The 144179-nt window shown below is 39.5% G+C and overlaps 5 protein-coding genes and 1 long non-coding RNA gene across 8 annotated transcripts in view; 2 read left to right on the plus strand and 4 right to left on the minus strand.

The window, feature by feature from the left end:
- Window positions 1–6724: 6724 nt before the first annotated feature.
- On the minus strand, window positions 6725–76309 carry LOC140232554 (carbonic anhydrase-related protein-like). Its single transcript, XM_072312650.1, has 9 exons — window positions 75613–76309; window positions 54224–54418; window positions 53590–53637; window positions 52537–52661; window positions 34386–34481; window positions 28334–28396; window positions 18015–18066; window positions 7672–7784; window positions 6725–6859 (listed from the first exon to the last, which is right to left on the minus strand). Exons 1-9 carry the CDS (start codon window positions 75776–75778, stop codon window positions 6725–6727), a joined length of 993 nt encoding a protein of 330 aa, XP_072168751.1. The 5' UTR covers window positions 75779–76309.
- A 4511-nt stretch (window positions 76310–80820) lies between these two features.
- LOC140233056 (uncharacterized) lies at window positions 80821–92489 on the minus strand. Of its 3 annotated transcripts, none has more exons than XM_072313168.1 (9): window positions 92360–92489; window positions 90285–90450; window positions 88572–88621; window positions 87753–87808; window positions 85634–85852; window positions 84630–84740; window positions 83809–83853; window positions 82738–82843; window positions 80821–82044 (listed from the first exon to the last, which is right to left on the minus strand). In XM_072313168.1, the coding sequence occupies exons 2-9, from the start codon at window positions 90437–90439 to the stop codon at window positions 81650–81652; spliced, it is 1137 nt and encodes a 378-aa protein (XP_072169269.1). In that variant the 5' UTR covers window positions 90440–90450; window positions 92360–92489; the 3' UTR covers window positions 80821–81649. The 3 variants fall into 3 exon arrangements, with proteins under 3 accessions (XP_072169269.1, XP_072169267.1, XP_072169268.1); XM_072313166.1 differs by having other exon boundaries at window positions 83809–83856; XM_072313167.1 differs by lacking the exon at window positions 92360–92489 and adding an exon at window positions 90806–90879 and having other exon boundaries at window positions 83809–83856.
- A 4068-nt stretch (window positions 92490–96557) lies between these two features.
- On the plus strand, window positions 96558–98431 carry LOC140233474 (ras-related protein rab-6.2-like). The gene is made up of 2 exons (XM_072313593.1): window positions 96558–96845; window positions 97934–98431. Exons 1-2 carry the CDS (start codon window positions 96561–96563, stop codon window positions 98429–98431), a joined length of 783 nt encoding a protein of 260 aa, XP_072169694.1. The 5' UTR covers window positions 96558–96560.
- Window positions 98432–103066: 4635 nt separating this feature from the next.
- LOC140233403 (uncharacterized) lies at window positions 103067–127298 on the plus strand. Its single transcript, XM_072313510.1, has 20 exons — window positions 103067–103100; window positions 103776–103861; window positions 104654–104731; window positions 105851–106001; window positions 107097–107363; window positions 112283–112407; window positions 113107–113671; window positions 116612–116784; window positions 117379–117685; window positions 118257–118355; window positions 119152–119359; window positions 119630–119832; window positions 120131–120248; window positions 121197–121290; window positions 122092–122212; window positions 123185–123287; window positions 123804–123942; window positions 124592–124716; window positions 125290–125504; window positions 126406–127298. Exons 1-20 carry the CDS (start codon window positions 103067–103069, stop codon window positions 126675–126677), a joined length of 3483 nt encoding a protein of 1160 aa, XP_072169611.1. The 3' UTR covers window positions 126678–127298.
- Window positions 119850–120546, minus strand: LOC140233406 (uncharacterized). The gene is made up of 3 exons (XR_011901537.1): window positions 120520–120546; window positions 120113–120217; window positions 119850–119868 (listed from the first exon to the last, which is right to left on the minus strand). It is a non-coding gene; the product is annotated as an uncharacterized lncRNA (long non-coding RNA).
- Window positions 127270–144179, minus strand: part of LOC140233405 (solute carrier family 12 member 4-like) — a 75058-nt gene continuing 58148 nt past the window's right edge. The window contains exons 20-25 of the mRNA XM_072313511.1: window positions 143560–143649; window positions 142847–142938; window positions 136650–136757; window positions 135394–135689; window positions 134400–134533; window positions 127270–133604 (exon numbers count right to left, since the gene is read on the minus strand). Coding sequence (XP_072169612.1) covers window positions 133513–133604; window positions 134400–134533; window positions 135394–135689; window positions 136650–136757; window positions 142847–142938; window positions 143560–143649 — 812 coding nt within the window. The 3' untranslated portion in view covers window positions 127270–133512. The remainder of the gene's footprint in view (window positions 133605–134399; window positions 134534–135393; window positions 135690–136649; window positions 136758–142846; window positions 142939–143559; window positions 143650–144179) is intronic.

Raw genomic sequence — 144179 nt, forward strand, 5'->3', positions numbered from 1 at the left:
GGTCAACCTACTTGCGCACTTGTGATGACAATGAGATGGGACTGGACGCCTATACGAAGATATTATTCATTTGGCAAAAATTTTCGAGCCACTTAGGTTAATCGTCCTGACCTTTCATCAAATGAGAGATAATTTCACAGATAATTCTCATTCTCTCTTTCTCCTTTAAACATCAGCAGACAAAAATCATCCCTGATGCTACACAATGGACGTTTGATCTTCTTTCGAAAAATAAAAGGGTGGTGCGGAAAGGGGGAGTCATGAGTTTAAGGAAGGAAAAGAAACCCGACAAAAATGGGAAAGACTTGATGATTTAATGGATCCCAATTGCTTTGCTGCTCTGGTGTACCAAAAACGCTTCAATTAGGATAAGCTCATGAGCAGCAATATTGAATTCTCGCGACACTGAAGATACCGGTGCTATATCAGGGAGAAGAAGATGCGACGAGACGAGACGAGACGAGGCTGGCTCGGGGGCCCGAGCTTTTCCTGTTACTGCTGCACTTCCGCCGCTTAAGTGCTCCTTGCTCAGAGTGAGAATACCACTCGGCGCTTTAATAGCTTCGATTCTGTCAAACATGATTGCTCATAGAGCTATTCAATCGTTCCCTTCCCAAACTCCGAACGTCAAAACATCTTAACCTCAGTGCCTGTATTACGGCCACATATCCTGCTTGCATTATAATGCCATATGATTGTTCTTTCGGGGCAACCCGCTCCGTTCTATGTTCCAGTTATAATATGCGCGTGTGTGCGTTTTCAGTTGATGAAACGGTCCTTATGTCTTTCTTTTTCCCTCTCCTATCTCCGAATTCTCATCGTTGCCTTTTTAGTCACTATTCACTTCTTCACCAGCTAATAGAACTCAAGCGCATTTATTCTCTGCTCGACCCCTTCCATCTTTATTCTGCTCGTCACCAGTAATTTCCCCCTTACTTCATCACCCACCGCAGTTTTCAGCGATAATGCGCTAAACCAATGAACTTCCCTACTCTATAGAGGGAAAGAGAACAGGAGAGGGGAAAAAAAAGAATCATAGGGAAGAAAGAGCAGAGGGGAAAAAAGTCAGAGTTTAATTGAAAACACTGCTGCGATCATGTTCAGGTGTCCTAACCCCCGAATTTATTCTTGATGTGTGTACACAAGCCAATCTTGGGAAATGGTTGAACTCTCAGTCTTCAATTGAGTCGCTCTACGGGGCGACAAATTTCCCGTTCCTGTTTTCAAAAAAGGGAAAAGAAAATCGCTTGGAGGCGAAAGGAACCTCTCCCGGCTTCGTCTCTTATGTTTACACGGAGAAGCATGTAAAATAGTCCCGGGTCGCGTGAAAGCAATTGTTTTATCGACGCGATCCATTTTCAATTTATTAGCCGCTAAATGAGCACTTAGTCGAGCGAGGAGAGCACCGGGGAGGCGCTGGGCGAGAGAGGAAAGGCATTCCCGCTCGCATCTCCGAGCCTTCCAGTCCAATGGCATTTGACAATTCACTTAATCGGACACGAATGCATATTAAAGGATCGTCCAGCTCTCGTGCAGCAAGCAAAACGCATTATAGGGCTTCACAACCGTGCTTGATAAGCGAGTATCGTGTGGAAAAAAAAAAATGAGAGCTAAAGGAATTAAAAGCTGGTGGTGACAGAAATTGGGTTTTCGAAGGGTTAATTAAAGTACATACTGTAAAGTAGGGGGAGGGGAGTTTACCATTAATGCAATGTTCATCATCGAACAAGACATGACACCAAAGTCACATATCCAGCACAGGCCACAAACAGTTGTATCTTTAGAACTCTTGCTTAAAAAGCATGTTGGGCGTCACTGGCTAAGGCGAAAAGTCGTAATCTTATAGCCGCATGATGATGGCTTAAAAGCCTCGTCAATATTTCATAACAGTACTTTCGACATAATAGCATTACATTGACTTGATTCTTTGTTTGTTTGGTTTTTTTTTTGTTTTTTTTTTTGGGGGGGGCGGGGGAAGCGGGTAAGGGCCTGGAATCTACAGAAAAACCTTCATCATCTGAATATCAAAACAGTCAAGAAACATTTCAACATTCACCTTTCAAAGACTTAGGGTGCTAATCTCAATTTTAATACAGCCACGCAATCCCTTTGATGTTAAATTGCACCAACGCAAGGAGTGAAAGACCAAAGGAGGTTAAAAAACACTCAAAAGATAATGATTATAATAATAATAATAATAATAATAATAATAACAATAATAATAATAATAATAATAATAATAATAATAATAATAATAATAATAATAATAATAATAATAATAATAATAATAATAATAATAATAATAATAATAATAATAATAATAATAATAATGATAATAATAACTGAATAATAAAAAGAATGAAGAAGTGGTCCTAATTCGATTACAATAAATCGAGTGACAGTTATATTGATCAATGAATTTCTCAAACGGAGCAAGGGATGTACATCTAAATCAAATGACAGACGACGTTGATTTTCAAAACTTAATTTGAGACGATCAGCTGAAAGAAGAAGAAAAACGTTCCAAAAAATGAAGCAGAAATTATACAAGCATTCCATTTAGATAAACGCCACGATGGAAGAGCGTAGTAAGAGTATCGACGTGAGCTGCAACGGAAAGTACACAATAACATGCATGCATTTTGTCGAATGGAGTACTTCGACAATTGTCTACAAACACAGAAAGAAAAAAAAAGGTTGTCACATTTCGTGTCAGCGAGTGGTCGTCAATATGAATGTCTGGCTGCAAATTGACGATTTAATCGAGGCGAGAGGTAAAAGTGCTAGGTATCGATTCGGCAGTGTCAAATTGAAGTTCCATCGATCGGGCTAGATTAAACCCTCATTCATGGACGGTGTAGCAAAGTACACGGGCATGGGTGAGCAGGTTGATTGAGTATCTACTCAGCAGGGAGGAACGAGCCACTCGCCCAATTTCGTAGTGTGGAAGGAGGGATGCGGTCGCCATGGAAACGGTTGAAGTTTATTGTATTGTAATGTTTAATGAGTGATGTGCGATATAGTGTGCACAGCGGAATTCCGCCGGCGGTCTTGGGCTTCACGATCGATAGCTATGATTAATTGAAAACAAATTGTTCATGTGTTATTGTGAGAGGCTGGAACACGTGTGAAAACACCGGCTCGGACTGACGGGAGATGCAAGATGGTCACACATACATACGCACAAACACACACACGTGAACTGCTGGATATTGATGAGTTTCTCCGGAACAAAACGAGCAATCATTCATAGCAAAGTGACGACTTACCGACCAAACACTGGCTTTCAAAAAGAGTCATTTTGTCGGCGAATTCACACTATCGCCTTATAGGGTAAACAATGGAAGTCTCAGGGAAGTTACTGCTTACTTTGTGACGTCAAGGTTGGAATTATTGATAAGTAAACCAACGACTATGTCGCGGCCCTCTGTCGCGATTGTCAGTAAGGAAATAGTAATCGAATTTCGCTGCAAGTATGGCAAGAAGGGTACATCAATAAAACAATTATTGTAGTCCAGTTATCAGAAGAAAGCAACAGCAACACAATGAATGGTAACGGAACTCACGCTTCGAGTGTTAGAACAAGGTTGAATTGCCTTTGGGTTTTACATCTGATAAGACTATCAGTTGGATGGGTGGTGTAAACGTTGTTTTATGGTGACTAGACACTATAACCCTCCATAGAACTGGACCCCACAGAAAATCAATGCGATCGAGTTCATCAGGTGTCAGACCTCTGACAAGAAATGTCGAAAGTTAAAACTTATGTAAGACATTAATGAGCTCAAGGGACACGACATCATAAGCTTTGCAGAGATATCATCGGAAATGCAGTTCTCATCTACCCCTTTTACTGGTGTATTCAAAATAAATGCACTTTATTTTCTCTGTCCTTCATATTTCGCTTTGTACTTCAAGAGACCTGCAATTATTTAGACTGTTATTTCCAAATGAATACAAACAAAACTGTATAGAAGAAAATACATTGAAACATAAATTTCGAGAAAAAAAAACACACTTGCATAATATGTTAAAGTAAATGTCAAGATTGATCAGAGAAAAAAATAATGTCTGAATGATTTCCGAAGTTATACTCGATTTTCATACGATTTGGCGACCTTGTTTTAAAACCCAAGGAAAACTCTCCCTCTCCTTTCATTACCATATGCACCTCAATTTCTATTACGTTTAGTGGAGTAGTGAAATAACCTTTGGACCCCTTCACGATGTTTGTAATTTCCGCTTTACGCCCTCTATCAATGAGTTCGCCTTTCACTGATAGAGCAAGTTGCATTATTTCTGTCGTCGGAGAATCAAATTGTCAGTTCTATTCTGTGACAACCCGATAGCCATACGTAAATTCAGTGTGATGTCAAGTACATGAACACACACACACACACACACACACACACACACACACACACACACACACACACACACACACACACTTTTTTGTTTTATGATATTCTTTATTTGAGTTTTATTCAATATCAAATCCATATTAACAATGAAATTAATATTACCACCAACAACAAAAAAGCAGCTGTATTCTTCTTTCTTGTGCTGTTGAATCATTTTTCCAACATACAGTACAATATAATTGGTGTTTTTTCAAAATTATACCATGTTTATATAAGAGAAATGACATGAAATTCTGCATAACTCTCAGAAAAAGCTATCTCGATTGACCGCACAGACGCGCACACACACACACACATAAAACGGTCCAGAAAAAAAAAGTTACAAGCAATCAATCTGCAAAAAATAGAAAAATTTGCTTCCATCGTGAAATCAGGATTCTTTCTTTCTCTTCATGTTTTTTTCTAAGTATTGACCTTTGTTAAAAATGTAACCTTTTTTTCTTTGTAAAGTTTTAGCATTATTTAAAAAATATGAAACTTCTAATTTCCCTTATAAAACACATAAAACGACAGGCATCAAAATAATCAACTTCGACTATTCAGGGGTTAATTGTTTGTTGTTTTATTCTTTTTCATTGTATTACATTTGTTATTCCAGCAAATAAATGTTTTCTCTCGTTTACTGTAACAAAACGCGTCGCAATTTCGTTTTTCAAGAAAGGGTATTTTCCCTCAGTAGGTTAGAGAGATCCGGAATTTTGCTTAAAAGTTAATAAAATACATTGTATATCAACCATGTACAGTTTCAAAATGTATTTGTATATCCTGTGTTGTGCATACTCATGCATGTACTTCATGTTACTCATGAACATGATGACTTCCTATAGAAATATATCTCACATAATCACTCTGATAGACAGGCACTGTGTTAGTTGTTCGTTTGCACATCGGGGCACATACGGCGACATTTGTGTTTGGGTATCACAAAAAAAAAATTACAACTCATCGCGTTGATTGCGGTTTTAGTTCAAAAACCATTCGCCAAAAAAAGAAAAAGAAAAAAAACGAAGAGATCATGAGTACATCTGAGTAGTCAAAAACAGTCCTCTTTTGAGAACAAACACGAATATTATTTGTTATATTCATAAACTGATTTCTTTTATAAAAAACAAAATGAAAGATGTTCGATCAATCATTTCAAGCCAATGCTTATGATATGCTGCATTACCCATCTTCAGTAGCGGTATTCCTGAGTCAACACTATCTTTCTAGCGCATATATGGTTCTTGTAACCGAAGGTATTGAACCCGATATGCCTTTGAATGCTGAATTATTATCCAATTTGATACACAACATAAAATCATACTTATTGTCAGTTATTTTTTTCTCCCTAGCATCGAGAGAGCAACAAACACGTGGCAATGGAAAAATTTCTTGTATGAACTTCTAGTATTAGTCTTTACGTTACCAGGAAAGAAAGGTGATATCGGCATATAATGATATTTTGTACCGCTGAATCGCTTCACTTGGGCAAAAAACAAACTAAACAATGAGCATGAAAGAAAAGAACAACACAAGAATGATAGTCACCGTCCATTGGCACTGAGTAGAAATTATGAATATTCATGATTGAAATTATGAATATTCATGATTATAATCATGAATAGCTTAGGAATCCCATCTATTCACATTGCTCCACATTCCTACAGCTTTTCCTCAGTTTCTCTTCTATCAATATATACATAATATAGACTATGCAGATCGCACATGGCGTGGACATAACATAACTACAAAGTGACTATGCATGTATTATACTTATTTATAGGCAGATCCAAACAAATGAGAGTAATCTAATTTGATTCCTTTAAAAAAAATGACAAGGGAATATATGGCATGATGTACATTTACGCTAGAAATTTGGTATGAGAATTAATGAAATTGGCCAGTGTGCAATATTTCAAAATTGACTTCGTAACAAATTAGCATTCGGTGCAAACTATGAAATTGATCACACAGTCCATTATGCTACACATTTGGATGTACACATTTTTTAACACAATGAAATTCTGTTAGTGTTCATTCAAAGCTCGTGTGACCAATCAACTAGTCACAGTTCTGGGCATTATGCAACGTATGTGTTGTTGGGTTACTTTTTTTTTTTTCGTACATCAGTTCCGACATTTTTACCTTTGTACCAATATCTTCACAAACCTTGTTAATCACTCTCTGCCTAAATCGTAACAATTCGTCTTGGGTTATGTCGTATGTGGGTCTAGCCATTTTGAGTTTGACCCGTAATAACGCAACTGGAGCAGGACTTAATGGGACTACAGAAGTAGAGCAACGCTAAACTGGCAGGGCTGTCATTGGAACGACGCCTCGACCACTCGATCGTTCAAGGGTTGAGTCGGCCGGAAGTTGTCGACAAGCAATCCCTCTTCGCCCCGGAAAGAGAAGTCTCCTTTTACGTGGTTCTTTAGGCGTCGGAATTCCTCCATCTGTGGTTGAAAACAGAAATAATGCTCTTGAAAAAAAATATCCAACAACAACAACAACAACAACAACTCCCGGACATAATGAATAATGATATTCAACTATTCACGTTAGAGCTCCCAAAGCGTACTTGCAAGTTGGCCTGGTATAAATGAAATTGTTTTGAAAAGCAAATACCATAGAAGTAGGATTTTGAGAGAATTTCCCCAGTCTCTATGAAATAGTTTTTACCGTTTACATGACACAATGAATTTCCCAAATCTCATCTACGTTGATGTCACCAATCTTTATCTTTAGTATATAACGAGAGCACAAAATATTCAATTAATTTGTACACTGACTGACGATAAATTTTGGATGATATTTAGTAACACATTACGTTTTGAATGGGTTGATTCAATTGAACTGAATTGAACTGACCTGAACTGAACTGACATTACGGAATCAAAATATTCCCTTGCAGACATGAAACAATATCTGAAGACTAGTTAAATTTTAAAATCAGGCCGGTAAATTGTAGTACACACACTTTTACCAATGAGTTGCCCGAGCAGACAAAAGCGCTTTTGATCATGATCGTGTCATGATAATTTCGCATTCACGTATTTCTAACGAGACCATTTATTCTTCCTTTTTTTTTTTTGAAAATCATGGCAATCACATTTGCTGAACAAATTTGATTCACATAGGCTTGTGATGAAGTGGGCCATTCAAAGGACTCAAATGCGTGTGTGGTGCTGGGGAAAGTTAAGAAGTATTTGTTGTTGTTGTTTTTTCAACGTATAAATAAATTGATGAGATCGATAAACACACGCGCCTGAGATATCGAAATGGTGAGCGGGTATCGGAAGATTATCCACGTGACTCTCTCGTAACAAGGGGGCGTGGTCAAGGATCCCTGGTAAGTCCAAAAGTCATGCAGCTGGGGATCTGTACAGAAAAGGGTAAAACATGTGAAGAACAAAATAGTGACAATATCTCTATTTTCATTGGCTCTGGTAACTTAACACATGCACCAATGAAATTTACGCCTCAAGATGAGGCAGAAATTCATGCGTCCAGCACACATTTTGTGAAACCCACTCCACGTGCTCACTGAACACTAACTGGCAAATTTACACAATCATAACTGCAATTAGTCATCTTTATGGTTTCGCCAGAGTTATGTCAATGCAGAAGTTTTGGCTATTCACCAATACTGAACAATGTCTACGCAGAGGCTGATTAGAATAAATGCTTATTTCAATTTTTATGAATAAATAAGTGAATGAATTAGTAAATAAATGAAAAAAGTAAATTTATATAAACATAATTTTCATCATCGTTATTATCATCATCATTGATATTATTATCATTTTTTTTTTTAACCATCATCGACATTCTTTTGGTGAATATTATTCATACTTGCCACCCCTGTTCGGCATACATTGAACGTACACATGTGGTTGCAGGAGTTAAGGAATGTTCGTAGAAAACGAAAACAAAGGGAAAACCCTTACAGGAACGGATAAACAATATTCAGAAAATTTAGCGTTCCTCAACTTATAATAGAGATCTCGTGATCGCATCCATGCATTCACGTTCACAGAAACAAGGCCTTCTACCACATAATTATCTATAATTCATAACGACGAGTATGCTGGCGAACGAACAATATTGCGGCTGGTGAAGATTAACTCTCGCATACGAGAAGATAGTGTCCAAGAAAAATGATGGTTGGACGTGGTGCCATCTTTTAATTCTTTTCCCTTTTCTTCGTCCCTTCTCCTCTTTTTGTTCATATTAGCACTATGTAGCATAATGCATTATATTTTAATGTTAGCACTATCTTGAAATTACTGCTACTATCATTACTATTACTACAACGATGTTATCGTCGTCGTTCTCTTCCTCATAGTCATTATCATCATCATTCTAAGTAATTCTGGTCCCTTCCGTGATGACGTCACCATACTTTTTGTTTTGTTTCTTTTTGTTTGTTTTTTTGTGATCACTGCAACGATCGCGATGCTTGGATCATTTTGGTGAGTGAGGACGGTTTAACAACTGCGCAGACATCCGAGGTTTTACAGTTAGTCGGGGGCGGCGATTGACATCGTAGAGGGGGTTTGTCTACTTTGCAATCGCAATGCAATACTCAATAGTAGGAGTTTGTGTGTGTGTGTGTGTGTGTGCGTGTGTGTGTGTGTGTGTGTGTGTGTGCGTGCGTGTGAGTGTGTGTGTGTGTGTGTGTGTGTGTGTGTGTGCGTGAGTGCGTGTTGCTGAACCCACAACCAACTCACATGCAAACGGTGTTATGCTTCGTGGCCTTGTTATATTACTCCTAGAAACCGACAGTTATTTTGTCTTCTACTTGGAAGGCAACATTATTGCAAGATTAAACCCCCCCCCCCCAAAAAAAAAAAAAAAAAAAAATCGCCTTTGAGTTATCTTGTCAATTCACATGACTTCGGCGTTTGAAACTAGAAGACTCTCTGATACAAGCTCGAGGAAAAATTATATTCATAAACTAATTAAATTCAGGACAATCTAAAAACACTGCAAAATCAAACATATTTGGAAGCTTATCAAATGTAATTCAAAAAATCATGTTTTCGAAATTTTCAGACCACTCATTTAGAATTAAGAAATATCAGTTTGTAATGTAATTTACATGTAGCATATGATATATATATATAATATGACTTAATTAGAATAAGGACTTTCTATTTTAGATAGAAACCATCGTTTTCTCTTCTTCTCCTCCTCCTCCTCCTCCTCCTCCTCCTTCTCCATCATCTTCTTCTATTCTCACGATATCCTCGTGTTCCGACACATCTTTCCTTGCTCCTGGTCAGAATGGTGTATGCACACAAAGTGGCAGGCCACCTGTTATCTTTAGTCAAGCAAACAAGGACTGGTTACTGGAGAAGCCTCTTGCCCCTACTAGGGAGGTCTTCCCTGCCCCTACTCATCGCCGTTCTTTGCCGACAAAACGGACGGTACAGATGGCGCAACTTCAAAACGACAAAAAAATAGTGATGCTGCTGATAGCCAGGAGCGAGATTAGATTGAGGCATTAGGTTATTAGTCATAAACTGTCAATACCTTAAAAATCATCGAATTATTAAAAACCTATTGCTGGAGTAAAGAAAATTTTCCACCGCCAGCCCACCCTATTCAAATACGGGCACCTAATAAAATACAATCTAATCATTATAAACGTCTTTCGAGAGGCGAATATGCAAGCATTTCGGAGCTGGTGCGCGCTCAGATTTTGTGTACCCAACGGTCGCCAGTCACTGACGGACGAGCCAGTGTGTTAACTGGAGTTTAAATACAAACTAATACACGTGTGCGTCCAGCCGCGCGGGGATCCGCCATTATGGCTTCCACACGTTCGAGCGTCAAAGTCTGGTTCTATTTGCTTTGTCCCATAGGTATTGATTATGAGTGATGAAGGAGTGATGCCTTTGTGATTGGCCTATAGTTCGCTTCATCGACACACTCGCTAATCTACGGCGGCGCAAATTGTTTCTGCAATCTTCGTTAGTCGTCAGCGGACGAGCTCGCGCGCAACGTGAAAGTCGTCTTTTTTCCTCCATCCTCATCACTCTCTCTATCTCTCACTCACTCTTTCTCTGTTTTACCCCCATGTTGATTACCTTAATGGGTCCCGTAACGGTCTAAAACTCTTAGTGTGTTCGTATGAAGAAGGTTAAATTGAATTATGACGCCACACACGTATGTACACACATACACACTGACACACACACACACACACTTCTGTCGCGTTGAATGCAAGCGAGAATTTATTTCGTCTGAAAACAAACTCGCCAACCGAGGCGTGTGCTGTTTGCATCCTCCAGTCGCAGGCGCGGGGAGGTTCCACTGTGATAGCGCAATCGATGAAGGAACGAGCGCTGTTTGGAGAAACTATTTCACGTGCGGCTGAAAGGTGCACGGAATTATAAACACTGCCCTTCAGTAATAGCTTTATTACCTAAACAGGGGAGCAAACTACTACGAGAGGGGGAAAAAGGCGCCTGCCAGTGAGCACGAAGTAGGCACGGTTACCATCAATGGGAGGGCCCTGTCGTTATTTGAACCCGATGTGTTGCTTTCCAGGACCAAATGAATATATCATTTTGGTTGATCTATGCTATCGCGTTTCATCCGTCATCAATTACCGTTTGGCACGTGACCTTTACGTGGTTGGGTTCTTTGGTGAAAATTGCTAGGTTACAATTATTAAAAAAAAAAATCTTCAAGTTTCACAGCATGTGATATATTTTCCAAAAAAAAATGTGGCATTTATTAAGTCGTTGAGATTGTGAGCTCTTCGTGTCTTAATTGTTTTTGTTTGTTTGTTTGTTTACATCAGAAACTGCACATTGAGTAATATATATATATATATATATATATATATATATATATATATATATATATATATATTAGTATATATATATATATATATATATATATATATATACTAGCAGCACCCGTGGAAATCCACGGGTCTGAGGGCCCCATATTTTTAGATTTATATATATTTCTTTCGTCCCATTTTATTAGTTGAAGCGAAAGAACTTCCTGTTTGTTTATGTTTTGTTTTGGTTTTTTTTTTTTGTACATGAGTCCTCTCTGGCCCCCACAGACACACATCTTTTCTCTTCATTCGTAAGCTTGAAAGAAGCTTACATTGTATGTCATGATTCATACTTCTTTTACCACATTTTCATAAAAAAAAATATTTTCCCTCCCAACGAAATCCCATCTAATAAGTTGTCGTCCGTTCCTAATGTTAATACACCTGTTTGATCGATCACTACACACACATAATAACACACACACACACACACACCTTTTCGGTTCAATAAAAAGATGCAAATGGGTTATATCATCATTTATATCTCTTTTCCGACGTTTTTATTTGAAAAACCCGTCTGTGCTCCTTCCACCCGATGACAATCTCATCTGAGGGTTATGACTTGTTCCTGAAATGCACTTGATGGATCATTCATTGATTCAACCTTCTCTCTCTCTCTCTCTCTTTCATTCTGATGTTCTTTAATTTCCTCTCGAGAACATGTGTCTATATAGACAAAGTCAGACTTTTCATTAAACCACCCCTTCATGTGACTCGGACTTTTGTGGTATTTTCTTACTTCATGTTTTATATATTTCATATTTGTTTGTTTTCTTTAAAAAAAATTGTGGTGTTTTGTGTTTATAGTATAAATTGTCACTGGAAGTACGCTAAGAATTCCACTGCTCAGTTGTACAGGATATAAATAAGAGTGTAAGAGAGGGTGAGAGAGGGAGAGGAAGAGAGAGCTCGATAAATTTCCAGAGAATATTTTCTGTCCTCTTTCTCTTTGTCTCTTTTTTAATTGATAGCATTGTTTTTTCTCCCCCTTTCGAGAACACGTGTCTGCATGAACGAAATAAGGCCTTTCAGAAAATGACCTGACAATCTGATCTGACTCACTGAGAGAGGGAGAGGAAGAGAAAGCTCGACAAATTTCCAGAGAATATTTTCTGTCCTCTTTCTCTGTCTTTGTCTTTTTTTTTCTCTTCATGAAAAAGCTGAAAAGTGGCGTATGTCATGAATAATATTCAATTTACCACGTCATTTAAAAGAAAAAAAAAACCCACACAACGGCAATATGTTTACATATCCTCGCCCGTTTATCTGCTTCAGACTGTACATTATCATTACCATCATTATTATATGAATACTATTATTGTATCATCATTTAATAAATATTATTTTGGGAAGGGGGATAGTCATTATAGGTTTAATAAGTAGGCATCCGTGGGTATCCATGGGTCTCAGGGCCTCGTATTTTTTCTGTATTTCTTTTCCCACGTTATGGGAGAAAGAAGAATATTTTCGTCGTCATTTGCTCCCTCTTTTTTATTTTTATCACCAAAACTTGGTTTGATGCACCATAGAACCATACATTTGATGTCCACTTGTAACTTCAAAAATTGGCGGTCAAAGCGAGGGTTTCCCCCGCGTCCGCTCGTCTTATGAATATTCATGTTTACAGCAGCCATGCAGTAAACGAATGAACAGCGGCGCGTGTACTCTGATATGGAAGGGTACGATCGGCGAGGACAAAATTTAAGTGGATATTTAGCCGTCCTGAACAGTCTGAGTACAATGATACCCGACTTGAGAGTAAACTAAATGACGTACCTGAGCTGCATAGTATCCTGCAGTTGTGCAAAATACAATAAAATAACAGCATTCGTTGTTTTCATTTGGGCACGCCAATGGCGAACGTCGCTGTACGTAAATGCCCTTGTACTAACAATGACCGCGCCGTGTATTGTACCATAATGAGTGTCCATATCACGCGCACGCAGATAGTGTTTCGTGTAACCATCGTCAATACATACACAGGCGCAGGCCACACACTGGCATACCGTACCCGAGAGTACATTGTGTGCGTGCGTGCGTGTCCGCCGGAATATGACAGAGATTTCGCTGCACGCCATCATATTTTTGATTTTAGTATCCCCACTGTCTCTGCAAGCTAAAAGATGGACGATCGAGAAAGGCAGGAGTCCAGCGCAGGATCGGTGAATATTAAAACGCTCGGCTCTGACGTCACGCACAAAAATGCATTATGCATCTATCTCATTAATTTCTCTTTGTCGTCCTCGACGTCGACACGGAGGCGGAGCGCGAACGAAACCCGGTCCAAGGCACGTAGGAGACCCTCCCGCTGCCGACGGCACCGGTCTCGGGGGCCCGGAGCCGACGGCTCGGGAGGAGATAGACAAACCAGCAACGCCGGAATAAAACAGGAAATACATAAGGCCCCGACAACAACAACAACTTCGCCTTTTACTGTTATAGATATATATATATATATATATATATATTCATTGTCGTCAACGTAAAGGACACGGAACGTGTATATTTACTATACAGTATGCCCCCCCCCCAAAAAAAAAAAAAAACAAAACAAAACAAAATACAATCAAACTTTCGCATTAACACCCAATATGATTAAACTGTCTAAATGCTACTTCCGGGTCTTAAAACATAACATCTTAGCTACATTTTGCAGAAACCCCCATTCAATTTGGTTAAGCGGTCACAGAGAAATTTGAAAAGTTGTAAAGCATGTCGTGAGTCTGATTCTTACAAGTTTAGAACTTCGATGTTTTTGTGTGTGAATACAATAGACAGAACTTGGAGGGAAGAGATTCTCGACATCCTCTACAAAATTCCTCATTTCTCTTTGGCCATCGAAGTTAATCGAATGGGCTTTTCTGTAAGATGTGGGCAATGAGTTATAGTTTCATACCCTGAATTTGTATTTCGATTGATTCACTTCTTTTAAAGATAGCATTGCCGAGGGTCCCGTTGTAATTTTTTTGGGGACATACGGTACTTTTGTCACACAAAAGCAACTAAGCAACTAAAAAGCATATTAGCACTGCAGCACATAAAATCATTCATATCATCAATGCCCATCACCATTATTTTGAACCTTTCATTCTGATTCCTCAATTATTGATTTTGAAAGACTACTTCTAGGTAGCAATCAATGTTCTGGGCGTTATATGACGCGACTCTGACGACCTTTGACAAAGTGATCATAAGAAAACTTTCATAACGATAATGATGATGATGACAATGATGGTGGTGGTGATGATGATGATGATGATGATGATGATGATGATGATAATGGTGATGATGATCAAGACGATCATTATCTAATACAGATTGCAAATGGTTTTTTTTTTTTTATAATTTCTTCCATCACAAGAAAACCATATTTCTCAGTCTGTGTAAAACGAGAAGGTCAGTATATTCATTTTGTTTTCGAAAGTCAAGCATTCTACTTTCATGGATTGCATTACGCAGATATGTTGTTAGGAAGTTGGGATAAAGACATTGATTAAATTTAGAAAGTGAAAAGAAAGAAAAAGAAACGACAATTCTGTCATTGTTAGATCGTCAGGGAGAAATTGTATCATTGCTTGACCGTTACAGTTTCCTCCGCTTTATCGGGACAATCTTCCAGTAATAGGATTGTGACGATCTTGACCTTGAACTCTTTTGAGCGCCACGTTTATTTCCCGTCTATGGGTTTGTGTGTCGGATTTGTGCACTTTGCCTCACTGGTACAGAAAGAGTACAGTATAAGAGGTTTGTGAAGCATTAATTACACCCAAAACAAAAAATTTGCTCACAAAAACTGTTAAGTAAAATGCCCTATTGCGTGAATCATGAGGCTTCCGTATACAAAGGTTTCCCTTCCTATTTTCAGTTTCATGGTTATTAATGATCGGTCGAATGAGGGTACAAATCCCGGCAATTGATTTGAAATATCCACTGAATTGAAAGAGATATCCCCGATTATATGGAAGGCTCGGCGCTGATGAAAAGGGGATAAAAATGTTTCCATCATTTTGAATTCATAAATATCGCTAATGTTGCATAATGGCGCGTGCATGCATTCTCGTCACCCTGTAGCTAAGAAGGCATGGAAAGGTTTATGCGAGTCTCCACAGAGTGGCGGGCATTGCATTCTTTCGTGGCGTCCAATGAGTAGGATGTGGGAGACATCTGTCCAAACTGTCCAACAAGTCGAGCCGGATACCCGATACCATGCGGGAAGTCGAACCGGATTGATCGGCGTGCCGGTTGCCCACCAAACTTTAATTGAAGTTTCGACAAATTTGATTGAATTCGGGGAGCGCCAGCACAGTTCCCGCGCGCGATTGCAAGATGTGGGGACAGAGAGAGAGAGTGAGGGGGGGGGGGGGATAGAACAAAAATAGAAAGAGAACAGGAAAGGAGCTGTTGGGACATAGTGAGTTTGAAAGAGAAAGATAATGATAATGTAAAATATATGCATTGAAATGACGAGAATGAATCATCGACATAGACAAAAATGGAATGTGATTTAACAGTTTAAACTCCAGAAAGAGGGGTGGAGCGGTGACAAAGAGACAAAGAATAAAAGAAATAAGGACGACATGGTAGGAACAACACGTGACAATAGGAATATATCAATAGGAGAGAGGGAGAGAGAGAGAGGGAGAGAGAATGACGAAATGTGATAATGTGATAGAATATTGACGACAGTATTAGAGACACTGTACGGTAGATGTGATGGGGTGTGATGGACGAATTAGAAAACTTTCGGCATTGTTTTACGAACAGAAAGTAAATTCTGAAATCAGTTGGTGATCCGTTACCGTTGCGATAAAGATATTTTGAAAACATCGCTTTCCTTGTGTTTATGTATTTTAATTGCTCCTTTATTCTAATGATAATTCATCATAAACATGAAGTTGATTAACTTATGGTTATATCCAATTATCCATATGAGCACCGGGTACATGTTGCAAAAAATTACAGCTTGTCGCCGGAAAATACTCTTTAAAAAAAAAAAGTTAAAAACCATTAACGCACAAACCTATGAAGAAATCACATTATTTTCTACAATGAGAAAAATAAATGACACAACAATGAAAGGAGGCAGGCGAAGGAAGACATTGCAACAAATTGGATAGGAATAAGGAACCGGCGACGGATGATGATCAGATGGAAAAAGAGACTAAATAAGTCGACAAAAAAAAAGTTGTTGTCTGTTAAGGTTTTCAGCAGTTTATCATCATCCAGCAGCTTTGCGGCGCTACAAAGTACAGCCCGCCCTTTCGGCTGTGTCGCCTTTCCTCGTGTCGGCCGGGCAAGGCGACTTGTGGAGGGACTTGATCGTATTGCAATCTTAGGTGGGCCGAGTCGAATCGATGTCGTGAGGCCGGGAAACAGCCACGCTGGGCCGGTTGCGGCACGTCTATACCCTCGATCATGTTCACAGATGTACGATAAAATGCTGGATAGTGTATCTTCTAACGGTTCCCTGATTGGCCGAATATCTCCAGGACATGTCCGAGATTTCGGCTGAGAGAATGAATCGCTTCTTCAGAATTTCTTACTTTTCCCCCCTTTTTCTTTGCGGGCAGACCGCGGCGAGATTCCATTGTTATTGAAAACCTAGAAACTTCGTGCATTTTTGACCGACTAAACGAGACGGTCGCCGGAGTAGCATGTCGCTGTGTGCTGACCGCCTCTTGAGGGCGTTTGCCGAACAGGTGTTCTCAAACCTTCGATGAAACGTGGTATCGGTTTTTGTCCGAGTGAAACGTTACCTTCAAAGAGATTTTTGCGTGAGCTTAAATCACAGCCGTCACGTCGCCTACATTACAAAAGCACTGAAAAAAAAAACCACAAAACAAAAACGCGCTGCACTAATACCTTCCTATCCGGGCTGAAATAAAACTGGATTTTTAGGACGCTATACGTTTTTAGATTGTGTAACTGCGAAGTGACGACAGAAAAGTGACGCCCACACCAACTCTTCATGCGACATAGCTGTGTCTCACTCCTGTTTGTCCATCTTTGATATCATCTGCTCGATTAGAAGTGAACGGATTGACCCTTTTATGTCCATGAGACTGGAGCTTCAACATTTGACTGTTATAGGTTTCACACCTGATGATCTGTAACCCTTTGTCATCTTGACAAGATTGCCCCCCCCCCCCAAAAAAAAAAAGAAACAAAAAAAAAAAAAAAGAACAAACTTCAACCAGTGAAAAGGGGTTTTTACTTACTGGAATATATGAATTTCAGTTCAGGAAATCCTGCATTTCCATGAGTATTTCCATTTCGGAATTTAAATCTACACTCGTTTGCGGCGCACGGACGCACACATATTTATGTACATGAAATAATTCCTATTATGTCAATGTACTAGTATATTTTTTGTATCAGCGCAATCCGACCTTCGGTCGCCAAGCAGATCTAAATAAAGACCCCTTTTTTCAATTCGATTAAATACACACAGATATAACAAAGGACACTCTTTGATGTATTTTCAAGGTTGAAATTCCCAAAGTCATTGTGCCAGATGACTGTTTTCATTCTCTAATCTCATTTATAGTGTTAGTTCTCTAATCTCACTTACAGACAAGTCATTACTAGTGTATAGATACCATCACAGCTTCCAATAAACAGCTGGAGCTGGCTTAGGCAAAGATGTCACTCCTACATCCATTGATCTTTATTAGCTACTATTATTATTTCAACAAAACTAACCTCTGAAATGATGGACTGCTATAAAGATTGATTGAAAGATGCATGCTTACCTGGTAGAAGGCAGCTCGGGTGAAATGGTGTGGTAACAGACAGGGTCCTGCCCTGTTCGTAAAGAAATTGTAAAAAAAGGGGAAATCAGTCAATATAATCATGAGGAACCAGACCTCCAGCTAGTCTGTGGATTACCAGAAAAAAAAAATTATCCATAAAGCAAATGGAATAAATTTGATACAATATTGTTGTTACAAAAAATTGATACAAAAAATTGTTACAAAAAAAGTCTAAATAATAGTGATAACCTTTGATCATGAAAATACCAATGGTGATGATAATTTTAGTATTGATGAAAACACAATGATGATAAAGAGGACTGAAAAAAAGACAAAGAAGTAGAAAATCAGAATAGCTGCTTTTAGGTTAGTTCACAATAATAAGATTTCTGAGCAGCTACTGAAGGCAAGTGAGTAACCATCAAAACATTTTATAACATTTCAAGCAATTTCGATGCCAGAACCAGATTTTTTTAAAAAGAAGAAGAAGAAAGGGTGGAGCGTGTGATCTCACAGCTTCCTTCTCTTTTTTGTTCTCCAATGAACAATGTTGGTCAAAATCAAAATGATAGATTATAAGGAAGATGAAGCCTAAAATTAAAACTGCACGAGGTTGATCGTTGCTGTTGTTGTTGTTATTTTTTTTTTTTTGTTTTTTTTTGGAGGGATCATTTTGTAGAACGTATAGGTGGGTAACAAAAGCGGACTTAGGAAGACGATTTCAGCCACATATCAACCCCCTGTAATGAGTTAAAAGGGATGCAATTTCCCCATGTCCGACAGGTGGTCCAGCCAAAGTAGACTTTGCAGATGTCATGAAATGCGAAGATGAAGACGATAGCAATTTATGACGAACACACTCTCGATCAGACGATATTGCGATAATCTTTATTCTTTTAGCTCCATAGCTATCATCAGCGCACTCCACTTCTTTAAGTATTAAATGAAATTTTCCAAACTAAAAAAAAAAAAGGCATTGAAAATGGTTGGTGGCATTAACTTAATAGACGGTATTCTAAAATAAAAGAAATAAGCCTCCTGAGGAAAAGAGAAAAAAATACCAAAGGAAAAAAAAATGTTTTCGCCCTGATGATAAGGGTGCTTCAGTGATGCTCAAATCTCAAGAGGGGGACCAGCTGTCGGAGGATGGAAGTCCGTCTCTCTGTCTGTGTTTACTGCATCCCTCATGACACTCTCTGACAAATTGCAGGTCAGGTATCATCTCTGAACAGTCAATACTCCCCCAGTAGAAAAGGAGTTATGAGCACTTCTTTGTTTCGTCTTTTTTTTTTCTACAGAAGCTGCTTGTCTCATATCTTATTCTTCAACCGTTCACGTAATGTTTCTCTCATTTTTTCACTCAGTGTTATTCTCCACAGACACAAATTAATTTCCCTCTCTAGTATGGTCATTTTCTATAAGATTTAGAATAGGACAATGTTCACTTAAAATAGCGCCCTCACGATACTTTAACCCATTGCACTTGTCCAAGACTTTAGAAATCCACATAAGGTTATAGGGTTAAAACTGGGTACACCCGATTCCCGAAAGCTTTGGGTATGGTAATACAAATGGGATCGAATCAAATCATACTTCGCTTCCTGCGGCCGACAATGAAGCCCTGAAAACGCCTAGTAAGCATGCAACCAAAGGGACCGACGGTTTATACGTTCCCTCGGAAAGACCGTGCGCAATGAGGACAACGGGCCTTGCCAAGGGGCACAACCACTGCTGCCATGCAGGGACTCGAAGCAACGACCTAATGATTGATAGTTCTTGGTCTTATTTAATTGGCCATATCTTTTTCTTCTCCCGTATCATCATCAATCTATGATTACCAAGCAGCACCAACTCGTCTGACCTCTACGAACATTACCCAAGGCGGGCATCGTATATCTTTTGTATTAATTGGGGCACTCCCGTTCCGCTTTATCATACCCATTGATAGACAGAGTTTATAAAAGCCTCAGAATGTTATGTTGAGTGTTAGCAGTGATTGGTATCAACAACAACAAAAAAAGTGGGGTAGCAATTCTTTTACCCACAAATTTGAGGTATCCTGGCTGAAGTGAAGGTAACATGTTCGAATTTTTAAATAACTATAATCCGCCACCGCGCCTAAAATTCTGGGACAGGAAAGTGTTCTACAATTTTGTTTCAACTTTTCTGTCAGTTCTTTTAATCTTCTATAGTTTCTCGCAAAGATCCAACACTTTATTTAAACAAGTTGGTGTTCATGATCATAAACTGCCAATGGTTCGTATAATCACACACTTCATGAATTTCTATTTCAATAATATGCTATAAGCTTTTTACTATTCCAAAAGCCTCATACGGGTCTGTTACTAGGAAGTACGTAACTTTACAGATAATGCCATTAGCGCGTACGCATGCACGCACACATGCACGCACACATACACACACACACACACGCACACACACAAACAAACAAAAACATTGCGCTTCCTGCTTTGACGTAGACATAAGAGAAAAAATATTTCTAATGGTAAAATTGGTCTTGGAATATCAAATCAAATTTAGCCCCATACCTCCTGCCTGATTATTAGTGAAAGATAAAGTACCCGTGACGTCAAAATTAATTGAGTCAATATTTCTTTACTGGTTCAGCATGAAACTATGGCGGGGAAATGAGGGCACACTGGAGCCCTGTAGCGTTGTTGGTGATGAGGTATAGATGCTTCACGTGTGTGTCGTTTTGATGATAGTGTTGTCTGCAAGCGTCACACGCAACGCTTTTGGAGTAATAAAGCTTACCAGCCTCACCACATCAAACGACAAATGTAAATCCTGAATCATCACCAGAGGACATTATATCCATATTTATTTTTATTTTTCATGTCCATTTTTATCTCCATCGTGGGTGTCTTTATAGACAGCTTGCTATAAGCGAGTTGGATTTCTATGTAACACCCTTCTGCAGATCAGTCTATCTCGGAGGCAGATAGTAGCAAAGAAAACTAACGGTGTATTGATTATGCTGAAATCAAACATTATCTCCACTGCCGACAAAGTCCCGGATGTCACAATCTTGGTACCAGACGAAAAGATATTTAGTACAATTCTCACATATTATTCACTTACGTACAAATAATGAGACTGTCGGTCATTTTTCTTGCTTCAAGTATGAAGTAAGTCTACATCTTATGAAGACAGCAAAAGTTAAAGTTAACCAAAGACGATCGTAATGGTTGTTGGTAGTTAAACACAGACCTCTAACACACCTTAAAACTCAAAGTAGAGGCAGGGCAGTCATAATGTATGATAATTCCACCAAGATTATGGTCTTCTTATATTGCCTTTCTCACTGGAGATCCTTTGTGTGTACGTATTCCACTATGATACGCTGTAATTATGCCCTATATCAAGCATTTAAAGTCGTTAAGATATTCACTCCCTATAAACTGGATTGCCATCTACATTCCCATGTAACCACAAAAAAAAAAAAAAACATCCCTACGAAGGTATCAGATGATCATCTCTTGATTGAATACCACGATGTCTTATGTATCCATCAAAGTTCCTTCATTAGAAAACTTACAAAATAAAAAATGGAAATGGTGATGAAAGCAGCATTCATGTTTACATTTCGTCGTGGATAATTACGTCATTCAGCTCTTCCACAGTCATTCACATTTCGTAATCAGTTGAAATCAATATCGACGAGAAGGAAATGCAAGATTACAAAACGCCATATTTTGGCTTCAGTGATGACTCGTACCAATTCTTTTCAATTTGTTGATAACTTTCACGCGATCAAAATCGTCGTTGTAAACACCAAAACAGTGTTCGCTTGTTTACTGTTTGCGCCATTCACTTCGTGTCGAATTTGAAAAGGTGGCATAAAAGAAGGAATAGACAAGGGAAAAAAGAAAAAAACAAGACTGTCGTCGCCCCCATGTAAGCCTAGCGTGTAATCAGTCGCCGTGCAAGCAATCGATTCATAGATTACAATGAACTTTAGTTCTATCGATCCACCCACATGCCCGTAAACCAGTGTGGTGCTCGATCGATGCCAATAACTTGAGGTGCGGAGTGCTGCGGTTGTTTTGTTTAGTAAAAATCATACGGTCAGGGCGTAATAAGGGGGATGGTTTTGTCCGCTGCCGAGTCCGTTCGATAGCCCCGTAGGGTGTGGGAGGGCGGGATTTTTCCCCCTCCTCACTTTTACTCCTATACATTTTTTTTCTTCTTTTTTTCGTGAAAATGGTACGAAGGGAGCATTGCGCGTAAACAATTCGAGAAGAATGGTACGGCGAAGAAATAGAGCAACAGTCTCATAAATGGTCCCTCCTTTCAGATATGTGGGCAGAACAAGAAAACTATCATAAAAAGCGAAAGATCCCGTCTAATTGAATCAAAGGCCCCGTGGTACAGCGTACTTTCTCCCTTCTTCCACTGCTATACATGCGGGCAGAGGGAAAAGTAATGAGTTAACGCAGAAGAGGACAGTAAGGGGAAAAAAGGCAGAGAGATTCTTTTAAAGACCCTCGAGCCTACGAAAATATCAAATCCGAAATGAAGAGAAAATGAGGTTTGGCTAGATTTCTGATGATGGCCCTCACCAAAGCACTGCAAGCTAGGCGAGAAGCAAGCGTGTAACAATGTATGTCTCCAATCAGGCACCCTTGCAATGAAATTAATGTTCCAAGCATTGCGCCCCAACGCCAGCAGTTGCCCCCCAAGCTGCACTCTGCCGAGAAACTTTTAACATCATTTTGTCGCCGGATGCATGGTAATGTTACCACTTTTTGCAAATCAAATAAACATCCTATTAGTGATATTGTTTTACAAGAAACGTTACTTCATCTTTCTTGGTGCATATTTTTCCTCCTTTTTTAAGGAGGGGGGGGGGAGCGGAGGGGGAGACACCTCATGAGGAGGGAAATAAGAACAAGAAATAACGCCGCTCCTGGGACTTGAAGTAGCTCAATAAATACGAGAAGTTTCGGGCTGGGTAATCAAGTTAATAAAATCAGATGGGTAGGTTACTATTGCGTCGGACTCGGTTTCGAACGCTGACGAGAAATGGAAAGGGATGAAATAAGGGCGGAGGTGGGGAGAGAAAGCGGAGACCGACTAATGAAAAATCACGATTAAATTAATTTCCACTTGACGGCGAAATACAATATCGCGGCGATGAGGTAATGCGGCTCGAGCATTGTGGGCGCGCGTTGCAATGTGGAGGACGGCCGATTGGAACTCGTCCGTTCCAAGCGCGCCAATAGAGTCGGCCTGGCGCGTATACGTGGTTGCCTTAACTAACGTCTTGTTTTCATTCGCGTCACTATTTTACATGTCGTTGCGAGTCAGCTCATTGCTAAAGAGATCATTATTCGACTAAATTTCATACCCTCTTACCTTCAACCTTTCTCTTTGAACCCATTGTTGGAGAACAGATGGAACAAAATATATGTAGGGCCTGATGAGCCAACATGCTTCGATTTCTTTCACAGTTGATGTATCAATAAAACGAGCTTTAGTAAAGCAATACAAAACAATGCAGACAAAGTTTAATATTCTTTGCACTTAGTCGGGTTGACAACGAATATTAATAATGGACCCATTAGGCTTCCAAATTTTATCCGTGTTGGATGCGATTGTGTGCGTGTTTTCTGTCTTCAAATTCTATTGTTACCTGATTCCTAGCAAATTTCATTAGCAAGTTTTTAAACACAAGGTAGATCCGGTCCAGTTCTCTTGTAATTGTTAAGAATAATGATAGGGCACGCAGTATCATTTCATACCAAAGTTGCATGTTTCTATTTGACAAGCAATTCTTTCACGATGTACATCCTAACACGTCGAGGAACTGCTTAGTCATCCAAAGACCATAATCATAATTGTTGGCTGGTTCCATGACATTTGCTCCTGTGGCAGTTGCTCCCATGAAATATCTGCACGCTACCAGCCAAGCATAGATTTTATCCACAAACATAACCCTAACTCTAATCCTCAAGTCAAGTTGAGCCTAAAACCCTATGACAAACCTAAACCTAGCCATATAAGTCCTTGAAGAAAATAAGGCCTGAGCAATTGTCGCACTCTGATGGTTAGAAAAGAAATTGAAGAAAAATAACATTAATGATGTATATTCATCTTTATGGGTATTTTTTAATTAACAACAAAGGTCACGTGATGAGATCACTCATTGAGTAACATGTATAGAAGATGGTAAAAGGAGCTAGAGAATTATGGGTACTCATAAAAAGAACAGGCGAACAACAGGGGTATTGAAGAAAGATTGGAAGAACGGCTTCCGTTTTGTTCGTTTATTTCTTATTCTTGGAGTGCTTTGTTTTTTCTTTTTTTTTACTAGATGAATATTATAGATTATCATTCGGCTGTATTGACTAGACCGTATGGCAGGATGTGTGTGTGTGTGTGTGTATGTGTGTGTGTGAGTGTGTGTGTGGGGGGGGGTGTCCGTGTGTGTGTGTGTGTGTGTTTGTAGTGTGTGTATATATACGGTCCACTATGTTTTACGTATCAACATTTGGAAGTCGTTTCATCAGGAAGGAAGGTGGTATCGTTTCGGGTGTGTGTGTGTGTGTGGGGGGGGGGTGTATGTGTGTATATGTGTTGGTGTTTGGTGTGTATGTGTGTGTGTATGTGGGTTGGTGGTTGTGGGTGTGGGTGTGGTTTAGATTTTGGTGAATCGGGGGTTGGGGGATGGGGATTTGATTTGAAGAAGGATAGTTATAATTGTATGAAAGATATTGGTAGAATTTAATATTTAGGATAGATGTGGATTTTTGGTTGTTAGGGGAAGGGTTGGTTGGGTTTCTTTATGAACGATTTCATTCTAGATTTGTATAACGTATTTTTGTTGCTTTTTTTATGCATATGCCCTTGTGAGTGTGAGTTACATAATTCAGTATATTCAAAGAATATAGGTTTGGTACATGACAATACTTTCTCGTGAAGAAATTGTCATTAGGGTTGATTTATAATCGACTTATTTATGTTGAAGAGGGATAATTTGCAGTATAAGTTGACAAATGGATTTGATTGTGTTTTGAATTGCATTGGTACCGTTTATGTTCATGTTACACCCAGAATGGGTTGATTTATGAATGATTTGAATGAAATCAATAAAATATCAAGGAAAACCAAAAAAAGTGTGTGTGTATGCAAGCAAGTTTGTGTTTTATTTATATGCCAATCTTTATTCAGATAGTCTCTCTTACTTTCTGTCCCTTCGTAAAAGAGTCACGAGGAAGAAGATTGAGAAAAGTGTTTAATAGGAGCGCCGTCTTTTGCTTCATTTGTTTCGCCACAGGCCGAATAATCACTAACCTCTAAGTGTACGTTTGTGTGCGAGTGCGTGTTTTGTTTTGTGATATTAATCAAGTGCAAATCTTTTTCGACATGTCATCAAAATCAATTCAAAAACTGATGTCTGTCCTTTTCCAATCTGGCTACTTCGGAGAGTCAAAATTTCTGAACAGATACAGTGTTTGACATCTCATCCCGGTCTCTTGCGCGCGTGAGTCTCTTTGGATTGTTGTCGACACAACCGCTGCTCTTGTCTGAAATGTGCGGCGATTTTTTTTTTCTTTCCTCCTTCTTTTTAGCTGATAAATATTGACACGTGATTTCAAGAATGCTCAAGTCGAAGCAGAAATCCAGATAAAGCGCACCGTTTCGGGTTTAGCATTTTTTTTTTAAGTTGCGAATCTCTGTTCCATTCCAAGATCCCTCTCTAACGGAAACCAACGTTTATTGAAAGAAAACGCGCCGAGCTAAGATCAACTGTTACGTACAACTTTTTTTTTTCCTTTTTATATTTCTTCTAGCATGTTTGCTCTTACTATAAATGGCAAAGATCTTTGCCCGGTTCGTGGGCGTTGAACGAGAAGGGGGAAAAAAGGAAAGGTAGGATAACCGTGTTGAGGGAAAAGTCAATTTTCTAGTTCACGATTCGCACACGCGGTTCCTCAACAAATACCAGCCATATCAGGAACCTGTTCGACTTCTTTGTAACATCTTAATATCTTGTTATTTATTCAATAAACAGAGCGTGCAAACGCCTGTAGAATCAGTTTATCGACTCTGAACCAAAAGAAAAACACCGAGGAGGCATCAGAGTTTTAATAATGTTTCGTTGTGCTGCTATATATTCTATCTCTCACAGGAAAGTGAGAGACAGAGATATATATATAGAGAGAGACGCAGAGAGGGAGAGAGAGCAAGAGAGAAAAAGCGCGCGGATCTCTTCCTGCTGGAGGAGCGAAGAAGGCGCGCCGTTTCCTGTTGAAGTGAAGTGCAAATAACCGTAGCCCGCGGGAGGCGTACCCGATATTTTGTTTCAAACTTGGAAGCCATGATATAGCGCGCAAATAACGCCAGAGATCTCTTCATTAAATTCTCGCTGTTGAGAGCGAGGAATATTGATATTTGGACAGGAATACTGCCAGCCTACGGCCACCAGTATGTCGGAGCAGAACGGGGGAGAGAGAGAGGGAGAGAGAATGGCTTCCCCCTCTTTCCAGTTCAAGTGTGGCCGATATGCTTTTTTTCCCCTCATCCGTGTATCGCGAACAAGAATATACCAGGGTTACAATTTGCTCTAGTAAATTTGCAAAGCTGAATGACAAACTATCAATTTCAGTCGAAACGTAAGAAATTGAAAAGTTCACAGCTTACGCAATGATTTGGCTACTTCAACTGTGCATGCGCACGAATCAGAATTAATGACATATCGTCAAGCTGAAGAGAATCAAACATTATTTGGCGAATGTAGTGTTTACCACTTCTCGGGGTTGATTAACGACATCTCGGGTCCGTGTTGGGGGCAGCCTGCAGGTACGCGGGGGAGAACCCACACGTTCTTTAGAAGGAGCCGGAGGAGACAAAATTTGACTGAAAAAAAGCTCATTGTTTATGAGAAAACAAAAACAAAAAGAAATCTTTCAGAAGCGGAGATACAAGAGAGCAAAACAATTCACAATCAAGGAAGGAACTAAGGATGAGGCGAGAAATATGGTCCCATTGACAGTTTGATACCACCGGGCCGGCTCGGGCCGCGGGGCTGGTGATGCTCCCCCCTATACCCCCAATAGCCGCCGCAACCCGGTAGATAAAAGCCCTCGCTACAATAGCCCCCCAATGTAACCAGTCCTGTTAAACATACCCATGAGATTTAATTAAGCGCGGACGGAGCAGCAGAAATACAAGACCGACCCATTGTTTGGAAGCTGCAGAGTTTTCATCTCGAGAGATTCAGACTCCATATGTCTGACAGTCATCGATAGAAGTGCGGGATGTGAATAATGAAAAACGCAGGAGAAGAAATAAAAAGATATTCATCATCAGATACCCTACAAACAAAGACGCTTAAAGACAGGTGTTTTCTATTGAAGATTTAATTGAATTTCGAGAGTTGCTTCCAATCAACATTTGATGGGACTAAAAAGCGAGACAAAAATTAAAGTCAAATAAAAAAGAAGAAGAATATTGTACTATTTTCACTTCTGTTTTCATGTTGGTAGCAAAGACGTTAGTGATGTGAGAGTGGAACTCATATTAGTGACCGGCATCTCATAAAGGTGAACTCACTCAATTACTACATTGCTGGAACTCAACCATAATAGATTGCACTCTTTAATGACTTTCGTTTCTTCACCACGATAATCAAAGAGTAAGATAATACTGTAATTATCTGTATCTTCGCCTCAAGTAATAGCATATTCGACATGTAATCCTATGTGCACACCACACACATATAAAATGTCGATAACAGTCAACGTTGAGCTGGCGCAAACTGCAGGAAAAAAAAAATTGTGAAACTAATGATTCTCTCGATATGAAATGAAATAAATGCAAAAAAATCGTAACTTGTAATAATGTTCTTGTCGTTTTTGAAATCAAGTCGAGATGGCAATTGTCAAAATTTGAATATTGCTTAACACACGTAGAGACAGACTGAGAAAGAGAGCGGGATGGGTGAGAGGGGCGTGGTAGGGGAGGGGGAGGGGAGGGTGAAAGTTAAAGCACGCAGGGATTGAAATAGATATAAAGATGCTGTAAGGTCTTGTTATCTCTCCTTATTCTAATGTTTACTTTGCGCGTCTTTTGTTGCTTGGCCAAAGTGCGATTAATGATTGCCGTCTTAACTTTTACCTTTTCTCTCCTCTTGTGAACAAAATTGCAAACATTCGAGAAAGCAGGACTTGACTTATTTGCGTATCATGGTGATAACTATCATCGCTTTTATCCCATCCCTATGTAAATTGCTATATCATGCCCATCCCCTTCCAGCCCCTGTCCCGAATGTATTAACTCTCTTTCATTTTCACCTTGTACTGCACGGCCTCTAGGTAGTCGGTGAAGGTGCGAAGACCTGTGTGCTCGCGTCCAACCTGTAAGAAATCCGAGAGAGAAATAAATGAGTGTTAACATGACTTTCCGCCAAAAGTGTATGTTATCTCAAGGAGGTTTAAGAGTTGGAGTCCAACTGGCTGTAATTACTCAAACAGTTGTCTGATGCACAAAAGAATTCCACAGGTGCACTTGTGCCTTTGATGATCGATGTTCGACGCCGCCGTCTTGCTGAGCAATCTGAAGATTCATTTTGAATGTTATTATAATGTTGGCCATATTTCACTTATTTATTTATTAAATGAAATGAAATTTCACTTAATGATAAAGCATGTAAAACAAAAGTCAATCCCGTCCAGAAAGTTGTGCAAAAGTGTAAATCAGAGCTGTAACATGTGAAAATGTTTAAAACTGTAACATCCTTGAAAGCTGGTTTTATCACTTTTCCCCTTAATTTCCACAAATGAAACTAATATGGAATAATCTTCAAGTATAATTCTTTATTGATAGACATGTCAGATTAGTGCCCGGGTATGCTCAGTCGAGTAATTTTCCTCTTTATTTCAGTATTTTTTACCCAATTTCTATTCGCGCGTCCTCGTGTCAGTACAACCTACCTTTTATACGACGGGATAGCGAAAAGTAATTACCATCACAAAGAAATATCTTCTTAGAAAGTGGCTGGTGATTATGCAATGAGACACGAGTCTATTGTCTTCCTATCTGCGTGGCAGATCCTGTTTGGCACATTCTTCAAATATTTGAGTGGCGGCATCGAACATCTAGCAAAGGAAATGAGACAGTTGTGACTCCATTCTCTTGAACCTCCTTGGTTATCTCATGCAGTAAGCGCTTTCACAACAATGGGGGCTATACTTTCTTTCTTTTTTTTTGGGGGGGGGTGGTGGTTAATTAGAATACCTCTCTTATTGTGACTTTTTTTATATTAATGATAAACATAATACCAATCACAATGGATGGAAGAGATTTATATTAACTCAAGAGAATGAGTACGTTTTGTTTATCATGGTCGCGCGCATATCATCCGTACCGCTTGAACGATGAATGAGGATGTCATGTAATAGATCCTCGGAAATTCTTGCAGCGATTGGTTGATATTTGTTTGTAGCATCAAATTTTCTTTTGATTTTGTCGTTCTCCTTGCACTTCCCAGTACTGTTAGTTTAGAGCAAAAAAACAAACAAACAAACCACAAAACAACAACAACAACAAACACTTGCCACAGACTCTGAATTGAAAACGCCCTTCACCGATCTCTTCCTAAATCTGTAGTCACACTTGACGAAGTCCATTCAGGCTTTTCCGTGGTAGTTGCATATTATGTTTATTAAGATCTTTCTGTTATAGGTGCAAAAGAATGCAGTAGGATATAAAAATCCAGACCATGATATACACGGTATTCAGGCCCCGTCACACTAGGTCGAAAGCCCAACGAATGCCCAACGAATTCGAAAATTTGAAGATAACGTTCGCATCCGTTGCTAATACTATAATTGTTCTAGACATGTTTGACGTTATATTACATGTAGCTATTCATAAGAATTCGTATCTCTGCAGATCCCTACGAATAGGTGATGAATACAAAGAACGTCAAACATGCTGCGAATTATTCTAATACTAGCAAAGGATGCGAACGTATCTTCAAATTTTCCAATTCGTTGGCCATTCTGGAACTCTTTGGTCCGTTAAAAAGAAAAAAAAAATCAGTTCGGAAACACAATCCTTCTTGTATTAAGTGGGTCAATTATGTTAACGCGTGGTATAAGCGGGGATGTATTGTGTGACCCAGCCATCCCTTTGTTACATCGAACCTGTGTTCAGAGATCGCTCCAAGCTCAGACGAGTATCATCAATCTAAGGGAGTACGGAGCGTCTTATAGGACGTTCTACCAATCCGCGTCTGTCTGGGACGGCTCATTTGGGAGGTTACCACTTATTCATTAAGCAGGTTAACCGTCCACTGTCACTTTAATCACATCCAGCCCAATTCTCGTCTCTTCCTCATTATATCTGACATTGTTAGCAAGCAAAGAACCCGCGCACAGACTCATCCTCCTTCTCTTATATAATCATGTCCGGCACACCACTTGTCGGCGATAAAAATGTCACGCCTTTGAACTCCGCATGTCCATCAGTCGAGTCGTAATAATTAATTCTGAATATAAAGCAATTTCATGTGTTAGATTGGTAAGGACTCCTTTATAACTTACTCCTCCGCCCGCAGTCCTTAACCTCAACCCTTGGTATTCTTCTCTGATGTTTTGTTTTTTTTTCCCTTCTTCTTCTTCTTCTTCTTCTTCTTCTTAAACTTTGAAGAAAAAGACGACTTATTCTGAGTAACGCGTTGATTGGCTCCGTATCGGCGTCATAAACTGTCGGACAGCGCCGCGGGATGTTCAGCGATCGGATGAGATGAAAACATGGTGGGTCATCGGCGGGCTCTTAGCCGGTCGGGAAGATGAAAGGCACCGATGGGTGTGAGGATGGGTCGACGGGGGGAGGGAAACCGAGTCAAAATGAAGAGGAAAGGAGCTCAGAGGCGAGCGGGGGTAATGGGGAAAAGGGAAGCGATAGTGGAAGAGTTGATGAACCAGAGGAGACCGAGAGGGGGAGCATAACACTGGTTGTCGAAAGAAAAATGATAAAGGTGCCGGTCATATTGGCGAGGGGTTAAACACAATAGGAGATTGTCATTTCTCGCTTTCACTCCCTCTTCACCCCTTCATTTCATCCGCCCCGGTTCTTCCGTCTAATCTTGTTCGCGCTTGATGAGGACATCGTTACCCTGTCACCACAAACCTTCCGGATAGTTGATCTTATTGCTTATCTGCCCAGGGTTTTTTTTTTTCCTTCTTTTTTTTTCTTTCGATGACGTCATGATGATATAATGATGACAATGAAATCATCTTTTGTCTTTAACCCACAAAAACACAGTAGTCTTAATGGTGGAATCTTTTCTGGACAACGGTAAAAATGGACAGCCGAATAGTATCTCTTTTTCGTCTTTTCTTTGCCTGAATTCAAATAAATTCTTTCAGGACGCATTTCCATCAACTAGTATCGTGAAAAAAATAGCAGCTTCTACTCTGTCAACAGCAAACTTTGTGTTGTAAAGGCGGCAAATTATTCTGCATGTAGAAGCAAGCGTTCATATCGGTTGATATCTTACACAAAAAAAAAATGGATAAAGGATACAAAAACGGAGGATACAAAAAAGGAGATACAACGATTTTTTTTTTCTATCACACTATTGAATTTCACATTATATTGCACGGTGTCACTGAGGTTTTCTTACCATGCTTATGACGTAACATAATTTTCTGTGCCTGCTAGTTCAATGCCGGCGCGTAACTTCGAGTGAATTAATGACAGGCCGAAAAAAAGCATGAGTATAATTACGTGAGAAATTGAACAGAACGTTAACATATCAAAGTTTTAGTTTACCGCTCACTAAACGCTTGCTAAAACGGAAGCGTCCTTACTACGTAAGCACCAATAAAGTTCAAAAGAGGAAAAAGTATCACACAAAACGGCTTGATTTGCTGTTATTCATTTCTGTACGCGGAGACGCGTGTTTCATAGAATGATTTTGCATGTTAAGTTAACAAAGTTAACGTCTCCGTCGGTCTCCAACTACCGAACATCCTTTACCCCATTTGAGTCCCCCTCTCTCTTTCGCGGAAAACATCCTAATCGGTCATTATTACAGTTTAAGGCATTGTATGCGAAACGATAGAAAAATTACGGCATATCGACGCTCAAAATGTCATAATTCATATTTATTCTTCAAGCTGAATGGGGAGAAAATTGAAGGTGCTTAGATGTTTAACGATGATACCGTCTAAAGCGGCTTCATTTACAATCCCCGACTAAAGCAGATTACGTTTGATTTCCATCCAGAATGAAGAAATCTTAAGCCGCGCTCCGAGCCAATATTATAGGACGGTGAAATTAGGGCTTAATGTTATGGCTTCGCTCGTTCTCATAGCTACGGGCGCAGGATTTGAATAGCGTCTTTCTCTACTGAGCTCAATAACGGAGGCGAGGAGGCGAGCTAAATTGAATATTTGGCGTTTGAGGCAGGGGGCAAGCATATCGTCTGAGTCATTTAAGAGAGATCGGGGTGGGGTGGGGAACGAAGCATTTTACTCATCTTACTTGCAGGTCGCAATATCGCGCATTATCCCAATTTTAGATCACAATGAATACATCACAATGAATAAAACTCAATAAGTAAGAAAAAAAATACGTGGTTAGGAAGGCAAATTGTCTTCTGAAACGGGGGGAAACACATCTTTATTTCAGATTTATTTTTCTTCCCTCTCAATTTTCATTTCAGAAAATGACCCTAGCAGCGAGGATGATGGCGAGCTTAAAAAATCAGAGCTGACCACAGAGTCACATCGAGTCACATAGGGTCAGAGAACTATATTGATGAGTGGTTTTTGGTTGTGTTCGATACAGCCAAATATGACTGATCAGTCGCCCAACGAGCATTTTTTTTTTTCTTGTCGCTATGCAGGTAATCGTAATGGGGGAGGGGAAAGAGATGAAAAGATAGCAAAAGGGACGATGATATATCAACATTTTAAGGACCTTATGCTATGAACAATATATTCGTGATTGTAGATAAGAACGATTCAATCTCGATTCAATAAGAACGATTCAATCTCGATAAATTATATTGTCAATTCTAACATTGGAGGACACGGGTTCGAATCTTGCCCGGCGCGCAAACATGTGGACTATAATTCAGACTTGCCGCACACGTAATCACTGCCGAAAAGGTACATTCAACATTGTCAAGAGAACTGATGTTATGTTCTTGAATTGTTCTTGTTCTGTTTTTAAGTGAAACAGAAGGAAGTAAAGACAGTAACCTCCAGACTTTTACATACACGAAATTTCGTCTTAATCATAAGTAAGTAATCTTAAGTAATCTGCAGTTTAAAGCCCCGTCACTGTACAGGCATGCTAGCCTGGAAACATTAAACTGCACATTACTTGAATATGAGACCATTCTGAAGCAAATAATTTTCCACACAACAATAGATATATAATGTACTCTTAAATGAATCCCACAAGAATTGGAACAATCATCCCCATCGTTCCCACTGATTCCCACTAATCAGTTACATCCCCTTTAAGTCTCGTATCAAGTGGGTCATATTATGTATCAACGCATGGTAAGCCGAGGAGGGGGATTGTGTCATGCCGCTAAGCCACGGTTTTGTTAAATTGAATCTGTGTTTTTAATACTCGACACATGTATCTCTTCATAAATGTGCATGGTGGGTATTTTTCAATGCTACAGCAATAAAAAAGGCAGTGTACTCTGCAATAATATTGTCAATGTATACAGTGCGTATGAGCTATCAATCAAAACTTCATTTTTTTTCTACTGTTGATTTTGGTAGGAATTCCACCATATTAATATCTAAGCATGTAGTGGAAAAATGTGCCCGCTTTGTTCATCTCTTACATAAACTGGCAAGTATACTTAGCGTAATGAATGGTACGTTGAATGGTGACCCAACTTGACTGAATAACGTTATAATTCGAGGATTAGAATACGTTTGTTTAGCAGTAACAGGGTCTTTGATAATGCTTCAGTATCATTTTGCTTAATTTGAACAAAAATTTACATAGTAAATTCACAGTATAATGATTACGATAATCTTTTTAAGTACTTTACCGAAATACAATACAATCATAGAAGTCAACGATACACTTACTTCCAGTATGAGAGAGAAAATTGTGTGTGTGCTCTGGGTGAATGTGTATGTGCGCAAGCCTGTTTGCGGGCGTCTTATCGTTTTACCATGGTTTTCAATTAAATCAAATTCAATTCAATTCAGTTCAATTCACTTTACTGATAATCATAAAAACAAAAATATACAGTGTCAAATGTGCCGGGGAGTTCACAAAGAAAGCCAAAAGCTTAAGACAAAATGTGATCCCCCTTGTAGAATGGAATACATGAAAATGTATTCGGGTTTTTTTACGTACTTGGATGAAGAGTCCAATGATGGCAATTCCGTTTGGTTTCCCCATTGCTTCCTCTAGGCTGCCATACAGTGTACAATTCCAGTGAATGAGATGTAGCTGCAATGTGAATGGAGAAAAAAAAAAGAGAGAAAAAAAAAAAACCGGGCAATTATTTCAATTTCATTGTTTGTTGATAATTGCTAAAGACCAGAAAACAAAACAAAAAACAAAATAGCAAGAATTGTTTGTTTTTATTCTGCTTATAGTGGAGATGGCAGACAAGACGTAGTTAATAATGAAAATATTGAAAAATAATAAAACAAAGTGACGTATGAATAGATACGCCGAGTCAGACACAAATATAAAGATTGTTTATGAATGTTATGCAACGGGGCATATTTCATAGAAGGTAATGTTGATTTTATTTCTTCCATTTTGGACGAACTTCCTGTCATCACGCAGCACAAAATGGTTTTTATGATACTAGTAAATGAAAACAATGATTCGGAGTTTTTAATGAGTTTTTCGGAGATTCAGTGAGTTGGACAAATCGTTTACAAAACATCGATGGCAGGACTAGCACAGCTATTATTGCATCGCTCGCTCAGGTCTTGAGATATCAAATGAAATTAATAACGATTTTCGTGTTTGCCGCGATGTATAGATTTTTCCCCTTTTTTCGCGTTATGCCCTCCCCCTCCCCCTCCCCTTTCCGGAGGCTAGATCTGTTTCATTTAATCAAACAGAATTCCCCCAGCAAAATTAGAAACAAAAATGCCAGCGCATCGATCGAGCAATTTTCTCTTTCACTTCAAACAGATCGTCATCATATTACAATGTACTAAGTTTGTTCAAATCTGCCCGATCAGTCTCTGCCACACGAACACACGCACAGAAAAAAGGGAAATAAATAAAACAATAAAATTGCAGCGCTCGATCCCCGAGTAATAGATTCAGCACTCACCGATCAACAACAAAAAGAAACAACCTTGTAAACATAATGAATCCAAATCACCCGGATCAATATGAATTTGGATCGGTGCGTCGGAGCTTGTTGGTCTAGTTTCCAACAATGGGCGTGAAGCTCACGACGAAATCTCGCAGACAATATCTGTTGTTTGTGTTCTGAGGACTATTCTGTTTTTCTCTCTTTCTTTTAGCTGGTTGGTAGTGCGACGCTTTTCGTAATTGTTTGAATCTCTCTGGAACCAAGAAAGTGAGATCGCACTCTCCATAACTTTGGAGGACGTTGCTGACGAAAACGGGTGATGATCATTCATAACAAAGAAAAATTAAAATATCGCAATAATTGCTTTTGAACTGTCCTTCTATTGTGGGCTTTTCCGGATTTTTCTTTCCCTGTTTGCTCCATATGCAATCTCTCTTGCATAAAACACAGATGAGAATATGATGATTTTTTTTTTTTTTTTTTATCCAGATGATATTACTATTCGTCCCCGCTTCTTGTTCCACTTCCTGCGATTCGCTCGCTCGCCAATCCGTGCTGACATCGCGCGGGAGATCAGGGCTGACGAAGCGTGACACTGTCAATGACCCGGTCTGCAGTCAGACAATTAAAAGAGGAAATTACAAATTACTTGCCCATTGTATGCATTGTCATCGCACATTTTCTGTATTTCAATCTCCCCCGCCGTGTATATAGCTCGCCAAGAAAAAGGAGAACAAAATAGCTTATCGGGACGAAGTTGTAATTGAATTTGATGAATTTGTTCATCTCTGACACTGCATTAAATAATTGACATTTGTTAATATTATGTCAGACTGAATTCGTGGTCCGACTAAGCTGTTTATGTGTGAGCGTATGTCAAGAGTCATACAGTTGTACATATACGTGAGGAATGTTGTGAAAATACACTGTATACGGGTACACCATCCCGTTTTGTCCTCGTTAGGTATATCGATATAAATGGAAGGTAGAAATGCCTTTTTTCAATACCATCAGATGTTACAGAAAATGCCACAGAAGCAAAATCTGCGTATATAATGTATACATGGTTAGTTTTCAGTTTATGACGCGCGCGGGTTTTTTTTTCAGTATAGATATGTGTTGTTGTTGGGGTTTGGGGGGGTATTTATATCTCTCTTTTATAATCTCTTTAAATCTCTGTTATCATGTATATATGGAGTATAGTGGCAAATGGAGAGTTCGTGTGGCTACTCTTTTCTTTGTGAATTCTTTAAACGCTTTAAATTAAAATGCAAAGTGGGTAAATGGTGAAGTGATGATATTGTGTTTATTTCGCAGTGTGCGTGTGTGTAAGTGCATTTTTTGCGTGTATGGGTGGATTTTTTTTTTTTTTTGGCGGGGGGGGGGGGCTGTCTTATGTTGTTTTGCTTGTTTTTAATTGCATAATACATTGGTTATAGTCGATTCTCTTCTGTTTCAAAATCCACTGTGTCCGGTAACATGCAAACCGGCAGGGAACATGAACATGGGCATTTTGACAGGCCCGCAAAGTTTATAGGTGTAGTAAATCGGGTCCCCTAAAAACCAGCGCATGGCAGAACAGTCAAATCCTGGAAACAACTTACTTTAAAATCAAACGATCGTCCATCCAATGGTATAGGGTATAATAGTCTGCATTGGAGAAGGAGGCAGAAACGTAGTGCTATAAAAAGTACCGTCCATCGCAATTTACTATACATTATAGTCAAGCACATGACAGCAATACGACGTCAGCATGCAGCCATTTCCTTTCTCAGTAATTACTTGAATCCATCGTAATTAATTCCTGCGCTATGCCTGGATTCACCAGAATAGTACTGCCCGCCCATTTCGCGGTCCTTCTAATTTCCACAAATCATTTCATAATTTACTGCATATACGGACGAGCAGTAAGAAGACGGAACGTGCAAGACGAAAGGAGATGGACTGACGTCATCAAAAGCGCTAAACGAGGATCCAAAGAGCAAGCACGAGGGATCTTAGAAATATATCGAGTTGATTGTCTTGCGCCATGAGCAATATATCGCAGTGTAAGTTATTACCCTAAAGAGGCTTAAAAGTTGTAATTACATTTTCGTTCAGCTGTGAGTGAAACGACATTTTGATGCGTCCTTTGAATGCTGTGTATCAACCGGTTATAGGATGTCAGTGACAGTACAATGCATTTGATGTTTTGAATTTTGAGAACAGTTCCAACACAATGTCCAACATAGGCCTGTGTTAGGTTATGTACTTTTAGCTGATTTTAAATTACCTTATTCATCACCAGTAAAACATCAGATCAGTGAGTTTATTTTTAGTTTGTTTGTTTTTTAGTAGTCAGATAAGAGTCAGAACAGTAACCTGGTAATACAGAATACAAAAGTTTTAACTCAGATGAAATTCATTCAACAGCGTTTTAGCCCAAGTTCCAGTGCTCTCGCTTCTATTGAAGTATGTTATGGTGCAATGGAGCGTCGATGGGGCGTGATTATTACGGTGACACTAGAGGGGTGCTAGGGAACATCCTTGTATAATGTAGAGCAACATACAATGTAACATGGTTCACACCAGCACTGTTTAATGATTTCTTGTTCATCCAAACATCATAGTACACAAATAAACCCATATCAACGTATCAATACATTTCAAGTCCACATTCCAGAGCAGTGAGATTCCGGAAAATAAGCTTTTCTGGCTGGTAAGTTGTTATGTATTTATTTCCCTCAAAATAAAACAGTCATGTACAAATACAACAATATCATATCTACACATGATAACTTGTGCACTTTACGGTTGTTTTGTAATGAGCCGTCTCTCTGTCAATTCCAGGATTCTCAATCTTAAATGTGACGTTGGCTTATGTTGTCGACGCATTTCAAACATGTAGTGCAGCCTTGGGTAGAAGAGCTGCGGCCGACGGTTTATCGTATACTATCATCATAATCAATATATTGTGTCAATAAATTGATCTAAGTTGAACGTTTTCGCTCTTTTTCTGCTTTATTAAAACTGTTCCTCCATTCGAATTGTATTCTTTTCTTCTAACCCGAACATCTCTTTCTTCCATCGTTGCTTTATCTGCTGATCGTATCTCGTGTTTTCGACCACGGAGACACGGTGCAACCAGACGACTGTCAATGGCGCCCAACTCTTCCACTAGCGGACACCAGGGGGCAAAACGTGTTTTGCATTCTGTGCGGTCACGTGACAGGTGGGAAAAAAAGGTTATTGCTTAATGAGCAGTTCACGGAGAGAAAAAATAAAAGAAAAAACGAACACCACTATTTACCAGTTATCGTTCCCAAACGTTTTGTTTGCCGGGCACTGTGTACTTTGCCAATTATCGCTCGGTCTCCAACGACGTGTGTGTACCATTGTCGTGGATCGGTGGCCAGAACGCTCCTTTTCCGACCGCCGTGCGCAGATACACATAGCCTGGAGATATTACATAGCAGCTTTGAAAAAAAATGCTGAGCTGATAAATCGGTATTCAGTGCGGAGTGGCGTCTCTTGTTTGAGGGAAACATACGATCATCAAACACGAATCCTGATCGCCAGAATAAACCTCCCAAACTGTCTTACTCACATAATTTCGTATAAAACCGAAGAGGAAGAGAAGGGAGGAGACGGAGGGAGAGAAAAAAGAGGGAGAGAAATGCCTACAAATACAAACAGAAATTGACAGCATACGGAAAAGGGAAAGAAAAACGAACTGTCACCGACACTCGCGAAGTTCCCTCATCACAAATTGATGGGGAGCCCCGATCAGGACTGCAAAGTGGAATGATCTAACAGTTCTGCTGCGAGGGGGAGGGAGAAGGAGGGGGTGTTTTAAGCGAGAGCATGTAAAATGTTGAACAATGCCCGATAATTCCTTAACCTTATCATCCCAGCGTCTGGCTTGATATGTTCACTTTTTTTTCTTACCCCAAACCCATGAATAACATGAGTCAGTGATGGGCTTTGTCTCATGTAGGCACACTCTCCCGTCTTTTGTTCGGGTTAAGTTAAGTCTTATTTTCCAACAGGCTACAACGTTGATATCGTACTTGTGACCACGTTAGCTGCACTATTTCTGCACTTCATATCGTGCTATTCCCTCCTAATTAAAAAAAAAAAGCAAGAAAAGAATCACGGGATATTCTTCACTATAGGTCAACACATTTGTTATGACGAGGCGTCTCTCCACTAAACCTAATATCTTCATGGTAAGATTATGAAATGGGGTAGTCGTCATCCAGCACAGCAGTGACGACGGTGATGATTAAAGGTGATATCATACTTAAACTTCTGAGAGGTAATCCTTTGTGTTGATGATTGCAACAAGTTCTGGAATTTTCTTTTTACCTGATCAGTCGTGATCACATAGCCACCTGACGTAAGATCTTTTCAATATGGTGGTTTTTTTTTTTCATGGAATGCTGATGTCTGAAGCTATATTGTTGCTATATCAGTATCAGACAAATCTTACGACAACCTCGGACAAATTTCGGAGGGTCATTTCAGACTCACATAATATTATGCAGAGAGCCTATCTTTTTTAATTGCTACTAAACTGGTCCTTTAGCCCAACTCGCATCTGTCAATCATTCAGTGAGGCGGTTTACCTCAATGGCATCCCCTACTGTCGCATGGTGAACAAATTCCCAAAGGATGTGACAAAAATTGGAAAGAATGTAAACGGTTTAGTGATGTTCATTATGGGCAAAATATCAAAGGATCAAGTCATAATATCAAAAGATGTAGTACTCAGAAAGAACAAAAAACAACAAACAAACAAACAAATAAAACACAAACTGCTAATTCAACTAAGATATGATGATTAAAAGAAAGATAGCAGTAACGTGGCTTTGGGGAACAACGAGAGAAGGGCTGAATTGCCTTTTATCGGCATGTTTATCACCCTGCCATCGCCCCCCCCCCCCGCCCACACGCCATTCTCTCCCCGTTAAGCATACTAAGGCAAATACATGTACTAGCACTTCTCCGCATTCCACTCGCGATCTGCAGATGTAGTCGTGTCTGTACGCCATACACAACCATAGTTTAGTACTGAGCGCATATATATGTTACTATCAAGCAGAATGGCAGAACTGTCACTAGAATCGCACCACAAATTTGAACATTACTGAATTCTGAATTTGTACGCGGTTTTTTTTTTTTAACTGAACCCCCCCCCCCCCACACACACACACACAAATCGATATTAGTCGCAATCACATAGCATAATGCAAATTCAGTCAGATTGTTTTGCAGTTTGCATTTACATGTAGAACTATCACCATAGGTTATTGCAATACAACTGAATTTGCCGTGCAGGGTCTAAAGTGTTTCTTGTCAATTTCGTCAAAAAAAAACAAGTTTTTTTTTTTTAAATCTTTCAATTAGTGTGTAGGTGAATGAGACACGATGCGAGGACATGTGAAACCATACACCTTATCACTGCAGCTAAATTGGCTTTATGTGGTTGTTGCTTTTAGCAATATTTCCTGGAAACATGACTAAATTAAACCCCCTGAACTTTCTTCCTTTTTTTAAAGGTATGATTTTGATGAAACCTTGATCATTCATTTTGTCTGTTTAGGTGTTCTGAAAAGAGAATTGAATATGATGTGGAAGATACACTGAGCAGAAATGAATATAGAGGCTCCTTTTTTTCCGAGAAGCCTATACTGAGCCCATCTGAGAATGCTTCTATTCTCCTGGACAAAGCGGTCAAAGCATACCTTGTTGCGCGCACTTCTGAGCATATCCCCATATCCATGCCACAGCTCTCCCTATCAGTAACAGCGAGCTTTAGATCTGCGACGCGAACGCTAAGACGACGCTAATTAGGCAAAAACGGTGTTCTACACATGCGCGAGAAAGTCGTTTCTGTCGTTCAATCCAGGAGGCTGCGGCGTTTTAGCGATCGCGTCGCAGATCTAAAGCCCGCTAATGTATTCTCTCTTTTTTTTTCACAGGTGGGTTTAGAATGATGATGATGACTGACTGATTCTGTACACGTGTTTTCATCGCTTGATATACTTTTGTGTCCGTCTGAGGTTTAGAAAACTTTAGATTCGTAAAACTTACTGTTACAGTTCCATTTTCTGGGGACCTACACCCCATCGCTTTTCTGTAGGTTCTCTCCCCTACATTATTTGGATTCCAAATAGTATTATATGAATATGACATACTCTATATATAGACCGATTTATTTGAGTGTATTCTGTAACTTTTATTATCTAATGTGCAAAGTTAATTCTGTATACATGGGATTTTCACATTTTGATGCTATTGTTTTATCTGTAGATATGTTTCATGAATGCAATTTGCGGAAATTCATTTAAGATACAATGAAGAGAAAAACAAAAATACGATGTATTATACAAAGTAAAACAAACTCATCTTTCTAATATGTATATTACTGAGCATGACATGTTATCATGTATGAGAAGAGGTATGTATAGCATTCCAGTATAAAAAAAAAAAATCTACATCAGCCTGCTTTATCATGCAAAAAGAAATAAATACTCTTTTATTGTTAGATACTCGCTTTCATACGGTGTCGCTACCATTGGTAAAAAGCTTGCACACCGGACTCAATTACTTTCTCCAGAAGGTAGCAATATTTTTATGAATGCCCCCTCAAGTGTTTGGGGTCTTTCATTCTCATATAAGGGTGTAGACCGTCCCAGACCCTCACAATAAATTACCAGTCTTTTCTTTATTCCCGATGATTTAATACATCTTCTTTTTGATATCTTTATGTACCCCTCGCTGCAAAAAGATCAAAGCTTAACATTGCACGCGATATTGTTTGGAGACGTCCCTGTTTGATGTTTCATTCATTTTTTTCTCTTTCTCTCTTTCCTAGCAGGTACTTCAAGAGGTACTTCGGGCAAGGAAGCAGGGATGAAAATTTAATTACTTTATTGTGATTATAGATCACCATCAAAGACACTTCATCATAATATTTTCCCCTTCCGCCGTGTTTGCCCTCCAATCTTCGGCGATATTTTTAATACGTAATTAATAGCGCCACAAGTTTGATTAAATTGACACAGCTCTCAATAAACAACAAGGAAAGAGGCAAGAAAAAAAAAGGAAGAATATAAAATGAGAAGTGTCTTGGACGAACATAGCGGGCGCACGTACAATTTTCCCCACTCTTCAATTAATTGTCGCCCAATTACGGAGTAGCGGTATCCGGCGGGGGCTGATTGTTGAGATTTGCTCCAAAGCACTTGGGATGCGGTAGTGTGCGGGCTAATTTTGTTATCATGTTTGAGAAGAGGGGCATCTTCCTACCTCTTGATTCTAAACTCAACCTCATCCTGACCGGCAGCACCTCCTCGTGTCGAGTCTGTCTTTTGTTTTGGTGCTGTTGTTATTGTTGTTGGTGGTGGTGATGGTAGTGGTGTTGGTGTTATTCTCTCCTTCCGGTTCTTATGAGTGTGTGTGTGTGGGGGGGAGTGTGTGTGTGGGGGGGGGGGTGTGCGTGTGTGCGTGTGTGTGTGCGTGTTTTAATTATCATAGAATTAAAATGTGCAATTCCATTATTTTCATTATAAAATATATTTTAATCATACTTCCAGATCAATTAGCTTTAAAGGAGTGCTTCCTTCAACAAACGAAATTCTAATGATGATTAAATAGGTTATACAGATTAGGAAAAGCAATTAGCGATTAAAACTTGTAAAATAGGGCATATCGGCCGCTCGCGGCTGTGGTAGGTCACGTGGTTACAAATGTGTTGAAATCGGCTAACTACGAGTTAGACGGTACCGGTGCATATATCATGTGCAATAGCATATTTTACGGTATAAAGGGGTCTAACTTGAAGTTAGCCGACTTTATCGTAAAAACCCTCGATGTGCGATGGGAAGACTTCTTTAGTATACGATCTAACTCGAGGATAGTCCGTTTTGCCATGTAAAACATCACCGATAAAAGCGATCATTTATCTTTATCTTAAGATAGACCGTTTTACCGTAATATCAAACAAAACCTAAAAAGGGGTCAGAAATATCTAAAAAACGAAGCGGTGTTTTTTTTTTTTTTTTTTTTTTTAGACAAGCCGATGTCACCAATGGAAAGAGCGCCCAGAATTGAATAATTATTGAAGTTTTCACAAAAAGTCACAATTTTTAAGATACACCCTTTTACCATGTGACGGCCGGGCTACATTTAGTGAAATGAGAAGAGCTTATATAGTATTTATAAAATTAAAGTGTAGTACTCTGTTTTTATCGAACTTTTCCGACCATTTTGTTTGCCAGGCTGTAGGATGTAATTGTTTGGGTTTTTTTATTGTTGTTGTTTGTATGCTTTTCTACCTTCCTACACACCCATAATTAATGTTTCCTTGGCAGTACCAGCACTGTAACTTTGTGATTTAAGCATTTGAGGAAGTGAGAATGTGAGCGGGTTCACCGGATATGGGGTTGGGTGGGGGTGCCTTTGGTTTTTTTTTTTCTGTTTTGATGACGTGTTTGTTCTTTTCTCTTTAGCTTTTCTTTTTCCCTCCTTTTATACACAAAATTCTTTCTTTTTTATTCGTAATATTGACATTGTGGAATTTATGTTGTCATAATGAAATTTGAATTGTCTTGTAATGAATTGATTTATACATTTTTATATAAAAAGAAAGAAAAATAAAAGATTGACAAAAAGTGTGTGCGTGCGTGTGCGTGTGTGTGTGCGTGTGTGTGTGTGTTGCGATGGGGGTAGGGGTACGTTTCAAACAGAAGTTATTCAACAAACTATAACAAGGAAGTGCTGGAACTTCCCGAAGTGTTCAAAGGTCTTGAATGTCTCATAATGATATACTTCATGATAAGACGATTTAAATTGTTACCTTCTGTTCTTTTTCTTTTGCCTTGCTCTATAGTGCTTAGCTTCAAGGCCTAAGTTTCTTCTTCTATCCCCTAAATTCTCTCCCCATGGATCAGTGATACTGACATTGTCATTTTCATCACATTTCTGATACGTACATCAATAAGTTTGTGAGTATTTGTTAGGATCCACTTAATTCGGATATTCTGAGTGGGAATTTGCTACATTGGTTGTATGAGCTCTTTGGTACATATTCATTTCAGTCCCATTGGCAACATCCATATTATGTTCTAAGTCAATAGGTTTAAAGGATGGTGATAATCAGGGAGTTAAGAGTGTATTTTGGTTGATGAGATATAGGGTTGAGTATAATCAACGATCCAGCATAAATTATACAAACGTAAGTCAAAACACGCATGCCCCTGGACTTTTTGTTACAACTTGATGCTACGGCAGTTAAGGACTGATAAAATCAATATCTCACAAAATTCTGGTTTGATCAATATGTGAAAATTGCACTTAGGCAGACACGTAAGCAACTCTTTTCCCACAGGCTGACGTTTTTTTTTTTCGTGATTGTTGAGTGTGCGATCCTATACGATTTGGCTATATACATATATATATATATGGAAGATTCATCGAAATAGAATTACAATGAGACCAATACCATCTCAAACACACCATACGCTGAAGCGTATAAATCAAGAACATTGTTGAGATTAAAAAAAAAACAAAAGAAAGAAAATCGTATTGGTTTCAATTTATGCAAACGCCAAGGCGACACGATCGTTGGTTCGAAATACATTGTCTATGTCGCACAATCAACGACCAACAAGAAAGTGTTACTTTATGTAACAAGAGTTGGACAAGCGCTTCGTAGATAGAAATATTCACCTGACACAAAAATAGACTCTCGTGTCTTTAACAAAGGTCAGTGCTGGCAATCGGCTATATGCAAAGATGGAACGTAATTGCATGAGTGGTATTCTGTGAAGAAAAGAAACCTATTTCATCACCATCAGACAAAAGTGTTCTGACAAATGCCGAATTAGAAAGGTGCTGGCTTCGTAACTTGAACTTTTCCCTGCGTATATACGCAAGAACGCCTTCTCCCGCAGTTAAGTGGCCGCCGCTTTTCTATTTTTCGTGACATTTTCATGTTTTGCTGCGAGCAAATGCCGAGTTCAAATCATAACCTCGAAGTCGAGGAGACCCCAAGCCTTGTCCAACGATGACGCACGCAGTTGGTAGTGCTGCTTTCCCATGATGCCAATAAAAGCTAATCGCATGGATTAAACGATTTCTCCGTTAATTTATCGTATGCTGGCATCAAAATGGCTACAAGGTTATAAAGAGTGAGCGCGTCGAATCCAAATCAAATGTTATCATCGGAGGTTGATAGTCGAGCTAAATCCTTTTGTTTTCCGAAATTTTGTTGAGTCGCTCTCTGTTTTTAAACAAAATAGCATATTTTATTGTCGGTGGCTGGCTGAGATAAAATCGTCACATAAGATGAACTGGGGGGGGGGGAAGGGGTGAAAATGTCCTTGCAACTTTCTACTTCATGTCAATGGCAGCGACCTTTTTGCTTTACAATGAGTCAGGCACATCAGGAGTTGTTTATCGATCTATTTTTTATTATTATTGTCATTATTACCACCAATGTCATCGCCATAATCTTCGAAGATTTGAGAAGGGCAATCCCCTTTAAGAGCAAAAAAGGGGGTAATTTTGTTCTCGCCGGTATCCCTACCGTTAAACAGGCAAGGTCTATACGCATGAAAAAAAACAACAACAAAAACACAAACACCTCATCTTTAATTTTCAATGTTCTCAAGCAAAACCTTTCCCTCAGTTTTCGAATCAAGATCTGACAGAAAGGGTCTCGGTAGTGATCAGAAGAAAAAAATCGATTTGATTGTATGAATATCATGAGACGACGTATCGTAATACTATGAACGGTTACCATAACAGCAAAGCAATATCCCTATGCTTGCGTCGAGGAATGATAATCACTGCTTATGACAATTTTGATCTCAGTATAAAGAGCTTGTGATTATGCACAAGTTGCCAAGATAATAACAACAAAAACACAAACACCTCATCTTTTATTTTCGATATTCTCAAAACCTTTCCCTCATTGTCCGTAGATCTGACAGAAAGGGTCTCGGTAGTAAACAAGAAAAAAAAATCGATTTGATTGCATAAATATCGTGAGACGACGATAGTAATACTATTAACGGTTACCGTGGCAGTAAAGCAATATCCTATGCTTGCGTCGGGGCATGATAATCACTGTTTATGACAATTTTGATCTCAATAAGAGCTACTTAGTCTGATTATGCACAAGTTGCCAAGATAATTGACATGATACTATACGAGAGTGTGCCAAATGAAAATCTAACGAGAGAAAGTCGTTCGTAATGAGGATATAAGAATAAATCTTGTTCGCCCCCTCTATACCTTCCTGGGTTCCCGAGTTCATTAAGTATATCAACATGCAGACCATTGCTTGCTATCGTTTGTTTGTGTTGTTGCTGTTGTTGTTGTTGTTGTTGTTGTTGTTGTTGTTGTTGTTGTTGTTGTTGGAGCAAAGGCAAGCAAACTTTTCGGCCTCTGCAATACCTTGCTTCTTACGCAGTAATCAGGGGCTCAAACGAAATAATGCTCGGAAATTCAGCAAGAGAAATCTCTCTAATCTCTTTACTCAGTTTTGTTTTTGTTTTTGTTTGTTTGTCTGTTTTAGATATCCTTGGTATTTATGGGGAGATTTAATTATTTTTTTTCATATTTTTTCGGCATCGTGTGTGCAGGTCACAAGGAAGTGTTATCTGGGTAGAAAATTAGAAAATACAAGAGAACAATTAGCTTGAAAACGAATCTTCCAAATCCATTTAATTGCACATGAATTGTGAATCTAGCAGGTAGTACAAAGAAAAACAGATGTAAATAATATACTTTATGTATAAAAAAAAAAATGAAACGTATTCTCTAAGAGCTGCTGGTCTTCCACGAGTAGCAAATTTAAAATCAAACCAAAAGGCCCGTTCTCCTCTTTTTAAAGAGATGAAGATACTGCAGAGAGAAAAAAAAAGAAGAAGAAGAAAAGTTGAGCCAAGTTTACCATCTTTGTCTGTTTGTGTCTAGAGACAGCATGAGACAATGCTGTGGTGTAAATAGCGTGTCGAAAGTAATGTCAATCAAATCGGGCATGCTCGGAGAAAATGTCCTCCACATGAAGATTGCTTCCTCCCCTGGTGAGGGCAGGCGGGAAGGGGGCCGCCCGAATTACTTTCGAAAAGCAACATTGCTCACGAATGACCTCCTCATACGAGCCGTGGTCGTTGTTGTTGCCTTGTTTTCCTCGTCAGCAACATTTACCGTATTCTGCGAGTCACCGCGTTTGAGTCATGGCGACGTTTGTCAACGGTGCAAGTTTCCATGCGTCGCGGGCATCCACAATACGCGAATAAACACAATAAATTATAGGAGGGGGAGTGGAGGAGGGGCTTTGGGAACTGCGGGGAAGTTATGGGTTCGATGGGGTGCTGGATTCGGATGTCCTGGTGATACTGAGGCGTGACAGAGATACCGATAATTATCCCATATCATAGCAGTTTTTCCTTGATAATCATTTTTTAATATTATTTTATGTACATAGACATTTTTTTTTTACTATTATTTCTAATATAAGGCAGCTGAAACCATACTTCGCATGTGCTGATTGCGTACAAGCCGAACCTTCGAGATTAGAAGTTCGGTGCTTTGGGGAATTTTTTTTTTAAGCTCTTATCCAAAGACCTAAGGCCATAAGACGCCGCTTTGTATTACAGGGTAAATTTTAGAGAAAATTTAGCTCATTGACGGAGTGATTTTCCTAAACTTAACAAAGGACACCGCAGGTACGAAGAAAAAAAAATGTGGATAGGTTTCATAAACGAACAATCAGTTTAAGAATCAGTAAGTCTTTTAAGTTTCGGAACATTAACCCACGACGGTGGTAACATTTCAGTGCGGCTCGGGCTTAGCGGGTTAGGTTTAGTTTGTTTTGCTTTTTTAGTCTTGTTTTAGTCTATCTTATTCGATATTTTTGAAGACAACAGTTGTACATATTATTCTGGCTTAATTGAAAGACGAAAGATTGTCTGTTTTTGTATACTCCTGTCGAGCATTAAAGGGATGGTATAGTTTTTGGTCGAGATGGGAGTTCAGATTTTAACTTTTTGCGACATAATCAGAAACCACCTATATGAAATATCAAAGAGCGTATAATTCTAAGAGAAGTTTAAAGTTTGTTGAATGAGAATCTTGAAATGGCACAGCTATCCAAAAACAAAGTGGTCCTGTAGAGAAAGGTTGGACCCATGTTTTATTAGGACTACTTTGCTTTTGTCAGATATCCCGACGTTCACGGATTTAGCTTTTCGTTTGTCCGCTTTCGACATGTTAGATCGAAACACCAATATATTCCATCATTCTCAATTCTTTGCTTTTTGATTAAGCATGCTTCTTCTGGTGATGAAATAACCGTTAATCAAGGCTACTGAATTAGTACAAAAGGCAGGGTATTAAAAAAAACAAGACAGTACAAAACAACAATTGTAATCACCATTAATTTGCCAGTGATAACAACATAAGATTTTAAACGTAAACTCCACTTGTCTCCATTTCTAGAAAGACTAAAATTAAACAAATAGAGCACTGCATGTTTCGGTTAAATGATATAATGATGATAATAATAATAACAATAATAATAATATTAATAATAATAATAGTAATAAAAACAATAATAATAATAATAATAATAATAATAATAATAATATTTAATAATAATAATAATAATAATAATAATAATAATAATAATAATAATAATAATAATAATAATAATAATTAATAATAATAATAATAATAATAATAATAATAATAATAATAATAATAATAATAATAATAATAATATTTAATAATAATAATAATAATAATAATAATAATAATAATAATAATAATAATATTTAATAATAATAATAATAATAATAATAATACTTTCTGACCTTTCGAGCATTGAGAAGTTAGGGTTTCTGGGACGAACACTGAACTAGGGCTTTCTATAGCTCTGTCGGTAGAGCACCGGGCTAGCTCCGGAGGTCTCGGGTTCGAATCCCGATGGAATCCCATTTTCTTTGCTCAATTTTCCACTAATAAATAATATTCATTTCCGGTCAGTTTTTTTTTTTTTGTTAGCGCTTGTAACAATAATAATAATAACAATATAGTTGCTATGCTCACTCTCTCACTATTCTCTATTTGTTCTTGTGCGTGTGTGTGCGTGTGTGTGTGTGTGTGTGTGTGTTCAAGCCAAAGGAACATTTGCACGTCTTTTTCTCGCTCCTATCAGTGACTGTTACCAATATTGATGTCGGGTGGATATATGCAAAAACTTGAGATTTCCGAAATAGTTGCACGAATGCCCTTTCGGAAACACTCGGTGCGATTCATTACGTTATTCTCTCCTTTACGCAGAAGATCTTACTGTTAATCTTATTTCTGCGTTATCATTTGTCACAGGGAAAAGTAGCCTATCTTCTCATGTCTTTGTGTCTGTAGTTGAAGGGCGTGTGTCATAAGTAGTTTAAACAAAAATCACAAACTAATTGGTTGCGGAAAGTCAAGACCGTAAGAGGGCGCAATTCCTCCTCCGTACACGAGACTCCTAATGTATGTACCGTAGCTGTTTATGACCCACAAATTTGCTGCATTATTTTATTAGGTTAGATTGGACATAAAGTCAAAATGACTGCAAAAAGCAAGCACGTTTGTTGCTGAGAGGTAAGCTGTGACCTGATAAGGAGGAATTTTGTTAGAAAAGCATCCCGCACTGGCGATAGATTTGTTCTTAGTTAAGTAGAAAAGATTAATCATGTCAGTAAAAAGTAAGCATAGAGCAACAAAACAGAAAAAAAATAATTCCTAAACAGGGGAAAAATAGAGAAATCATAACAATTTTAGGTATGATAGCGACCTCAATAAAACGTGAAGCAATCTGAATGAATTCATAAAACAAAGTGCAAGAATTTACAAAATTAATATTCTGCTAATTTTATAGAATAACTCTGATTTTTCCATTTTCACTGTCTTTAACACGAGTTCTTATGTCAGGACACAACTATCTTTCAGGGTATGAAACCTTTTGGCGTGAATTCTTATCAGCCTGTGCGAGGTCTACGAGAAGTTCCTCCGTCTATCCCCACTCCTCGGAAATGCGTGAGATATACAACATTAAAGGAATATTATGTTTTCAAATCTATGTCACGAATAGACATTTAAAACAGAAATTTGAATTAAAAAAATGTTCAGAATGAGGCATCGCCGCCTATGAATGTATGAAATGTATCAGACGATCTGCAAAGTCATCTCACTTTTTGGTCTCTTATTCCACTTGATATTCGGATTGCTTGAAGAAAAAAAAAGGGGGGGGGGGACATGCACGATGCCTGAAATGTTGATTGCTCAACAACAAACAACATTGCTGAAATGTTGATTGTTCTTTTTCATCTGTTACTCATTTTCATATTTACTTTGTTAGATCACATTTTGCAATTAATATCCAGTGCATATACGTACATTGTATATAATCTCCTTGTTTATTTGATGGAAGTGAAAATAGATTTTAATTGTGAATCTTGAAATCTTGAATCTTGATCGCTGTTGCTGTTGTTTTAAGTGCAATTATACTTAAAGATAAGGGTGATCGAACGCGCAGAGGCCTTCCGACCTCAGTGAAACATCGTGGGGAATTTTTGATTAAGTTGATGAGAGAGACAAGGCGATAATAATAGCGTACACAATTTGAAAACGCTTGCGCAATCATCTTTTTCACAAGTCCATAATTCGAAATCACTGAACAATTATCAATGTAAATACTAACCGGAAAATATTAAGAGATTGCCAGTTAATCCATGTGTGTGTGTGTGTGTGTGTGTGTGTGTGTGTGTGTGTGTGTCTTTATCTGCTGTGTTCGAGCAGGAAAAGTGTAGGCTTCACAAAGAAACATGGGGCGATATTTGGCAACTTTTTGAATGCACAAAGCAAATGAAGCATACAATGACCATGAATAGATGAACAACGTATCTCAGCACAAAGCGCCTATAACATTTTCTAGGATCATTATTACTATGAAATGTGGATTACCATTTATCATAGTTGTAATAATGATAATATCAATTGTGAATATGTATGTATATATAGCTTTTTCGCTGCAAAAGCTTCTGATATGCTTGACAATTAATGTTATCATTGGTATTGTTATTGTTGATGTATTATTAAATTATCATCATCACTATTATCATTGTTATCTCTACACTACTATGTTATTGTCAAATTCCTCAATTGACATAGATTGTTTAAGTTTATCCTTCGATTAAACTTTAGATAAAACTTTGAACTCCATCGTTATAAATCCCTTTGATGACTAATGTTATTTTGCCGATTGGACATTTTGCAATTCCGCCTTGATTTGAAAGTGCGAAAAGTCAAGAAGCATGATGTTCATAATCCTCCCGTTGAAAATATTTTGACAGTCCAGCAAGAGGGTATGCAATGATCTCGTCCCCGTATTTCATCGTTCAAAATGATATTTTAGATCAACTCCGCAGTTCATGTAAAGTCTGCGTTTCATATCAGTGTAGGCTCATAACTGGCGCTCTGAAACAGAGATACAGTGCAAACACCAACCGACATGTGTTCATATTTTTCGTCCCGTTAATTCCCTATGCACAATGCCATCGACTAAGGACACTCATGACAAAAATATGACAAGAGAGGGCGCTCATTCACTAACTTTATGGGGTTGCAGTCACAATATCCCTGTTGCATATAGCTACTTATTTGCGACGATGATCCACTTGGTCTTCCCACCACCACCCCCCCCCCCCCACCAAAAAAAAAAAAAGAATAGTCTTCCCTTCATCTCTCTCTCAAAACAAACAAACAAACAAGCAAACAATGCTGAATACTGAAAGACATTCTCGTAATGGTATGACACGGTAACGATGACTATAAGGTTAATAGTGCCAATCACATAAAATGGATCCCAAGAAGAGCAATACTGGCAACACACAGGTAGTTAAACATACGTGAACAGCTGTGCGTGCGCCACGTCGTCTCATTGTCTTGTCCGCCATCCGAATCAGGATAGCGTCCCGCCCTAAACTAAAGTTGCCCGTCGTCCTAGATTAAGAACTGTGCTCATTGTGACATCATACCTCACTCTACCCAATCACCGCGTTCACTCGGCACTAAAACTTCGACAACTGGACTCGAAATTTTCGTACCAACTTAATCCATCGAAGAGTCCGCTTATAGTCCTCTTGCACTGTTTACCCAAAGACTGTCATTGTGTTCACTAACCTCCATTGGGTATGCCTTGAAGTTCACCGTGTGCTCCGACCCACGGTCATCCTTTTGCCCCCAGTGGAAGGCGCAGGCGGCCAGCTCGAACTTGGAATTTGTCGGGAGAGGTCCACCAGACAGCACTGTTTGATGGGCATGGGAAGAAAAGAGAACGCCAATAATTCACTACGTTTGGAGTTTTCTTTTATCTTGTCGAAACGACTAGTTCCTGATGTCTGCATTAGATTTTATTTGCAAAGCATGCAAACATCACAAATTCCATTTTACTCCGCCATAGCGTAAAATTGATCTGCGGTGATCAGAAAATAAATGGGAAGAAAGATCCCCTGACGGAATAAACAGTACAGGGTTTCCCAAGGAGAAATCAAGGTGTGTGTTTATTTATTATTATTATTATTTTTTTAAACAGCAGGTACGCAGGTCAGCATTGTTACACTTGGTTCCTTGGGAAGTGCGAAGCGGTAGGCCTACATGTGATTCGCAATAGAAGTGGATCGTTTACTTTGTCTGAAATAGTGGCAACGTCTTTCCAACGCAAAAGAGGGCGCTATAGTAGTAGTTTCTGCAGTGCATGAATTTCATTTTGTCAACGAGTAAACGACAAATTTCACTATGCATTAGATAAAGGTATAATCTTTCTTTCTCTCACAAAATTGATCTTTTATTCTCCAAAAATTGTAGAAAAACAAGATCATAGAGATCATCGAGGTGGCGCTATTGTTACTGTTAAAAGCTTTCTTCATTGTTTAATTCAAACAAAATATGATGTGATTTATGACTAATGAAAAATAAGGACGCAGAACTACATACTTTAGTCATATTATTTTTAAATCGCTATCATGGCTTTTTCCCCCCTCGGCATGTATGCTTCATGAAATAATGTGACATGAATTTGTGATATCTACGATGGTCTGATTAATAATGCTTTTACAAATTACCATTCTGGGGCGATGATAAAAGTCGTAACAAATAGTTGTTTGTTTATTTGTTCTTGCTTTTACTTCATTGAACATCGATTGAAGTTAGACATTTTTGAAGGCGTTTTCTTACGTGACTTGGGTACATCCATGCTCGTATCGCGTAGACCCGATATTCCATCTGCGGTGTCGAAGAGAAAAGGTTAGAGCTGTTTACAAATAAATTCAGTAGACCTTCACAAGGTGCTCAAATAAAATGTCAAATGTTAACACATCCGCAAAGAAATGTATCAATTATTCAAACCTATCAATTCATTAATATGACCAGATTTACGACATAAGTCAACTTCAAGATTTATGAAGATAATCTGGCAATATGAATCTTTTTGCCACATCTTTGGCAAAACTCATTTCCTTCTCTTGCACAAATTGTTTGATATTGAATTCACTATACTTTACTTTGATTTAATTCACTTTAATTATGATGTCATCGTGGTTGCAAACAAAAGAAATGAACAAAGACAGCTACATAAATAGCACATGGTGCTCACTTTTGTGACGTGGGCTAAGGGTTAAGTGTTTGTTTTGAGGTGGTGTGATGGCCGCTGGAGTGAAGTACAATAATTATTTCACGACATAACTATGAAAGTTAGTTTTCCAAGAACATTATACAGCAGACGCACAAACCGACAGATATTTCATTAAAATTAATGATATAATATGGAAGCTTTGGAATTTCGAAGTTCACATGCAATTTTGGTTCTCACCCGATTTGTACTTGAAGATGATCTGCACCCCCGTTCCCATGTTGATGAGATCGCACTCCCGACAGAGGGCGTAGTTGGTTTCAAGCGGTGGGTGGTTGAGGCTGTCGCGGAACACTGCCTCGCGGGAGTTGATGTTGATTGGAGACTGACAGTCGCCGTTGGCCTCGCTGAAATGGAGCCCCCATTCGGCCGTTCCTAGGTAATCACGGTAAAGGTGAGAAAGATGTGTTAAAATACTGTAACGATATGCATTTCAATATTAAAGCTCATTCACGGTTGACACTAATCTGCAATGACCTCTAGAACCACAGACTTCACAAAACATTGAATAATATTAAGAGCAGTTGGAAATAGCCAAGCAGAAAGCGTAATTCACACGAAAGTGCTGCATAAAGAATTTCTTGTTAATTTGGTTGAAAAGAATACATGTTCACCTGTACATTCCAACACTATGTACCTGTACATTCCAAACCATGCACCTGGTGCATACATGGATGTTTACAACATCTTTATACTGTAAAGAAGACTTATACATTGTTTTTTCTATAATACCTCAATTGTAGGTCAATTTCAAGAGGTCTGCATTGATCTTTCTCTGCACATGCTCAGATTGTAATTGTGAACTGTCCTTACTCATGTAATGCAATGTGTTGCTATGTTAGGTAAGTCTGGGAATAGCAAACTTTCCGGTTGACATGCAGCAGCACTCTTTGTTGTACAGTTGTGCATGAAATATGAAGATGTCAAAGAACCGTTTGGTAGATATGTTCTGTGCATGTTTTTCTTTCTCCAAAGAATACGCAAAACCACAACAGTTATAGTTTCCGAAGATGTCAACCAGATGATACTTTAGTGTCATACTTAATATGTACAGGAATTACTATAAAGTAATCAGTAGATAAGATATAATGAAAGCTTTTATACACTGTCCTGAAATATGATGTTAATGCATATATTGATCCATTAGGCTGCTTTCACATAGAAGTATTCGGTATTCGGTATTCGGTATTCGCTATTCGCTATTCGCTATTCGAGCACCGAATACACCATCACCCGCACCGTCAACTCACCATCCCATGTAGTGAGGATTTCTTCCTCCTACATCGCAGCAAATCTTATAAACAATTTCTAAACTGCATCAGAATGTCGGTCTACATGCTTATATTTGCTAACGGGCAAATCCAGACCAAAAGTGTCATTATTTCATAAACGAGAGACGGTATACGCTGCAAGAAAATCGAACAAGCTCGATTCCCAGTTTGCTATACTTTTCGCAGGTATTCGGTACTTTCGAATAGTGCCCTCTTATGTGAACCGGTGTGAGGAAATCCTATCGTTCGATTCAAGCTATTCGCGTGCCCTCGAAAAACGAGCCCGAATACCCGAATAGTATACTTCTATGTGAAAGCAGCCTAATGCTCGTAATTATAGAATATCAAAGTGATAATGCTAGAGGCTTTTGTTATAGCTTTGGTTGGAATCAGGTGCGAGCATGATTAGCAACTATAGCGTTCACATGGTCCAGGTGAGGTTGTTTTTTAGAACCAGTTTCCCTGGCGTGAATGGCTATGACATCACACTTTTGTACTCTATACAGTCGAACCTGTCTATAGCGGCCGCCCGAGGGAATCGAGAGTGGTCGGTATAGACAGGCGACCACTTTAAACAGTTTCTCCAACATTCAGAGTGTAAGGCTGCGTTCACATAGAAGTATACTATTCGGGTATTCGGGCTCGTTTTTCGAGGGCACGCGAATAGCTTGAATCGAACGATAGGATTTCCTCACACCGGTTCACATAGGAGGGCACTATTCGAAAGTACCGAATAGCTGCGAAAAGTATAGCAAAGTGGGAATCGAACTTGTTCGATTTTCTTGCAGCGTATACCGTCTCTCGTTTATGAAATAATGACAATTTTGGTCTGGATTTGCCCTTTAGCAAAAATAAGCATGTAGACTGACATTCTGATGCAATTTAGAAATTGTTAATAAGATTTGCTAGGATGTAGGAGGAAGAAATCCTCACTGCGGGTGATGGTGTATTCGGGGCCCGAATAGCCAATACCGAATAGCGAATACAGAATACTTCTATGTGAACGCAGCCTAGCACGCACATGTACATGCGTTATGGTGCATATTTGGTGCATAATAGAGCATGCACCATTTGTAAAATCGTTGTATTTATTGTGTAAGTATACTGACATGCACATCAATGTGTAGAAATATTCATGTTTTAGGCCTACAGCAAGCGAGCTTTTCACGAGTGCATGACTATGCTTGAACGACGGATAAAGCAGTGATGGTGACGATCATTCCACTGTTCGGTATGCATGACCGACTGGCACGGCTACAGAGCAGACAAACACGCCGAATTTATCGGCTCGACTACGGCTCCGTTATACGGGTCTGTGGCCGATATATTTTAGGCGGTTGAAAATCTTCTGCAAAGAGAAAACGAAAGAGATGAAAATCTTGAGAGAAAGTGTATATCAAGCACCGTTTTGCGTATGCTAATACCTACCGAACCGAAATGAACAACTGCCTCCAGTGATGGCAACCGCCATCCAAACAGTCATGATGACAATAATAGACATGAAAAAAAAAAATGGTGCTATCTACGAATAATCCCCTCTTCCAGAGGGGGCCCACATTCTACAAGCTCTGCCTTTTAGTGGGTCCCTCCATATTTTTTTCGCACTTTACGCAAGGTTATACATGTACTTTATTTCGCCCACTTCTGTTTCCTTTTTTTTTTTTACTACAATGCATAATTACTGTAAGGTTCCTCGATTATTGCATAGTCTTTCCATTCTACAATGTTCATTTTACCTTATTCTGTTATCAAAGGAAATGAAATATAATATTAATGTTTTGTCCACAGATGAAATAAACTTTGAAATTGAAATTGAAATAATATGTGTTTGTTTGTTGGGGTTTTTTAAGCTGAAGTGACCTCAGATAGGAAAATTGAGGAATGATTCATTTTGAGAAGCGGTATTTACCTATCTCTTATTTCTCTCTATACCGCTCTCTGAATGCTGACCATATCCCCACACCCATTTGACAAAATGGATTTAAAGGACTGAGGAACTCCAGCCATACACACTCTTCCGCTCATACGTATGGTTTGTTTTGTCGGCGTATTTTTTGTTAAAGTATTTTTGTTTAACGGAATTATCTCGGCATTTGACATCGATATTGTTGGATGAAATCAGAATGATTTCATATTATACCACCTTCCGTTTGCTATCAAAATTGATAATATTTTATTTTCTTTATAGGCCTTAATATCGATTTCATATCAAACTCTCGTTTTCTCGCACGGTGGGCATCACACTGTGGTGATGAACATATCATGGAATGTCACATTGTAATTGTGAAATTCAAGTTGATATACGGTGCCAAGAATATTAAGTGTGTTGTGCGGACAGTAGGGCCATTTTTATGACGTCGAAAGCAAGTCTGCTGTCAGAAACTCAACTTGAAACCGAAGAGCTATACCTCTGATAATTCATTTTCTTTAAATGCCTTATTTCATGATGTGCAGGGGAACACGAATAGAAGGCAAACAAACAAACAAATTTGTTTTTATTATGAATGGATGTCATCAAAGTAAAAAATAAACAAAACGAAAACAAAACAAGTTTATACAAAAATAGACAAAAATTAAGGAGAAAAAAAAAGTGTAACGCCGTACTCGAGGCAGAAGTTCGATTCTTAGTTGACTAAAAGTGCAGTTCCAACTCGGCCATCGCACATTCAGTTCCAATCAATTGCCCCAGTCCACATGGTTCTACAAGACATGTCAGTTCATGAAACCACCATGCTGCGCGCATAAGATTCTTTGCTTTCAGGGTCGAAAGGGCGAAGAAAGAGCAGCAAAGGGATATAAAGGAGTACATTTTGTCAATTTCCTGCCAGCAATTACGGCAATTGATTGCCTCAAAAGGCGGAGACCCGCTGGATCATTTGTGGACGATCAGGCGTCTTTAAGGGCCGAAGATTTTCTGATTCGCTCTAGGAGCGAGATAAGTCAACCGCAGCCCCGTAAGTGTGATGGATGAGAAGAATGGGAGTTTGTCAAAACTCGTCCGTTTCACAAACGCGCCTTTCACATCGCAAAAAATCTGTGCTTTTCCCCCCTCTTTGATTCTGAAACACGACAAAGGATTTGTTAAAACCAGTGAAAGATCTTCATAGTAACTTGAATACTAAGACGCGATCTGTCGATGTTAATAGTCCATTTCAATCTATTCTTACTGGAGATGAATTTTACATCCTCAAAATTGTAGAAGTACGGTACTCCATGATACAATGTAAAGGCTAACCAACGCGCGGGTTGTACCCTTGTCGTTTTATATGGTGACCGCGTTGTTTGATAGTCGTAGGGACCTACATGTTTTGCTGACAAAAACATTGTTTTCTGCGAAGTAAAGAAGTTTAAAGAATATCATGAGCCTTACTAATTGCCAGTTACATCTTCGTATTCTGGTGGCAATAATTTCCCATATGAATTCGATTTCATCCGTTAATCCCCTCAAAGTTTGTAGAAAGACTTTCAGCGAATTCCGTCATCGGAAGGACTCAGAATACCCAGAAAATTCGTCTTTTCTAGAAAACTGATGTTTTCGTTTCATAAGAGTACATGAAAATATCTCGTCTCCGGAGGAAAGCACACACACACACACACACACACACACAAACAAACACAAAACGATCGTCATTACAGAGAACAATCTACTTGTATATTCCATTGTGACAGTGAAAATTAATCTTGTCTACGCGGTGTATTAACAAAACAATATTCCACTTTAATCTCTGTTTTTTATCAACTTAATAATACACCAATAGATTCCTATAGACAATAATGCGGATAATATTCCAGTGGACTGGCGATTATTGCATGGTGGTCATAATGATGATGACGACGCTGACGATGACGACGATGATGGTTGTGGATATCAACATCTTTTTGATTATAATATTACTCGCAGTGCAAAACAAAGAACCAAACAACCCCAAAACGTCTGTTTCAGAGATACTGCAAAACAGACGCGAATAATAAATCTAAACACGAGACTTCCAAACGTCATTCTGCAGTGAATGGCTCGTCAGGTGTCAGTACAAGAAAATGCATTCTAATTAATCTTTATTTGTACTTGCCACGTCTCAACGGAAGATAATCCAGAGCATGAATTGAAGGAGAACATGCACGCAAAGAATCGGACATAGTGAAACAAAACTAGCTCTCTAGAAAAGTCACAAGAGAAATGTCTCTATCTGTGATTGTCCCATTCAATAAAATCATCTTATAGATTTAATGGTCCAAAGAGACCAGAAAATACATCGGTGCGCAACAACGATATCTCTAGGAAAAATGGATACAACAGCTATGTAGCGGGGGAAAAAATATCGACTCCTTTTTCCGCTGCATCTTGTAAGGAGACGGTAATAAGCCCTGGCACAATATCGGCCACTGGAAGATTTAGCTTCAATCATCGGCTAATGACGTCCCTGGATAAGAGTTCTCCCGAGAGATAGTGCGTATTATCAAACAGATCAAACGGCGGTGAGCCGAGCAAATCTGCCGGGTTAACTGAATTTATACAGCATTTAACTCTCCGTCGTGGAGTTGTCTGCTCTCGAGGCGCGTGTTCACTAGCCTCGGCGATTAGCAGCAGACATTGGGTCAAGGCGCGCTTTCGCCCGCCGTTTCCGGTTTCTGCGCGCCATGACAAGAATCTTTTTACGGCCGATGACGGGATAGTTACGGGGCGAGTCACCTCGGAACAATCCGTTGTTCCGTCTTCATTTGCCTCGTTTGCGACGCCAGCCGGCGAGACACGATTCAAACCGACGCGGGATGTCACGGTCGGTGTAGCCCATTACGCTTTACATGGTTCAACTCATTCGGCCTTGTGTATTCTGGTTCATCAGCTAGCCGCCTCCGCGCGCTCACCAGACAAGAGGAACGCCGAGGAGCTTCAGCAAGTCACGTGACAGGGCGACAAGTCCTCCTTCTATCTACCATCCCCTTATCTCCCTCTCTCTCTCACACACACACATACACACGCACATACAATAGAAGAATAAACAAAACTGCGACGCCATCGGAACGTGTCCTATTCGATGACCTGAGAGATTGAGAGAGGAAGTCGTAAAGTTCGGGAAGCGACGAGAGCAATCCTGCGATAATCGTAAATATAATCGTGAATATCAAAATCTGCTGCGACAGACTATCACTATTCTACTTCGAAAATTGAACGAGAAGAAATGTACTCTAAACGAGGACAAAATTTGATAATGCGGCAAATCTGAAGAAAATGAAATGAAACATCCCATCCATTAAAAGGTGAACATTTGCAGGAATAACACTGACGTTTTGACTAGACAGAAATCGGAATGTCGCCTCTAGTTGCTCGTGCAAGTGTATTTATACACAGCGCGCTTTAAAGGGAATATCCACTCTGAAAGTAAGTTGACTGTAATTATAAGGAATACAGTGCACTTTCCGTTATAACGAACACGGTTTTAACGAAAAAAATTTCGAGTGGAAAAGTGAGCAAAGAAAATGGGGTTCCATCGGGAGTCGAATCCGAGACCTCCGGATTGCTAGACCGGTGCTCTACCGACTGAGCTATAGAAAGCCTTAGTACAGTGTTCGTCCCAGAAACCCTTAATTCTCAATGCTCGGGTGGTCAGAAGCTTTAGCAGTGTGTTTGTGTGTGACACACACGCACACACTTGAACCTGGCATAAACCCGAAGGATAATTCAACTTGGGGATAAATGCGAGGGATCACCGAAACGGTGATGCAGCTTTTTTAGTGTGTAACAAATAAAGACAGAGTAAACTGACCAGAAAGAAATTATGAGTGGAAAAGTGAGCAAAGAAAATGGGATTCCATCGGGAGTCGAACCCGAGACCTCCGGATTGCTAGACCGGTGCTCTACCGACTGAGCTATAGAAAGCCTTAGTACAGTGTTCGTCCCAGAAACCCTTAATTCTCAATGCTCGGGTGGTCAGAAGCTATAGCAGTGTGTTTGTGTGTGACACACACGCACACACTTGAACCTGGCATAAACCCGAATTTTCGTTACAACGAAGTAAAACTCCAGGTCCATTATTAATTGGTAAATTATAACATCTATATTATCTTTATATACTTTACTGTTCGACTATAAGGAAATTTCGATGTAACGAAAGAAAACCGTCTTTCCCGATTACCCGTTATAACGGGAGTGCAGTGTATAATTTCAAACAGACAGGAAATTAAAGTTTCGTGCAAATCGGAGGAAAAGAAAATGAAATCTTGACATTTCTAAGTTTTACTTATTTCACGAAATATTATTTCGCAATCACATATTTAAATGAGATGAGGTGAGGACATCATCGCGTCACATAATTATCTCTCACTGGATCGAACCTTATTGAATCTTTTTCAAAAATCATAGTTTGAGTCGAAAAAGGGTGGGGGCGCTGTGGCATTATGGATATTTGACTCCCGACTCCCAATCGGAGGAGCCGAGTTTGAATCCAGTCCAGTGCTTACGTCCATGGACAAGACGTTTTTACCCACAATGTCCCTCGCTACCCACAAATGCTTGGCAACGCTAGGGTATAATTCCAGGGCCCTCTGGTAGAACAGTGGCAACAATGAAGATACAATCCTGGGTAAAGCAGACCCTTTGTAAAGGACTCAGTGTTTCTAATTTCCTTAGTTACTGCTGAACAATTCCAGTAGTCTGTGATGAAAACAGAATTTCTATATTCGTCGTTTTTTCCTATTGTTTCATATTTCTCGAAATATTTACTGTTAACGTTTAAGTGCGAGCCATCGGGAAATTTATAAGAGTACAAAAATCTTCTCAACTGTAAAGTATAATAATGTTATTTTGATTGACATTTCCGTATTCCTTGAGAACATTAATTTGAAAGCTGGAAATTCCATTATTTTCTGATCTTTTATAATATGTGTATATTGTATAAGGATTCGTTGTTGCACCCGTTTGATATCAGTGAATGCCTCTTGGTCAACTTGTAGAACATGATGGGGCTGTCTTTCACTTTAAGGTGACGTCACGACATTGATCTTGTAGCTATAATTGTGCGTGTTGCTCTGTTTTGATGTTTCGCATCATTAACCACGATGGAGTAAACACTATCCCCACAAGAGAAAGTATAGTTCGTCTTTAACCCTTTTTGTGCCAGAGACTTTCGACAGTGTGTACAATATACTATGGATTGTTCTGTGTTAATCTGCACTCAAACGTTCAAATCAAACTCCATCGGTTTTAGTCGAATCCACGCAGATCGTTGTAAGTATGATAATTCTGTTAATGACCTTCAGTGAATCTTTAGAATATTAGTCACACTATAACAATTTGAAAGCCTTCCGAGATCCAAACTTGGTTTACCATGATTTTAGAATCTATAAGGGTTAAGCTGCACGTTTGTATAGGAAGAGAAACGCCGGTAAAACATGATGCATCCCAAACTTCAACTTCGGACTTGTTTCATTATTGACGTAAATATTTCTAAGACACCATGGATATTCATCAGATTATCCATGCTGTTAAAAGTACCTGTTGAAGGACAGCACGGCCAAAGTCGCCGTTATGATAACAAAACAAAACAAAACAATTACAGTACCTCGTTTTATTTTGTATTTTCGGTATAATTATATTCGACAAAAAGGAGACAAAATGGAATCCACCTTTTCTGTAAACTATAAGAAGAGTAAAGAAATGAGGATGAATGATTTAGGGTTTCCCCGAAGCCTTCATAAATGTTTCATTGCAGAGATTGGTGGATCATGACTGGTCTTGAAAAGTGAGCAAAGCTTTTATAAAAATCAATATACATGTTTGATATAATTTAATACATTTATGTATGTATATACATATACATATACGTATATATCTGTGTATGTGTGTATGAGTGCGTGTACATTCATACAATCTATACAGGCCTGCATAAACACACACATGCTTATCAAATTATCATATAGTATAATGGGTAATATGCATAATATATTATGTGTGTGTGAGCGTGCTTTCATTACAATGTATTTACGAAAACACACACTCACACACATAATAATGTCTGATTGTATATACTAACCCGATGTCTCCGAGATGTGGCAATCCCCATGAGGTTTGATACGTATAGCGCGCCCGTCTCCCGTAAGTAATTAGTTAACTCCTAATGGTACATAATCTCTCTATTGGCGACATTTGCAACGTCGAACGGAATCAATCTCTGATGGATACGACTTCAAAGTGCACAGAATGATATTCATGCATATAGTACTCTCATACTAGCTTGTGTAACAAACGCAGTTTTATTTATCCTGTTGCATTGTGCTTTGTTCTGTGTGTAATGTGTGTGTTCGTGTGTTTTATTGTTTAGTCGTATTAGTGTGTGTTTTGGTTGTTTTGTGTTTAATGCAGTGGAGCTCGCATGTACAAGCAGAGTCGGTACAAAGAGAACACGGATCCCCAGTGTTTTCTGTTAGCAGACTGATATTAACGATTAATGGAACCACAATCTCTGGAGAATCTCTGTTGGAAACAGACTTCCCCCTCCCCCATCTACCTATAACCACCTGCGATGCGGTGATGCGAGTAGATTCGGTGCGGTATCATCTGTAACCATGGGAACGGTAATTGTCATCCATTACCGCGAACGACTGGCAGCGTCACATACGTACACAGTATCCATCCGGCCAGTTATTGTGGAGAGCCACGCTCCTCGAACTCATCTGAGAGGAGATTCACACAGTATAGGCATTAATAATGCAGGTCTATTGGAGTGAACTACATGAGTGTCACGCTGTCATTATTTATTAAAACCTTGCCCTTCTCCTCACTTACAGCTACACACACTGGAGAGTGATGTTCTCTGGCCATAGGAGACACCAGTATCATCTCTGTTATGGTGCCCAGGCAGTGTCCGTGTCCTTGATTGCACAAAACCCATAAAAGTGCGAGCACACGCAAGATTGATAATAGCACGCGCGTGGGCGAGGGAAATGATTTTATTTCAGTAGATATCATTTATTATGCTCTCTATTCACACGAGCGTAGACCGTTCTCCAAAGCTTGCATTAATCAATAAAATCTACATTCTCAGGTGTCAAGAAACGTCTACACAGGCGTCAACTGTGTTATTGATTTTACGCGTCATAGATGAATAAATCGCTCAGAAAAAAAATTGTTTAATTGTGACCACTTTGTCTCAGCGCATGGAGACCTCATAACAAGGGGCAACACGTAAATGTTGATTAGCATCGTATCCACCCTATACAAAAAGTGTAGAAACAGTTGTAGCATTTGGAGTCAATTTTTTCAAGACCATTTTATAATGATCAATAAAATACGTTGACCTAAAGTAGAACTAGAATAGAATGAAAAGGCTCAAGACTATATATCACAGATTGTTGTTGCTATTCTAATAACTAAACCCACACTCTAAAATCATTAATGTGTATGGATTCCGTTATTTGCTGGCACGTCATTGGGCGTCATTGTAAGTTCATTCATGATAGAATTTCATTCTCAAGTAAGAAGATCGAAATAAAAGTTCATAGCGGCGTTTACTCCATGCGGTTTTGCTTAGAATTATTTACACGCGCTGCTCGTGGTATTATAGATTCCGGTCGCATACTGCCAAGGAGACACAAAATTAATGAAATTAAAGGCGTAATTTACCATTTTACAGATGAAACAAAAACCCAGCATTAGTGCTTTAAAACAATTCTAAAATGTGAGTTACGGATAGAAACAACCACTGTAAAAAACTGAATCCGTGTTATCGAAGTTAAGTATTGTTGAATACACAAAATGTGAACAATAGTTATGATAAAAATGTTTTCAGACTAAACTGTCTACAGTTATGGTTTATTAAGAAAAATACTGATATCTCCTCATATTTTAGGCTTCATTGCAAAAATTGTATATGGTAGGATATTTTGTGATACAACATACCTACACATATGCATCAAATGTGATATCTTAAAATTTTTGTAAATCACTGCTCCCAAAGGTAAACTGGACCTTTAATGTGATGCATGGTCATGTACGTGTGTACGTCTTAAGAACGTCTTTCTTGGGGAGGGGACAAAATTCAAAACCATGACCTCCCCCCCCCCCCCACCCCTTTCAAGCCCGTGGCCTATCTTTGCCACTTTCCTTGGGGAAAAAATCTCTAGCGACTTTCACAAATAAAACGTGAGCACAATCATTCATGTAATGATCTTTGGAAAGGTGATGATACGCCGACGATTTCTGCTTGCCGAGCAAAGGTAGTGCCCACGCATTCATGTTTGCAGACCGCCTTTTGCCGCGTTGACATAATTGATTTAAAGCGGAAGCGACTGAGATCAACCGTGTTGGGAAAGGACATTGGCAAAGAAGTCAAATCTCTCGGAAAGCTGAAGCATGAAAACATCAGCTTGCGGCTCGAAGACTACAGAATCGGAAAGGTGTCGCTCAGGTAAAACTTACAAAAACTTTGGGGATCATAAGTCTTCGTTCTAATCAAACACAGAACAACCAGTTAGGAAATCCATTAATTAGCGATCCACAGCTCTAGGGGCTAATTTACGGCAACACTAAGCTAAAATAGTGATTTCATCACGAAATTTAATCATATTCCAACCCAGACAAGCGAGATAAAATATCGCTTTTCAACTCATCATTAGCTTATCTTAGCTTAAGAACAAAACAAAAGAAGAGTGAGAGAGAAAGAAAGAAAGAAAAGGAAGGAGGTCATCTGGTAATCGTGTATTACCATCACATCACCGTACTGATGGCAGAGGTTTGATGAGATCATATCAAATCATCAAATGCTTTCGCCTTAATCGAAGACGCTCTGATATTCCCCTTGAATATATATTTCATCGACACTATGTCATTTCTCGAGTTTATCTGCTCTTGTCTCTTCTTTTATTTTTTACACTTCCTATTCCTCTGTTTATTTCGTATTTTCTTATTTTTCTCTCTTCTTGCTCCCTTTCTCTCTTCTCCTTTATCTTCTTCCTATTCTCACGTTCTTTTCCAGTCTTCTTACTCTGCTCTTCCTCTCTTCTTCTTGTTCTCCTCTTCTTCTTTTGTTTTCTTTTGTATGTTACAAAATGCTTGCTTTTATCTTCCTTTACTAACCACTTGTATCAGATTATGTTCGTATGATTGTGTGTGCTTCTGATGGGTGATGATGAGGGTGTGGTTATGATTACGGGTGTAGTTGCTCTCTTGAATGTGGGGGATGGTAAGATAAGGGGTGCAATTATACTCCTCTCCAAAGATGGGTGGAGGAGGGGTGCGCGACTTTCTTACATTTGGGATCGCAATCCTTCCCCCCTAATGTATTTCATCAATGTTCCCGGAGTGAGGGCAACATGATTGTGCGGGTTCACATGCCTATACGGGCAATAGTAAAAGTCTTTAATTTTGTGTGTCCCGACCCACATGTTGTAACCATCTTTACCTCTATCATTTTGCGTTATCTACAGTATACAGTGTATCCCTTCGTAGTGTTCACTCTAGTTTTTGTTATAGGTTTGTAGTGTTTGTGATATGTATATACCCTTTATTTGGTCGAATAAATGATGGTGATAATGATGATGATGATGATGATGACAATAATAATAATAATAATAATAATAATAATAATAATAATAATAATAATAATAATAACATCCGATTCAGAGGTGGATTGTCTGCTTCATGACACAAGAGGGATGACATCGGATTCAAAATGGACTCGCTTGGTATTAGTAGGCCTACGTCCTTCGTTAACGAAAATACTACTTTCACGTTAGTGAAAAATCAGCCCGTGCAACTTTTTTTTTAATTGTATGATGCAGACCCCGAGTCCATAGCAGTATCAAAATAACAGGCAACGGAGTGAGATTACGATGCTTTCAATTTGCATTATATGGAGGTCTTAGTTTGTGCGTCAAGCAAGCTACTTTTCAAAAGTCATTAGATCAGCTTCCTAGGAGGCGGATGTAGGAGTAGGTAAACAAATTATTACTTAATGAGGGAGCAGTAAAGTAAAGAAAAAAAAACACAGGGTTTTGTAATATCTGTGATGTATCACCTTACTATACCGTTCGTTTTTGTGGCACAGATCCTGCCATAATCCCCGCAAGAAGTAATAAAGAGTGCGAGCGCGGCTGTTATACCTAAAGGTGCATTTGGTATACAATAGGACTTCATTTTACACTAGTACAAGAGAAGAAAGTTATACGTACGACGTTGATGCGTGTAGAATGGTAATCATTAATGGATACAGCCTCTTAGACTGAATATATTTCCGAGAAAACTTGCACCTGGGGCATTTTCATGAAGCGTTTTGTCCGACAAATTTGTCGGACAAATTTGCTCTATAACGCCAGTCAGATGCAAGGATTTCAGTAGCTTATAACAGTTTGTCAGAAAAGTATCAGACCAAAACGCTTCATGAAATGCCCCAAAAAATACATTAACCACCTAATGTACTGTTAAAATCAGGGGAGTAGATGATATAACGATATTCTTTTATTTTACTATGCTGGAATTGTCAGAAAAACTCAAACAATGATCAGACTATACAGAAAAAAAAATCATCATGATCATGATCATAATGGTAGACCTGGGTCTTCGTATATTTTAACCGGCAAAGCCATGGACAGACCGTCTCAACCTAGCAACAATGAACATGACAGTCGATTTAGACCAATAAAAGCGTCTGTGGCGTCCAAGCTAATGAACAAATTGAAGCTTTAAAGGGGTTGTTCAGACGGGCGGCGAACCTCCTTTGAATTTAATGCATTTAGGAAACTCTGGTCAATCATTGCAAATTATCGGTGTTGTGATATTGTTCTTGCAAGCCGTCCCGTCCCCCCCCCCCCCCGAGAAATTTGTTTACATCATTTTCATATCAGAAATTAGTCTTTCATCGTGCAATCTCATCTTCTCCTCTTTCCATGCAACCTTGCATCAATTGATGCTGCATGGTAGCGACGGATTGAAAAACAAGCCACACATGTTTTCCCCGACCCTTGTGCAAATTAGTGTAGTTCTAATCGACCTCATCAAGCGAAGCGAATTTATCAAGATGTACGTATATAGATGATGAGAAATGAAAGAGGAGAAGAAGAGGAGAGATTGAGAAATAGAGGGGGAGGGAGAAAGGGATAATGAACAGAAAGGATGAGGGGGGTTGCCACAATTTTCCAATTAGCGAACTCGCTCACAATGGTACATGATCAGGCAAGGACCCGGTTGCGGCCGAATCGGCTAACAAGCCGTTCGACACGGCACTGTTAAAACGATCGTATTTTGTTCAAGGAGGGAAATCTTGATTGACAGGTAGATATGGAATTGTGCCTGTATGATTCTCTTGCCATGTTTTTGTTTTTATTTTTGTTTTTGTTTTTGGTGGCAAATGAATAAAAATGCAACATACGGCTGTAGCTAGTAGGATATGTGTATAATGATTCTCTGCACCCATGCGTTTTAAGTACGGCCTGAACAGTAGCAAATCAGCAGTTGATAGAATATAATACATTTCTTTAAAATATCTCGTATCAGAGATTTCTTGAACCATTTTCTCGAGGATTATGGTAATCCTCGTAGTCTAGACACAGAATAAACAGCACAATTTGCTTGATTTTGATAAGGTCAATTAGAACATTTGATTTACGTATACGGAGTTTATATTTTCGGCTCTCGTTTGTTTGCGTGAAAGAATGATTTACATTGAAACAATGCACACACAAAAAGCATCTCTCTTTTTTTTTTCTCTCTCTCTCTCTCTCTCTCTCTAAATCTGCACAGTTCTTTGCTCGAGGTAGGCACGCGTTGCTATAGTAACAGAAACGATTCCATTATCGCAGCGGCAACAAAAGCCGTAGCAACAAAAAGGCGTGCTGGCAGGAAGATGAATGAAAAAGCGAATAGCTGACCGAAACGGTCGCAGGGCCTAATAGATAAATAAAGATAAGTTCCAGGATAAGCATTGCCGAAATGGATATTTACCATCATCGAGGTAGCTCCACCGAATGGTGGTCTGCTCAGAACCCGTGGTCTGCTCAAAACCGGACATCTTCGGTAGATCGCAACCTCCTACCCCACGTCACACACGAATTAGACTGACATCGGCTCCGCTCTTACCCTCTCTTCTTCCACTCTCGTCTCTTTCACCATGACCGTGCTAACGCCGATTGATGTCTAGATGAAAGCAAACAAGAACCTCCCCCCGAGAGCAACCATGCACGCAGACGAGCGCACCTCGGCTGCTCGTCATGCGCATGCGCCCAGAAAGAAAATGACTCCATGCGGCCCCATAAATGCGACTGGATGCGTTCATTTTTTTTTTCTTCTTTAACCGCCGTTCACGTAGGGAGGGCCCGGCCGCAGGGCAGTCGCCATGACTTTTTGATGCTCTCTCTCGTCTAACTCCCACGACATGTTTGGCTTGGTTGTCACGCCAGACTGCGCACTCCAGCCCGCAATATCCGCCAAGGGCCATAAAATGTGAGCTTAATGAGGCACTGATTTGTGTGCTTGGAGAGGAAGCAGTCATAAACGTTACGAGTCAACATGGATGTGATGGAGAAAAGGAGAGGCTAGGAGTCGAGAAAGAAGCTAAGTCTCCAAAGAGGAGACATTAGACAACACCATCAAGAGCTAGATGACCTGTGATGTGATGTTTTCCTCTCAAGCCACGAACAACAGATAATTAGCTATTAATCACTCGTACATATGGGCACACAAAACCAAATGGATGTATCTTACCGTAGGAAGAGGTCATACTCCTGAGTTTCGTCGGCGTCGTCATGGTTTCTTTCGACCTCGACGTGCTGCAAGATGCAGACAGAACGCAAGAGTCGTTTTGGTCCTGCTTTCTCACAATCTTATTTAGGGATAGTTTGGATTCCAAAAGACGACGCAATGTTAGTTGCAGACGTCGATTCGAAAGGAGTAGAAAACGATTTTAAGAAGAGTACAGGAGAGAGGAGGAGGGGAATGAGACAAGACGGAAGAAGAAGATGTCGAGACAGGTGCTATTCACGTGTCAAACTTCCATCTTTCGTGCAATATTAATTACATGCCGCGGATGGCTATCTATCCACGCATAGCAGTGTACTAATGTACAGTATTCCTCGTAAAAAATGAAGATGACCGCATCAGCAACACACAGGAGTGCGCGACAAGAAGCTCTTCTTGTGGGAAGCGATTAATTTCTCCTCAGCCGTCAGAAAAAGATGATTCCCGGTAATCAAACGATGGACATTTCCAACTCGTGATGGATGCTCGTCTGTAAGCAGCCTTGATTCAGATAGTAGTATGTCTCTACCTCTCTAGCTCTCCATCTCTCTCTCTCTCTCTCTTGCTCTATTTCCTAAGAGAATCCTGAAGCACCCAAGGCGGAGAACCAGAACATTGCGGGTTTCGCGCTGCTGGCATCTCAATGTGGCACGCACAATATGTAAGAGAAAAATATGTCCTGTCAGTTTGACTCGCTTTAGAAATAGCGTTTGGGAGAGGGAGAAAAGACTCCACATGCATAATGCTCGTATTACTTAGGTGAAGGCAAAAAAAAAAAAAAAATAGCGGACGGACTGACGGTAGATTGCTGTTGCCATGGAAACGGCATACTAGATATTGCAACTTTGATAGCGTGATAAGTCCTTAGCTCGATTGTATCTCAAGGAGAAGCGGCTGGCTGCTTAATGCTGGTATACAGCGCCATGGAAAATGCATTAACGTCGCGAGCGTCAGCTGTTGGCGAGAAAATAGGATATGGTTATAATCATTGGTGAAGCTATGCTGGACGAGTCATGCCACTAAAAGAAATGCTAGAATTAGCACAGGCGATAATGCAGCAAGCAAGTAAAATATTGTTCATTGCCACAGCAGACAAAATTAAGGTGAATTCATGGTGTTAAGCGAAGATTAAACATAACTGTTGCGTATGGGCAAAAACATGCTGTGAACAAAGAAAACCTGATCAAAAACCTGATGAAGCAAACAAACATACTGAGGCATTGCTGTTGCTCTTCTCTGTCACTTTAGGTGGCAGATACGTCGCTCAGATAATACACAAGCTTACCATACCACAAAAGTAAAACTTTCAAAATCCTATGTAAGGTACAATTTGTATGTGAAGGTGTGAAACACCGTGACACTCGCGCAAAACGCGTCGACTTGAAGGCATTATTATTGTATGGTCATTGTGTTTTATTGTCATACTGATAAAGACAGTGGCATTATAAAGTCTGTCTCAGCCGTTGAGGCAGTCCTAGTAATAAGTCGGTGTGTAACGACTAGTTTCCCCTAGAGCACTGCAGCTTTTACGCTCTTGTATTGTGGGTTCTGAGAGTGAGCTCTTTTCGTGTTCTTTCGTTCTATCGCTGTGTGTATGTGTGTATGTGTATTTGTGTGATGATGTACGTTTGTATCTGTGTTTGTGTGTATGCTTATGGGATCCAGGGACTGAGATAAGCAAAATAAAAATAAAAACACACACACACACACACACACACACAATAATACTGCATTGTGGCTCTCAATAGTCTTACATTAATGTGGCGCTAAAGGCAGGCATTTCTAGGCGCATTATCAAAGACAGAACTGAAATGTTCAATTAAGGTAGACTAGGCTTGATAATAAGAAAAATTGATATGTATGAAGCAAAAGTAAACGTTTTTAAGATAAATTGAGTTTTTAGCATTGATATAGAATTCTATGGATTTTGGGCGCTTTGGCCCGAATTCTCAAGGTGGAATAACTTTATTACACCGCTTATTCCGCCGATTTATTACGCCTCTTATGCAAATCAGGCCCTCGTGACGTAAAATGACGCGATTTATTCCCCGGAATCTATTCTTAAAATGTGGAATAACTTATTCCCCGGAATAACTATTCCGCGGAATAGTTATTCCAGCTTTGAGAATTCGGGCCTACGAGTATGAAAGGGGTTTTGTTAAAAAAAAGAGAAGGAGTTATGACAGACCGTTATGAGATAATTGCAGAGTAGAGAAAGAACAGAATGAGCTGTCGGGTTGAAATAGAGGAGCGGAGAAAAGTCAAGTCTTTGATATAAGATGTAGCAACGTTACATTACGTATCTTATAAACCATAAGGTAAGGACTTAAAGGTGATGCAAGGTACGTTGATTTAAGGGGAGCCAATGGAGGGATCGGAGAATTGGAGTCGTTATGGTCAGATCTTTTGAGAGGGTCACAAGCGTAGAAGTTGTATTATGAATTCTCTGTAGTGCTGCATGTTGAAGCAGAAAGACCAGCGAGAAGTGAATTACAGTAATCGAGATGAGACAATACCATAGTGCATGAATGAGACGTTCATTGGAAAACTGGTTTGATAATTTTTAGATTTTACTAGTTTTACAAACACCCCATGCAGCAGCGCGGATGAATTCTTAACGTGTTGTTGAAGATTTAGATGCTTATCTAAAATTACTATAGATATAAGATCTCTGGCGGACTGAGAGGTGGAGATGGTACTGTTTTCGAAGGAAAGTTCTGGAAGAGAAATACACAGCCTGAACTGTGTATAGATATGTTATAACTCTGATTTAAAACAATTTAGGTTTTTGATAATTATCAAAACACCATAGCGAAATATTATTTACACATTACATAGACAATACTGTAGTACACGAGTATAGTCAGCGTAGGGCATAATAGCAGGATTTATATCTTTCCAAGAATTAACAACGAGAGTAATGAATGAGGGGCTGTGTTTAACGGAAAAAAAAGTAAAAGGACTAACGATATGGATCGTTGGGGGACGCCATGTCTAAGAGGAAACGACCGAGAAAAGGCGCCATTAACCATCTGGTGACGGCCATATAATTTTAAGATGCAATCTATCTAAAGATAGTTCCAGTGTTCTAAGACCAAATTCAGTCTCTAGTCTGTTGAGGAGCTGTACATGGTAGATGGTGTCAAACGCAGCAGAATTTTCAAGAAGTAAGTGAACCGCTTCGAGATCTAAGAGCTATTTGCATCTGGAATACTCTTCCAAACTCTGTCGTATACAGCTTCAACTTCTAGGTACAATGTAGCTATATTCCGGGAGCAACATTAACCGTCATTCGAGACATGTTGCCTTCCCCCAACATGTAAGAAAAGAACACACATACATCACCTGCACACTGCACCCAGCACACTATATGCAATGTTAATATTAGAGTACCGATGATGCCACAACAAGACACCTATCACCTGGAGCACCAGCAGCACCTGACACAGGGCAACCCTCCCCAGGACAACGTCTGCGCTTTTTTTTTGGGGGGGGGGGGTGGGGGAGGGGAGAGTATACTCCTTCAAGGTTCAAGGTTCAAGGCTGCATACAATATCAACATCGAATTGCACACAGGATTCCAATATCTTCTTTGAAATACGGCTTTGAAGTTACAATATTGTTTGAATTAAGAACCACTTTTTTTTTCTTTTTTTCTTTTGTCGCCATACCCACACTCTCTTGAAGAGCGGCTTGGAGCATGGAACATAAAAGCCAATGGAATGCTAAGCATGCACTTTCCTGGTTTAGAATCTACGCATAAATTTGCCCCACCCCCCCCCCCAAAAAAAAAAAATGCGAGGAGATTCTATATACTCGTTCTTTAAAGTGGTTTATCTGCTTGAGAACAAGAGCATTGTTATTTCAACTCAGGTGGACCGAGCACACGGGACAAGAACAGCTAGGGGCCTAGTTAGCTACCCAACTGAAGTATCAGCGAAGCGACATATTATTTCCAGACCACAAAGGGTAATGATATAATAATTGCAATAGACCTATTCGCAGACATCATTGAAAGTTATGCTTATCTGCGTCAAACAGTAAAGGCTGTTGTAGGCATTCAGAGATTTGTCCGACACAGTTAAAACAGACGCATGCACCGAGGATTCCGGGAATCGTATTAAAAGAACAAAATTAAATAACTCGATATTGCGTCTAGCTCTCCATTAAATAAAAGAAAAGAAAATAGAAAGCAACAAACATAAACAACTACAAAACAAAAGGAAGACCCACACACTAAAACATCAAATTTATAAAATGACCAATTATTTCAGTCATCAGTTAACCAGCCTAATGAATAATGACGGGATAGTGTAATGATGTTTACGTTCAAATATGTCCCACGTTCTCCCAAATTGAGGATTAGATCTTGCCTTTCGAGGTTCAGACAGAACGTCTTCCCAAAAGGATTGTGATGGGCCTATAAATTTAACTAAAATAACACTGCCCATGATTCAGTTTACACCATCTTAAATTGCGTGAATGTCCCTCCATTACGTTAAAGTTTATGGAGCTCAGAGATCTCACCACTTAAACTACAGAGAGACCTAGTCACTAGATACACTGCCGTAAGTGGGTGGTTAGTGGTGGCAAAACCACGATATTATCATGTAAAATAAGAACTAATGTAAGCGTGAAGTCAATTAAAAAAAAGTGAAGGTTTTGACCACATAGGAGTCTACTAGTACTGTAGACTAAAGAAACAATAATTTAGAAGTTCTATGACCAATGATATGGAAAAATGGGTTGTCACTTAAATTAAAGGGGCATTCCGGACGATTTTCATAATTTCACATCATGTAGTACATAAATCAACAGCTCCATGTATAGATCCGTGGAATTTATTGTGGTCCTTGAGCAGAGAAACCAATAAATCGAAAATCTGAAACAAATTACACTGAACAGTGTTGATGACATCAGAGCCTCACATATCTTAGAAATGTAGCAGTGTAATTCCATTACAATACCGCTTGCTCAACAAGTTCACCTGTGAAAAATCCATGCATACCTTCTTCTTTTGTTCTGCTTCCTTGAGCCCCAACTCATGCATTCTTATGGTGAGGCTGTCATGTCATCATCCTTGTTCATTGCAATTCATTATAAATTTTGAAAACATTCTCATTACTTATCCCCATCACTATAAATTCTGAAACTGTACTCAGTTTGACTAATTTATAGTTTTTCAAATGTAAAAGTCTGAAAATCATCCGGAGGTCCCCTTTAACTGTGATTCAACCAGCCCTAACTTTACTCTGCACTTTGTAGATATCGCAAAACTGTGGCTTATATTCAGTGCATTTACGTCAAGAATTCTACATCCAATTTATGTATTTCAGCGTGTAAAGAACAATGTTTCGTCGATGTAATTGTTACCAGAGTTAGACTCTACAAGAAAGTCGGTATATTGACAAATCAAGTGAAATACGTACAAAATCAGACATTAAAAGGATGACTTTAAAAAAGAAATCACTTGGCAGACACGTGTGACATTCTTTAGAACTTTGTTATATTGTTTTGTTTTTACAACTTGAGATGTTTTTCAAGATATGATTATGATCAGTACCCGCACGTACCATTGTAAGAATAAGTGGAGCCCGGGAAAATCGTCATAACAGCCTCCTCGGACAGCTCATCCTTAACCCACGGCAGGAGTTTCTCTCGGGAGGCGCTATGTCGTGTCAGGATTCTCCCGCGCAAATAGCGCTTTCGAAACTTGGTGAACTTCAAAATGGACGTCATGCCCCTCCGCCGCGCTGGTAGACGCACTCCTTTAATCAGTCAACGAATCTAATAATAACGTAGCACTCTAGCTCTGAAGCTTTTGCGACTCATGGTAAATTATATACAATGACAACACCAGGCCCAAACTTGGCAGCATAAAAACCCTTGCCTTCCAGAAAGTGCTCAATATTGTTTACGATTATCTAATGCATGGGAGATTCGCTTCCAGTATTCCAGTGCGCAGTGGTTTAAGTTCAGTACGTTCAGAGGGCATGGTGGCAGGACTGCACGAGTTCTGTTCTTATGGTAGTTCTACCGTCTTTGTTCCTGGCCTGCCTTCTCAATCTCAGTACCGACGACGTCTGCCTCTGAAATAAAGCAGAGTTGCGCCAAGACCGCATTCCTCGAAAGGGTAGCTTTCTTGTGTTAACTGATCTGTTGATATTCCCTCTTTTGTGGGGATGTCAGTGCCGTTTCAGAGATTGAGAGAGTTATTTCCTTTTACTCCTCAGAGACAAAGTCAGAGTGACGAGCACTTGTTCAACCTCCAACAAGTCTTTGCACAATCCTTTCGTTTCATACAACAAAACAAACAAAAACACAGACAAACCTTAAAGGGATGGGTATAGTTTTGGTTGAGATGGGGATTCATATTTTGACTTTTTGCGACATGATCAGAAACCACTTTTGAAATATTAAAGAATATGTAATTTTAAGAGGCATTCAAAGTTTATTTGATGAAAATTAGTTTTGGCATTGCTGAGATATCAAAAAAGTATAAGACAAAGTGATCCTAATAAAAGGTGGGCCCCACCTTTTATAAGGACTACTTTGTTCTTGGACATCCCCGCCATTTCAAAACCAATTTTATCAAATAAACTTTGAATTTCTCTTACAAATGTATGCTCTTTATTTCATGTTTTTCACTACCTCACAAGAATTGAAAACCTGAAGTCCCGTCTCAATCAAAACTATAGTATCCCTTTAAGATACCAATAGCATCTAACAGCACCTGGAGGGCCTGTGTAATTCTTTTTTATTCGGCAGACAGATTTTCAACTATTTCGGACCCATGCAAGGTACAGTCTGGTCCAATGTCTGGTGGCGAGTCATCTAAATCACCTGTTTCTCTATAGATCTATTGTCTATAACACAAAGGTGTTTGCATTCATCAGCTGTTCGCAGGTACACCTGCATCATGTAAATTTTGAGAAGGCGTTGGGGTTGCCATTGTTTTGTAAAGTTCTGAGGAGAGAATGCGTGGCGGGAATTGCTTTGACCAATTTGAAAGCGCAGCAATCAAAATCATGAAAAAGCCCCTGGTAGACAGTCCGCCAATGTACTGACACACATACCTACTTCACACACGCGCAGAAATACAAAAAAAAAAAAAAACCGTACACACACACACGCACACACTCACACACACACTCACGCACACGCACACACACATACACACACACACACACATCATGATTATGATGGATATGATATGATATGATATGATATGATGACCCAGCACCCTAAATCACGGTGAATGCATCGCAAAACTTCTCACTCTTAATTAATCATTCTGCAAACGTCTCGTCGATATAGGATAAAAAAATCCTTTATTGGAAAAGCTAATGCCAAGGTACATCACAGGACACAATGAAATTCAATTTTGCCATTGTTCTTCAAGACACCATTGTTACGGCGTACAGTTATGTCCTACGCCGTTACGTGTAACTCGGTTGAAAAAAAAAATGGTCCGTATGCTGAAATACTGATGAAAGACGCTAGTTGGAAGAATTTAGCTGATTGTCAAGATGATGAAATATAGCTTTTTGTACATGGAATCTCGCCAAAATAAGTCACGCAAATGCCATACCCTGTACCAACCCCCAATCAAAAAGGAAAAAAGGAGGAAGCATCATGTGCTGGTAATCTTATACATATCGGTTTGATAGCCACATTCATATACAATACGATGATGACGCTCATAAGATGACTTTACTAGTGCTTGCCTAGTAAAATGGCATCTACAACCATAATTGATTTTTACGGGAGAATGTCCAGTCTACGTTCACGTTGACTTTGCCAGAGAAAGCAAAGGCAAGCGTACAAAATGGTGAAAGTTTCATTGAAATTGGAAACTGAAAATCACATTATAAGAACTCTCAAAACATATGCATTTTGAATACCATCCATATTGGTTCACAAACAGATGAGAAAATAGACCAAGTGGTAATATCATCACATTCAAAATATTGGTTTGCAGCTTAAAGGTACTTAAAAATCACTTGCCGGTCAATGATTAAGCCATAATTACTTCTTCTTCAGATTAACCATAAAGACTCTAGAATTTTAATTCAAAGGATATTTATGACATCTTCCCTGTTCTGTTTTTATCTTAGTCCATATTTCAAGCATCAATGAGAACAGAGAGTCGAGTTTCTCTAAGTGTATGTGTGGCGAGGTCGGGCTCTGTTTTCAACAGAAATGAGCATGCTTACATTTTTCAAGGCATGGCTCAAATTATAGTATTTCATCTACAAGTGCATGAATGGTAACATTCCATCATACTGGGTGCTAAAAGTCCTCTACAGCATAACATAACAACATTTGGTTCCTATGTGACCATACAAAAGGCTGCATAGGTTCGATTTTAAGTTTATTGCCATAGTAAAGTTTCTATGCCATTTTCATCTTGCATACCCTTTGTTCTTTGAATGTTTCTACAGATAAATGGCGCTCTGTAGATGCTGTTTCATCATCATTGTTATCCACTCGCTAGTCCCAATGAGTGTGGAAAAAAAAAAAGATACTAATATCAGGGCTCTACTCTCATTGCTACCATCAAATATTGTATCAAAGACTCCTTCACGTAATTGGCACAGCCTCTATTACAACCAGTGTATGCAATTAAGGATGGAGCTGTTGTTGCCAATGGATGGCTTAACTGAAACAGGGATACCTCATTATAACGAGCTGCTAGAGACCACCCAAATTTCCTTGTTACATCGGGTATTTTACTATATATACAAAAGTATATGAAAGGAATGGGACCGGCAAAAGTACTTTACCGGCAAAAGTACTTTGCTATTATCAGGTATCTTGCTAGATCGGACTTCATTATAACAAGGTTCCACTGTATCTCAAATTGACATGCAGAGTTTCACAAGGGGTTGTACGCAACAACCAGAAGCCTACCCCGAGACTTGCATGACACAGCAACATTACTAATGCCTGCATACTGGATTCTGAGTAATGAAATATACTAGGTAGGAATACATTGTAAGCGCATCTCGATCTGATCACTCATTACAATAGGGCTGTTGGGCAAAGCACAGGTAGTCAAGGTTGTCTGGGACAGAATAAAGTCCATTTGCTTTCAATATAATGTTTATAAGCATTCACCACGTAAAATGTCAGGTCAAGCCAGTAGGAGCTATGTTTGTTTCAGACTCCTTCCCCATGCTTAACAATAGAGGGCTCCCACTGTTAAACTAGGATTATCTTAACCCATGGTGTTGTGGGGAAATTTTGCCATACAAAGTAACATCTTGCCATCATTTTGACAGATTTAAGTTCCCCTTTCTTTCTCAAATTAGCAAATTCTAGTACAGGTTGTAATATTTATTACACACATATCTTTCTTATCTTGTGCAGATTTGATGAATATTACCAGTTCCATCCAAGCTTTCTCCAACATAGAATACATAGTGAAATTCAGAGTTGCACATGTCATGAGGACGAAATGACAAAATTTCTAAATCAATATTACCCTTGGACCTGACTAGTCACATGAGTCACAAAGTGGTAGCAAGAAACTTCTTGGTTGAGTGAGTACAGAACCAAATAAATGAAGCCACTGCCATATCAAATACATGTACTAACAAAACAAATTAATCCCTGCAACTATAATACAAGATGCTGTACTGCAGTTTGGCAAGCTAGGAGCTACGGGGGTCAGAAATCCATCGAATCACAGGTGTTATCACGGTTATCAGGTGTTAACACACAAATTTACTACCTAGGCCGAATACTCATCTTGCTATCCATCAAACCCTAAAACTATTCTTTGTGACATCATCTTAAAGTCACAGTCACATTAAAATTTAGAACAGCATATCAGACAAATCCTCACTCCTCTGTCCACATCCAACCTTTACCCCTTACTTTAACCCCACTCACTGATAGTTGATGGTATCCTGACTCGAGCTCCACTTAAAGATGCGTGCAACAGACAGTACTTGCAACAGCTGATGTTATAATCACAACAGCACAGACTCCCCAAGCACATTGGGTGATTTCAAGTTCGGTGCTAGTGCTAGCCGCCAAATAATAGCGTTAAATCGAGCTCCAACACCGACGGTCAGATTAACGAGGCAATACCGATCAAAATTATCGATCACCAGCACTAGGTGTTGGATTCACAGCACAGCGAGCTCCGCGCAACGAAAAAAGTGATGGCGCGTGATTACAGTCAAATATCAAAAGATGCAGCCAAAACTGCTTAGTTTAAGACATATAGTAAGGAAGACGGATAAAAATGCCACAAATTTCATCCATTCCCCAAAATACAACTATCTTAATTTTGCTCCCAGGCTCAGATTTATATAGCCATGTCTGGAGTGTTCGTGTACGTTACGTGGGCAACCACTGCATTAGCATAGACTTTGCACGTAAAACGTGCATCTATTATGGAAGTGAATACGGGTCTCGCACGGCAACGCTAACACCAGCACCGAACTTGATATGAAGAAAATGATACTGTAATCCCTAGGGGCTAGTGTTAGTCAATGGGCAAAAAGCACGTAAATCGCTAACACAAACGGCGGAGCTCGGTTCAGCAGACGACATTCAACACCGAGCCCAGCACCAACTACCGGAAATACGTCATAATTTTGAGGTCAACTCCCAACACCGACGTGATTTCAAGTTCGGTTTTATCGCCGGTGCTAGTGCTGAGATAGCACTAGCACTAGCACTAGCACTAGCACCGAACTTGAAATCACCCACTGGTTGTGATGTAGCTGCACGCATTTTGGGAACCTGACAATTGTTTTCAGTGTTTTTACATCACCACACCCTCTCCCACGACTCTCCACTTTGCTGCTTTTGCCTATAGATGTGGTTTGTTTGCACATGCCCAGCTTGCTACAAATATAGCTTGGTCTCTCAAAGCCCAAACAAGACCTTCCATAGAAATCATTATCGTGATGAAACTTTGCAGCCGAAAGAAGCACATACATACACTTTAGCAACAAACTTTACAGTAATGTAAGAAGACTTTGTAATGTGTATGCCAAACAAATCACATTGTAGATTTCACCACTCTACAATTCTTCCGTAGCCAATAGTAGATGATCTCGGTGATAATTGACTTGCGAGATCCATATAGCCCCATCCTTTGACATAACGAAGGCTACTTTATAAATGTCAGACAAAATACCTGGTATTCTCAAACCAACCTCTGTGATGGTTTTTTGGCCTGACTGAATAAGAAGTTGGTCTACTTAGTTTTGGGGTACAAAAATCAAACCTCACAATTTATGTACAAATTCTATCAACTCTGTAACACCACAAGTGATCAATTAACAGCAGCACTACAGTTAAAAGCATAAATATCAAACTACAAATTATGGCAAAAAGTCTATTTATTATATTCATGACAACAAGTACTGTAAGAGTGAGGGAGTCCTTAACACCTACATGTACTGGTCCATTAAAGAGAGGATGATATATAACGGGGCTGCATTTATTCTGTATGGGGGGGGGGGGGGGGTGGCTCAAGGGTGGGGTAAACAATGCAGACAAAAGAGAGTACTTTCTGTGTAAATCCACCAGAGCGCTGCTCACTTCAGCTAGACAGTGATGAACAGGTTAATGTCCCCCTTGCTCCGGTCATATGGCACCGCAATTTGAGATACCCAGCTTCTGCTGCAGCAGGGAAGCCGTCTTCCGGAAGTCCTCTTCCATCAACTCGATCTTCCGGAGGTCCTCCGACACCCCATCCCTGAATGGACTGACATGGCCCATATCCTCTGCCTCGTGGTCCCGCACGGGCGTGGGGGCCGGGTGGCTGCCGGCTGCCTCGCCCTGGTAGAAGGCGTCACCCGAGCTGATGCCAAGATATGCTCTGGCACTCTTGGCCCTGGGCTTCTTGCCATCTCTGGTTGCATTAGGGAGGTTTGGGTTGGTGGGGTTGGTGAGGAAAGTGGTGCTGATGTTCTTGGCGGATATCGGTCGAGTTGTCTCATACTTGAGAGGTCTCTCCCCTTTCACATTCACCGATTTAACTGAAAAAGAGGAGAAAATAAGATGATAGTGACGCAATCTTCTCTACCCAGAGAAGCCCATTCTCCCGGAGAGCAGTACCATTATCAATACCTTGGTAATGCTGGGTAACATCTGGATTCAGAGTAGTATGGTTGGTAAACCATTCTATCATAAAAAAGCACAGGATCTTCCTCGTGGAGTCCAGAGCCTTCACAACTAAACAGACCTCGAGTTTCTAAATACTGTAAGACCTACATTATATATTATATATATATATTTTGTTCTCATAGTGGTGTAATGTATCTTCTTCACATATACATGTATGTATATTTTTCTTTTATATCACGGTGCAGATTGCATATGGTAATGTTACTTTATTCCTTCTTTTGCGCTACTTTCAACTTCTATGAATGCTACTGCAAAGGAAAACGAGAGCGGGGGTGGGGGGGGGGGGGGTTGACACTAGCCTGAGCTCTATGATAAACTCAATCTTGAAGCAACTGCACAAGATCTGGGGGGGGGGGGGGCATTTCATGAAGCATTGTGTCTGACGAAGTTGTCGGACAAATTTGTTCTCAGCCAATGAGATGCAAGGATTTCAGTAGCTTGTAACAGTTTGTCGGAATAATAACCGACCAAAACGCTTCGTGAAATTCCCCCTTGTCTGCCCTTGACTGCTTGATTTCTTCAAGTCATCATTAAACTTTTCTCACCTGCACTTTTAGGTCTCGACCTTTGGGCGTCGGTCCTTTGTTGGTGGATGGCACTAACAGGACGTTTGGGTTTCTCCACGATCCCCTCACTCTCAAACAGCCCTGGCTGCAAGAGGCAACAACACAAATATGCCAGATGAAGGATAGTGATAATGGTGATGATGATGATTATGATGATTATGATGATGATGATGAAGATAATGATATTTTTACTACTTCTACGAAATATAACTATAATAACCATGACAATGATGATGATGATGATGACGATGATACTTTTACTACTTCATCTACATATAACTATAATAACCATGACAATGATATCAACAGGAATCATTATCACTATCACCAACACATCAACATTATTATTGTCCATGCACTGCATTACAACCACTGCTACACTTCCATCCAAGGGGATAATGTGAGGATAATGTCTTCTCCAGAGATTTTCGTTTCTGACAGGACTTGCAAAAAGATATGGGCAAGTTCTCTGCATTCTACTCAACTCAGGAAGAAAGCTCATGATTGTCAGAAGTTGCCATTTGTAATTCACATGAGTTGTGCCTATTCCAGGACAGAATATAATATTTTCGCTTCTAGACCCAAGGAAATGTATCCAAAATGCAGGTTATAACAATGGGTTGCTACAACAATGGATCAGGAGCTGGTATCATTGCACTTGTCACCACCCTGCCAGGGATATTATTGATGCACCTATCATCACCCCCATTTTTTCATCTGGTACAAATACTTCAAAAATGAAATAAAAACACATTGTGTCAGCAAACTATCCCCTTCTTTGTAGTTTACATCTGATAGATTTGAAACAAATTTATTAGCCTTAACAAAGTGCAAATTTCCACTGCAGCTGATCGACACTCAGAGATGATGGTCACTTATATTTACAACACACATACACTGTGCAAATCACTTTCTGCCATAATAACTACAATATTTGGATATTCATAACAGTCCGGAAAATCTAAATCCGTCTCAGTTTTCAGAATCAGGAAATTGTACATTTTGGAATATCACAAAAAAACAACAACAACAAAAATTTCACTTGCTGACCTGAGAGAATCGTCGGCCTGTCTGTCTGTTCTGCTTTGAAGGTTTCTGCTGCTTGGAATAAAGAAAAAGACAAACAAACACACACACAAAAGTCTCAGTTATTGAGAGGTTTACACTACCAGCATTTCAAGCTGTCTAGACTCAATTGTATAGATCTGGAAACAGAAAGAGACAGAAATCTCCCATCTGCATGTAATAAGAGATGGGATGAAATGTAAAACACATTTTCATTGTTTGGTTGTTTGTTGTTGTTGTTTCTTCAGTCTATGTTGTGAAAGTTTAGCACAGAATGATCATGGCCTTATCAGCAACAAAGGAGAGCTATTCAGAAGGGTATCCAGCACCAAATGGGGTTTGAATGTACCCCATACCAGAGGGATATCAAAAGTGACAAGTTTCAGAGATGACCACATGCTCCATTCGATGTTTTCTCTAACTTGTATCAGGGTTGCCAAACTATACATTAAAAAAAAAAAAATGCTGGTGTACTGTAGAAATTAACAACCAATAACAACAAATTACCAATACTACATATGGCAAATGAGACATATTTTCCATTTCAAAAACATATTTTCTTACCTGTCATAACGAAAAACATATCATAAAAGTATACCAGTCAGCAGCTCTGCTATACTAGTTCATTTTTCTTTCACATCACTTATGGCCTTTGTGCTGCCATTGTGGATAATAATGATAATGACGACGACGACAACGACAACGACAATGACAACGACGATGATGATAATGGTGATGATAATGATGCTTGTTGTCTTGCCATTATTAGTGCTTTTGATTTTGACGCCTACAGGCACATGTCATACCTGCTTATCTATCTTGGTCCCAGGGTAGAGGAATTCCACTAGAGTGCCTGGATGAGCCACCCTCTCTGAGTTACTGCTGTCCCTAGGTCTGCTTTGTGCGGGGTGAAAGAGCTGCAAGGGATAGACAATGATGACAAAAATGTTCAACAAAAACTCCCTCAATTTTCATAGTTTCATCATACAATCATAGTCAAGTATCTCAAGTCATTGACACCTGCAAAAAACAAACAAACAAACAAACAAAACAAAAGCAAAATGGAAAAGCTGAAGAGAAAGAACAGACAATACATACCACCAAACAATACCTTCCTGCATTTGATTGCTTGAGGTTAGCTAGTTTACAACAATCTTGTTTTCCAGGGTTCGAAATTTGTGATGGTCCGCTGGCCATTGGCCACCCAAAATCACGTCGGACTAGCTAAAAATCGAAAAATTCTGAAGTTACTAGTCCGTCTGGCTAGCCAAAATATTGCTTCAGTGTCAAATTTGATTCTAAGTAGTCCGCCTGGCTAGTTAAAAAAAAAGTTAAGTATGACCCCTGTTTTCCCCCCTTATTGATTTAATAATGATGCATAGATTCACCAGCTGCCAAGAGTAAATAGTTTCATCAATTAAGATTTGTATGACACATTTTTTCTTTGCCGTCAAACAAACATGCTTCAGAGAGCAAATGCTTTTGAATGTCATTTTACACACTGTTCAAGTTGGCTCAAATAAATGGAATACAATCAGACAGAGAAAGCTTTATTGAAAGAAAAAGAACCAGTCTGGGATTTGAACCCATCACATACTGCTTACCAACAGTGACCCTACAAACTGACTTGAAGCAAATTAATGGCAGTGACACAATGAAAATGGATCAGATACCCAAGGCGACCACTATTTCCTTCTCTCAGGTCTTAATACAATACTATTAATTCATCAGTCTCATGTTAATTGTCATCCTGTGTATGCAGAGCCAGGACCCCCCCCCCCCCCCCTCCATGCCCCCACGGAGGACTCACTTGGTCATAAGACTTGGGCGGGGCAGATGCTAATCTCTTCTTCAGGGCTCGCTTCTCCTTGAGCAGCATCTCACGGTGGCACTGCAGCTGCTCGTCCAAGAATTCCTGTCGGTGCTGGAGCCGGGCCCTGGCCAGGGCAAGCCCCTCCGCCTCCATCTGCTGGTAGTGTCGGTTGAGGAGGCCAATGGTCAGCATCGCCCAGTGGTGGACGGGTGCATTCTGTCCAGAGTGTGCAAGGGCGACAAGAAAACCGCAGCAGTTGTGGTGAAGGCAGAGATACAAACTTTGGTATGTCACCTCTTTGCAGGGCTCTTCAATTTAATGGAATACCACACACATGCAAAACATTTAATCCAAATTCTGTGACGATATGGCAGAGATTTTAGTAATTCATAATGATTTAAGTGCACTTTCTACTTGGTTGTAATGGAAAGGGTTAACACTGGAAGAGTACATTACATTCTCTGAAGACAAAACAGTACATCTTATATCAGCAGATCATGAAAATCAAACCTGTGCATTCTAATTTCTAATAAATTGTTTCTTGGCATAATTACTATTTTGGTCTCTATATTCACAATGCTATTCAGCCTGCTTATGGTTTTACAACTTCACTTGGGAATATTTTCAACCTGTACCTAATGCATTCTCAAGAAGGTCATATCAGGTCATACACACTAGCAACTATTCTTAGTTTACACAAAAAAACAAGGAAAAGTAGAAATTACGCGGTGCGTAATATATGTCCCCGCCGGAAGTAGCATTTTGTAGCAAAATGTGCAATATAGGTAAAAAATCAAGGTCAAAGGTCAAAGAAGTCATGAGGTCAAAATTCTGTGTAAAAGTTTAAAGCCCTCACCTAGTGCCATCACATAAAGCAAACGGAATCGAAATCGGGTTAGAAATGGCGAAGGAGTAGCATTTTGTAGCCAATGTACAATACAGGTCAAAAATCAAGGTCAAAGGTCAAAGAAGGCAAAGGTCAAAATTCTGTGTAAAGTTTTGAAGCCCTCACCTAGTGCCATCACATAAAGCAAACTGAATCAAAATCGGGTTAGAAATGGCGAAGGAGTAGCATTTTGTAGCCAATGTACAATACAGGTCAAAAATCAAGGTCAAAGGTCAAAGAAGGCAAAGGTCAAAATTCTGTGTAGAAGTTTTGAAGCCCTCACCTACTCACATAAAGCAAACAGAATCGAAATCGGGTTAGAAATGGCGAAGGAGTAGCATTTTGTAGCAAAATGTACAATATAGGTCAAAAATCAAGGTCAAAGGTCAAAGAAGTCAAAGGTCAAAATTCTGTGTAGAAGTTTGAAGCCCTCACCTAGTGCCATCACATAAAACAAACGGAATCGAAATCGGGTTAGAAATGGCAAAGGAGTAGCATTTTGTAGCAAAATGTACAATATAGGTCAAAAATCAAGGTCAAAGGTCAAAGAAGTCAAAGGTCAAAATTCTGTGTAGAAGTTTTGAAGCCCTCACCTAGTGCCATCACATAAAGCAAACGGAATCGAAATCGGGTTAGAAATGGTGAAGGAGTAGCATTTTGTAGCAAAATGTACAATATAGGTCAAAGGTCAAGGTCAAAGGTCACAACTGAAATTCTGTGTAGAAGTTTCAAAGCTCCCATGTAGTGCTATCATATAAAGCAAACAGAATCAAAATTGGCTCATAAATGACAGAGAAGTAGCAAATTTAACATTTTGATCACACACGGACGCACACACGGACGGACGCACGGACGGACGGACGGACAGACGGACGGACGCACGGACGCACGGACACACACACGTACGGAGCCCGTTTCATAGTCCCCTGCTCGAACTCGTTCGGCGGGGACAATAACACATTATTGTCCCTCTGAACCCTCATATGAATGCATTTGCAGGGAAAATCATTACATCCTGACAACTTATGACATAATTTTGAAGATTATGTGATAATCATGGTTACAAAAAGTATTCACCGCACAGATTCTACAATCAGCATAATATATTGCTTTGATTCCAAACTTGGGATACTGTACCACTTACATGCATACTGTTGTTTAAAATAAAATAAAAAATAATTGACATTTCAAGCCCAGTTCACACTAAAAAACAAACATTATAACAAGTACCTTGTAATGCTCTTCCTCCTCTTCTCCTTCAGTCTTGAATGCCGGAGGAGGAACACCTGCGCATAAATGTAATACAAGTCGATAGAAACCCGACCGTCTAATGCAAGCCTTGGTCAAATGGATGGACTGACCTTATCTTTGACTTCCTGATCTGATAACTTCAAAAGCACCATGCAGAATTGCATGAAATATGCACCATTCAATCACAGGACACATAATATAAACATTAAACCTTAAAACAAATGACTAATACAGACCTGAAAATTCAGGGTAGTGCTAAATATCTACAATACTCCTCACATGTTAACATGAACCAGTTGGTTGAATACTCCACTGAACAATTTAGTGACTTTGTTTGTTTTTGTTTTTGCATTGCACATGTAAATTTCATGCTGAGACTGCCATAAGATATTCAAAAATACATGTATTGCTTTACAGTGGGAAATTGATTTTTACTGCTTTTTCATTCCATCAATGTAGACATTGATCACAAATTCAATCAAGCACAAAATTGTCTTACACTTCCAATTCATGAAATATTTTGTTTGCAAAATACATCGTGTATAGAGTATGTGGAGAGTGCAATACAACATGAGAATGGATGCAACATAACATACTTTCTGACATTGTGTACACAAAATGTTATCAAACAGCTGACTGGAGTACATTTTTGGTGAGTCTGCCATTATTTGGTCAATTTGTGTCTTTGTGGAGGGAGATGCTGCTAAAAGAATTCATAAAAAAAATTTGTGTACAGTGCTATAAAGTAACGATGTAAAATTACATGGAATGTCTACAATGGCTGTGTTCTGTACTTACCAACTATATTTGACACATGAACAGCAGCTGCACTGTCACCAGTCCACGCTCTGTGAGTGTAAAGAAGTTGAATTAGACACTTGTAATTTCACTAGGGTGGAAAAAGGTCATTAATACATGAATCATTAAATGTGACATTGATTGTCACTAGGGGTAAAAGCATTTATGTTTTTCAAACAAACTGAAATAACATATTTGACAGCTTACAAGCCTGTATATTTAACCTAAACCACTTTATCAAGAACATTTGAAGCTGTCTCAAGTATACCCTGCTGCAGAACATTAATTATTGGTTAATGCATGTAACTACTTTTACAATAATTAACATTAATTCAAAACATGACAGCAAATTTGTATTTTAATACTTCTGTATAATATGACAAGTTATGCATTGGGGCAAGTTTGACAAATGCAATGAATATAGGCTGTTCCTGGGAGGAATCAGAAGGCTTGTGAAGAAACTTGCATTTTCTCAAATCTACATTTGTGTTTCTATACATGATGCACCACGCGCTACCCCGGGGTATCGTAGTAACCCGGGGTACCACGTTGTGTAGCGCCATCTCACGTTCACTCGAGTACAACCGCAGAGTTACTGCGTTACGTATGCGCACTGTACTGACCCGTGGTACGGTGCGATACTCAGTATAGCGCTTCATGCACTGACTACACGCACTATTACAATAGCCCGCTAGCTGTGCCAAAGTTACGATCTCGTAGACGTAGTTTCGATCCCGTAATTTTGTAAGCTTTGTGCACTTTGTGCCGAACAAAATATCCTTTCGCAATTAGGATCAAGTTGCAAAAATGCCAGCAGGTGATGGGGGCTATGCCGCACTGAAAGGAAAGGGCCGGAAAAGAAGGAAAATTTCCAGAGAGGAGAGGCTGGAAAACGCGAGGCTTCGCGCCACTCGGAAGTTGGGGAAGGAAGGGGCCGCCGATGTTCTGGAGGTGTTTCAGAAGGCCAGTGACGCCGGGGATAAGGCGGAGGCAAATGGCATTATTATGACCCTGCTGGCTCAGGGATTAATTGAGAAAACTACAGGATGAAGAGGGTTTTTTTTACAAGAACAATGGCCATAATTGAATGTTGAAGAATTAATCACACACAAAAAAATTAATTTCCCACTTTTTGGTAACCCAGGGTACAGCCCTAAAAAAAAAATAAATAATTCAACAAAATGGCCGATTTTTTTCTGGTACCCCAGGGTACCATTTATGTCATCACATGTAGATTTGATTTATAATCCATTAGAAAAACAAAACAAAACAAAACATGGGGACAAAAGCACAGAAAACAAAGAATGTGATGGGTTTAGGCTGCTTACTTACAAATTTGACAAGCACACAGATACAATCTATACATTTCAATTCCATAATCATAATCCCCATCTCAGAGACACACGGTGGCCAGCTATTAAAGTTGGGACCACGTTCATGTTATGCCACTGCACATACAGTGAACTCTCGTTATAACGAGTGCACTGTATTATTTACCAAATACCAATATCAGTTGCTTAATAAAGAGAGATATTTCCTAAAATCTGAAAATACTAGGTTTGACACTTTCCAAAAACATACCTCTTCCAGAAAGCATCATGATTTCAGTGTTTTCCCTCATCCCAACTCCTAAATATAGGATACAAATTCATGCAAATTTTTGATGGATTGAACACCAAAGCGTTACTGCATCCATCCAAACTGAGCACTCACCGTTTGACTAGCATGATGAGACAGTTCAGTTGATCTCTTACTCGCTGAGTCTCAGCTTTACTGTCCAGCACGTCATTTCGCATCTTGGCGATGGCCTCTCTGAAGGCTCGATTGTCGATGCCAGCACTGGATCCCCGCTGGTGTAGGCGATTCATCCTGGTTCACCCTGTACATGCAGAAATGTTACATCAGGTAAAGAGACAAGTCTCACATTTTCACCTTCATTTAATCATCCGTGTGCAATTGCAAATCCATCAGTCTGAAAATATAAGATGTCCAGTACATCTGGTATTTACCCCTAACGATAGGTGTACATCTACTGTGCAGCTGCCTGCACCTACTATTGACATGTTCCAGAACTTGCAGAAGGTGCCTTACCAACCATCAGAAGGTTGTAGCCTCCTGTATTTGTGGTATTACATAGGGACCAAAGTGGACATAATGCTGCAATTTCTTCTTCTTTTTTTTTCAAGTGTAAGCCTGAAAGCTTGATTTTTACTTGCACAAACACATCATTTTACCGGTATTGTCCTGAAGTGTACAGTGTACAGTACTTTCAAGCATCGTCGACCAATGTCGTCATACAAACCATCCCAATTCAGCTTTCTTCAAGCTGATTAGCCACTTAAGTCTTTACTTTGGATGAGGCTAACTGTGACCAGCCAAAATGTGAATTGTGTTCGGGCTCTGAATGTAAGGATTTGGTGTCTTCACATGGTGGCTTTGCCCATGAAATTCAACATTAAAATTTGATTTATCTTGAATTTGAGTACCGTAGTTATGGGTAAACTCAGCCTAGCGGGTAAACTCGGCCCCCAGCACGCGCATTACAAGTGGACGAGTTTACCAGCTAGATTCTAGGCCAAGTTTACCCATAACTATTATGGTATGTCTACATACAGAGGTAATTCAACTGTTGAAAACTCATGCCATGCAAATCGGAAGGATTTGGAACCTGTGCACAGGTATACGCGCATGTACATATACAGCGCTACAAATAGTACAGGTTCAACTCAAGTGGATCAGTATGGACACTGTGGATGGGTTAGCCTGACCAGACCCCGTGCGCTAAGCTAGCACGGGGTCTGACGGTGTGTGATACACATATCTACGGAACCCCATACACATATCTACTAAACCCCTCGAACACGGCCACACAACAACAAAACTATTGAAAATTTCTACATTCTTTTCACAAATTTCACGAATCACTCACGTGAATTGAGATACTTGGACTATGAGCATGGTATTTCAGTCCATAGTGAGCCCTCACGCAACATACACTGAGCAAAAAGTCCAATCTTAACCCGTAATGCTGTGATCATCGCGGGGCCATTCAAAATAAACCTTTCCCAGCTTTGAACGATGCAAATTGCGCTGCTAGAGTTTGTACGCCCGCGAAGTCGACAGCGCCCTCTTTGCCCAGTGCTGCGCCGACATTTCGAATCATTTCTGCAATTTCTACGATTTCTGCGGCGTACAGGATTAAAAAAGGAGCAATTTTTGGTAAGTTATAATATAAGTATATCAATATCAATAGCTGAAAACGGTAGCTAAATAGATAAAGTTTTCACCTTATGTAGTCTTAGTAACAAATATGGTGCAGTATTGCCAGTTAATTCAAAATCGCGTCGGCACCCCAGAATACAGAGATTACGGAGTGTCCACACCGTACAGCCCTGTCGCGATTTACACTTGTGTACAGCGACAGGGCTGTGTATAGTTATGGATGGGTTTACTACTGACCGAATCAAGAAAAATCATCAATTTGGACAGAAAGGGACTAGATCTCTAGGACTAACCATAGGCATAGTTCTACGTTAGACTAGTTTCTAGAATCTAGACCGTCTACGTTAGACTCTAATTTAGGTGCCTACACATGCTAAACAGTAGGTTCTATGTTAGGCTAGGGTCTATTGCAATTGGATCGGAAGAACCAAATTTTGCACGGCATGAGTTGTAAACAATTTGAACTATAATAGCCAACACGAAAAACACCAAAATCCTTATATCCACACGTCGTTCGGGCTGGTCGCAGTTAAGAGGCCTATCTTCACACAGCTCAGGATACTTACCACAGCAAATCCAGTAGACGGGACCGTTGTAGAGCACTTTGTGAAGATAAATTAGCAGCGCCCACAATACTGCTTCAGGTAGGTCTTACCATTGACGACTATGAAATTTGCTCCGCGAAAAATTATCTTTAGCTAATTGCTTGACCAAGCAGCGATCAAACGTGATTCTACCCGTAGGAGTCCCTTACAAACACGACAAGACCGTCATCTAGGATCATTCTGTCAAATGAAACTCGCTTCGGTGGTTGCTCAGCAGCAAATATTTTGGGAGTGAGCGGAAGAGGGCGCTGCATAACTTATGCACCACCGGCACCTGCACCGTACTTTTCCTGCACTGCTGCCTGCCTGAGCCGAGAGCTGGGTCTGTGATGGGGTGTGGCAATAATACAGGTAATATACTATATCTTCCTCCATCTTTACATTGTGATTACATTATGAAGTTGTTTTATTTGAAATAAAAGGTATAGGCATGCAATTTGATATTTTTCTGTAATAGATGAGTGATATAGCTTATATTGTATCTTATATCGATAATTTTCGTTCTATTTTTATCTAATTTCATTATTTCATGTGTTGTGAACGTATGGCAGGAAGAAAGAAACAAAATATACCGGTACATAGATTGTTTAAAGCAATAAATACTTGTATCGTTCTTCATAGATATCTATCTTCGCTGCAAATCCGATCCTGTGCATTAATTATTTGCTGATCTATTCTGAACTTGACAAATTGTTGAACTGCCCATCATACTTTGTAGTTCCACTCTTCAATTCCGAGATAGAATATTTCTCTTCATGATTTGCAATACCGCTTTTGTACTTAATTCTGCCAAAGTGTGTTGTGTAATGATTTTAGGTGTTTTTTCTCTCATCTTTTTTTTTTTTTTTTTGTGTGTGTGTTTAATTTTAATGATAGATTGTGTCTGTATTACCTAACGTTAATGACGCTGTTTTTGTACATCATATACGAACTGAAAAAAACAGCCGAACGGTTGATTGCAAGTACATATTGTATATTAACACTGATATGAATAAAACATATACAAACACACAAACAAAATTAGAGACTGCCCCCTGAAGACAAAAGTGCTCTGCTACAAAACACTTGTCCTCCCACTTCTAGAATATGCTGCAGTGGTGTGGGACCCATTTACCCAGAAGAATATCATGAAATTGGAAACGGTGCGACGCCGTCACGCTCGCTTTGCTGTAGGAGATTTTAGCCGTACAAGCAGCGTAACTGACATGTTGAAGCAACTTCAGTGGGCCACTCCTCAGGAGAGAAGGGCTCAGCAGAGAGTGTGCATGGTATACTCCATAATCCACAGGCTGATCGACATCCCGCAAGAACACTTCATACCAGCCACTGGACCATCTACACGAGGGAATCCAAACAAATTTCAAATCCCGTATGCCAGAACCCAGACATATCAGAAGACATTCTTTCCTGACGCAATTAAACTATGGAACCCTTTACCACCAAGTATAAGTAGAAGCACCTCCCTACAGTTCTTCAAACAGGGGGTGCAACAGATTAGGCTTCGTTAAGCCTCTTCTGTCTTTTTTAACTGCACATATATATACATAGAATCTGTAGTGATCCTTTTACTCGCACTTTTCATCTGGGCACTTGACAAGCACAAGTACGATAATACGCCAACGGCGGTCTGTACTTTACTGGAAGAAGAAGAAAATTATGAAATGCTTATAATCAAGATTTGATGTGACTGGTTCGTTCATTTATTGCCTGATCCGTTCTTCGGTGTCCAATGCAATGTACTTAATGACCGTTTGCATCTTCTCTACAGCCAATGTTCCACAACGCTGAATACTATGTGAAAGCAATTTATTTCTGGCTTCGTATAGTTCACTTGCAGATGCTTGTTTCGCGTTTTTTTTTTCTTTATCCGCTCATTCGTTTGTCGTTGATGTGACTATAGTAATTTTATAGACCCTGGAAAAAAGTCCACACAAAGTTAAAACATTTTCCACGAATTGCTGATATCCTCTTAATAACCTGGGCCTCGTTTAGATGGCATCAAGTTAAGAGGAAATCTACATAATATATTTTAAGAAAGCGAATCAGACAGAATGTTAGATACTTCACCAAAATCGGACGAAAGATAACAAAACAGAAATGAAAGTTTCACATGATGTTTTCGACAAGACAACCAGGAGCAGCAAACCCCATTCGTTCCTTTTCCAGCAGAATTCTTTCGATTACCTTTGTGGATCATTTTCATGTGGATATTTTATGAAAACAAAGGGAATTTGACCTCCATATCCAACTGCATAATAACGTCTTGTTTTTGTTTTTGTTTTTAATTGCAGTCATTACTATATTCATGAACACAACCAATAAAAAGAAGTCGGCCTGTTTTAACTCTGAGTTGCGTGACATTCTCGTCTTCGATCTCAACGCAAGTATTAACTACTCTTCCAATATTTGCTCTTAATCAAATTGTTCGATTCCAGGAAATTCATCTGGTCCTCTCTCGGTGTGGCTTGTATATAGTTTATTCGAGATGTAATTAGCAAAGGCTCGAGATCAAGTGGACTTAGCACCTACTGAACAATAACAATGTCATTAAACAAATCCTTGTCCTCGTATTCTAACATGATATTCCTAATCAAAGTACTTGTTTCTTCTTCCCTTTACAATCTATGCAAGTAATAAACGTATCGTCTTTCCTTTTTTTTTTTACGATTTTTTTTCCAGATATGCCACCAAAAGTATGTGATCGATATTTGAAATTCAATTCTTAAAATGTAAAATCCCCTCCTGGGGTAAGTGGGCTACCATCCCCCCCCCCCCCCCACCCTTCCCCTGCTTGGTCAGTGCTTCTTTAAAATTTAATTCTAAAAATGCCAAATCCCCAAGGGGGAGTGAGCTAACCCCCTCCCCCCCCCCCCCCACCCTTCCCCTGCTTGGTCGGTCTGCTCTGGGATGCCGCAAACGCTCCCTCCTTTTGCGTGGTTTCCCCAATTCCCCGCTCCCCCAAGAAAAAGGTGCCAGAGCACGGCCATGTGCCCATTGAAGGCCCTACCAATCGTAGTCAATTCACGCTCTCAGAAAGGTCTACTATTTCTGACTTTGAATCCTCTCCACCATCAAGAATTAAGAAAGTTACGAGCCTGTGCTCTACACACAGGGATGTCGAAGTAGTAAGTCGGATTGGTAATCACATTTGACCTTGCCCTCTTTTGTACTCCACCAGGTACACTATTATAGCTTTGATTTTCTTTAAAGATTTGTTCTTGGCATTTTATTTTCATCAGTATATCTCCTATTTTCCTGATCCTATACATGATGATTTTATTCTTCGTTTTATCATAAGTCTTTATAATGCTCTTACTACAGTATACACGTATTTATACACAAACAATAAACATTTGCTTAGCATTGTCGTTTATGGTCTCAACGCACGCACAACGCTTATATGCTCTTAAAAATTTGTGGTTCCAAGAAACTCAACTGACTGAATGCAGCATATTTGCTAATGATTATACATTCTCCTGATTTAATTGATTGGATACAGCGAGTTGATGACAAACACGATCAGAACAAAAATCGCTGTACACATGGTGTACACCGGACGATCTCAGATTCCACGGTATATCGTCACTACCTCGAGATCAGCTAACACTCCCTGGCAAAATCTCATACAACGCGCGACAAAGTTGCAGAACACATCCTCTGTGACGAGCTCTCAGCTCTGCTCACGTTGATTCGATGAGGAATCATGACTCACACCTGCTAACAACTTTTGTTTTCTCTCTTTCCCTCTCTTTCTTTCAAGACGAAGTGACAAACTGCATGCCCGCGGAGTGTGTGGGTTCCTCTTGCCTAATTTTCTCGCTTCGGCACGAAATCCGTGGATGTCCTGTCCTGTAAATTCCAGCCGGAACTGAAGTACGTGTCAAATCTCTACATGTGCTATAGACCAGGGAGCTTCCCACCTCCCTGTATAGACTTATGCCGTGGCTTATCGGAGTACAAGACATTACGAGGCGTTGCAAAAGGTTGGTGGGAAGACGAGGGAACACATACTGCCTTCTTGTCCCCATATCTTGAATGGAAAACGAATTGCGCTATCATGATGAAAATGTAGCCTTGTCCTGTGATCATCTAATGGAACAAATTCGATCACCATGGAATTGCGTGTGACCATAATTTTATATAGTGATATATTATGTGATTCATGATAGGAAAAGCACATGGGCCTACTCTTTGGGCCATTCTTCAAATTATAGACCACGATTGGGAATTCTTCGAAGCCTCTAGACAGACAAGCATGCAGTACAGTACTCATCGCCCGCCTACCTTCAAAGTCATTTTGCTCGGCGAATCAGGAGTTGGAAAAACGTCGCTTTACCAACGATTTCGCGCCCGTGACATCCCGAACACGGAGCGAACGGCCCTTACCATTGACAGCTACCAGTACTGTCGACAGTTTCCAGTCGGCCCACAAAGCAAACCTGTACAGGTAATTAAGTAAACTTCTTGCTAGTCTAGTTAAGTTGATTGGTGATTTTACTTATATTTTCTTATCTTTTTAATCCACGACAAAAGAAATAAGAGTATAAACCTCACGATAAAGAATAACACTAATATTTAGCGGTCAGGCAATATGAAAGCATATGTTATAATGATGGACATTTAATCACGTTTAGACGCAACAACAAATTTGCCATGACTCAATGGGACCTATATTTTCATCAATTTGATTTCTAACTGTGAATTGCAGACCCTACTAGAGCAAATGTTTTTCTTACCCTATAGTGCTGTCACTTATGGGCATTGGTAAATGGCCATTGTAAGTGGTGTCGTTCCTGTCAGTGCATTTTTATTTTGTCTGATAGAATAGTCAGGACACAATAAACGTCTATCATATTTCATTTTAAAGACCGACTAATTTCCGTTTTGAAACCATCTATGATGATAATTAATATTACTGAAGATAAGTCTTGATATTCAAGAAAAAGAAATGAAGCTCCATGAAATGAATTAAGCTTATACTAATAGGGGCATAAAACAGCCATGTATATACATGTATAGTTTTGATAGGAAATATTAGTGACACCTTGCACACCCCCCCCCCCAAAAAAAAAAAAAAAAATCCCTTGAAACCAATTCGGAGAACAACAGAACTGCATGGAGAAGGCTTTTAAGATGTGTGTCTACAAATTACGATACGGTCATTCCCTTCAGGTGGTCTTCATCCTCACCCCACCCCCCCCCCCCCAAAAAAAAAAAAAAGAAAGAAAAAGAAAATTGTTCTGTAGCGTCGAGTGAATAAAACTGGCTACTACTCTCAGGTATAGTACGTACTCGTAAGCAGTTTATGATAATATTGTAGAGTAAATTTTAAAGTGAAGAAAAAGAAGTTAATCTAGTGCAACCAACAAGAGAGGTTGCTATGCACCAAATTCGTGCATTGCTATTTAGGCCATTTTATACGAAATAGTTATGAGGGGAAAAGCGGTTTGCAACAAAACTTTTTTAAAATAATAACTAACTCTAAATAGACCTCGTCTGGCACGTTTGATTGGCGTTAATTCATTTCATCCGCAGATGGAGTTGTGGGACACTGCAAATATGGAGCGGATGCACTCCTTGACGGACAATTACTTCCGGGAGACCACGGCCGCGTTGTTGGTCTACGATATCTCCGACGCGCAGTCGCTGCGTAGAATCTCCTACTGGCGGAACGACCTCAGATTCCACGCAGAACGGACGTTGCTATTCCTCGTCGGCAACAAGGTCGATCTCGAACCCACGGAATACGAAGGCGGACAGACGACAGTGGATCACGCGCGCAAAGTACTCGCCGCGAATGTTGACGACGTCATGTGCGCGTACGAGGTCTCGGCCAAGGAGGACGTGAAAGTGGAGGAGATGTTCCATCGGATCGCGCAGTCGCTCTGGGAGAATTACAAGGACGAACGCGAGAGCACGGGCAACCGGAGCCTCCCCGACGTACCGGAAGGAATGCATACCATCAGGCTCGGCAGGGATCAGTGCGGTACGAGGCTGAGGTTTTTGCGGAGGAAGGAGAAATGCTGTCATTGATCCCCCCCCCCCCCCCTTTTCTCCATCAGACTGCTCGCCGAAGAAAAATATGCCGAAGGGAATATAGATAAATATCTACTTACGTTACCCATTGAGATATCTCGTAGGCAGTGAGTTACAGTTTCGCCATCATTACATCCTCATAAATGACTAATAATTGACTATGTATGGGTAGTATCCATTCATAAAGTACGTTGTGCCTATAAAAGCGTAGTGATTGCATCGCAGTATTCAATTTCGTCGAGCGAACAACCACTTGATCAGTCCACATTGCAGGCGAAATAGGTTCATAATAAATTTTGGTGTGTACGGAGGGTCCCTTCAATTTCCAATACATAGAAACAGGACAGACCTGGTCCATCCATCCATCCACGTGCCATTATAAGCATTCCTCACGTAAACTTAACGACGATTTTTTTTCTGTGTTCCGCTTTATAGTGCCAACGCTAGAGTTTGTTACATCTATTCCTAAGGACTTTTTGAAATATTGATGTCATAGTAATGTCTTTTTCTATATGGCTAGGAATATGATATTGCTGTTTAAAATGTATTTTCTCATTGTTTATATGCAATGTCAGTGTTTCCTTGATCTACTTGTTTTTGTAGCATCATACAGAGTCATACCTCAAGAGACTGTATTCAGATCTTTTTTGTATTATGCTCGCGCGAATTCTTACTGTTTGTAAAGAGATTCTCAGTACGGTAATTCAAAACTGATACCTTTGGTGACGTCACCGAGGGTATGAAAATCATTCACACTGTTGCTAATCTCTCACAGTTGCAACCAGAGTCATGTTCAATAGTGAAACCTCTTGAAGCCATGAAAGTAATGGAGAGGATTCTTGTCTCAAATCCATACAGCATCTTGTCAGTGAGGTTAAAAAATCGTAAGCAGCACAAGCGATTTAATAATTGTAGTCTCTCCTTAAAAGTATTTGATATAGGGTAAAAAACAGGAGGAGGATATTCGACTTTATTGTGGGGATACCACGGGAAGTGTAATCCTACGGCGAGATGGCGTCTGTCTGATCACGCCTCATTAAGGTGCCTTCTTTAGGACAAGAAGGCGTGAAAGAGAGTTCAAGTCACTTTCCCACCTTCTCGTCCGGAAGAAGGCGGCTTAGTTGGTTTCAGTAAGTCGCCTTCTCTCCGCACTCTTAAGATTCTGTAGCATACATAACATGCCTAACTCGATCTCCAGTTTCTATAGACATTTTAAACTCTGAGCCTACAGTGCCGGATGTGCCAAGAATTAATCCTGTAGGGAATTATCATAATAGTTGGAAGGCGATGGGTTAAAAGTGTTATTTAGATCTTGTAGCAATGTCTCATTCCCCTGACAACTACAGGATTAAATCACTTTTGAATGAAAGCGACAAGACGAAAAGACGAATTTTGATACAGATAATATAACTTTTGGTGTGTTTTTTTTTTTCTGTAGGGGCTGTCGCGGCCGTTTAGGCCTACTTGGCAGTTCCATCGCATCATTCGTAAATTGTGAGTTACTGTATGCATGTACACTGTAATTCGAGAAAAGCTGAATAACTTCAGTGTTGAGCAGACAACACAGAGGCTGGGTTGCCACGTCTATCTCGTCAAGTAACACGGTGTTGCATAGGAACAGGGAGAAACCTGGAATGCGAAATCTTCAGCGGGTGTAATATCTTAATTACATCCCATAAGCACTCATTCCGTACTTCCTTCCTTACGGTCCTGTAACCGTAATTTGCCAATTTACCCGATGGTCAAAAAAGAATCTCCAGATACAAACGAAACATATCGACAGGTAATCATAGACCGAAAAGGCCCCCTATTGAGTCGATGGCAGCCGGAAACGGACATGGAACGTTAAGTCACCATGTTCCGGCGAATTATTATGAGTTGACTTGGCTTGGCTGAAAAGAGCCGTAAAAATAGAAAAGTCGCTACGCAATTACATACAGTCGAAGGCTCACAACTTACCGGTTGCATTAGGGTCATCCCACTAGACCGACACCCACGAGTCATACAGCCCACGAGTTCGACATTGGAAAGAGGTCCATGAGTCATGCATTAAAGACTCACGAGTCATACAGCCCATGAGTTCGACACTAGGTAAAAACAGCCCACGAGTTCAACAGATACAACAACACGGGGCTTGATGTGTCGGTCTCGTGGGCCTTGTTAGCTTAGTGTCGAACTAATGGACTGTATGATTCGTGAGCTGTATAACTCATGGGCTGTATGACTTGTGAGCTGTATGACTCGTGGGCTGTATGACTCGTGGGCGTCGGTCTCGTGACGTGCACCCGTTGCATTTCTGAAGACATTGAAAACAAAAGAGCAGTCTATTTCGATTCAATAAGAGACATCATAATCGAGTGGTTTTCATAGAGGTTAATCATTCGTAGATTTGCGATGAAATCTAAATAATATGGAGATTACGCAATGATGTAACGTGAAGGGTTTTTTATTCAATCCGGAACTCAGAACTGATTTGTATTTAGATTGCGTCTTAAGTAGATTGAGCACTTTCACCTCAACTATATTTTTATTGCCCTGACGTAAGATACAGTGGTCTGCTGTACTATTATCTGTCTATTATGGTGTTCGTCGTTATATTTTTAGGTCATAGTTTTATAGTCGTAATAAAATCAGCCTCCGTTGCAATTTTGAAATTTATGTCACGTATAGATGTGTTTGTTGTAAGATATACCCATATCAGTAGATCTCAGTACTGGACCCCTATACAGTATATATATATATATATATATATATATATATATATATATATATATATATATATATATATATATATATATATATATAAAGGTAATCCAACTTTGAAGGGCTACTATTTCATAATTGTCTGATATGAAGAACACAATGTTGGTTGTTTGGAAAGACGAACTCATCCTCTTTCCAGTGGTACCTAATATACGTTGACAAATGCCATACATGACTGAGCACATGAACTTTAAAGACAACAATGACAAATTGCACTTTTCTAAGTTTGTGTGTTATTGTGAAGGAACAATGCATGTCTAGCTGCATGGATGAGATCTGTCAGTGAAAGTGGCCAATTAGGCCAGTCTGTACGAATGCAGGTTTGTGCTCAGTCGTGAATGACGTTTGTCAACATAATTAGGTATCATTGGATAAAGGAAGAGTTCCCCTTTCCTCACAACCAACATTGCGCTCTCCATAGCTGACAATTATTACAAAACAGTAGCTCTCCAAAGTTGGATTACCTTTTTTTTATACACACTGTCTGTATCATATATATATATATATATATATATATATATATATATATATACATACAATGTATGTGTGTATTATGTGTGTATGTGTGTGTGTGTACATACGTCCACGACTGTCATGTTCCTTCATACATCAAAGCATTTCACCTATCAATGAAACATGATTATATATCTTTCAAAATGATCTCTTTTTCTATGCTATGGAAAATATTTTTTTCCGCTTTGTGAAACTACGTTATATCATCCACAAAAGTAGCGGACCAAAGGTTGTACATGAAAAGCTTTTAAAAAAGCGTTTGCTCATGACGTAATCCGATATGATCCTGTTTGTTATAACCTAGTTCCAATTTAGTTATTATTTCAGCAAGAACTACCATTATCATCTGCTTTAAAAGATTAGACAGCTCAATACATTTTAAGGAGTTAGTTGCACTGTTGCGATTACTGTCTATGTGCGGTTAACCAATGGTATAGTGGTATTGTACAATCTTTCCCCGCGGAGTCCGTGTGCAATTACGCAAAATCCTATCGGAGTATGTACCTATCCAGACAGCAGCTGACACATGTAATATACATGTATATAACATGTCATCTGCTTCGTTTCAGGCAGGCGATTCTTTATAGTCTTGCAGGAAAGGCGTTGCCATGGTGACGGCGAATCTGCCTTTATCCCTGTGAGAGCACCGTTGCAAAAGTTAGTCACGACACTATTTAGAGTTGTCAAAAGTCATTAGTCCTGTTTCCTCTCCGTCTTCCCAGAATAACTTATGGCTGGGGCATTCCACTTCTGTACAGGGGGAGGCAAAGTGTATAGTCAAGAGGTACATATAAAGAAAATAAAAATAAATGATAAATGAACAACAGACAAAAAAGTCCGTCTATTCTCAAGACCAAGAAATGCACAAAAGAAGATACAGTATAGGAGAGACTGCCCAACACACTGGCCAGTCGCATAGGATATGAACAGACACTACCCACAGCGTTACATATTATTGGTAGTACACGTACTCTATGCGGAACGTACTTGCAATTAATAATTATGACAATTTCTCATTACGCATAGCTTCAAGCTGATGACGGATGAATTATTGCGTCACAGTAACTTTGTCCAAGTTGACGCACTTTCCACAATATGGATGAAATCGGAAGCGCGCGTGCGCTTCTCTTACCCTCTCTCTCACATACACGCGAACTTTCTGCGCACCTTATCCCTGGGGATATCCTCCCGTTTCTAAGCAACCACATTGTCAATCTTTATCTGTATGTAATAAGGAGGCTTTATGCGCAGAGCTGGCGGAGACGTGCGACAGTAGTCAGAAGATAGGAATCATGTAGTTTCGTCGAGGACCAAATTCAAGCTCTCTTGGCCCAAACAAAGCGGGAAATCGACATTATGGGCCCAGACACAAGCGACATTATCCCGAAGGGTATGACATTTCTACACATTATTTGCGTGAAGAAATATTATTGATATTACATAGAAAATTGAATTCCTCAACTTCCATTTGCATATCCATACACGGGTGCTTCATAGCACACGTGTTCTGTTATACAATTATGTTCATAATATCATAGCTTCAGCCATCATTTCGCAGAGTTTCGCCCGAAATTTTGAATATCACTTGAGAGTTCTTGATAATCAGATATGCTGAAGATAGCTATACAATGATAACAAAAGTAGGCAACAAGACAGGTATATTACAGGCAGTACAATAACTGGAGCATTACCCGAGAAATCGACAGAATTTCAGTATGTTATGATGACACTATATCATAAATACAAAAATAAAAAAGGAGAAATTATGATTCACTAAGACGTTCCACTTGCGTAAGGTAAAAATGTCAGAATAAATTCATGTCATATTCATAATTCCAATACGAATTATGTAGAGAAGGTGAAGACTTCAAAGTCGAAAAAAGGAAAAAAAATCATGTGATTCCAGTGACGATTTTATATTTTCGTCGTTGCCATCGAACCTTGTCTGTCGATGTCTTTGTTCAATTCATTTCCATGCCTTTTCAAACAAATAAACGTTACCCCGGTCTTCTCTTTGCCTCACAAAAACAAAAACAACTGTCAAATCTTCCATTTTGTCTACCAGGGGAAATCCCCACGGAATCCGAGTTTGCCAGACTAATGTGTGACAAGACCTTTGTGGACTATCTCAACGTCTTCCTCTCTCTTCCGGTAAGATCAGTGATCAAAGTTCAAGTTCAAGTTCAAGTTTAAACGTATACTTCATTTCCATCAAATAAACAGAATAATTATATACAATGTATAAGCAGAACATATTTGTAATAATTGCAAGAAACGTACATTAACAAAATACATGCGAAAATGAGTAACAAAATGAAGAAAACAGTAATCATTGTATTTTCTTTATGTATACATACGCACAGAACTAATAATATCCCAACGCAAAGCTATATACATATACATATATGTATATAGGCCTCGGGGGAGGCCCCCGAAAATTCGGATTTTGAATTAAAATCAAGGCAATTGGCATTTTATGCATTCCTCTATTGTGACATTATTATTACTATATATATACATACATATATATATATATATATATATATATATATATATATATATAAAACATTGTAATTGCTCCGCGTACCAGAATTACTAGAAATAGTAATAATAATGTCACAATAGAGGAATGCACTGAATGCCAATTGCCTTGATTTAATTACTGTTAATATCCCTTTGAAAATTCATAAGCACTTTCATCCCTGACGAAGGGGGAGGCCCCCGAAAATTCGGATTTTGAATTAAAATCAAGGCAATTGGCATTTTATGCATTCCTCTATTGTGACATTATTATTACTATATACAGTATTTTGTTATATTACATGTATGTATAACAACATTTTCTTCATGTCGCAAATCTTTTATTCATAAAGGCTATTACAGTTTCTTTTGTCTGCATCAACGATACGATTATAAAGATGCGTATCTATTTCTGTTGGACAGGTGTTTTCTCAAAGACTGCTGTACCGATTTTCCGACCAAAGTTTCGAGCTGGATCCGCCACTGAAGAGAACGCAATACGTAAGATAGAAATTTCATCACAATGTAAAAGCTTCAGTCAATACACGCTATTGATGCACTGCATCTGGTGATTCGAAGACCCTGTTTTTGAACCGATGATTACGGTGATCATGCTGGGTTAGCAACTCGCCACAGCTGATCGCACTGTAGTGGCAGAGGAAATAATGGTTATGACCTTATAAACAACAGCCACGCCCATCTGCACTGAACCTAATTATCCTAATGGGCGTAGAATAGCCAATCCAACATGACATTATATTTTGAGTGGCAATAAACCGACTTGATTTGTCAGTTTAAGAAATCCATTCAATGAAAGCCCAAATCTTTCGATTAATTACAATTGGAAACTAGAGTACTCCCAATAGAAAAAAGATAGATTAATTAAAGTTATACAAGTCCATGTCATCTATCTGCTTGCTTTTATTGCTATAAGGGCTACACATTATTGTGCACTCCAAGCGTGATTGTCACAGTGTGGTCCTCGTAAGAGAATCATAATGATAAAATCAGCTAGAAATATGAAGTAATTCTGGAGCTTTCGATTTTTTCACATATTAATTCAGGAGATGGCCTGTGATATACCAAAAGAACATGAGTGAAATTTCAGCTCATATAATTGACCCAGCTATTGATGTAACAACAGAAAAGTTTTTTTTTTTTTTTTGGTTTTTTTTTGGGTTTTTTTTTTCTTGGAATGCTTTAAAGGCTCCGCCCTGGCAAAAAGAAAGTTTACCGTTCGTCAGCAATAACCAAATATTGCTTAATACGTTACATCAGCAGACTCCTGTCTATGAACATTGAGAATTTAGGGTTTCTGAGACGAACACTGAACTGGGGCTTTCGATAGCTCAGTCGGTAGAGCACCGGCCTAGCATCCGGTGGTCTCGGGTTCGAATCCCGATGGAATCCCATTTTCTTTGCTCAATTTTCCACTAATAGAGATATAATTATTCAACTTTGTTTCTGCATTGACAGATTCAGGTTCTCATTGTCTGTGTTCTATATTTCTTGTGCTCTGCGAAGATGGCTGTTCGATGTGACTTGAGTATAATCACGTGATGTAAGCGTATGAACACTATTACATTTTGTGTGTTTTTTCTCTCCCGGCAAACTATCTAGAGGTTGGATCGAGTCAAATTGATGAGATGGGTGCGCACCAAGCGAGCCCCGTTCTTCTTCAAGAGCGACCTCTATCTCGAGTACCTGCTCTGCAAACACCTGCAGAAAACACAGCTGCACCTGGTCATCAACTACGGTGCCGATAGCATTGGTAAGTTATCGCACTGTATAGATGATGATGATGATGATGATGATGATGATGATGATGATGATGATGATGATGATGATGATTACAATCATATAGGTTTATATGATTATGGTGCGTACCTTTGCCAGGGTCCGGTTGTGCTTCAAAAAAAAAAAAAATGAAAATTGAATGTACAAAAAGTTCAAAAGAATACATAAACACTGGGATTGTTGGGGTGAGGGTTTTTAACTGCACTGCCATGTTAGCCTTGGTTCACGTACCCTATTCCTATCCTGTCCACTCCTGCACCGCAGTAACTAGTCCACATTAACGTGTTGGTATGACCAAATGACAAGTTAATTACCGCAAAGAGACAAGAAGTATAAGATGACGATGTGGTATTTCCGAGGGTAATCGTGTTTTGTTTTTAGGATTTTTGTGTGGTCTTACAAGTGCTTGGGGTATTTTAGGATGGCATTTTTATAAAATTACTTTCTGAACTAGATTTTAAAAAATGGTAATGGTGATAACAACGAAACTTTAACGAAATAATCATAACTATTTTCACATGGACTTACCCACGCCGGAGGGGAAAAATACCTGTGGGGGGGGGGGCATTTCATGAAAGGTTTTGTTGGACAAATTTGCTCTCAGCCAGTTGGATGCAAGGATTTCAGTAGCCAATAGTTTGTCAGAAGAAATATCTGACAAATGAAATGCCCCCTCGACCCTCATTAGCAAACTGGAGACTCTAATCCCGCAAACATGCACACAATATAATTAGCCCATAATAATCAGGAGCGGGAAACTCTACATCCCAAGTGTCCAGGGTCACAAGCTGTAGGGTTATAAACTGTCTCTGGTGCTATCTTGGCCTTGTTTTGAGCAAGCATAACAAATCTAGAGTTGGACGGGAGAAAGCTGAATTTTGAGTAGTGAAATAGGCCTACATAATAAGGTGGGGACTGACAGATAGAACGGGAGAAAATCAAACTCATGGGGGGAAGTTTTGAGAAAAGTGGCTTCTAAGTGGGAGATCTCCCGCCAAAAACCGGAAAGTAGTATCAAGTCTCTGAATTCGAACCTATTCTGTGTATTGCATAATGTCATGTTGTTCAGGCGCCAGAGACAAAATGATGGACCACTGTTTGATGACTCGCTGGCTGAGACAGATGTCGGGCATGCGCAGATTCCGCTGTTTCATCGCCAAGACGGCGGGCAACAATCTGGTGCAGTTCTGGCTCGACGCGGAGAAATTTCGCAGGAAGGCCGTCGACGACGACGCTGATAAATGGGCGATCATGTACCAGCGTATGGAGGCCAAGTTTTTCAAGAATCGAAACCTCAAACTACCTGATTTCGAAAAGATGAAGCGACTTCGCAATCGTAAGTATATGCTTTGACAAGCCTTTACAGCAGTAAGTATCACAACGTACAACTGACAGAATGTGTTTATTTGGCCGTTTTGTACTCGTTGGCGGTGTTATGCTTGAAGAGAGGGACACATACGACACATTACATACTCATGAAATGTCTCAACACTTTGCTGGTAACTCGATGAAGCCACATGATTATGAAGAAGTCCTATAATGAACAGCATAAATCGCAGGTGCGTCGATGTCATGTAAATCTCCTATACGTCAAGATGACACTTACGAACACAAAGATAATGACAATGTAAGATATGAAGTATTCGTTTTCCCCGTAGGTTCATCACTCATAAAGCATATTTTCACGACGTACAAGAAAACATAAAGATTTCAGTTTTTAGCAGCCAACCGTTCAACTTCTTGAATCACACAAAAGCACATTTTCACGACGTACAAAACAAGAATTTCAGTTTTTAGCAGCCATTTTGAATATCTCAAATTCCTCAAGGATGCAAGAGTTGAATCATCAAGGTTTTGATGTAGCGCCTTCGAGACAGAGAAAAGCAGTCTTTTTTTCAATGTTTTTAAACAAAAGTATTAAGGAATAAATGTAAATGTCAGATTTGGGCGACCATTTTGGCGGTCATCTTGAATACTCCCATCTATGATGGAGCAAAATACGTCGTACTGGAGAAGTATTTAGTGATACCTGAGTGACTCGCAATTATAAAAGTTACTCATTCGTGGTCGTGGTAGGGTCGTATGGTCTACGATGAACCTTGATTATTGAGTTGGGGGGAAATTACCTTTTGCATTTGTTTGTATTTTTGTGAGTCGTGATAGTAATAGGTAGGGTCTAAAAGTGAAGCATTGAGTGATAAGATACTGATGGATTTTGATGCATGTAATGTTGTCGTGGTAGTGAGGGATGAGGTCTATGACGATGAGCTTTATTATTGGGTTGAAGAAGAATGCATGAAAAGTGAAGCATTGAGTGATAAGAGACTGTTGTGTTTGCTGTATGAATGACTTGTTGTATTGGTTTATATTTTGTTATACGGTTCTCATGTTTCATTGTTACACTGATTAGTTTGTGTGTTGTTGCTGAGTGTTAGGAGACTGTTGTATTATGTTGTATTCATAGCAAAATGCATAATTTAATGTGATCGTGGTAATGATGGGGTTTATCAGTTGAGTTTGGTTAGTTTGTTGGTCTGCTGGTTCGGAATTGGGTGGTGTGTGGTTGCTGGGCGTGTGCGTGGTGTGCGTGTGTGTGCTTGTGTTGTGTGCGTCCGCGATTGCGCGAGTGGCTTATGCTGCGCGTCCGTTCACAGCGACCACCAGGGAGAATTCCGCCCGACCATCCGGGGGTTGCATCTCTTTTATTGACTCCTGAATGTTCTGCATGAATGATTCCCGAGTAGACTAGTCTTTCATCGCCAGCCGCTTTGTTCTAAAATCTAGAAAAGTCAGTGTCCAGGGGCATAACCACACCATAAATGGAGCGATGTGAAAAGGGTTTTCGCAAGGAGACGTAATCCTTTATTTTTCCGGATCAAGTGCCTACGATGTAGCTACAAAAGAAATAATTAACCCCTTCGAAACCACAATCCATCCGGGGGCTCCATCTCTTTTATTGACCCCTGGATGTTCTGCATGAATTAGATTCCCGAGTAGACTAGTCTTTTATCGCCAGCCGCTTTGTTCTAAAATCTAGAAAAGACAGAGTCCAGCGGCATAACAACATCATGTGGAGTGATGTGAAAAAGGCTTGGGCAAGGAGACGTAATCCTTATTGTCCGGATCAAGTGCCTACGATGTAGCTACAAAAGAAATAATTAACCCCTTTGAAACCACAATCCCAGAGTTCCAGTGAATCTGCATACAACTGATTGTAAATAGTGATGACAGTTTAATGCATCTGTTAGTTAACTTTATTCGCCGCTGAAAGGAACTTTGACCCCAATTAGCGTTTTTCCATTATGGTCGAGGATTTACTGAAGTTTAAAAGACTGGAATTGACAATGGATTATGTAATCCGTGTTTTCTATGGATCGCGTAAAAGAATACCACGGTTTAGTGCCCCAGGCCTTCTACACGTACTTTAATTCATCCCGCATTCACGGCAGATGAGACGTCGCAAAATGTAAGAATACAACCCAAGCCCTACCTGTACACTAAACGTACAAAAAGTAAGCCTCAAGTTGCCCCTCTCTTGAATTCAGTACTTAAAAAGTTTGAGATCTAATACACTTCTCCCACAAAGACTGCATTCAAGATGAGCTCACGTTTGTACATTAGAATACATTACTGTTTATGCTTGAATATCAGCGTAAAGATGTAAATTTTCTTTTCTTAACACTGATCATATTCCCATGAACGCTTTGACTCATCATTTTCGCTCAAATATCACATTACAAATAAAGGAATAGAGAATAAGAAGAACGTAATTTACTGTCACTTATTCAGAAAACTATGTATGCTATGAAACTGGCTATAAATACCAGCACAGTTGTGGTAAGATTTTTTTTCAATGGTTTTGGCATTTATTACTGTTGGCATGTTTTACCATCACAGTTGGACGAGAATATTTAGTGATATGAACATGGGGCACAAAATAAACGTCGGCCTGAATTGGTTTTGTTGAGGATAATGGAAGTATGTGTGGCGGTGATAGTGATAGGCAGGCATGTTTCACCATCACAGTTGGCTCTGCAGAATGGACTCCAAGTGAAACACAAAGCAGATTAATTTGTGACTCTTTCGTGTTCCGCTGAAATTTCCTTTTGTACTGTTGGACAAGAATGTCATGATTATGTTATGAGCATGTGGTATGCATATTTTGTTGTCCGCCTGTGGTTTCATAGCAGCAAATGGATGTAGTGGTCGTGGTAATGATTGGTATGGTAGGCAATACAGTGAGTTTGAATGAGTGTATTGAGTAGAAGTATTACATAAAGAAGAATATAACCATGAAAGGTGAATATAGGCGAAAAGGGTCTTCTGTCGTTATTTGCTGCCATTTCAAAAGTCATCCCTGTTGTTGTTGTTGTTGTTTTAAAGAACGAAAGGAGAGAGAGAGAGAAAAATGGGGCCCTATACAAAAATCCCTGCTTTCTAGCAGCCATCCCTGCTAGAAAGAACAATGTTCCAAATTGTGAAACACAATGTGAAAACAGTATGAACACATTGTAAACACAGTGTGAAATATCTTCACACTTTAAATTCGAGCGTTTTAACATTGTGAACTCATTTTGAGTCATCAATTCACAGTGTGAAACAGAACATCACTACGTGAATTAACTGTGAAAAACGACATCACAGTGTGACATCATCTTTACACTGTTAAATTTGAGTGTTATCACGTAGTCAAGTATGCAAACATGTTATAAACGCACTGTATAGACACTATTCTTTCCGGCAGAAACCTTTTATGGTTTTTGGCATTAAAAAAATAATCGGTCATATTTTCGTGTTCGTAGGCCTTATAGTCAGAGGTAATTCTACAGAGCATTTTAATGTTAACATTTTCAATGCGCGTGAAAACATTCTATGAAGCATACATTATTGGGATATCTTATAGCAGAGATTGCCATTTTGGCTGCAATTTTGAAATCATTTTGGCTGCTTTGACATATTCGCTTAACTGTAATTTATGTAAAAATACGAATTATTCATTTTCACCCTGGGTTCAATCTCCCGAATCACTTTCAAGCATAATTTTTTTACCACTTAAGAAAAAAGTACATAGGAAATTTCAGACGTTGGCGGCCATGTTTAGTCTGAATATCTCAACAATGCAAGAGTTGAATCGTCCAAATTCGGACTCAGTACCCTGGAAATAGTGCAGAACCATCTTTTCTTTTGTCTTTTATCAATTCTTTTTTTTTTTATAAGGAAATGCATACATATGCATACATATGAGTTTCGCGATCATCTTGAATATCTAAAAAAATTTCGAGGGTGCAAACTTTGCATTATCCAGATTCTGATTCAGCATCCTCGAATAGGGTAAAACTATCATTTCTTTTCAAAATTTTCACTGTTTATAAGCAAATATTTCAGATTTTGGGGGCCTTCTTGGATATCTCAAAATCCTCAGGGATGCATCATCCAGATTTAGTTCAGCACCCTCGAAATAGGGTAAAACTATAACATCCCAAACAAACAAACAAACAAACAAACAAACAAACAAAAACAGTAGGCGGACGATGACAACAAATCTGACTCTGGCACCCGAAATTAATGTATACTGGGGACAAATAATAAAACCGACGCGAAAAAAACGAAGAAAATATTATGTAATATTATTATTCAAAACAGGGCAGATATTACAGAACAGGCAGGAAAAAAAAAAAACCCAACAAGCTAACACAGGAGGTAACTACACAAATACTAAAGCACAGAACATGACATGACTGTATAATATATCATTTTATGCCTACAAGCTGCTATTGAGGAATCGAAACAGACATGATCTAGAAAATAGTTTGAATAGCTACTGTTTTAGCCCAGCCGCAAAGCTGTGCAGATGAAATAAAGTATATACTTCATTATCTGGAGATGGTGATGATGAATCTAGTTAAGCGTAAATAGGTTCTCTTTGCATGTAAAAGTGAAATGTAAAAGTTTCCTTGATACCAGACTAATAGGGATGTTGAACGACTATCGACATTGGCCTTGGAATGTTGGTGTATACTAGTCAGCTTATATACACGTGTATATATATATATATATATATATAGAGAGAGAGAGAGAGAGAGAGAGAGATTTTCAGTCGTTGATATAAGTCAGTACAAAACAGATGAAGTCCTTTCAGAAATTAGCAGAACAGAAAATCAAATTGACACCTTAACCACCAGGCCCTTGTGTTGCTGTTTTTTTTTTTTCCAATGCAGAGCTCAATGTATCTCCTTTCTCATGTTTGATGTGCAGAATGCAATGCTGAAAGTCCAATAGCCAGTGAAGGAAATGCCGGTACTGGTATCAGGAGCACACGGGGCATGTCTGGTTTCGAAGCATTCATCGTCGTTCAGGGATTCATTCTGAAGACGCTCCAGGTAATCTCGTAGAACAGTCTTTGTCTTTTGAGTAGAGATTTTTAGTTCAACTTTGTGGTTTTTCTTTGCTACTAAAATGTGCATATAACCAGCAACCATGATAGGACCAACGACCAAAAGTCACTCCAGGGTCCAATTTCATGAAAGATGTTAGGATATCAACTCTTGCTGGAATGGCAACTTCCAAAAGCAACAGCCAATCAGGAAGATGGATTCTTGTCGTTACCATGACAATTGCCAAGAGTTATCAAATGAAACGGGGCCCAGAAGGACTAGGCAATTTGGTTAACGTGCCTTGCCTTCGAGCACTATCACTGCCACCAACAGGTTCGAATAAGGAACCTCAATATTGAAAGTCCATGGTCTCATGTATTTAGCTACACTGGTGACCGTATGCCAAGACTTTGTATACGAATAGTAATTTCTTCGATGTTTGTAAATATCATAAATGATCATGTTGACGAAAAAGTGCATTGCGAAAAGCTCTCGTTTGACTAGATAGGATTACTCACATCACAGTTTGTTTGTTTGTTTTTGTTTTGTTTTGGTTTTTTTTTTTTTTTTTTTTGCTGTATAGAAGTCACACTTCTGTCAATATTAAGGTATTAGCGGGCGACCGGGCATTCATCATTCACGTCTAAAATTGAATATCATGCGGCCCTGAAAATTATCTCATGTATTATCCGTCTTGCATTCCAGAACTACTGGTTGCCCAGATACTTGGTGCACTGCAAACAGGTCTTCACAAAGTTTAACCAAACCACGTTGACCATCTACCGACCCGACTGCTACTCCGTCAAGGTTCGGAGCCTGTCCGAGATCGTGAATGGCGACGCCGACGCTGCTAACGACGACGGCAAAGAGCGTCGAGAATCCGACGTGCGTTCACATCACACGATCCGCAAGGCGCAGCTCAAGAGGCAGAGCGTTAGCAACCTCATGTCCATGTTCAGTTCGTCCAAAGTTCGTCGCTCCGAGCTGACAACGCTGCTGAAGGTGGAAGACACAGGCGAGACCGTCTCAGCTGGTCTGGCCGAAGACGACCAGATCAGACAGAGTACCGCGGAGGAGGATGACGAGCTGAAAGTCAAGGGACAGGACTGGCTCTCCGAGGAGTTTCCTCTGCCAGCCATCTCAGAGGAGAGCGCCAGCTACCGTGGAAGCAGGAGCGTGTCGCCCGCAAAGTCAGTGGTCCCTGGCGCAACAAGTGCTGCCTCATCACAGGCAACATCTCCAGAGATGCCATCCTGCGGGGACAACGAAGGTAACTAGTACTTTGCGATGATAGGTGAAAGTGATGTCCCTTTCATGAGCATTCTACATTCCCATCAACTTCTTCATGGAAGTGCCATTGGGTATCATCTTAAATAGATGTACATTTTGGGTGAAACCGTTCCATTTTTTAGCCATGGAGGTTTTGCCCTTTCTGTGCTGCAGTCCCGTAAAGACCAACAGAAATAGTCACTTCCTAATCATTATGTTAGTAACCATAGAACAAAGGCAATGATCTGCTCCCAGAGTGGTTATTTCAAGTAAAATGAGCACATTCCTTCCAGAAATCCCTTCGCTCCTCTTTGAAAATTATGGCTCCATTAAAAAAAAAAAAAAAAAAACAACAACAACAACGGTCGAAATATTCATTCGTGATATTATTTGCCCAAAGAGCTCAAAGGTCTACCGAAGGTAGACGTAAATTGTGCAAGTGAATACAAATTACATATTTCTTTCAGAGTTGTCACGCTCTCAAACTCTGCTTTTTCTGTCAACCGCTGCAACCCCATCAAACATTCTGGAATAGAAAATACAATCTGTATCGCTCTCTTATTTTTTTTTCTATTTATCTGTATTATAGTATATCATGACGTCAAAATGAGTCCTTGGCATCATTATATGATGATTATGCTTTTTTTGTTTAAAAAAAAACATGGAAAAGTTGCAGAAATCAAAAGATTAAATGAAAAGAAAGGACTCTTGCTCTGCTTTCATGCACGCCATTTACGTGTGATATGCTTCAGTTAAGTATACCGGACATTCCATGGCATTTCGTGAATGTTGCCTCTTGCTGTCACCAGGTTCGCGCCATGATCTTGAGAAGACATCCAGGAGGTCCCAACACTCATCCCGGAAATCAACACCGCTACGATGCTCAACACCTCTTCTTGATCCTGAAGACGAAGGTATCAAATCACCAGCACACACCTCTTCTTCCAGCCCGCTGAATAAACCGGAAGACAGTCAGAGAACGTCACCGGAGGCGGCTTCCACCAGAAAGGCCACTTCCGGACGCAGGTCAAGACGAAGCTCGTCGAGGAGGGGATCTTCCAAAGACGAACCTTCCGCCCGAGCCTCTGTCCACAGTACTTATCAGCCACCGGGAGAAGAAGAAGGGATGGAAAATGATGGGAGTGACGAAGAATCGGATGACTCTTCCACGGACTTCTCGAAGGAAGACTTGTCGGAAGGAAAGAAGAAATCCAAACCACGATCTGTTAAAGGGACTGCGCATCCGATCATACAGAATAAAGAGAATGAGACTTCTGTCGACATAGCTGTCACGTCTGCTGAGTCGGAAGAAATGTCATCAGGAAAAAACGACGATTCATCATCGACAAGTGAAAAGACATCGACCAAAGATGACGCTAAGCACAAGGGAAACATTGCCGATTTGACAAAATTTCGTAGGAACTCCGAATCCTCGAGGTCGTCAAGTCAAAACTCAAGTTCAACGTCGGTAGGACAATCTTCGACATCTTCTCTTTCTCTTGCATCCTTGTCAAGTCGTCGCATGTCGGCTCCTGTCGTCCCGGCAAGTCCTCGACCGCTCGCTGTGTCGAAACCGTCGGCACGACGACGGTCGCGGTCGCAGTCAGTGGAGTTCAGACTAGGTGACTTGTCTTTGTTTCTAAACAAGAACCAAGATGCAGACAACAGCAAGGATGAGAAGAGCAAGTCTTCTAGCAACGAGAAAATGCAAAGCTCCAAACTCGAGGCTGATCTCTTGGCTCTCCAGGCTCTTCAGCAAGAACGTGACAAGCGCAGGAAGGAGAGAATGAAACAGAGGAGACTGCAGAAGAAAGCTAAGCAAAAACAGAAAAAGGATGCAACGGCCAATGAAGTGGTGGGGAAAGACTTTGTAGGACTTAACAATGGTGCGGAAACCAAAGCTTTAGTCAGCACGTTGAAAAAGTTAGCTATGAGAAGGAAAGGGACCGTTTGTCCTCTCTCGAAAATCAACAGGGCGGCGTTCCAGAAGCTTGAGGTTCTCCATACCATTTCATTGCACGAAGCGGAGAAGCGGCATCGCCAAGGTCAAACGAAATACTTGAAAAAGTTGGTCTTGGCTCAACGACAGCTGCAGAGGACGTACTCAGAACTCTCCTTCGATGAAAAGCTGAGGGAAGATGACCGGAGGTTGATAGAAGTTTCATCGTTGCCAGACGCGCGTGATCTCGTTGAAGACGGTGCAGTTCATCTGGATGATATAATCCCACAAAAAACGAGAATGCTTCCTTTAATCACTGAGCAGAAACCCTCTTCCATAGAAATCGCCATACCTTGTTTGAAAAGCTACAATCTCGGTGAAGCTAACTACCGACTCAAAAATAAGTTGCTGATAAATGCGATACTATCAGACAAACTCGCCGGAGGACCTTGGACGAAATTCCTTGCTAGATATGGATACTCCAATGAATTACGATACATGAGGTTTTTCCACGCTGCCCAGGAGTACCTCACTGCTGATCTTCAGTTCAGTGACTCTCGGAGATGCCAATGGCGGCAGAGACTCGCGGCAGACATCATTAACAATTTCCTGAAGTCTACCGGTGGGTTGGCGTCAATTTCTATCGTGATCATCATAAAAGACCCCTTCTCAATGACTTTGCATGCAGTTGCACGGTTTTACATGAACATCGACATAGAATAAACTTCTCCCTCTAAATTCTCTTCAAAGCACCCCTCAAAAGCCAGAGTAAGACGTGTGAAATGTTAACATCACTTCAAAATATCAAGGAATTACTTGACATTCCCCCCTGTGCTATTTTTAGTCTTACAGTTATTAGTCGCGTCCATCGAAACCATTTCCTCCAAGGGAAACTGCATGAGTTGTGATTTCTAATACAGGATTGTCCACCAGCATATGTTAATCCATTCGTATCGATCACAAAGACTGCAATGATTTCTGATTTCATATTTTTCTGTATAGGAGAACATTATGTTCGCCTTGGCTTTCTGCTTACAGCCGAGGTAATCCACCAACTTCCCGCCAATTCGGGAGACGAGCTGCTAGTGCATGCGCAGAACCTCTCTTGCGAGGCTCTTCGAGAAGTCTGGGACGTGTTCAAACGGCAGGATCTGGACAGCTTTCTCAATAGAACGGTATCGATGAAGGCTTTTTTTTTTTTCAGTTTCTCTACTTTGAGACCAATTTGTCTTCATGGCTTAAACAAACAAAATTCTGTCCACATTAATCTTGTAATCAAACCAGAGAGATTCTATGGTCTTTGATAACTTAGCAGTGATGAATTTAAGGGGACATGTATTGGGTTATGTTTTCAATGTATGGTTCTACCACCTCTTTTAGGTACAAACCAATGGGAAAGTGGTGAATCGACTGACATCGCCATTTCCAATTTGCGTATATGGTTGCCACGAACATCGCAATTAACTGGAAACACAGGGTTTCTCATTCTTAGTCCGATTGTGATGAAACTTGTAGCATTCTCTTTGTCTCACGTGACTTCATCCTTCTTTTTTTTTTCTTCCTATTTATTAAAGTTAACCTGAACAAGGAGAAAACTTGCCATTGTGAGGTGTATAAAGCTATAATTCATTAAAGGCATATTAATGATGATATATCGAGCAGATACAAACCTGCGTCTACCTGCATTTAATAAAATGGAATGTGAGTGAATATTGTGATTTTTTTATATGAATATTTACGCTGTCTTTCCTTCTTGCTAACGGTCGCAGAGTCAACGAAAAAACTCGCAACCGCGTGCTTTCCCACTGTACACGAGCCCGGTATCAAATCAAGCGAGTGGACATACCCTCGCGCCGACTCCTCCCGACGCACCGGCCTCTCCGCTCGGCCCAAAGATGGAGAGGTCCCTGTCGTCCGTCCTAATCGAGGCTCGCAAGGGTGGTGCGAGTCCCAGTGATACCGACAGCGGTGGGAGGATGCCGATTGCTGCGGAACAAGACGGCGCCATGTCCCAATCGGCGGCGCCGTACCGGCTGCTTCGGGCTGTGGAGCTTGGTCTCTGCGCGTCCGGCTTGGGTAAGTTCACAAAATAACCTTGGCAGCAGGTGCACATAGGCTTTGGCATGATCGATTGACGATTGTATAGATATCGATACACCCTTTTCCAAACAAGACGGTCTGGTTATACGGATCCTGTATCGCAACTGATAGTGACATCTTAAGATTTATACAATGTACATGTATGTACATTGCCCTAGCATACGCCCATACACAGTATGTCATAATCACTACGAGTTAGACAGGAATGTACAAGCATTCTGAATGGACAAGGAACGCAAAATCTTTCTCAATAAGTCAGTCAAACATGTTTTATATCAAATATGTTTCACGTCTCTAGTAGGCCTACTGGGACAGCACCAAACAAGAAAAATAAAAAACCAAACAAAAATCAATGACAACAAACAAAAACAAAACATTACAACCAACCAAACACAAATCACACAAACAAACCAAAATAGGAAACTAATGGAAACTTTGAAGAGCCTAAGCCTTAAAACTTCGTATGTCATCATTAGGCATTATGATTGTTAATGATAAAGACAATCACCCTTGCCATCATTGATGTTACCATCGCGATCATTTGCAGGATGTGCAGATGCTGTTCTGAGCGACCTCAGCGACCCCGAAGACGAGTCGGATGACGAAGGGAGTCTGCGCCGAAAACACATGGTGATTCTGCGCAAGCGTAAGTCAAATAATTATTAGTTATTGATATGTTTGTTTGTTTTTTTTTTGTCCACACAAAGTTTACTGATTGGATATAATTTAGTGGGCTAATTACGTGTTTTGTGAAATTTTGTATCTGTATGTAACGAGATGGGACTGTAAATATATGAACGCCGTGCTTTGAGATATTAAAATGTATTTTTCTAAATGATTGGATGATTCCCTCTCAGCCATTTATTCATTTACTCATTCATTCATTCATTCATTTTTCCATTTCCATCTGAAACATATTATAACTGTACATTTTTACACATAAAAAATAAATGTATAACTCAACATTACAATGTACGATAAACAAAATAATACAAGTTTGCTAAACATTTTGAGTACATGAAGGGCAATATGAAAATGCTAGAAACAGGTATAGGAATGCTATCAAAATAGAAGCAATGTTTGTAGGGTGGAGTGAATTTTCTTTTTTTTTTCTTCTTTTTTTTTTAAAAGAGTTTGGACAGAGCTTACATTATGCGTCGAGGTCCAGGGTAGTAAAAAGTTTACGAAAACTATAGTTGTCATTAGTGATAAACGTAAACATTGTCCCTGATACTCGTCTTGCTCGTTGGCAATCAACTCTTCTGAGGTTTCCTTCCCCACCTCGACCCCCCCCCCTCTCTCTCTCTCTCTCTGTCTTTCTCATTCTGTTTGAAGATTGCGATGAATTGTCACATCAGCCAACCAAAGTTATGCAAAGAAATTGGAACTTCGACGAAAAGTTCTTGAAAACAAGTCCAATTGTGATCATTATCTTGTCTTAGGTAAAATCAAGACGACACCTAAACCTGTCATCGACCGCCGTCGGCCACAAGATATACCGAGGACTACGCAGCATTCCCGCACGAAGCGTTCCGGCCATGGATCGGACACGCCGCAATCGAACGAGCGCGACCAAGAGACAACCAAGCAAGGCGTCTGTCGCGCCATTCGAAAAGGCGGAAAAACCATCCACCGTCCGTCAAGACCGCGGTATGTTCAGAATGGTTATCAATTATCTGTTTTCTTTTGTCTAAAGATATTATACATATTACAATAACTCTGTTTGCTGCATGTGCCTGCGTTTCTGCAGCTATCACAGCGCAAAAACAACAGAACACTGATGTATCGTCTGCTGGTGTCCAATCAGAAATAGCTATGAAAGTTAAACATTTCTGTGATTAAAGTACCTCGTCATAAATCTAATGTTATCACTTCACCAAAACACGATTTTCGCTGTTTTTCTTCTCCTCGCACAAACAGGACCTTCGTGGAAGTGTTGCACGACTCGAGCCACTTCGAGTTCTTCCGCCGCTACCTGCAGGTGGAGGTAGGCAACGAGCTCCCCCTCTCCTTCTGGCAGTCTGTGGAGCAGCTCCGCGTGGGGAATGTCAGGGACCCCAAGGTCAGACAGGCCAAGGCGGCAGCCATCGTCAAGAAGTACTTCAACAAGTCCACCAACTATGGTAGCTGTCAACTCCATCCATCTTTGAAAAATATCCCTATATAGAATGATAGTACAGATGCGCGTTGCGGCTTTGTGGAGATTCATAGATGCATGCCCAAAAGAATGCAATAAGTGATGACAACAAACGTAAAGTGAATAATAGAAGATGGGAGGGGGTGTTCAAGGGAAAAGCAATTGTTTTAAGATCTGAAGGAGATGGCAAACTCGTACAAACTGATGTATTAAGGAGCATTAATTACAATGAACGAAGATATTTCGAAAATACATGTAGGCCCTACTTGTTTTTCTCTTTCCAGGTGCCGATCTGATGACGGACGCAGACATCATCCAGGATATCCCCCACATGGAGAAGGTTACGCCCCAGATGCTGATGTCAGCTCAGACTTGCGTAGCCAAGAGCATGGAGGATAAATTGTGAGTGCTTAGGCGATAACCAGTATGCGAAACGCCGGGACAAACAAATGTGACCCATCGTTTTAGTTCGTGTCTTTTTTTTTTCTTTTTTAGAATAACGGAAGGTGAGGACGGAGTGACAAGTAGGTAAAGACACTTAACTGGCCCCATCCATCAAGATCTTTCATAGAGGAACACTCCCACTACAAAAAACAAAAAAACAAAAAAAAAAAAGAAGTTCATAACCCCGCTGCTGTACGGTTACAAACGATGCATAATGGAAAACACCTACCCATTTAAGTGGAATACAACATGACTGTGCATGTGCGTGTGTGCGTGTGTGCGTGTGTGCGTCTGTGGAACTGTGTGTATTCACGTGTAATTTAACCAGACACAGAGATGCTTCTTATCCACGTCCTTCCTGCCGCCCCATCAAGATGTCATGCCCGTGACAAGAATGGCTTGATATCTGCTGCTGACAATTGCAGTGAACTATACATTCGGCTACTCTAGATAACGATATACATGTAATTATGGTGGCCTGATCACTTTCATTACACGTCCTTGCGCGGTGTATGAGTCGTTAGGGAGCTTTAGATTTTAGACGCGCGGACGTTCAAAGGGAAAAAAAAACATGGTCTGAGCGTGCGCAGTAACTTGACGTGCGCTACTGCGCACGCTCAGACCATGTTTTTTCCCCTTTGAACGTCCGCGCGTCTAAAATCTAAAGCTCCCTATTATCTACAACCTATTCTTTTGATATTTGTTATGATAATATCAATCCTGGCAATTTGATTCAGCCCGGATAAACTCTGCATATATATATATATATATATATATATATATATATATATATATATATATATATAGTATATATATATATATATACATATATATATAATTTATTTTTTTTTTTGCGTCAAGCACATGCAGGCATGTTTAAAATCTTGTCTGAACTTTTCGCGCCAGTTTCGAAGATTACAGAGAATCCTACGCAGACGACACAACAGAAGACACTATCAACGAGGAACCCGCTCAAAAGCACTTTGGACAAGGGAGAACGGTAGGTGGCGCTCATCATAGAGAAACTCAATCTATGCCCACGTCACCTGGAATAAAGAGTAGAGTTCAACATAAACGCTCAGAACATCGAAGGTTTCATGAAAGACAGACCAAAGTGATAAATGATGGCTTATACACATTACAGGAACATTTTGCGCTCATCTTTGCGCCTTCCCTATTTCGAAGAAATTTCGTCTGTCGAAGACACTTTGGTAAAAGAGCTGTACATACCAGTGCTATGTATCAGTGTCATTAAAACTTGTTTTTGTTACAGTTTTATGCCTGTTATTTAGTCAAATTGTGTTCTGATGAGATGATCTTACTCATGGTGAATACGCAGTATTTGCAACCGTGAGTCAAATGTTATAATAAGTTTTGCACGAGAATAACTGTTGAGTAACAATCACCGCTTTTTGGATGCGATATCATTGTATAAATTCAATGAATGAAAAAGTTTCAAGACTCTGCTGTAATACGCTCAGTCTCCCAACATGTGGTATAATGCCAAATTCTTAACAGACTTTCATCCACACAGTACACCATCTTTTTATTTTACCCCTGAAGTCCTAGCAGGAAAGTTAATGTATTACTCATGGTTCCAAGATAATTCTATTTGTCTTCTGCTTGCGATAATACATGTGTGCCATTTCTATGTAATTGTACTTAGTATGTTATGTTACTGTTATTGTCATTTTCATTCGGCTGAATAAATAATAATAATAATGATAATAATAATAATACCATCATACCATAATACCATAACATCATTTTATTTGTGCCCCTCGTATTTCTTGTCTTCTAGAAATATCTGTGGAACATCTTCATCACCAACGTGTGCCAGTTCCGACGGGGACTTATGACCCCCTGGCTCCTGTCTCTCTTTAAGGACTTCCTCGGCCGAGAGATACAGCGAGAAGTGGAGAGTCAGTAAACACTGGTGTCATCTGCACTTTCCTTTGCTTTTTTTTTTTGCATTATACATAGATCAAGTTCTTAGAGATTGAGATAAACAGTGTGAAGATGTGACGAAGCCGAGTATAGTTGACATTATTTATTCCAGAGGAGACAACGTCAGAGGGAAATCACATAATTATGATATGAAAACGAGTCAGAAATCATTGCAGATAGACAGGTATATTGATATGTATATATATGATTACAGATAGATAGATAGATAGATAGATAGATAGATAGATAGATAGATAGATAGATAGATAGACAGACAGATAGATAGATAGATAGATAGACAGATAGATAGATAGATAGACAGACAGATAGATAGATAGATAGATAGATAGATAGATAGACAGATAGACAGACAAACAGACAGATGGATAGGTAGATATAGACAGATATGTGGGAAAACGGAACAATAAATACATGGATGGACGGAATGAATAAGAGTACTAGTATTGACAGTGCTTGAGATGGATAGATGGGATTAATGATATTGCAGAGGAAGTGTTTACTGAAAGCAATACATTGTATTCAAACGAAGCTTACGCTACAGAAATGCTATATATCAACGTGTTGTATACTTTACCCTCAGAAAATAAGCAAAACAAAATGCTTACATTGCGCATTTCCCATACACAATGACATATCATCAAGAGCACTGTCGTGATAGTGGTGGTGACGTTCGTTATGGAAATGACGACGACGATGATCGTAGTAAGGATAATGACGATGATGGTGATGACGATATATAACTCCTCGTAATCATCTTTGATAATATTATATCGTATTCATCCATCATGACAAATTATAACAATAGTATGGGTAGATATCGCGCTGTTCTGCAAGGATTTTTTTTAAAGAATGTGTTATTCATTGCCGTGTATGTCATTGTTAGCTCACTCCAAGAATACTGTTTCTCTTTCACTGAATGTGAACAGAGCAAAGGACGACTGGAATCGTAAGCAAACGAATCATTGGCGGGAAGGTCGTCATGGTTGACAAGTTGCAGAACGATCTGTGTTTCTGGGCAGAAGTCGAAAGGTATAACTGTCATGTATAACACTTATCACCTTTGTACACAATATATCCGTAAGTATGATATCTCGTTAAGGCATCTCACTGGAATGATCTGTTTTAAAGGACATGCGGACTAGTTAGTGTTGTCTTTTTGTTACAATTGATAATTTTCTATTTAGCTATGCGTAAACAGAATTGATTGCGCTAAACCGAAAGTTGTGCACTGCAAAACATTAAACACGAAAGTATGTGTCTATTGCGTTGAAATTTAATCTGCAGGGCTGTCTAAATGTTTCCATGTTTTCTATTTTTTCCTCTCATCTATCTATATTCTTTCCATCTGTTCATTCATATGTCTTCATTCTATACGCAGCATACTTACGATACGCCGCCCCTTATTCTTATTATAGCTTGCATATATTCGTCACCCAAAAGGAAGCCAACGGGAGTCCATAAAGTGTTGATCAGAATCTTTAATCATACTGCTTGCGTGCTGAAATAATAGTAAAATAATTCACCCCATGTCACCTTCCCTTCTAGGTTTAAGCAGCTGGCGGACAACGCGGCACGGGCCGCGGCAGCGGGCACGTACACGCTAGAAGACGAGGAATACGTGCAGAAGAAGGCCAATGCAATTATCGACGTCTTTCTCGACTCGTTTGTACCACCACGTGTCCAGGTATATTAAGAGGTTGTTCGCTGCCCAAAGCTATTTCCTTTCTATTTGGCCTTAAACTTTGTTATACCTCTGTGCCTACATTATATCCAACGACAACATTCCAAAGGTTGCCCATAGCAACCACAAAGCTTAACTTGAGACGCGCCCGTCCTTCCTGTTGATAACTACTTCGTAAGCACGATGGATTCTAACCCAGGGAAACAACCCGAGAAGAAAAGCAGACTGTGCAAGTAGCTATCAGTGTCATTCTACAGGAAACGATTTGAATCTTAGATTACTTTAAGAAAGATATTTCTCTGCGGAACAACTTTACTGTTCGTACACTTCCCGTACATAGACTCAGTTTTAAACCGCACTGTGCGCCTCAGCCCGATTGTGCCGACACAGAGGACCCACTACAATGATGGTCATCACATCTGTTTGAGGAAAGTAAGCATGATTGTGAACAATCCAAATCAAATTTCGCAGCTTCTTAATACCCTCCTCTTTCTTTTCACCTTCCATCCCTTTTTACCTCTCCCCTATCTCTCTTTTCTCTCTCTCTCTCTCTCTTTCATACTCTCATAAACATCATACCTTGTTACTTCTCCCCTTTATCTATTTATCTTTATCTCTCTATCTATGTATTTAACTCTCCATCCTGTGACAGATCAATATTCCTCAGGAGATCGCTGAGGACATCATCGACATCGCCCAACACGGCATCATCGAGCGCGGGTTGTTTCACGACGCGGCGATCCACACCTTCACCGTTCTCCTCTACTGCTGGAAGAAGTGAGCTGACCGACCGATCACTCTTAATTCCCGCCAAATTCCACCATGCACAAACGATTCCACTCAGTAATTCGTGTCACCAGTTGAGATAATGTGTTATCTCATCAAATCCGTCGCGTGTAATATACCGATTTCACTAAGTCATCAAATCTATGGATGTTTACTCTCTGTATACACCAGCATAGCCCTGCACACTTAACATTAGTCGAAAAATTAATATACAGCAGTTTCCGGTCTTACGAGTACATTGACACTATGAATATGACTACTTTTAAATGCCAATAGTTTACTTTTCTTTTCTTTTTTCTTTCCTTGTTCCTTTTCTTCCTCGTCTTCCTCTTTTCTTCTGCTTCTTTCCTACTGCTTTTCCTCCTTGCAAATGTGGCTCCTCCAAACTTAGGAGATTCTTGTAGCGGATGTAATATCTGTCTGTATCAAATAACTTCGTATGAGTCAAGCCCCCCCCCCCCCCCCCCAAAAAAAAAAAAAAAAGAAAGAAAGAAAAAAAAAAGGTATTTTATCATTACTGCCACTTGCATTATCCTTCAATATTCCAATCTCTTACCACATCAGGTTCACTCGGGAGCGTCTCAGCTACAAGTCGGTCGTGGTTTCCGAAGAAGCTATCACCACCGAAGCCCCTACGAGACCGGCCGATTACCTGGCTCCGGGAGAGTTCGGCCCGCCGAGGATTTCTCAGCCGCCGAAGAAGAAACCCATGAAGAAGCGGAGGGCCTCAACGCCCCGAGTTTGTGGCGTGAAGATCAAGACGATCATTGGAGCGTCGAGTAAGTCCCAATAAGTAAACGTGTTCATGGAATAGATTCCCGATTAATGGACGTTAAAGTCTGAAAATCAGCCGGAGTTCTCCTTCAAGTGGGTATTTCATTGGTTTGAAGACTAGGTGGCAACATGGCTGCAATTCAAATCTCACTGGTCGTGGAGACGTCTCCTGTTAGATTTTTTTTTTTTTTTTTTTTTTTGGGGGGGGGGGGTGTATTTCTTTTTCAGATACTTTTTCCAGTCCCGGCTGGTCTCGGAGACGTCTTCGAGACGTCTCCGCAACTGAGAAGACGTCATTTAGACTTCGCGGCAATGTCCCCGCGCCTTCTGGGCGAATAAGCTGTCGCCTTAACTTGGAGACGTCTCGGACGTCGCCCTGGAGTCGCCTTCTTGGTGAGAGCGCAAGTCATTTTTTTTTCTGCCCAGTTGCACGAGCCACGGCAACTGATTACTCGAGGCAGTCGCGGCGACGTCTCCTCCAGTGAGACAGGCCCTTTACACAGAAAGTGAAGTTCCCAAATTCCCCATAGCATCACCTGCAACTGATCGCTTGATGCCAGTCTGTTACCATGAAAACTACCTCGACTGTATTGCCGAATATTGCTTTGTTCAGACAGAGAATTGTGCTTGTGAATCGATGTTTAAAATTACTGCGACAACTAGTTCTCGTCGGAAGTTGCAAACACACTTTTAAACAAGGCAACAATACTGTCAAAGTAATCCACGGTTAGAAAAGTCAACAACAGGCTGCTTTTATCTATGCGGACCTATTTGGATGTATGGGTATTTACATATCGCAGTAAAACGTTCGTAGATGTATTTCCCGTCTTTCGCTAAAGTTTGGTGACGTTTGTGTGCTTTCGTCTCAATAAATGAATTCCTTTCATTACTTTCCCTCACCTACAGGCGACGACGCACCACGCATGTTTTACACAATCGAGACCGGCGTACAGCTTATCCTCCCGCCAAAACCAAAGCCCGATATCGAGGTGAAGGATCGCGATCGCGATCGTGATCGCTATCGAAACATCGTGCGTAGTCTGATCAACTCGGGGCACGAGGAAAGCCTGCTCCAACTCTTCCAGACGCAGCCAGCCGCACTCGGGCTGGGCCTGGCCCAACAGCGCCGCCTCAGCCGCTCTCTCGGCTTGCCGTTGCCTTCCCAGCCGACTTTTTAAGACTAAAATCCTCTAAAAAACAAAACAAAACAAAACAAAACGATCGACGCCATCGCATACCGATGTTGTTTTCCCCTTGGTAAAAACGTATAATGCTTTCTCTCTCATAAACAAACATATTATGAATCTCCCTAAAATCGGAAATTGCTGTTTCACACAACTATATGAAACTCTACAGGGTGTGTAATTGTGTGACATTCGAATCAGAAAGTCAGTTCGTTGTTCATTGCGTAACTTACTATTTATTTCAAACACCTCAGTCGATTTGAAGCAATACTGACATCCACGGGTGAACGGATCTTTAAACAATTTTCCAAGCAGATCAGTAATTTGTATAGTTCTGTCAATACTGAAGAAAATGAATGTATTGAATTTGTTTCCGAGTTGCAGCTACTTAAGGTTGGACTTCAGTTATAACGGAAATATAGTGTGCTGCCTTGATGTTGATAATAAAAAAAAAAAGCAAAGAAAAGAAGAAGTGTACTGCCAGATATATCTGAGCAATTAAGATAAATAGGGATTCACTTTTGACACACATCAAGCATCTCTGCAAAACACAATGACTCAAAAGAATTAAATACATGGACAACTCTTTGTTGATGAAAACAGAATAAATTACAAACACCGTTTTAATTCCAACAAATTTCACTTCAATTTTTTTTTTCGAACTTGTATGCGTGTGTGTGTTGTGATTTACGGGGTAGCTAGTCTGTAAACAGTCACAAACTCATTTCCTTTTGAAGTACAGCTATGAGACAGGTTCAAATTCACAGATATTGTTGCGAACCTGAGGAACATCAACGGAAAGGCCACAAAATATTAACTAGCTACAGGAAGGAAGTGTCAATGAACCTGGTGTTCCAGTCATTAACTCATTCTTTTTTTTTTTCCTTTTTTTTTAAAGACTGGTTCAAAGTCAAAGATCTTGTTGCGAACTTGAGGAAGATCGATGATAGCCCACGAAATACTGTATCAACAAGCTACAGGAAGTAAGTTTGAATGCAGTTTGCTCTTCTCTTTGAATGCCATTGCTACAATTTGCGATTACTTTTGGCTATGCTTTTAACTTTTGATGCCTATCTATTTCCTGCTTTTTGCATTAATTGGGGGGAAAAAAGTATAATTGAAACAGTATGACCAACAGCAAGAGCATATTGCATGATACCTACTAAAGTTCGCCATCTCGGTTCTGCAAAATGCTGCAATGTGCCTTTTAAATGTATAATTGAAACAGTATGACCAACAGCAAGAGCATATTGCATGATACCTACTAAAGTTCGCCATCTCGGTTCTGCAAAATGCTGAAATGTGCCTTTTACAGAGCTATCCTCGAGTGGAACACACGGCCAGCTAGTTATGTGTGGCAGGATTAAACTCTGCCATGGGACCCCATGAAACACAAATCTTACTGGCTGATATTATTGTAAATCTGTCTATGGCAGTTTGAGGTACTATACACCAGGGCTCCACACTAACTTTTATTTTTGGTGGCCCAAAGGCAAACATCCGACCTTTTTTGGTGGCCCGATCAGGCCACCACATTCGTCATTTCTGAAATTTTGGTGGCCCGACGTGCGTTTTTGGTGGCCCCGGGCCACTGGGCCACCGTTAGTGTCGAGCCCTGCTATACACAAATCTCATTTGTCACTTGGTTTGATAGTGCTGTGTACCTCACCACTATTTAATTTACTCCTGCCGTCAAGAGCGAGCAAGGTGCATGTTTTCATGGCACTCATATCAACATCTACACTGTGACTTGGCTGCAACCTTCTAGCCTGTTTGGTTTTAAACCTATGCATGATGTAACATACTGTGTTCATGATGGGATTAGTATCTCGCCCCTTTGGAAAACGATCATCAAACAAACACATCTTTAAAGCAGCCGTGCAGCTTGGAAAGTCACTACAAATCACATCAAAGCGAAGGTGCCCCTTTTGGCCACAGAGTGATTTCTCTGTATAGAACCTCATCACACTATTCCATGCATGTGCTTGTTTGTTTTCAACAACACTTGACCTGTACCACCACTTAAAAGAACAATCAAACAAATATGTTGTGGGTCTTTGAGAGTTTCAATCTAAACTTCTGCTGCTAAAAAAAGGAAAAAAATACAACATTTACAGCATGCCTTGCCCTCGCATATACTACCAGGTATGTCAATTTGCGTACCAGGTATTCTACTGCACACTGCAGTGTGTGGACAGCTTGGTAATTAGTTCTTGGCAAAGTGTTTTGATTTTTGTGACTTACTGCACAGCCAACACACATTTTACACCAGCCATGACAGGAAAAAACAGAATTTATGCACTCAAAATCACACACACTAAAAATCCTACAGGTAACACCATGCTATCTCAGTAAACAGCATAACTTTTTTGCATGTGTGTGCGTGTTTTTTGTTTTTTTTTAATTCACATATTAAATCTAAATCTTGAAATGCACTTCATTCATTGGCTTGCAGAGTAAAATATTTGCTTCACAGCATTGAGACCCAATATGTACACATCAATAAATTTGGAATTCCAAATAGAAAAATACATTTCAATCATTAGAATTTTACATTGAGTAGGATTTAAGTACCATAGCTTCTTTAAAACTGTCATATAAAAACACAAAAAACAATGGTCCAAGTACAGCCAGTATACATGGCCCCCTCTGAATTTGGTTTGTAATACTGAAAAAAAAAAACAGGTCAAACTTCACACTCAATTGAAATGAAATTCCAAAACCAGGGCCTTAATTCAAAGCATATCTAACAAACACACATATTCAAAACTTGAAATGTTCAAGCATTTGCCACTGAAACACTATGGTACATATGAAGCACGGCTGGAAGTACAGTAGGATTTATTTCTCAAAGACTATTTCCTCAGGATTTCAGCTTCATTTGCAACAAAAAAAAAACAAAATTTCATCAGTATAAAATTACTTGATGACCTCTATGTGATAAGTAAATTCAATTAACACATCAACTCAACTTTACAACCAACTGGTAAACAGCATGACCCTTACGGCTTACGGCTACACAGAGGTTGAATAGCGCAGACTTTTTTTCTGAAGGGGTACGCAGTATACACATGCAATATGCTATGTACTTCGTGAGGGGGCATAAAACCAACACAGAACAAAACTATTTTACTCACAAACCTCATAAAACATCACAAATACCACTTTTACTATGATAACAACCAATAAAATCTACATCAACCATTGCTTCTCTACTTTCACTCTATCCTAAGTACATTCTTCTTCACAGGTATGCAAGGTGCAAGTGAAATGGATTTCAACTGGCTGGAACACACTGAATCTTTCACTCTCCTCCTGAGAAATCCACAGAACAAAGCTCATGCTCCAAACAAAATAAAACTCTTGGAAAAAGAGCTATTTAGAACACATCAACTCAACTTTGCAACCAACGAAATCAAGCTGAAAAATGCTGAGAGCATAAAGACCTCACGAGCATTGTCTCACAGCACCTACAACAATCGGAGCTTAAAAAGTGCTGCGCTACCACCACCACAGCAATCAGCTTGGCAGCAGCTGCTTGGTCGTGATGTATTAGCTGCTGCTATTGCAGGCACAGTTTCCATGGTTTATGCGATAGTTGTAGGCATCACAGCAACTGTGGGACTTGGACATTTTGAGGCAGCTACCCACTTGTGGGCAAGAGCGACTCTAGAAACAATTTCCGACAACTGCACTGTGTAAACTGGCCCCAGGGGAAGCACACATCAAATGTATTAAAAAACAAACAAACAATAATTCAGCTATGACCTTTGATTCACGAGTCCTGAGCACAAAAATTAGCTGGATAATCACGGATTCATTTGCTGAACTGCACAATACCAAAGTTGACTTTGATTTTCCTCTCACATGCGTACTAGCCTCTAAGAACGTTATGAAGATAACATGAGCTCTCGAAACTGGTCTGTACATTCAAACCACTAATAAAGACTGACAATGAACTGAAAGCTAAATCTTTCACAAAAATCTGAAAAATAGAGTTATCTTCGTTATATCAATCACAGAATATAAAATATCTGCAGTATGAAACAATAACTTAAATGGCTACACCCACCCACACACACACACACATGTATACATATAAGTATATGATATGAACATACAGTATATCTAGAAGCAATAAATCAAAGATAATCTGAATGTGTAAAACAACTTAATGCCACAGCTAATACATGTCAAAATCATGTGATGCACTTCAATTAGTACAACACACTAGAGAGATGTGTGTGGCATCACCTCCAAAACCTGTTGCACATGTGCATGCACGTATTAAACCATTCAACCAACCAAGAATAATTGACTAAATATGCCACAGATGATGGTACAAAATTAAAAATAAAACAAACAAAATCCCAAATCTAGTAGGATAACAATCAAGAGTCTGGAGAACTACTCAGTACTATCATAATTCTCCCAAGACATATAGTTGGATCACAGTCAAGGAAGATCTTTATCATGCAGAAAAAAAAAACAACAAAAAAACAAAAAACAAGGAGAAAATACCAGGCACTACCTTGCATAGCATTCACTGATCTATTTGTGCACCTACAAAGCCTATCACTCTTTTGCTTTTATACTTCTACGTACTTAACACTTCAGCAACTTCAGGCAGTTGTTGCTAGAAAGAAAATTCTCACGAATTGCATACACATTTGAAGACAGATGCAAACACATTTCAGCATTCACAGTGCACAAAACACAATTTTGAGTGAACACGAACGCATAATGATCACTCAATGTTTGGAAACGAATAATCCAGAAGCACCATCATTTCATGCCATGAATTCTTTTGCACGAATTTCAAACAGACCACAGAAAAAAAAAAAGACATCTGATCAAAGTTAGGAAGAGAAGGAGCTGTCTTGACTTTAAATTGCTTATGACCTCAACATACTAATAGTTCTTTCTTTGTTCATAGAGCATTATGTGTATGCATCAGTTCACATATATATTCATATTTAATCATATCAAGGCTCAACATCAATGGTGGCCCGGGGGACACCAATTTTTAAGAAATTATGTTTCATTGGCCCAAATGGGCCACCAAAATTTTTCACATGTGTACATTGTTTTTACGCGTTTTTTTCATCCAGAACAGAAAAAATGACTTGCGGCTCAGTGCTTGATATCAAACTGCATGCATTTCGAGTAGGTGCCTCCGTGATCAGTGCTAGTCTTCTCGCTTCAAAATTCAAGTATATTTTTCGGCTTAATTTGGCAAAATCATTTTTACTATCATTATTTCTCAATCAAATAATTTTATTCATGTCATTTTCTTCATTTTCAGGGCCACCTAAAACTCAAATTGGATGATTTTGGTGATCCAAATGGGCCATGAAAGAAAAGATGTGTTAAGCCTTGCATGCTTGAACACACACATGCACTTGTTTTGTACACATTGCATTCGTAACCTGCAAACATGATTTGCTATTGGACGAACTGAACTGGAATCCGGTCACTGACTTTGTTTTTGGTTATAGGGCATAGTCATGTACTCTTGCTTAAATTCTTGCATGGACCATATGCACATGATATAACTACTGTAACACCAGAAATGTTCGCATGCATTCTAATTTCGCAAATTTTGTGACAGCCAAGCTTGTCTACAGTATATGCATTGAATGCCAGTGGCAATTCATGAAAATTTTATGCCACGAAAAAGGCCATCAGCTCCAATTTGCGAAAACTTCATGCCGCGAACATTTCTTGCTTTACAGTACTGTGGTGCATTTGAGATCCTGCAAAAACTGTTTATATACATCATAGTGAGAGAGAGAGAGAGACGGACAGACAGATGAACAAACACTTGTAGACATGCATACCTATACATCTACAACAAGTCTGCATTTTTCATGTCTCTTGTAAATCCTACCCTTTTTAGATGTGATTTCACCATTTGGAAAAAAAAAATAACACTTCCAGAAATGGTAGTCATGGTAAGAACGTCTCACTAGAAGGGCAGATGAGCTGTAGCATAAATAATTTTTTTTTTCTTAAATCTGTACTAACCCACAACTACACTCCTGATATCCTCTCAAGCTCAGAACTGATGGACGAAAGTTTAATAAGGAGATCTACTCATCTTCCTCTTGCATTCCTATTACACTTTATTCATTTCTATATTTTACAAAAATTTGAAGATCATCATTCTTTCATCAGTCATCACTTAGTAGGCTTTTTGTACAGCAAGGGATTTCACAATCAAAACAATGGAGAATGCCCCTGTAAACCCAAGCTGTTAACAGTTCAAGATGGCAGGAACTATAGAATGGAACAGAAAAGGTTGAATATCAAACATTTTTGAATGGTTACTTGGTTTTGAAAACAACAATACTGACAAAAATGTATTATCTTTTTCCTTGTTTACATTTGTGCATCTTCAAACAGAGATATCCTTTTACCTCCATTTTATGTCATGTCGAAATAGGTCAGTAATCACGCAATATCGTATTTATTTAATATCTTTTTAAAACATTCAGCTGACACGTAAATTTCAGCAGACTCATTGCAGATAGAAAACTGCCTAGAACACTTTGCACATCTAACGCTACAAGAGGAAACACGGAAACGACCCAACCCTTTGCTCCCTGCGATGCTCTCTCATTCCTCTCCTGCTCCCCAGGGTTTCAACCCAGCACACCGACAGAGAGAGAGAGATGCTTTGAGACTCCACGGGACAATCTGAAACTCCACAGGACACTGTAAGGACGATGAAGACGCATGGCATGGTATCTTTGGCATCATTAGAGAGGGCGGGGGGGAGAGACAGACGGACCATCGAGGGGGCAGGGTAGCGACGGGAGGGAAGCAATCACGAGTAGATGGTGATGACCTCACGTCCACCTCCCCTGACCATGAGGACGCGGTCAAGACCTTCGGTCAGGACTTCAAGGTACTCCATGTCTGTTGGCAATCGGTCAAGAAAATTTGTGGACAGGACAGAGAAGAGTTTCGGGAAAGAGATTCCCTAAAGAGGAACGTGCCATCACAGTTATTCTTCAAAATCAGTTGGGAAGCTTCTTTCTGGATTCCTCTTTGTTCAATATTTTTCAACTAGCATAATGCAACACTATCTAATGTTTTGATTCTGCAGAATTAAAAATAGGCAAAATTCAAGTTATGATGATGGTGCTGCTGCTAATGATAATATTTGACAATAATATTACACCAAGAGGTTCCTCAACAATGCTTGCAGTCCTCTCTTACAGAGTCATGCCACCTTTAATCCCCCTAGCCCAGCTAATCATTGTTTAAAGGAACTCTTTACTATTGGGAGCAGTGATTTAAGAAATGTTCCATTAATCATATTTGATGCATATGTGTATGTCAGTTGTATCACAAAAATCCAACCATATAAAAATTTCACCATAACGCCTAAAATATACGAAGATATCACTATTTTTCTCAATAAACCATTACTGAAAATGGTTCATTCTCAAAACAATCTTATTTAAAGAACTATTGTTCACATTTTGTATATCCAACAATACTTGACATTGATAAGACTGATTAACAAAGTAACATTAGTTGTTTCTATCCCTAACTCACATTTTTAGAACTATTCTGAAGCACGAAACTGGGTTCTTGATTCATCTAAACAAATTAGAAAGTAGACACCATAAATCTCTGCCACATTTTTAGCTACAGTGAAAAGGAGAGTGCCAAAGCACTCTGGCATAGCATGTGATCAAAGGATACAGTTCTGCTCTGCATAGGCATGTTTGGGCGGACCAGGGAGGTTGAGAATAACGAGGTGCGCGTCATGTGACTTCTCCACAATGACTTCATTGAGTCGAACAGCAGTGTGCATCCTACGCACATTGCCCATAGACCTACCAGAGAAATAAAGCAAAATGAATGAGTACATATGGCATTGGTCAATTACAGCCTATTTATTAACAGTCTGCTACAGTATCATACGAGCTCCTGACGGCTGTTATTTTGTGTGGCTGACCATTGGACTGTCTATACATTTTTTGCAGACCAGCATACAAATAGCTAAATAAAGATATACCTAAGGGTTGTTTGAAATTTTGATATAAAAGATATACCTGTGCATATGTAAGCCAGCCTAAAATTCAGCTCTTCACTGTTCTTGCTGAAAGAGCTCTGCACTCTAGAGCACACAGTATAATTAATACTTTATCATGGGATCTAACTGGTCAACAGAGGAGCTGTGTCTTAAATTACGCCTGCCACAATGAGCTATGAGCCAGGATTGTATGTTTTAGTGGGCACAGTCAACTTTCAATGTAATCTCGACAAGTTAAATTGCAAATTTTCCAGTACTAGATGCACATTGTGATCTCACCACCATGTCTCTCACAGCAGCCGATAGTTTTCAATATGAGGAGCTGGTGATGTGCTTTGAAATGTCCTAAAAAAAAAAAGGCACATGAACATCCAACCACATAACTAGATGCATGTAACATGCAATTTCCTTGACATGTCATGTCTTGTTTTATCTTCATGAAATATCCCACTGTTCTCTATCCCTCAAATGATCTGCACTGAAAAGTATATGCTGGAAGAATACATTATAATCTGTGAAGAGAGTCATGGAACCATCTTCACCAGTGTGTAGTGAGCAAAACGTATACGACTCATGCCACAGTGAATCTCATTTTAATTTGTTGCGCAGTACGACACTGCATATCAATAACACCAAAGCAGCATTCTGTGTTGCACTTACGGTTCTAGATGCATGAGACCCTTAAACTGCGACATGTCCGTTGCGCCTTTGCCGTTAGTCTTGGGCGGCACGTGGGTGTCCTCTTCCAGAATGACCAGTGGGCTGTCCACGGCGTCAGCGGCCTCTCCCTCCTTCTTCTCCTCCTCACCTTCTTCGCCTTCCTTCTTGACCACCTCGATGTCAAAGGGCGACTCCCTGGTGTGGAGGTCGAAGGACACGGACTTCCCGTTACTTCGCTTCTGCTTCGGAGAATTCATGCCTGAGCTCATGTGGTGGTGATCGAAGATGGCTTGTGCCTAGAGTTCATGTAAAAAGAAAGCAGCAATCAAATTACCTATGTACATGATATCTATCCATCTACACAGTGCACTCCCCTATATGACAAACACTGTAATGATGAAATTCCTGTTACAGCCAATCCATATATCCATCTATCTTTATATTCATCTATCTATCTATCTATCTATCTATCTGTCTATCTGTCTATCTATCTATCTCTCTATCTATCTATCTATCTATCTATCTTTCTATCTATCTACCTACTTTGTACCTACCTACCTATCTATCTATCTACACTATCATAATCACAAGTATGCATTTCAGTACACATTTTATGTACACTCTTGTGACATGACAAAAAACAAAACACAAACTTTCCTATTTTGGCCAGTCAAACGATTACTCTATTGCAAAACCAATTAAAGGAGCACATGCCCTAAAAAATTAATTCCACTCATCCACCCGAGAGTTCTGTGTAAAACTTGGCTTGGTAGTTTTGTTACTGAATGAAGTTTGAGCTCTGAAAGTATGTGACGGTGACTAAATGAGAAATGGTATTAACAGTTTAACTGCATTTGGCAAACATACACAGAGATCAAAGAGACCATGTATTGGCAACTGCTCCTCTTCTATACATAATGAATCCCTCATCATCAACACACATCTAGAACAAAATGCATTTGGGTATCATTCATAATAGATGTCAATTTTACCTGACAGTGACAGATATGATCTTTTAAGCAGATATATAGTTATCCACTTAGAAATGTTCCGCAACAATAAGATATGATTATTCAATCAGACATGGTTAATAACAACCAGACATGATTATTGAAAAAATGAACTGAAATTGAATAACAATTAGCTTTCTTAAAATTGTAAACTTCTATCAAATTCTATTAAACTCTATACATTTTTTTTTTCTTTTACATCTATTCCCCATCATGGTCTTGCTTTGATTCAAAGTTGAGACTGACCTCCATTCGGCTTTCCTTCTTGGACAGCTTCATCTGTTTCAGCATCTCGTTCCTCTGCTCCATCCTCAGCGTGCGTTCGTAGGTGTAGGCCGAGATGTCGCAGTCGTTCTAAATCATGGCAGGCACAGGAAACAGCCATGGAGAGAGGGAAAGACACATACAAAGTCCAACAAAGAGGTCAAGTCAACCTTCACTGCAATAAGCCAAGTTCATTGTTAGAAATGGTTCACAACTCCCCACGTGACCTCGAAACAACATGGACGTACTGTGATTTGAGCTCCGTAACTACGAGGTAAAATCCACCTGCATCGTTGTTTATGGCGTTGAATATTCGACCAAATTATGGACAATTGTAACAATTCTGACACTTCTTCAAGCTCGAGGTCATATTTTCTGAGAAACCGTTCGTATAGCCAGCAAAATCGCAACGCTGTTTCTACCATGTCCACAAAATCACGCAGCTACGCTACGGAAGAGTCTCTGACTCAACTCCGTACCACGTTTGACGGTTTCGCGCAACAAGTCTTGGATAAGTTGGACAAAATGAATGATGGAATGGCAGAGGTACATCGAGAGATCAAAACCATCAACGATACCCTTGCCGAACTCCAAAAGTCAGCGCAGGATTCAGCAGATAGGTAGACAGACATTGAGAACAAGAAGTTACCTCAGCTAGAGAAAGACAGGAAGAAAACGGAAAAGGATCTGTTTGATGCAATGACAGCAATGGAAATACACGACAGGAAACAAAATTTGCTGTTTTATGGGATTAAGGCCGAAACCCAGAATCCCACATCCAACCAGGCACTGCTGGATATTCGTGGCGCCATCAAGCAGCTTGGCTTCTCTGACGAAGAAACCTCCGCGATGCTTTTCGCGAACGTACATCGCCTGCCTCGCAAACCCCGACCAAATCTCACAGGACCCAGTGGAGATACCCCGAAGACCCCCGACCCGATTATCGCGCGATTCGTCTCGATGTTTGATAGGAACGCCGTTCTTCACGCTTTTGAGACCAGACATCGTTCGCCTGAGACCCGGCCATGCTTTAACGTGAAAACAGACCTCCCCCCAAAGCTCAAAGCCCGTCGCTACGAACTTGAATCCGCCGCATACAAGCTGAGAAAGGACCACGGAAAGTCTACACGAATCCGCTTGGTAGGAACCCAACTTATCCTGGAGTCACGCGATAAGGGCCAGAAAACAGCGCCATGGGACCATTACATTGAATAAGTGGTGAGAGATTTTCATTATTGATTACCAGGTAGTTGTCAAATTCACATCTAGTCTGAGTCTATTATGTGATATCATAGCTATTTTTCTCAGCACTCTGCTTGTTACATCAATCCGACGCCATTTTTTTTCTTTTGTGTGTAATTCAGACTAGCTTTTAGATTCAAATTATACAAGCTATAAATGTCACACTTCAAGTGAATTGAACAACAGGATAACTGCATCCGTATGATACTATAGGTAAATTTGATTTACATTGAAAGTTGCTGATATTCATGTAAAGTAGGCACATTTATTTTATTCTCTTAAAATAGCAGCATATAACACATGATATTTGTCGTAGTTGTTGCTTATAAATAAATGTAACAGCACAATATTCTGATACAGGTGGATTGAACCTCCTTTGTTGTTGTTGTTGTTTTTTTTAGCTCAATCAGTACCCGTTGAGGCCATGGTTTTGTGCGTTCGTATCGTGTCGGTAGCATTCTTTATTTCATTTTGTGAATCCCTGTGCTGTACAAATTTTGAGTTTGTACCTGGAGTTTTACCTCGTACACAGGGTGACGATATGACAATGTTCCACTCCCTCTATTCTTTAGTGATAGCAATTTACTTTGCAATGTATGAATCCTTCTCACTGGTAAATGACCGGGTACCATTTCTCGCACCTGTTATACGATATGTAAATGTCATGCGCCGTAACCAAATTTCATGTATTCACATTAAGCCCGAGTCACCCGAGCAACCTACCTTCCTCTTCATCAGCATTCGATTACGTAACACTGATTGTAAGCAAGCATTGATATTACTCATGCACACTGAGTACTTGTTGATAGTGTTCTTTGCTATTCGTGAATTGCGTGGTAGTCATGGAGATGGAATTCTCTACACTTTTGCAATCCGTTGTGTTGATTCCCCGATAGTTCATCATAATGGATAGTCTTCCAATGCAGTCACTGTCAAACGATGATTTTGTAGAAGCAGTTCTTGCCAGTAATTATACTACGTCTCACAAAACAAATGAGGTGTATTTTCAGTCTGATGTTATTCATCGTTTACATGAGCAAATGCCTGACTTACATTTAATATATGACGAAAATGATGCAGCTGTACCTCATATAACCACTGAATATGTTTTACCACAACAGCTGGTACACCGCGAAACTTTTTCTTCACGTAATAGTTTTTCTGTAATGCATCATAATGTGAGAAGTTTAAGTAAAAATTTTGATCAATTAAAATTACTTTTAAATCTTTCATCAGTTACTTTTTCAGTTATTGGTCTTTGCGAAACTTGGTTGCATGATCCGCTTCATTCGCTGGTATGTATCGACGGCTACACTTTAGTTTCAAAGGATAGAACACGTAAGCATGGTGGTGGTGTGGCCTTGTTTGTTAAAGATGATGTCAAGTTTAATGTTATGGAAACATTTTGCCAAGTTTCTGATATGATTGAATGTGTCTTTATAGAAATTGTTATACCGAATGCGAAAAACCTTATAGTTGGAGAAATTTACAGGCCACCAAATAGTAATTTTAACGATTTTGTCGGTGTACTGCAAACTATACTTGACTCTCCCTCTCTTATGAACAGGCATTGTATATTGATGGGAGACTTTAATGTTAATTTATTTTGTTATAATGAAAAGCCCCAGTGTCAGGAATTCTTAGATACAATGATGTACAATTCATTTATACCTTGTATCACGAAACCAACAAGGGTTTCTGATACAACTTCGTCACTAATTGACAACATATTTACAAATTTATCTCACGTTGCTGATCAAGGAATCATTGTTTCTGATATATCGGATCACTTCCTATATTTGTGACGTTACACGATATTTTTGAAAAAGGTAAAACAAATTATAATAAAAAGGGATTTCGAGTAATGTCACAACAACGTATAGAAAGTTTTAAAATGAGTCTTGATCATACCGACTGGTCTGCTGTTTATAATATGAACGACGCTGATATAGCGTTTGATATATTCAATGAAATTGTTTTGCGTTTATATGATGCTCATTTCCCAGTTTCATCGATCAAATTGAATTATAAAAAAATCCCAAGAAGTCCTTGGATCACCAAATCAATTTTGAGATCTATAAATCGTAAAAACAATTTATTTTATAGATATAAGTCTAGTGGTACAGAAGAAGCAAAACGTAAATACTCAGCTTACCGAAATACTTTGACTTCTGTGCTACGTAAAGCAAAAAAAGATTATTTTCCTGCACAATTTCAAATCCATAAAAATGATATCAAGTCTACTTGGAAAGTTATAAATGATGTATTAAAAAAGAATGATGGAAGAAACTGGGAATTGATAAAATAATACAAAATGGAACGATAATTGATGACTCCCATGGTATTGCTGAAGCATTCAACACGTATTTTGTGAATATTGGGTCAAATTTGGCCAGAAATATTCCTTTAACGGAAAAAACATTTCATTCATTTCTTGTGAATCCCAATCCTAGTTCTATATTTTTCACGCCCGTAGATGCATTGGATGTCATTGATATTGTAAATAATTTTAAAGCTAAACAAAGCTCAGGTTATGATGGTATTGCAATGTTTCTTCTTAAACAAATCATTTATGAAGTAGCCGCACCTTTGACCCATGTATTCAATTTGTCTGTAACAACTGGTGTTTTTCCTAGTAAAATGAAAGTTGCCAAGATTATTCCTGTTTTTAAGAAAGGCAGACAGGACGACCTGGGCAATTATAGACCTATATCTCTTTTATCATCATTCTCCAAAGTACTTGAAAAAGTTGTCTACTCCCGAACTATCAAGTTTTTAAATGACCATGATATCTTAGTAGACACTCAATTTGGTTTTCGCAAAAAACATTCGACCTCTCACGCTGTTAGATAAAGTTGTTCAAGCTATCGAAGCTAAATCTCACACTGTTGGAGTTTTTCTGGACCACTCCAAGGCGTTCGACACAATTGATCATGAAATATTACTGTACAAACTGTCTCATTACGGGATTCGTGGCAGCGCCTTGGAGTGGTTCAGAGATTACCTCACAAATCGATCACAATTTGTACACATTAATGATTCTGATTCAAGCACAGCAAATATAACGTGTGGTGTTCCACAAGGCTCCCTTTTGGGACCACTTCTTTTTATTGTGTACATAAATGATTTGCCAAGGTCGTCAGCACTCCTTTCTTTCCTCTTGTTTGCGGACGATTCAAGTCTTTTTTTGACGCACAAAAATCCTACTGAGTTACTTGATATGCTTAACTCTGAGTTGAATCACGTCAATGATTGGATTCAAAGTAACAAATTATCCCTAAATCTAAACAAAACTAATTTTATGGTGTTTAGTAATACAATCACTTGTTTACCTGGCTCAATTTCAATCACAGGAGTAAACTTACAACAGACAAATTCAGTTAAATTTCTTGGTCTTTTAATTGATTGTAAATTATCTTGGCAGGAACAAACAAATCATTTATGTAAGTTATTATCAAGAAATTTGGGTGTTATACAGAAGCTTAAGCATGTTTTCCCCACATATATATTACGTACCTTATATTCGACTTTGTTATTGCCGTATCTTCATTATAGCATACTGGCCTGGGGGAATTGTTCCAAAATACGCCTGGAGTCTATCTTTAGAATACAAAAGCGAGCTGTAAGGATTATCAATTGTACCAATTATTTAGCACCGACAAGCCCTCTGTTCAAAAGTAATAACCTCTTAAAGATTTTTGATATATATTCTTACTCCCTTGGGATATTTATGTACCAGTTAACTAAAGACGAATTACCTTATGCTTTCACTCCCATGTTTGTAAAAAATAAAGTTATACATTCCTACCCTACAAGACAGGAAAATTCATTTCACTTTTCTCCCGTGAGAACTGCATTTGCTCTTAAAACAATAGTACATACAGGTCCAACATTCTGGAATAGCCTTGACTCCGACATTACTGAATCGTTGTCATTGAATTGTTTTAAACGTAAACTAAAAAAATCCCTTGTGCAGGCTTATATCTAATAATACAACATGCAATTTTATTTGAACTCCCTCTTCTTTATCAGATTCGTTGTTTATCATATGTATTCCATGTTTGCCTTTTGTTTTTTTGTTTTTACTGAGTCCTTTATGTCAAGGCTATTCCTGAATTAATGAATCATTATGTATCATGTGCGTTTTTGCGCATTCTTACAGTTACGTAACTGTGTTGCTCGGGTGACAAGGAGTCTTATAAACGCGTTACAGGTGGCTACTTTGTATTTCGCTATGCTTTCGTATATTTTATTCCTTTCTTTTGCTCTTTTTGCTCTCTTTTCTTTTACGTCCCTTTCCTTCCTTTCATAGTTTTCGTTTCTAGGTTGTTTAAGAAGACCAACACTTTCATATATACAGGGACCCATACATTACAAGCTTTGCTTTTTAGTAGGTCCCCACATTTCATGTTTGTTAAATTGTCTTCTCTTGTATTTTTTGTAATTTACGACGCTATGTTCGATCTTATGTTCAATCGATCGTATCATGTTTGATGTTTTGAAATGTGGAACAATAAAATCAAATCAATCAAAATCAAATCAAATCAAACAATGACCTTGAACCATAGGACTTTTTTTTTAAAATAAAAAAAAAGCCAGAGTTCAGTCTTTTGGAGTGATATTTCAATGCTGCTGTCCACAGTACATACTGGGAAGCAATGGAATGCAAGAATTTACTTTTAAGGAGGTGTCTTCCTGAAAATAATCTTTTACAAAAAATTCATTTATATATATATAGGAGGTCAGGTGTGTAAATGAGACATGAACACACTCTTAATCTGCTGCCTAGGAACTTCCTGTCTTTCTAATGTCAATTACTTGTGGGCAAATTTCTCCAGGTGTCTGTCACTGTCAGAACACTAAAGACAATGCTTACTCTTTAATGACAGGAAATTTCCATTGGGAAAGGCTTTGAGGTTTACACATTTCTCACTTACCAACTCTACTACTTGAATCTCAGCCTGGATGCGAAGGTGATAAAGGAACGTTGAAAGGTCCTTTTTGATCTGGACACTGTTATCTTCCATTTCTGGAAAACATCAAGCAAAACAAAATGTACATAAGCTCATTTTGCTAATAGTCTTGGCTGCTACAGGAAACTGCCCTTCCCATTATCAACATAAGTTACAGAAATAACCCTCCCATCCCCTTCCAAAAACATCAAAAATAAAATGAAATGCTCTCTTTGCATTTTTTTAGTGTGAACTTTGAATGGGATTGGAACAGATTCTACAATTAAAATGAGCTGCATTCATATTTCTAGATAGAAAGAGAACACTATTGAGGTTATTGTGTAGCAAAAATATCTGTATAAGCATAGTAATAGCTTTGGGTGGCTCAAAATTCTGATTTGTCTTCCCCCCTCTATCTACATATTTTCCCATATTTTCAACATTTCCTTAACACCTGTACTGCTTCTACAGCATCACTGGCTTCAACTTTTATAAGATGAATCATGTATTGTAAGTTGTACAATGACTAAAATCGAAAATCCTCGTACTAAAAAAAAAACCAAAAAACAACAAAAAAAAACATTATGGACACTTTATTGTGTATCTTTGGTAACAGTAATATCACACAGTGGATCTGGAAACTATTGGAGGAGGGGGCAAAAGGGTGGAGAGGGCCATCAAAATTGTGGTCTACTCACGTGCAACGGTGAAGACCCTCATGCGGCAGTTTTTCCACACCTTGTGCTGTCGAAGTAGAAAGGGGAGCAGCATCAACATGCCACCATCATCTGTTGCAGAGGAGATGGTCAAGGATTCTTACAAAAATCACTGCTTCAAATGTCCCTTCCATCTAACTTTCATCACATTGCATCATTCCATGGCCACACCCCTAGCTTTGCATCTAGCAACATCGTTCGATGAATCATCATCAGGAAGTATCTGTCCGTTTTGACCTTTGACATTCTGACATTCGATTTTTCTGCACGGGATGTATGCTTGGAGCAGTTTGACTTCAAACGATGTGAACATGCTTTTTGAGAATTCACACGGGTCCGACTCCATATGAAAAACGATCACAAGCCTATATATACTTCAGAGAGGCATGCACATACACACACTAGCACACAAGGATTCCCCTTTCCATATGGGTCTTATTTTTGTTGTGAAAAATTTGATTTACTCTATGAAAGTGGCCCCTAACTGCATTATATTTCTAAATACCAGACAAGAGAGTTTATGAAATACACACTACTTTTTAGATGAACTGATTATGTCCTTAAAATCTACAAAATTATTGCGTATGGAATGTCTTAAAGTG

The sequence above is a fragment of the Diadema setosum genome, chromosome 9, assembly GCF_964275005.1.
Source record: "Diadema setosum chromosome 9, eeDiaSeto1, whole genome shotgun sequence".
NCBI classification, from domain to species: domain Eukaryota; kingdom Metazoa; phylum Echinodermata; class Echinoidea; order Diadematoida; family Diadematidae; genus Diadema; species Diadema setosum.

Excerpts from the sequence above, each read along its gene's own strand:
- LOC140232554 (XM_072312650.1), bottom strand. The coding sequence starts at position 75,778 with ATGACGTCCATTTTGAAGTTCACCAAGTTTCGAAAGCGCTATTTGCGC. Across the intron at positions 54,419-75,612 it reads CTCCACTTATTCTTACAATG|GAACGGCCGAATGGGGGCTC; the intron begins GTACGTGCGGGT and ends GTGATTACCTAG. Across the intron at positions 28,397-34,385 it reads TCATTGGACTCTTCATCCAA|GTTGGACGCGAGCACACAGG; the intron begins GTACGTAAAAAA and ends GATTTCTTACAG.
- LOC140233056 (XM_072313166.1), bottom strand. The coding sequence starts at position 90,439 with ATGAATCGCCTACACCAGCGGGGATCCAGTGCTGGCATCGACAATCGA. Across the intron at positions 88,622-90,284 it reads CTCATCATGCTAGTCAAACG|AGCGTGGACTGGTGACAGTG; the intron begins GTGAGTGCTCAG and ends TTACACTCACAG. Across the intron at positions 83,857-84,629 it reads GGACCAAGATAGATAAGCAG|CAGAAACCTTCAAAGCAGAA; the intron begins GTATGACATGTG and ends TATTCCAAGCAG.
- LOC140233474 (XM_072313593.1), top strand. The coding sequence starts at position 96,561 with ATGATAGGAAAAGCACATGGGCCTACTCTTTGGGCCATTCTTCAAATT. Across the intron at positions 96,846-97,933 it reads CACAAAGCAAACCTGTACAG|ATGGAGTTGTGGGACACTGC; the intron begins GTAATTAAGTAA and ends TTTCATCCGCAG.
- LOC140233403 (XM_072313510.1), top strand. The coding sequence starts at position 103,067 with ATGGGCCCAGACACAAGCGACATTATCCCGAAGG. Across the intron at positions 107,364-112,282 it reads GATGAAGCGACTTCGCAATC|AATGCAATGCTGAAAGTCCA; the intron begins GTAAGTATATGC and ends TTTGATGTGCAG. Across the intron at positions 125,505-126,405 it reads GACGATCATTGGAGCGTCGA|GCGACGACGCACCACGCATG; the intron begins GTAAGTCCCAAT and ends CCTCACCTACAG.